The sequence below is a fragment of the Corvus kubaryi genome, unplaced genomic scaffold, assembly GCF_017639235.1.
Source record: "Corvus kubaryi isolate FWS band 111438036 unplaced genomic scaffold, C.kubaryi_AGA036_p1.0 37127, whole genome shotgun sequence".
NCBI lineage: Eukaryota > Metazoa > Chordata > Aves > Passeriformes > Corvidae > Corvus > Corvus kubaryi.
The window spans coordinates 763,208-885,103 of record NW_024581032.1 but is presented as its reverse complement, the minus strand read 5'-3'; the positions used below and the strand labels follow the sequence as shown (position 1 = coordinate 885,103).

At 45.4% G+C, this 121,896-nt stretch overlaps 1 protein-coding gene and 1 long non-coding RNA gene across 2 annotated transcripts; both read left to right on the top strand.

Moving 5' to 3' along the window:
• The first annotated feature begins 4,200 nt into the window (after window positions 1-4,200).
• Window positions 4,201-51,423, top strand: MAP6 (microtubule associated protein 6). Its single transcript, XM_042021196.1, has 3 exons — window positions 4,201-5,017; window positions 45,253-45,466; window positions 47,338-51,423. The coding sequence occupies exons 1-3, from the start codon at window positions 4,293-4,295 to the stop codon at window positions 47,536-47,538; spliced, it is 1,140 nt and encodes a 379-aa protein (XP_041877130.1). The 5' UTR covers window positions 4,201-4,292; the 3' UTR covers window positions 47,539-51,423.
• Window positions 51,424-52,355: 932 nt separating this feature from the next.
• Window positions 52,356-60,788, top strand: LOC121661240. The gene is made up of 2 exons (XR_006014893.1): window positions 52,356-53,974; window positions 54,188-60,788. It is a non-coding gene; the product is annotated as an uncharacterized LOC121661240 (long non-coding RNA).
• Window positions 60,789-121,896: the final 61,108 nt, after the last annotated feature.

The window sequence follows — 121,896 nt, the reverse complement described above, 5'->3', positions numbered from 1 at the left end:
CTGCCGGCTGCGAGCGGAACTGCACCCGAGGGGAAAGGGCCTGACAGCCGAGAAGGCTGGCACTGGGTTTGTGATTGTTTGCTGTTACTGCCATAGTTGTTGTTGTTTTGTTTGACTGGTTATATACATATATATAGAGAGAGAGTAAAGAACTGTTATTCCTATTTCCCACATCTTTGCCTAAAGGCCCTTGATTTCAAAATATAATAACTTGGAGGGAAAAGGGGTTATATCTGCCACTTCAAGGGGGGCTTCTGCCTTCCTTAGCAGACACCTGTCTTTCAAAACCAAGACACCTAGCTGGTGAGTTATTTCTCTCACTGGCACCAGGGGTGGAATTCCCAATAAACAACTGGCCTTGAGAACAAGATGTGAGGAGATAAGCTGGAATTCCTAACTGAGAGATACTTCACTTTACTATAAAAAAGGCAGAAGCTTCCTACGCACACCTTGGAAATGTGTAGGACTTCTTCCCCAAGTTTGGAGGCAAATTCCATGGATACTTTCCCAAAAACTGAAGGAAAGAATTCTATGTGTACTCCATCATCAGTATGGAAAGTTACATTGAATCCTAATCTGTACTATTTCTTATCTAGCTGTAATATAGGTACCTTTTTATTGTGCACTGTATTTTATCTACTAGTAGTTCTTTTTGTTTTTTCCTGTGTAGTAGGTAGTCTGTTTAAAGTCTTATGTCTGTTAATTTTGTGTCTATTCAATAAATAATTCATTTTGCAATAGACCTAATCCGCCATTATTAAGAACTTGCAAACGAGAGCGATCTGGGGTGCAGACCGCCCCAAACAGAGTTACTGCCAGAAATCTTAGTCAAAGGCAGGACTTGTCTAAGCTTGTCTCCATTCGTAACAGTGCCTTGGAAGGAGGCTGGAGCCAGGAGGAGGTTGGGCTCTGCTCCCAGGTAACAAGAGACAGAACAAGAGGAAATGGCCTCAAGTTGCACCAGGGGAGGTTTAGATTGGATACTCTTCACAGACAGGGTTGTCAAGCCCTGGTAAAGACTGCACAAGGCAGTGGTGAAGTCCCCATCCTTGGAGGAATTTAAAAGCCATGTATATGTGGCATTTGGGACATGTTTACTGGTGGCCTTGGCAGTGCTGACGGAATGGTTGGACTCAGTGATCTTAGGGGACTTTTCCCACCTCTGTGATTCTGTGATTCTATTTCAAAACCCAGCCTAAGCAGAGATGAGCACATCTATCGTGGATGCACAGGAGCACACTGCAGACCTTCAAAGCTGATACACAGTGCATTGATGCCCCAGAACACTATGGCTTGGGTCCCAACTTGGGAAATACTGAGGAGCTTCCTAAATCTTTAATTGTAATCCTCACTTTTAATAGCACTGGATGTAATAGCAGGAATGATATAAATCTGGAAGACAAAGCAATGTCTGTGTATAGGCATCTCTAGTTGATATTTATTTATTTTCTTTCCAAAGGCGGCTCTTTGAACCATCCATCCCCAGCACTGAGTGCTCCAATACCATCCATAAAATGAGTTTCCACAATTTGCCTACAGGTAAGAATGAAATTAAGCCATTCCAGGCAAAGTCAAGCAAAGAAAAAAACCAAACCCAAGCCCAAAATCCTCAGGGCCTAAGAATCAGTAAGGGGATGCAAAGCGTTGTACTAGAGAAACAATCCCCACAGGGATGCTCCTGCCTGTCACTGCACTCCCAGCAGCTGCAGTCACTGATGAGGGGGAATTGCTTTTTCTCTTTGTAATTCAGCATTTGGGTGTGTGGATTTCACTGGTTTTATTGGAGTTCTGCTCCTGGTAGAAATGCTGGCAGTGCCTCAAGGCTGACAAAGACTGGAGGGCTTCAAGTGTGGATGCGATTTGAGTGCAAATGGACTTTATTGGCATCAGGGAATAAAAAGAAAGATGCAGGGAAGAATGGAGGGGTTGAGGGAGTGATGGAGGGACAGTGGGAGAATGGGATGGAGGGATGAAGGGATGGAAATAGAGAGGGATGGAGGGATGAATGGAAAGATGGAGGTATGGAGTGATAGAGCGATGGAGGAATGAAGGGATGGAGAAACAGAGGGAGGAATGGAGAGAGGGAGGGATGGAGGGATTGATGGCAGGATGGAGGAATGGAGGGATGGAGGAAGGGATGAAGGAAGGGTTGGAGGGCTGGCATGATGGGGAGAAGGTGGAGGCAAGGCTAGAAAGGAGGGTGGGATTTGGGGCTGTGAATCCACCCTGGGAATCAGATTTCAGAGGAAGCCGTCAGCAGGAGATAGCTGGGGGGTGTTTTGGTTTGGGTTTGCAACTGAAAAAGAGGTAAAAGGAAAGAATAAAACATATATGCGTGTATGTGTGTGCGTGTGTGTGGCTGCACATACCTGTGCATACAGATGGGCAGCTCGCATATGTGTACATGTGCGACCAAGTATCTGTGCATGAGTGTATGCACATGGGAACACACATGCATTTCTATGTATGTGTGCATATGCGTGCATCTGGTCACGTGCACATGTGTACAGCATGTGCACAGTTGTGAGATTGGATGTGTGTGGGCATCTGTGTGTATGTGCACATGTGTGCATGCATGTGCTTATAGGCATGTGCTTGTGCATTCAAATGTGCATATGCAGCAGTGCACATATGTGGACAGACACGTCTAGCTGTGTGTGTGTTCATATGTGTGTGCATGTTCATATTTATGTCTGTGTGCATGTATGTGCTTGCACATGTGAATGCGGGTGTGCACATTGTGCATGTGTGAGCACGGGGGTGCATTTTCACAGTTGTTCATGTGCATATTCGCACGTGTCTACGGGGGTGAGTGCATGTGTACAGGTTTGAGTATATACGCAGGTGTGTAGATTTGTTTGCACGTGTGTGCAGTTGTGTGTGTACACATGTGTGCACATTTGTGTGTACAAATGTCTGTGTGCACTGCATGTACACTTACATGAGAACCTGTATTTGTGAATGTGATTTCTGTGTTTTTGCATGTCCATGTATCTGTGTGCAAATGTGTGTATTTGTGTGTGAGTTCACATGTGTGTGCATGTGCACATATGCCTGTGCAGGTGTGTGTACAGAAGTGTGTCTTGCATGTGTGTTTGCATTCCTGTGCATGCATGTGTGTAGGTGTGAGTGTGCACCCCTCTGTGTGAATGTACACGTGCACGTGTGCAAGTGTGTCTGCTCACATCTTTCCATGTGCATGAACACAAGCATGGACATGGGCATGTGCATGGGCACGTGTTGCACGTGTGTGGCTGAGCATGTGTGTGCATGCAAATGTGCATGTCTTGTATACATGTGTGCAGGTGCGTGTGACCATGCATTCATGTGCATGAACACATGAGCACCTTGCACATATGTGTGCAGGTATGTGACCAAGCATTTGTGTGTGTGCACACACGCATGGGCATTCCTTGCATGTTTGTGCTCTGGTATGTGTCCATGGAGTTGTGTGCACACATACATGGGCACATCTCCACATGCGTGTGCAAGTGTGTGTGACTGTGCAGGTGTATGTGTGCACCCAAACGTGTGCATCTCTCATGTATGTGTGCAGGTGTGTGTGACCACATATGCATGTGTTTGCACACATGGGCACCTTGCACATATGTGTACAGGTGTGTGACCAAGCATGCAGATGTGTTGATACATGCATGTATGTGACTTGCCCATGTGTGTACAGGTGTGTGACCATGCATGTGTGCACCCACACAGAAGTATGTGCTGGGTTTGCATGTCTGGCATATGTGTGTGCAGGTGTGTGATTGTGCACGTGTGTGTGTCCAGGTGTGTATGAAGTATGCAGGTCTGTCCACACATGGGCCACATGGGTGTGTCTTCTCGTGTGTGTTCAGGTGTGCAGCTGTGCAGGTCTGTGGCAGTGCAGGTGTGTGCACACACACATGGTCATGTCTTACATATGTATGTGCAGGTGTACATGTGTGTGTAGGCCTGGGATGAAGCGTATGTGTGCACACATGTCTGAGTGCGTTTCACGTGTGTTTGCAAGTGTGTGTGGCCGTGCAGGTCTGTGCACACACATAGCCATGTCTCACATGTGTGTGCAGCTGTGTGGCTGTGCAGGGGTGGGCACACACATAGCCATGTATCACACGTGTGTGTAGGTGCATTGATGTGCAGATGTGTTGCGCGTGTGCGTGCCTTGCCCCTGTGCGTGTGCAAGCCCCGCCCCCACGCCCCGCCCACCTGGGGCGGGGCGGAGCGCTGAGCTCGGTGCGGAGAGCAGTGCGGTGTTCGGAGCGCGGAGCGGTCGTTCCCGGCGCGGGGCCGCCATGGCGTGGCCCTGCATCACCCGTGCGTGCTGCATCGCCCGCTTCTGGAACCAGCTGGACAAGGCGGACATCGCCGTCCCCCTCGTTTTCACCAAATACTCGGAGGCCACCGAGCATCCCGCCGCCCCCGCGCCCCCGCCGCGCCCCGCGGCCCCCATCGAGACCCAGCCCGGCGGCGAGGCGGCGGCGGGGGCCGCAGGGGGTGAGCCGGCTCCCGGTCCCGCCCGGCCCGGCCCGGCCCCGCACGCCTCTCCCCCGGCCGACTCGGTCATGCGGCACGACTACAAGCCTTGGAAGGTGCAGCGGCCGGAGCCGAGCTGCAAGCCCAAGAGTGAGTACCAGCCCTCGGACACTCCCTTCGAGAAGGAGACGCAGTACCAGAAGGATTTCCGTGCCTGGCCCATCCCCAAGAGGGGCGATCATCCCTGGATCCCCAAACCGGGACCTTCCCCCGTCCTGGCCCTGGACCGCGATCCCCCGGAGAAACCGGCTCAGGAGAAGCGGCGGAAGGTGCACCTCGCTCCCGAAAAGAAGGAGGAACACCCCGAGGTGGAGGATGAGCATCCCAAAACAGTGCGGCCTGGGGATGGGAGAGAGAAGGGTCGGAAGAAGGTGGAGGAGGCGGGTGGGCAGCCGGCGGAGCCGAGTAGAGGCCGGGCGGCTGCCGATGCTGTCAACAGACAGATCAAAGAGGAGGTGGCGGCGGGGGTCAGTTCGTCCTACAGGTGAGAGGGCATCTCCCCCTGCCTCCCATCCATCTAGATCCCCAACCTGGCGGCCCCTTGCCAGCTCTTATCCAGTCCCCCTTTGCACATCCCCAGAGGAGCATCCCACCTTGGGAGTGAGGCTGTGAAACATTCCAGGGGGGCTTGCAGATTTCCTGCCGGGGGGGAGATATCCTTAAATTCCTCATTTCTCTGGGGATCGATGATGGGGCAGTAGGTACTGTGCAGGTAGTGAATACATGAACACTTTTTGTCGGGGGTTTGGCAGCAGGTTTGAGTTTCTCTGTGTCCCCCTCCCTCCACTGCATTCCAAAATTCAGACACCCACCACCTTGGATTTCCACACGGGTGATGTTTGGGGTCACCTCCTTAGGATGTGCAAGTCGCCTCTGGTCCTTTCCAAGCACATCCTTGGCTGCCATGCTGCAACCAACCCCCCGGCATCCCAGGGGTCCCATGCACAAGTGGGGTGCCCCACACACAGGAGCGTCCCAGGAAGCATCCCAGGCTGGCCCACCCTCAAGACAAAGCATCCCGGGGGTGGGGGATGTGCCAGGATGAGGAACACGCATCCTAGGCCGCTTGGGTGGGGCAGCCTTCAGATGCTGCCATGTTTTAACGCAGCGCAGCAGGGGATGACACATCCTTCTGTGCCCCCCCCCCCCCCCCACCTCCCCAACCAACTAGAAATGGATGCCTTTATTTCAGCTCAGCAGTAGACCTTGTTTGGGATTCAGAGCATGAAACTCATTGCAGTGAGCTGCTGCTGTTTTTTCTCTCCGTGTCAAGGGGTTCAATGTGTTGGGAATGCAAAAACAAAAGTGATGGGGTGGTTGTCTCATTTGCAAGGAGAGTTTGCTGCAGTTGTGTTTTCCAGAACTTTCTTTGGCAGAGCCCACCGCTGCTGAGACCAAAGTGGAGGTGGCAGAGAGCAAAGCTGGGGGTTGCGGTGACAAAAGTGTGATGGCAGCCTTTTTGCTTTTCCCTATAGCTGTGTGAATGCTGAGGTGTTCATGCCTTTGAATGATTTATTTTCCTCGTTGGGGAGATTTAGAGGTGACACCTGGCCATCAAACAGGTAGTACATTCATGCATATTTAAGATGAAGCTGGGACTTGACTCCTCTGTTCCACTGGTGGCACAGCAAAGCTGACAGTCATCTGCTTTCCCCCCTTCCTGAGTGGGAAACAGTTGAAGCAGTAAGATCTTGATTTTTGCTGTCATTTGGCATCAGCTCTAGCTCTCACTGGCTGATGCTGGAGGCTCAGGTGCATCCAGGTGGTGCTTGGCTGAGACACAAGAAAATGGCCAGGGATTTTTGGGGGCTCTGTTTTGCAGGGGTGGAGAGTGTGGGGAAAGGGGTTTCCAGGAGTAACACAGCCCTTAAATCTGCTGTGATCTGAGAGACTCAGCTTTTTGTCTGCTCACTTTGCAAGGTCTGTGTTCATGCTGGAGATGGCAGAGCTAAAGCAGAAAGCTCTCCTGGAACTGGAGAGCCCTTGTGTTGCTTCTCTTCCGCTGCTACAAAGGATAATTAGACTTACTTGCATATTTAAATACAGATAGCTCAGCTTCCTATCCCTCCAGTCTGCTCCAACAAATTCCTAAGGCACTGGGCTAGGATTCCTCCCCAAGGCTGGGTCAGCTGGGATGTTAAACCTAAGAAGAACTAGAAGGATTCAGCTTTCTTTGTGTTGCTTGTTGGCTTTCACGATACTCTTAGGGCTTTTCTTTCCACTTGGGAAAGTGTTCTCCCACTTCCATGTTTTTCTTCCCTTGCCGCATATTGCAGGAGAAATGTTTGCTCTGACGCTCAGCCCTAAAACATAAGCACCTCTTCATTAATGCATAAGTGATGTTTTGGCTAATTGTTCTCTTTTCTGTTCCAATTAGGCATCTTATAAGTGTTGTTTATTGTTTGGGTTCTTTTTAAAAACCAAATTCTCCAAATCTTTATTACTGCCAAGAACCTGGCTGCTGACATACTGAGTGGGTATTGAACATCTCCAAGGATGGAGACTCCACAGTGTATTGGGACAACCTTGTGGGCCGTGCAGCAGCCCAAAATTACCTCCTAATGACTTCTTGCTAGAGAGGAGCAAGGACGGCTCACATGGGGCTTTTCTTCCTTGTGCATGGATGAAGGCTCCCCATCAGCAGAGAGTCAGGGGGAGATTTCCTTACAGTCCTCTGCCACTGCTGCAAATCAGTGTCTCCAAGGTTGGGAAACAATTCCTTGGTGAAATCAAAAGAGCAGACCAGCAATAGTTTTTAAGCTCGCTCTGTCCCACTGGGTATTATTTCCATGTGAGGAATACCTGAGAGCATGGGATAGAGTAAGCAACTCACCCAAGGTCATGGGGGAAGTCCATGTTAAAGGGACTTTTTAACCTCTGTATACTAAGACAGATAAGTATCACAAAGACCATGTGCCTGTGATCTCCTCCCAGGTCTGCCCAGAGTTAGAGAGCAGAGGTGGTACCAGATGGTGATGTCCATGGAAGATGGAGGTTCCTCCCAGCCAGATGGATGAATGATTTGTTTGTATTAGCATTTGAGCCAGAAGCCTTCGGTGAGGCCAGAGTGGCAGGACTGTGGATGTCTGCCAGAGACTGCCTGTGCCCCGGGATCCTACAGAATAAATAGAATTTATTTCCAATATTTCTAGTATTTCTTTATCTTATTCATAGTATTTACATTATTTATATTGATATATTTATTAACAATAATTTATTAACTATTCACTTATACATGGGATTTATTTATGTACTTATTCCCACTGCTGTCACTGGGTGTGGCTTGGCATGACACAGGTTCCAGCACTGAGGGACTTCTTGTCTCATTTTCCCTCCCCAGCACATGAGCTGCCCAAGTTTACAGGTAACCAAGGCAGGTTACATCTCCTTCACCCCCCCTCTTCCCTGTGGTCCTGCTTCTCAGGGTGGTCCATGGACCCTGAGGGACCAAGGACCAGGGAATCCTTCAGTCAGGTCAGCTTGAAAAGCCGCTGGTGGTGGATGGAGCTGTTTCTTGTTCAATTTGTGATGTGGTGGCATCATTGAGGGCTTTATCTGTATTGGGTAAGGGGATTTCTGCCCCTGAACTTCTGGACAGGATGGGCAGAGCACTTCTCCCTGCTACACCAAAGGCTGGACTTGACCCTGGGGGTTTGGGACCAGAGAGAGCAGGCGACAAAATGTGCAGACAGTGGCATTTGCTGGTGGATGTGAAACAATTAGAAGCACATTTGGCAAAAATAAAAGAAGGAATGAATGAATGCTTTCCCTTTTTATTTGGAAATTGTGGAAAAATGCCAGAATTAGTTGTTTCTTGGGTGTTTTTCCCCCTTCTCCTTTGTCTTACATTCTGCCTTCTCTTGTTACCTTTATTCCCTGAAGAAAAAAGATACAAAAGGGAAAGGAACCACTTACCCCCCTTTGTAAGGTGTCCAAATGAGTACTAAGAAAATGCATTTACCCCTGAGAAGTAATATTGCGAAACCAGATTTTTTTTTTACCAAACCAATTATTTTTTCCATCCCACCAACTTCCTTTCCTAGCAGAGGAAACAAAACAATAAAGGCTTCAATGGAAAATTTTGGACTGCCTCTTATATTAATGAATTGCCTGTTGCTAATGTTCTGTCATTCATCTCAAACTCTGGAGGTACTAAAGATGTGGAGCAAATGAGGATTTGTAGTAGCTATAGAGATGAATGAGTCAGCACTGGAGACTTGCTGTGTGGTTTTCAGAGATACAGCAGAGATAATTTAGGGAGGGATGCCCACACAGGAAGGCTGGACCAAGATACACACGGGCAGGAAATTCATACTTCTCCTTGTTCTGGAGACAGGCTGGGAGAGCTGGGGGTGTTCAGACTGGACAAGAGAAGGCTCTGGGGATACCTTTAGGCCAGTGTCTAAAGGAGCTGCAAGAGCCAGAGAGGGACTTTGAGCAAGGGCCTGGAGGGGCAGAACAAGGGGGAATGGCTTCCCACTGCCAGAGGGCTGGGTTAGATGGGATATTGGGTAGAAATTCTTCCCTGTGAGGGTGCTGAGGCCCTAGCACAGGTTGCCCAGAGAAGCTGTGGCTGCGTCATCCCTTGAAGTGTTCAAGGCCAGGTTGGCCACGGCTTGGAGCAACCTGGTCTAGTGGAAGGTGTCTCTGCCAATGGCAGGGGGTCAGAACAAGATGAGCTTTAAGGTCCCTTCCAACCCAAGCCGTTCTGTGTTTCTGTGATTTTATCTAACCTATTCTTGAAAATCTCCAGTGGAGGACATTTCCCATCTTGGTGAGAATGCTAATAGCACTGCTTATGCTGTAAGATGGGAAATTTTCCATTGCCTTCTGAAATTTCTGATCAGATCTGTAGGCTATGTCTGTACTAGTAAATTAGAGTCCCAGGACATGTTTCTGGGTGTGGAAACATCATGTTCACTCTAGTGCTTGGAACTGTCTCTAGCCCTCTTCTCACACTGAGTTTGGTAGCACCCACTCCCAAGCTAAGAACTTATCCCTACAAGCAGTTTGGATGCAACCACCTTGGTTTTAGAGGTTAACGAGGTTTAATAGCATGGCTGAGGGCTATCCCAGACTCCACTGCCAGAGAACATTTCTTGGGAGATACCATTCTCCAAATCCTTGTTGTTTCAGCTATGAGAGTGTTTATTAAAGTAACCGCGTAGGCAGATGGGTCCGATTTTCTTCTCAGGTGGAAGGAAAGGGGCAGAATGTTTTCTTCTATCCAGAAAAGGCTGTTCAGAGAGGTGTTTGGCAGCTTTGGCTAAGGCTGAGCTCTGTCTCAGGGGTCACTTGATGCATACCTTTAGTAGCAGGAGGAGACACGACGTCTGCTGAGACGACAGGGACTGGCTGCCCGAGTAACTAATGACCCTGGTGTTCACTAAGACACAAAGAGCATGGAGATGGATGATGCAGGCTGTGTTGGTTTTGCATGGCCTAGTTTTTGGTAGTGAGGGGGAGGGTGGAAGCCACAGAGGTGGCTTCTGTGAGAAGCTGCTAGAAACTTCCACTGTGTCTGGCAGAGCCAATCCCTGATGGCTCTGAAGATGGACATGCTGCTGGCCAAGCTTGGGCCAGTTAGAGATGGTGGTAACGCCTCTGTGATAATGTATTTAAGAAGAAGATCAAAAACAAAGTGGGGCACAGTTTTTTTCTAGCCAGAGAAGAGGAGGAGGTGAGAACATGTGAGGGAAACATGGAGACACCAAGGTCAGTGGAGAATAAGGGGGAGGAGGTGCTCCAGGTGCCAGAGACGAGATTCCTCTGCAGGCCGTGGTGATGACCATGGTGAAGCAGCTGTCCCCCTACAGCCCATGGGGATCCACGGGGGATGCAGAGATCCACCCACAGCCCGTGGGGGAGGTGCCCATGCCAGAGCAGGTGGATGCCTGGAGGAGGCTGTGATCCACTGGGAGACTGGGTGGAGAGCGAGAGGGCCCCTGCTTCCAGGCTGGAGCAGCCTGTCCTTGGAGGACTGCACCCCGTGGAAGAGTGACCAACACCGCAGCAGTTTTGGGAGGACTGTCTGCCCATGGGAGGGACTCCCGTTGCAGCAGTTCTGGGAGGACTGCTGCTCGTGAGATTGGAACCATGCTGGAAAATTTCATGGAGAACTGTCTCCTGTGGAAAGGGACTCCATGGCATAGCAGGGGAAGGACTTCTCTCCCTGAGCAGTGGAAGAAGATCTTGGGTGATGAACTGACCAAAGCCCCCACCCCCCATCTCCCTGCACTGTCGGTGGGAAGGAGGGAGGGGTTGGGGAAAAAAGGTGTTTATAAGGGCTATTTTACTTCTCATTATCCCCCTCTGGCTTTGTTATTAATAAATTCACTTTGTACTTCTAAGTTGAGCCTGTTTTGCCCTTGGAGTGTTTTCTCCCAGACCTTACCTCAACTCATGAACCCTTTAATTTTTTTTCTCTCCTCTGCCCAGTTGTAGCAGGGGAGGGTGAGTGAGTAGTTGTTGTGGGTGCCTGGCATTTGGCCAGTGTCAAACGACAACATGCAGGCAGAGAGCTATTCTACCATGCTCTTGATTTCCTCTGGATATAGTCCATCAGCTGAGAAAGACAGGTGGTGTCTCCAAGCTTGGGACACTTGGGGGTAGGTAGCTCCAAGCTGGAGTATGTGGCAGTGTATTCCCTGCAATCAGTTTAAGGTGGACAACATCCAGCCCCAAAAGCCAACGGGGAGGTTCTCAGCAGTGTAGGCAAGACTGAATTTTGCTGCTTTGACTGTGTGCAAGCTGGAACTGGTCTGTGCATGCCTTAGGACTGGGTGGAGCAGGAGGAAGCGGTGGAAGTGGCATTCAGGTGATGGAGTCAACATACTTGAGAACCTGTTCATCTGCTTTTGCTCAGCTGGGTGACCTCAGAGAGACCTTTAGGCACATAGGGCTGAATGGGACCCTCTGAACCTTGAAGTGCAATTACCTGGTTTGTTATTTAGTCTTTATGAGTAACACCCAAGGCTCTGTCTCAGAAATGCAGAATTTTTAGCTGCATTATGCCAGCAGGAAGGCTGTGCCAAGACCTCAGTCTTTGATAATTTGCAACTCATTTCCAGTCTGGATCAATGGAGAGGTTGTAGTTTGCTGTTTTATTTGGTTTATTTCTCTCTTTTTTTTTTTCTGTTTTATTGGCATACTTAGTGACTTTCTCCTGTCCAAATGTCACTGCTTAGTGTCTCCAAGTACAGTATCCACATTGTTTGGCTCTGTAGCTAGGAAGTAAAAATTTTTACTTCCTGGGTATCAGCCTTTTCTCTCTAGCTCTTCCTAGATGAAATCTGTTTCTTAAACGGAGATGCAGACTATTGCCCTTTGGAGATGACGTCCCCATTTCTACTGAAGACTCATGAGCCATATTTGTGGGCATCATGGATTCATTATGGATCCCTCATTTACTCTTTGATAACAAGGATGTCCATACTGTTCTCCTTCTTAGGCAGTCACACGCCATAGCAAAAAATCCTGGTGATTAGTACCAAGCCTAGAATTAACTACTAATTTTCATTCCATTTTCAACATGGCAGTCAAGGTCAATCCCCTCCTTCTTCTGTGATTTCCCGATCCTCCTGCACATTGGTGCTGCATATTACATTGTGTCATTAGGAGGTCCCATCAGTGTTGCCCTACTTTTTTTGTGCCAAAGTCAACCTTAAAAATATTAAACACTGCTAACCTCCTTCTGGGCTGCTGCTCAGCCTTCCAACACTCATCACTGTCATTTTCCTTGCCTGGTTTTCCATTCTGCTAATGTTCATGTTCACTGGCTTAATTAAGAATTTCCCACATGGCCCTGGATAAAATGCTTTGCTGAAACCCAATAGTTTTCCACATTTCTTTTGTCTGTTAAGTCAGTTATCATGTCAAAGGACATGTCAAACATCTCTCCTCCTCCCCTTCCACACACTTCTGTGTCTGGTGAGACCACCGGTTTCTTTGGGATGCAGGAGCTGATGCTGTAGGGCAGATGCCACTTTGACTTGGTGACTTCAAGTCACCACTGTAACACAAAGAGTAAATAAAGAGGAGAGCGATCAACTACAACTAATTTAGATTATCTATCCTTTCTTTTTCAAATAAATCAGTAAGATCTGTTATAAATTTGTCTCCTCTCACATTTAGAGACCTTTCCTTTTCCTGTCTCCTACCAGCTAAAAAGGCTTTCTAAGTACTTCTGCACTCAATCTTGCATCAATCTCACTGTTCTTTGCTCTGAGCTGAATGTATTTACATATATATATGTACATATATATATTCATATGGTGTTTTCAGCTAAGCCTTGTCCAATTGGGCAGAAGAGCATGGATGCTCTTCTGCTACCATGATCAGCACCAGCCAGGAGGGAAAGGGCCATTTTAGGGAAGTTTTATAGGATGGAAGTTTTAATTCTCATGATGTAAAACTCAGTATTCTGGATATCCTTCCAATGTCATTCATATATATATATGTATTATTATATAAAGGACATTGGAAGGAGATATATATATTTGTAATTATATATTATTTATTTTCTAGATTAATATATTTTATATACTAATATTTTATATCATATGTTTATATACATGTGTATCTATTTTTATATATTATTAAAATACTATACACAAAAACTGGGCTGTTCACCAAGTTAATCCTTTAGCCTCCAACTCATATCTCCTCCCCAAATCCAGCACTTCAAGTGTTCTATTGCAAGCACATTTTGCTTTCTATTAATAACTGCTTTATTTTGATTAATAGCTCATTATATGGCAAACTTTTCTTTCAGTTAGTAATTTCTTTTTGATCAAAAATTGCCTCCAGCTGTGGGGACCCCACAGCACTTTGCACACACAGTGTGCATATGGAGAGACTATTGCTGCTTTGGTGAGTTGGCTGCAAGCTGTGCTGTCAACACTACGGAATAGGAGGTTTTGGTGCTGAGAAGGCATGGAGGCTGTTATTCTTAAAAAAAAATTATAAATGTTTTAAAAATTTTAATTTAAAAATAAAATTTTACATTTTTAAGAATTAATTTTAAAATCCAATTTAATTTTAAAATTTTTTAATTTTAAACTATTTTTCAGTTGTTTGATAGTTTTGATTTGGGTTTTTGTGGGTGGCTGGGTGGGTTTTGTGTGGTTGGTTTGTTTTTTGGTGGAGCTGTAATTCAGCCTGCAGGCGAGAATATTGCATGGAGACCTCACAGCACCTTGCAGTGTCTGAAGGGGCCTACAAGAAGCCAGAGGGGCACTATTCATCAGGAACTGTAGTGACAAGACAAGGTGGAATGAGTTCAAACTGAAGTAGAGGAAATTTGGGTAAGATATTGGGAAGAAGTTCCTCCCTGTGAGGGTGGTGAGGCCCTGCACAGGTTGCCCAGAGAAGCTGTAGCTGCCCCATGCCTGGAAGTGTTCAAGGCCAGGTTGGACAGGGTTTTGGTCTAGTGGAAGGTGTCCCTGCCTGTGGCAGGGGGTCAGAACAAGATGATTTTTAAGGTCCCTCCCATTCCAAGACATTCTGGGATTAAATAATTTGATTGATTAGTATATAGCTTCACTACAGAAGGCCACTAATTTTTTTAAGACCATCACCTTCTATTTTTTTCCCCTTTCTGAGCAGCAAAGAACCCACACAGTGTCACACATATTTAACCCTTTTAAAACACAAGAAAAGAAAAGCAGCAACCAAGCACCATTAATCAGGCACCAGCAACCTTGCAAAGTATTCCAGTGAGAAATCTGTTTTCTAAGACAGCATCTGCAAGGCTGGGCAGATAAACACCCTGTGAGAGCTAACAGTGTCTTTGTGCTGGATGAATGGGAAAAGGAGAGGTTATCCAGATGCCGGAGAAGGAAATTCTTCAGACCTGACAGCTGAGCTTCAGGCTCCCTCCCAAATTTCACTTTGCCTTTCACCCTGAAGGAGGCTGCGTGTCTGCTCTTGTGCAGGGAGCTTTGCCTGAAAGGAATCAGCATCACACACTGATGGGCTGGAAACACAGGCAGGGGTGTGAACCCTGACTGGGCCCATTCCCAGGTTTAGGCAGCAGTCGGGCTGTTGGTTGGTTTATTGGACGAGACCTTAAAGGAAAATTTGCAGATGCCCTCAGGATACCATTTCACTGCACAGGTGGCTCCTCTCCCTTCTCACATCCATTTTGACTGTGTAGTTCCATCACCGTGAGCCTCAGCAGGAAGCTGAAAGGACCCTTGCTATCTTGCAAACTCTTTTGCAGCCTGAGCCACACTTCCACCAGTGCATCAGAGCAGACTATCAGTGAAGTTCCTAAAACTAGGGAGGGAACTAGCTGACAAGGCCTGATTATTCCAGTGTGCTGGATTTGTGGACACCAGCATGCTGGGTTGCAGATTGGGACTTTGAACGTTTTGTGCTCTTGTTACTTAGATATAGATGGATGTGCAGAAGATCTGAGATGAGGGAAGAAAGGTGGGATTGGAGGTTGCCCATGAAAAGTAGGAAAGCCCTGGGTTGGGTTTGCCATGGCTGGGTGATAGCCCCCAGCCAGGTACCCTGTGTATCCAGGGGATGAAGGCACCGGTCTCAGCCAAGCAATAGAGCTTGTTAGAGTCAGTAGCTATGGTAACTCAGAGAGGATTCCCAGAGAGGGATGTGTTGGCAAGCAGCCCTGTGGAGGGAGGACACAAGGAAAACCATGTGTTCGCTTTGGGGAACTGGGATGGGTTTTGACAGCATCATCATGCAGAGAGCAGTGAAGGTGGTGTTGAAAGTTGCAGTGATTGAGCCTTCCTTAGTGTGTAAAAGCTTTTGACAGCATAGCAGCAGAGCAGGATCACAGAATCACAGGGACCTTTAAGCTCATCCAGTTCCACCCCATGCCATGGGCAGGGACACCTTCCACTAGATAAGGTTGCTCCAAGCCCCATCCAACCTGGCCTTGAACACTTCCAGGGATGGGGCAGCCACAACTTTCTTTAAGGGGAGAGGTGATTTCCTGGTGTCTCATAGAAATTCTCCCTTGGCTCTGTGTAACCCACAAGGCTGAGAGGGTCTGCAGCATTTGGCTGGTGTGAACTCTGGGATGACACAGGACAGGTTGTTTCAGCCATTGACTGTCTGTAGCATCTCCAGCAAGCCAGCCAACCTTCAGAGGAGATATAAAGGTCCATTGCTTGATCCTGACTCCAGAGCATGGGATGAATTGAATGTGTTCTTGAGATTCTCCCCAGCCCCGTTTCCCAAGACTCCCTTTCTTGCTTGTTCTAGGACTGCAGATTAACTTGGCATGCTGATCCCTGTACATGGAGGATTTTCATCCTCCCAAGAGAGATTTTTATGACCAGTTGCAATTTGTCTCCCTGGCTGCTCTGAGAATTGGAAACCCTCAGAAAACACAGGCACATTTGTTGCCTTAGAAGGTGGTTTTCTAGTTGGTTTTCTGCTGGTACCTCTAGTCATTGAAGTCTTGGCAATACTTTCGTTAAGTGTTTGCAAAGCCCAGCTCTTGGGAGTTAAGTAGTTTGGAGAAGCCCTCAGCTTCCTCTAGAACAAGGATCTTGCAGGGTTGTGCAATATCCAAAGCTGGCAGTGAACAACTGAAAACTCAACATACTGTGGTTGTGAGTTGTAGCCAGGTGTGTCTGTCCAGCCCTTCTTATCTCAATCTTTGGTCTTCCAGTGGATCTTAATGTCTAGTAGTCCATCAGTGGTGACATACGTATCATCATCTTTTTCACACCCTCTTGGGCAGTAGGGGTGTATTACCGCAGGCCTGGTTCCTACGGTATATCACCGTGTCCCACAGCCATAGGGAGGAGGAGGAGAGAAGATCCAGCAGGCAGGCATTGTGCAGCAAGATGGATTTATTTAATTATTTTACAAACTCTTTATAGACTTTTTTCTTCATAGTCTAATTGGACAAAGGACCAACCACCCCTTGGGGGTGATTGGCCTAAATCCTAAAACATCCATTGTCAAAATATTTTCTACTATACCATAAACAAGACTTTTCAAGGTTGCAGGTGGCTTGGTTGTTTACATTCCCTGCTACCTCTTCTGTGAGAGAGGAAAATCTCTCACGGACTTAGAAAATAGTAAGAAAATCCTAACAGCATTTTTGTACCTACAATTCCCCCTTTTTGTTTTATAAGATAACAACTCTACTATTAATCCTAAATAGAAATCTACATCAGTTATTAATTCTAAATATGTCCTTAAGGCTTTAACTATCTGACTCCATAACAAGAAATTTAAAGTTCAGTCTCTGCTTGTGGAAGGACCATCCCAGTCTCTGCTTGTAGAAGGACCATCTGCCTGATGGTTGACATCCTGGTCATCATCAGAAGAGTCATTAGGCTGATGATCTACATTCTGGTCGCCATTTGGGTGGTTGGCGTTCTGGTCATCATTTGGAGGTTGCCTGTTCTGCCTCTGGTGCCGTAGTCAGGGCGAACGCATTTTGAAGGTTGCCACCGTACCCCAGTATCTGTGGAAAAGCAAGCATACCTGTGACCCCAAACAATAAGCTCATGCGGGCCTTCCCACTGGTTAGTGAGTAAATTCTGTACCCAGACTTTTGCCCGGGGCAGTTGTGTCTCACCTGAAGACTGCAATGAGAGAAAATGATTCAGAATAACAGGATTATTTGAATTTTGTGGTACTGTAAGGTGATTAATTGTATACAAAGCTTTTGCTAGTCGGCTCTGTGGGGTTTCTCCATGCATTCCCCTTTTCTGTTTGTCCAAAACACGCTTCAAGGTACCATGAGTGCGTTCGACAATGGCTTGGCCAGTAGGAGAATGTGAGATACCAAAGGTATGGTCTACACCCCATAGGTGTAAAAACTGCCGCGTCTTCTCCGAGGCGTAGGCAGGACCATTATCAGTTTTCACAGAAGCTGGCACACCCAGGACTGAGAAAGCCAATTTCCAATGGGCAATGACATCACGTCCCTTCTCTCCAGTGTGAGCAGAAGCCCACATAGCCGAGGAGAAAGTGTCAATAGACACGTGCACATATTTCAGCCGACCAAATTCTGGGATGTGAGTTACATCCGTTTGCCAAATCTGCAAGGCTTTTAGCCCTCTGGGGTTTACCCCCGCTGGCAAAGGCGCAGCGAGTCCATGACAGTCAGCCCAAGCGCTGACAATGTCGCGCGCCTTGGTTGGCGTTAAATGAAACTGCTTCTGCAGGGTATGTGCACTTTGATGGAAGAAACCGTGCGATGCCTTGGCTTGTGCAATTTTGTCAGGCTGAGGCCCTACCCACGCAGGGTTGGCCAGCATGTCAGCCCTGGCACTGCCTTCTGTTAGAAACCCTGGTAAATTGGTGTGGCTTCGAATGTGCAGAATGTAATATGGATGCACTCGAGCCTGAATTGCAGACCACGAGGTTTGCAACAGTGAAAACAGAGCCGCATTGTTCACCTCCTTCAGAAGTGAACAATCTAAGCGTTGGGTTATATCTGCTACATAAGCAGAGTCAGTAACCAAATTCAAAGGTTCCTGTGAGAATCGCTGAAAAGCCATGATAACAGCCCTTAATTAAACTAACTGAGCAGAGTCTGACTCGGATTGGTGTGTTAATCAACCACTGCAAAGGCAGTGTAGGATACTGTGCGCCCTTACGCACAGTGACCCCTGCTAAAAATTTGTCCCAATCCGTATGCCCCAAGCTACCAACACATCCCGTCCCCAAAGGTTAAGGGAAGTGGTAGCAACATAAGGCCTAATCGTAGCTGTGTGCCCCTCTGAATCCTTCACCACCACAAGCCGTTCGCTTAAATAGCTCTGTGTGGTTCCTCCTAATCCTGCGATGGCCGATCCCACCAGGGCTAAAGGCCATGCGGGAGGCCATGCAAAGAAGGAGATGATGGTTACATCAGCAGCCGTATCAATCAAACCTCGAAGCTGAATCCGGGGTGGACGGGCGTTCGGCAGGATCAGGGTACATGTCATCTGTGGCCTTTGGTCAGAGATGTCTGCAGTCCAGAAGACGTGCGGAAGTCCCATAGATCCACTGCCGTTATCTTCGTGAGTTTGTTCTATCCTGGGGACACAAGACTTAAAAGGCACTAATTTAGCAAGGCAGGTCTTTTCAGGAATAGTTACAGGGGGTTTTTGCGTGGAGACCATAGCGCAAATCTGACCTTTAAAGTCAGCATCAATAACTCCTGAGTGCACTAAGATTCCTTGATGGGCAACGTCAGGTTTTCTCACCAGCATCGCACTGGATCCCTGGGCTAAGGGTCCATATGCATCCAAGGGAACCTTATAAATACCGCTAGAGTCTAAGATGACTGTGGCTGTGGTGTGGACATCAAAACCGTCTGGTCCCTGGGTGCCGTCTCTAGGGTGGCTGGGCAGGCCTGTGCCTGTACCTGTGCCGCTCTCTGGGGGAGCGACTGCAACGGAGAGCAATTCCCCCTCCTTGCACCCCGGCGGAAGTTTCCCGGCAACGGCCAACCATTGGCATGAGTCTGGGATCTACAGTAGTCCGAGCAATGCCCTGGCCTGCCACACCTCTTGCACTGGGGGATCGGTGTGTTCTCTTTTTGGCTCGGCTTAGGTGGCTTCCATTTCTTCACCTGTTTTGGTTGCTTTGGTTCACGACCAGAAGATGTGTGAACAGGCTGCAGGAACGCAGCCAAAGCAGACCTTTTCTGGTTCCCAGATCCCACCTTAGCACAGGCTTCGACCATGTCTGTTACCTCAGGATCCCCTGGTAAGGCATCTATGATTTTTCTGCACTCTTCATTTGCATTATCTCTCACTAACTGCCTTAACAACAACTGTCTTAACCCGTCATCTTCAACCTGCTTCTCAAGAGAAGCAGCGACTTTCTCTACAAAAGAGAGGAATGACTCTGATTTCCCTTGAACTATTTCAGTATATCGCTTTCTGGGCGCAGACAACTCTATGGTTTTCAACAGCGCAGCCATGCTGCCCTGTTGAGCTTGCTGCAGGACACTAGAGGACAAGTTACCCTGTAGACCGGGATCAGAGAAGGGACCAGTCCCCATCAAAGCATCCATTCCTGCTGTCCGTCTAGAATCAGCAGCAGGTAGCTGCATATTTGCTAATGCAGCCTTGCCGGCCAGCTTTCTCCAGGTTTTTTCAAAAACTGTAAATTGTACAGGTTGAAATAGAATTTGACCTAAGTGTCTGATATCAAATGGAGAAAGCAAATCTGTATTTATCACCCTTATTATCTGCATAACCTCAGCAGAACCTAGCCCATATTGTGCCACCTTGGATTGGAGGTCCTGGGCAACTTTCCAAGCAATTACCTCATGCTTATCATGCTCCCCTGAATCTGGGAGAGCCTTATACACTGGGAAAGCTTGGATCTCTTTTGGGGAACCACTACCATCCGGAACTACTGGCACAGCCTGCGGATGGAGTGTAACAGCTCCCCGGTTACCCCCAGAATCCTCAGATCTATTTGGCATTCCAAGGGTTTCTAATAACCTCCAGTCACCCTCCTCCAATGCTCGCATCTTAACTGACTCTAAGAAGCGACTGTAGTGGGTTGGACGCGCTGTTACCGTGCAGTTCTGAAAGGTCCAGGGGTGAGACCGGCGCAGCCTTTTTCTTCGCCGCGCGGCTACAGCCGCCTGACGACCTGGGGCCAGAACCTCATCTGCCTCACTGCCTGACGATGAGTCATCAGGCAAAGGCAACTCTGCGGTGCTGGGAGTGAACAGAAATGGACGGATAGGGGCACTTTGGCTAAGTTCGCCAGAGCCAGAACAGACAGGACAGACTGCAGCTGGCTGTGCGGCAGTTTGGACAGCAGTTTCTTTACGGGATGCTGTCTCGGCCGGTCCCGACTGAACCGGTACTGGAGCTGCAGCCGCCGTCTCTGGGGCTGCGGCCGCGCTTGGCGCCGCGCTTGCCTCTTGCACTGCGGCTGCGTTCGGCGCGGTCGCCGCTTCCACTGCTGTTTCGTGCTCCCCGGCCGCGCTCGGCACCGCTGCCCACGGCTGTTTCGCACTCCCCGGCCCTGCCCGGCGCCGCCGTCTCTGGCCACGTCTCCGCAGCCGCCGCCGCTTCCGGGTTTTCCCGTGGCAGCGCTGCTTCCGGTTTCACCGCTGGCCGCACCGTTTCCTGGCTCGGAGCCGCGGCTCCCGCGGCCGGCGCGGGCTCGGCGCGCCCCGCACGGCAGGGTGCCTCGGGCATCCGCCGCTCTAGCAGGCTGAGCAGGTCCTCCATCCTTCGGGATAGGTTCGGTAATTCTGTCAGCAAAGGCAGATGCTGTATTAAAAGGTCGATGGCTCGGTTCTGCGACTGCGCAGAACAGTCCAGCGCCAGGGAGGGCAGCGGACCATAGCCAGGCAGTCTCGGGGCAGGCACGCCCGGCGCTACGCCGGCTAAGAAGTTGGATCCAGGTGCATACGCAACCAAGCTAGGAGCCGCTCTGGGGGTCCAGTTGGCTAAGCCGCTGATTTGCAGCCCTGGATAAGCCGTGGCCGCTGTCCAGCCGAACGGCAAGGCAGGCTGTGCACCCTGTCTGTGCCCTGACCCCCCCGCCTCTGGCGGCGCGGGGTCCCTGGGGCTGTGGAGTCCTGCGATTGCACAGGGTGAGCCGGCGCAGGCTCTGCCTGTGGAGCCGGGGGGGAGGTTTTCCGAATCCACCATCATTTTCCTCGGAAGCCCAGTCAGCGGGGCCCCCCTCGGACATTCCTCCGTCACTCATCACCGAAATAGGCGAGCCAGCCCTGCTATCACAGTCAAGGTCTGTCAGCAGGATAAATAACGACCGCCAGGTTTTGTATAATTCTAACGCTGCTGGGTCCCCAGTCGGGAGCTCGTGTCGGACAGCAGAGCCGAGTTCCTGCCATAAGGCAAAGTCCAGGGCAGTATCTCTGTCCATGGAAATCCCTTTTAAAGTAGCCCAGTCTAATAATTCCCGAACTGAGTTTTGAGGAATGGAGGTGTGCAATATGCTAAACACACCTTTCCAGACCAGTACGACAGTGTCGGTTTGTGAGCCGCTGTTCGCCATTTCTCAGTTCTGTCGGACCTCCCGGTAGGGGAACAACGTACCTCTAGAGAAATTCAGTTTGGCTCGCAACAGCAGGACACGTCAGAGAGTGCAGATCACATCGGGCAGCACCAAATATTACCGCAGGCCTGGTTCCTACGGTATATCACCGTGTCCCACAGCCATAGGGAGGAGGAGGAGAGAAGATCCAGCAGGCAGGCATTGTGCAGCAAGATGGATTTATTTAATTATTTTACAAACTCTTTATAGACTTTTTTCTTCATAGTCTAATTGGACAAAGGACCAACCACCCCTTGGGGGTGATTGGCCTAAATCCTAAAACATCCATTGTCAAAATATTTTCTACTATACCATAAACAAGACTTTTCAAGGTTGCAGGTGGCTTGGTTGTTTACATTCCCTGCTACCTCTTCTGTGAGAGAGAAATATCTCTCACGGACTTAGAAAATAGTAAGAAAACCCTCGCTAGCAGCATTTTTGTACCTACAGGGGTGCTCCAAGGAGTTAGTCCTGGGATCTAGTAACCAGGCTTCGGACTATATCACATTGATGTTTGATAGGGAAATTGGGTGGGAAGTCATACTGGATGATTGTGTAAAATTGGTCTTTTCATGTCAGACTTAGGACATGATGCAAAATAGGAGGAAACAGAGGCTTGTCTTGCAGTTACGGCCTGGGAAGAGTGAAGATGTCTGAAGGTGGTGCACTGCTGTATCTCACTTTCATACCTGTGTTGCTCTAATGAGGGGAGGTGGAAGCACTGAAATAGAGGCTGTATTTAGTTTTAAGGTCTCAAAACACTTGCCAGCAATTCCGATTTAACCTGGTCCCCAGTCTGGATTTCGGCAGATACTACATTCCAGCCCACAGGAGTATTGCTGGGTACTAGACCAGAGCCTGGCAGTGTCCAGGTTCAGGACTATGTCCTTGATATGGAAACTGCATGGATGTGCTATGCAGACGGGGAAATGAGGGGAATCACCATGACCCCAATATTTGTGCACACTCTATCCCCTCTTTGCTGTGTGGAGACATCCCTTGGAAAGCTGCACAGGTGCTGGAGATGTGTTCAGGCTTCCACAGGAACAAATGATCAAGGATATTCTACTTATGAAATATTATAGGATATTACTGTATAATGTTCAGTGTAAGATCTTGTGGAAGAAGATATTAATTTACAAAATACATAAAAAACTAGCTTTTTCCTCTTTTTTCTTTGATTTCACTCATTTAAACCCACCCTGCAGGTAGAGAGATGTCCATGTTCAGGTGATCTGACAAGGATCACTGGTGGACAGCCTGAGGGACACCAGCTTTCGAGTTCTTATGTCATTCCTTGGGTTTTTCTCAGCTGATGACTACAAACTCAGTTTTGGGCAGGTCTTTCATATCACTTAGGGGTTATTTATTTCAGATTCATCCTTGAATAGCCCATCAATAGGACTCTCTGATGCTGAACACTTCCAGGGATGGGGCAGCCGTAGCTGCTCTGGGCAACCTGTGCCAGGGCCATACAAGGAAGAATTTCTTCCCAACATCCCATCTAACCCTGCCCCCTGGCAGTGGGAAGCCATTCCCCCTTGTCCTGTTCATCCAGATTCTTGTCCAAAGTCCCTCTCCAGCTCTCTTGGAGCCTCTCTAGGTGTAGGATGCCTTAAATATCCCACAGGCAATTTAAATATATAGCACTATGTTCCTCCTGTAATTCTAACTGATACCTTATTACAGGTAAGAGATTTGTAAGGGCAGAATGTGGCATTAGGACTCTCCCACCTGAGGGCCTGTCCAGAGCCGTATTTCATCTATGTAATCTTGTGCTGAGCCCTTCACTTATGTTTGGCTAAATCATTTTGCATGAATTGGAATTCAAAGAGATCTTGACATATTGAAGAAATAGTTTGAAACAAAGAAGTGGCAGTTTAGGAGAGGTGAGGGAAGGGAATGACAGAGAGGTAGGGATCAGCAGTGGTGCCAGTGCATATGGGAACAGCTGGTGGAGGAACAGTTCTGCAGGGAATCACAAATCACATGTCAGTAATGTTATTTCATCTAAAAAACAATAAATTAACAACAAAAGGACTCAAAAATAAATACTTTGGGGCAAGTAATGTACTGAGATATATGGAGAGGATGTGATATCTTTCCACATTAGTCAAGACTCATGTAGATTTTTTTTGTTCAGGTTTTGATTTTGTACTTGAGCAGTCATGGATCAGAGAAGGTTCTGAGGACACCCATTAGAGAGGCCAGGAGTGCAGTAGACACGGTCGTTGCAGGAAGCTGGAAAGTATGGAATGGTTTTGGAAGAGAGAAATGGATTATTATCTTTGCATCTATGAAATGTAACAGTGGGTTAGGATGCTCAAACCTGCTGTTGTCACAGCCAAGAGGAGCAAAACTTGGATGTCAAAAGTTAAAAATGTATTAAGTGCATTCCTGGAGAAAGTCCAAGGGATATGGCGTACCTCTGGAGATGCCAGGAGGATATCTCCACAGTCCTTCTCTGTGAATCTAGGAGAAAAGAAGTCACTATCACTCATTCTTTGCATTGATTTTTTTGTCTGCAGTGACCTTGGTGCTGCTAGCTTTTCTTTATGCTCACCAGGGCACAGGTTGGATCAAGCAATTAGAGTTTTAATAAAAGCTGCCTGGGTGTATCCATGGTGACATTTGATTTCTATTATTTTGATGGCTTCTGCTGATCATCAGTCATTGTCCCACTGCCCTCTCTCCTCCCTGCCATGTTCTTCATCCTCTAGCCCATGTTGGGGTCCAACTGTTGGGAGTCTTACCCCATGTTGTTGGACCTTGTGTATCTTTGCAACCAAGACGAAATAACCTGTTAGTGGGCTCACAGCCTCCTCACATTCATGGTGCCTTGAAATCAAAAGCGTCATTTCTTGACAGCAGAGCTTAATATGGGACCACTGAACCTGCCCTGTCTGGCTGGAAAACGTCTTGTGGTGTTCAGAAAGTGTGTGGATGTAGCTCTTGGGGTCATGGGTTAGTGGTGGGCTTGGCAGTGCTGGGTTAATGGTTGGACTTGATGATCATAGAGGTAATTTCCAATATAAATGATTCTATGACTCTATGACTCAAGAGCAGGCTTCATGTAGCTGTTGCAGAGATCAATGGAAAACACCCTATTCAGGGCAAGATCAGGATTTGACCCAACAAAGCAAGAATGACCCCATTTAACTGCTTTAGCAGAGGAAATCCAACGTGACCGCTTCCAAGCAATCATTTCCCCCATCTTCCTTTGGGTTGATTTTTCTCTTGCCTAGCATGTTAGTTTGGGGGTTTTTGCAATGCAAAATTGAATTATTACTTAATATAAACATTTTATGAACTGCTGCAGGAGGTGAATTATTTATGGGAGGGGAAGGAGTGCTTTTTCTGAACCTTTCTGCTCTGTCAGTTGCAATAAATATCAGTCTAAGAGTGTGTTTAAAGCTTGCATGCTCTGCCTGGGAGATGAGAACTCTGCCTTTTTCCATCATCTCTTCTCTCAATTAAATACCTGCTGCATATGTTTGTCCCTAGCATGTTTTATTTTTCGATTAAGCTTGGAACAACTTCAAAGGAAGAAGTATTTGCAGATCGCCTCATTTTCAAATGAGATAAATTATTAAACCCAGCAGGATACAAATGGCTTGGAGAGGCTGTAAACATTTGCTGTGTGGAAGAAGTGCATTGTAACAACAAATCCTCCTTCTAGTTCTTCACAGAAGACTTATAAAAGTGGTGCTTTTAATTTTTAGTTCCTAAATTTACTGCCTGGGAGCTTTGTTTTCTTAAGGAAAGGGATTGCTGGGCACCCTTTTGTGTGCTGGCAGCTGGGTTTGGCAGGTAGGTCTGGCATGGGTGGTGAATGTGGAGAGCATGCAGTGGAGGAGTATTTTTATTCAGTTCTATGTTAATGATACCTTTCTTGGAAAGTGGGTTTCCATGATCCAAATATATTTTTAAGGCTATTTACAGCCGCATTACAATGGCACCATCCTCTAGACCAGGTGAGGCACCATCCTCTGGCCACATGAGCATCAGTGCAGCACTGTCTCAAAGCAAGTGGCCCATTTTGCAACCTCCTCTGAATGTTTCAGGCTGGGCCTGGAGGTGCCAAAAGACCCCAGGACATCCCTGCATTATAATATCCCATCAGCTTCGCAAATCATGACAACTCAAGATGCTCTCCAAAATGGGAATAGGCTCTGAGTCTCTTGAGTGTTTCTGGGGTTTTGTCCCATCCTGTGCAGCTCTCCAGGCTTTGTTTCCTGCACACAACATGTCTAGAGCCCCTTTGCTGGCACAGGTAGCTGTGCACATAGCCTGGGATTTTCTTTCTCATGCGTGTGTGAATGGTGTGTCTCCCTGATATTTTTGGTGTGATCAGCACCATGCTTTTGATGGAGCACAGTGGGGCCCTCTGAACATGAGCACCTTTGATATAAAGACATAATCCATTTGGTCTGAGCTTTGTTTTCAGAGCTTCACACTCCTTGCAAACACTGAAGGAGCCCTTGAAAATAACCAGTTAATTATAAAACAACCTTCTTCCATAACATGCTTTCTCACCGTTTTCCATATAAAGCTTTCCTACAGTCATCCTTACCCCTTTATATTTCACTGTGACGGCTTTGGTGTGGACAGCGTGGTATCTGCAGATACCATGAGCTGCTTCATTCTCTCATATCAGTCCTCCTTTTTAAGTAATTAGGAGGAGATTTCACAATAGAGCCATCTGTTCCAGTGCCTTCTGCTGTCTCTTCCCCATACTCCCCCGACACAGCTTTGGTGGTCCCAGTATTTACAGATTTGGTACCATGGGACTAATCTAGTTCGTAAAGAGCTGGAGTCTGTGAGTCCTCCCCATAACATGATTGATGCTTAAGTGATCCTGGCAGTTTCCCAAGCTTGGGGTGGAAAAATGCAGACCATTCTATCATTTCCTGCAATTCATCTAACTTTTGTGCCTCCCTCTGGCAGGGATTGCTTCTAAAGAAAGATATGTTATCTGGAAGTGGAATGAACTGAGTATTACATGTTAAAAGTGATAAACTTTAATGACCCTTATTCTGCTCCCCATTACACCAACACAGTCCCAGTGACTTGTGCTGGTGTGTTGTATGGTTTCCTAAAAGGATGCATGGGCATTTTAAGCTTTGTCTCTTCCCAAAGCTTTCCCACCTCCCAGTTCTCCCATACTGTTCTCTGAAACTGTCTGCTCATCCCACTTTAGTCACAGAGTCGCAGAAGGGTTTGGGTTGGAAGAGACCTTAGAAGACCACCCAGTTCCATGCCCCCTGCCATGGACAGGGATACCTTCGACTAGACCAGGTTACTCCAAGCCACATCCAGCTTGGCCTTGAACACTTCAGGGATGGGGCAGTGACAGCTGCTCTGGGCAACCTGTGCCAGGGCCTTACCACCCTCACAAGGCGGAATTTCTTCCCAATATCTAATCTAAATCATCCTTCTTCCAGTTTAAACCCCTTCTGCCTTGTCCTAGACTTTCATGGTGCTTTTTACAACAACCTTCCTCATACCAAGGGTGATTTCAATGGAATAATCCACATTTCCTCTCCAGTAATTCCATGTATGTTATGCAAACACTGCACCTTAATGTCTACAGCACAAACCAATTTTATAACTGGATTTTGCAGTCTTTGCAATAGCGCAGTATTTAAGGGTAAAGATGGGAGGGGAAATTCAACTCAGCCTTTCTCTTAGGTTAGTAATCCTTTATTTTAAGATCTTTGCTCAAACCTCAGCTCTCTTCTTTCATCTACTTAGATCACACCCAGATCTGTTATGGTTTTTCTAGTTGAAAAGAATTACAGTCTCTTAATTTCAACAACAGAAACATTCAATGGGGGCATTGCGCAGGAAAGCATAAACTGACAAGCAGAATTCAGTCAAAGCCAGTGACTGGCTTGACACTTTTGAATGTTAAAAAATACTTTAGATTCATTATAAATATGTATAAAATTTTGTAAAGAAATAGGACAAGCTCAAATACACACACACACAAGGATGGCAGAGGCGGGCGATCGGACCAAATGTAGGTTAATCTGCATTCATCCACATCTGTATTGCATTATTCAAGGATGTGTTGTTGTCACACTGCCTATGTTGTGTGTAGCATGTCTCACTATTCCTGACTTGTGTTACACACTTGGAACATGGTTGAAAATGGGGAAATGCAGCTAATCAAGCTGCAAAAATGTTTGCTGTGGAATATTCATTGTGTTGCACCTGGTGCCCCAGTGGATGGATTCAAGGGTTTTCTGCCAGAGTAGTTCTTGCAAAAAATATCTGCAACAGTATTTTTATTACTATGCATTTTATACAGTATGTATAAATGTTTATATTGTATATATTAAAATTTATGTATTTTACTAGTATTATGCTTTTTTAAAATTACTTTATTTGTATTTATCCCCATAAGCCATGACCTGATCTGGGCAAGCTGATCTAGTTGAAAATATCCCTGCTCATTTCAGGGAAGGTGGACTATATGATCTTTCCCTTCCAACCTGAACAATACCATGATTCTATGATTTTAAACCTCTGCACAGTGGGAGTGCCACTAGAAGATGTGCCTCGAGGATGGATAAAGCATCATGGATTTGAATTCTCTTTCCATTTCGAAGAATATGATATTATGGATCCAAGGCATATATAAATACAAGAAGTTGTGATTATATGTCTGTATTTTACTTTATACACTAAAATGGGATAAAATTGGGTGTCTTTGGACCCTAAGCATGTGTGTGTGCTTTGCTTTCACAGGAGGTACTTTTGGCTTGGAGGCTCTGAGATGTCAAAGATGTTAAGATCACTTAGGTGGTACCTGGTTGTTAAAACAACCCCAAGTTCAGTGATCAAACAGAAAACAAGAGGCTATCCTGGTTGCTTGGTCTCTGAGCCGAGCTGCAGGCTTGTCCATCCTGTAGGCATCCATTGGCATGAGAGCAATTAGAGCTGTGATCTCACATCAGCATCTCCCTCAGCTCTGCAGGGTCACTGAAGGTGGAGGCAGGAATGCCAGACCACTGCAGAGTTAGATGATAAATTTACCTGTCACGAGCAGTATGGACAGAAGAAGTAGGTGGTATTCAAAACTCTCTTTGCATTGGACTTTCAGCAGTGTGTCACTGCTCCAGCCCAGTGCCACGAAAAGCTTAATTACCACAGGGTCAAGGCTCTGGGGAGACGTTAGAGCCTCTTCTAGTACTTAAAAGGGCTTCAACAGACACAGAGAGGGACTTTGGACAAGGGGTGACAGGACGAGGGGGAATGCCTTTACACTGACAGAAGGCAGAGTTAGGTGGGATATTGGGAAGAAATTCCTTCCTGTGAGGGTGGTGAGGCCCTGGCAGAGGTTGCCCAGAGAAGCTGTGGCTGCCCCATGCCTGGAAGTGTTCAAAGCCATGTGGAATGGGGCTTGGAGCAACCTGGTCTAGTGGAAGGTGTCCCTGCCCATGGCAGGGGGCTAGAACAAGATGGTCTTTAATGTCCCTTCCAACCCAAACCATTCTGCAATTCAATTGATATTCTGGGTGCTAACTTTGCCATGGGACTTGGTTTACTGCTTCTTTGTTTAGTGCTCAAGGTCTTTGTTCCTCAATGTCTCCGCCATGAATATTCATGGAGATCCCTATCCATTACCTCCCTTTTCCTCTTATTTGCCTTGTTGCCACCTCGGACATGTAAACTATTTGAAACCAGGTGACTAGTTCTTCTGTGAAAGCCCATACTGGAATTGCTTTCGTATATTAACTGAAACTCAGATTGCGATGTCTCAGTTTTGAGACAAATTTAGGAGAAGACACCCTTCTAATGAGTCGTCTCCTCTAAAAGGGTTCCCTTTCCACCAATAGGAAATGAATATTAATGGCTGAAAGTAAAAAAACCCTCAAACCCAATATTTTATTAACAAACAGAATGCCCACAAGGCAAGGGGGGGAAAAAGTAAATAACTGCTAAATATTAAACTTTCAGACCTTACCCACACACACACACTGAAACAAAAACCCAAAATGCCAAGGAAAATACCCGCTCACAACATGCAGTACAAAATGGCGCCAGCTTCTCTCTCAGGGGAAAAAACCAAACAGGAGCTTCACACAGCAGTTTGAGCAGCAGATGAAAATTCGGTGACTCTCTGGCGCTAACCTCCTCTCCACAGCAGACGAAGCAGCTGGGCTGGAGCCTCTTGCTGTGCTTTCTCTCCCCGTCTTGGCTTCCCGAAGTTTGGGGGCTGGAACGGAGCGATCCGTCTCCCAGCGCCGCCAGTTGCGCTTCTCTGGTCTCAGTCTACCAGCTGCTCAGTTCACTTCAAAGGCAGCTGAAAGATTGCTGCTGCAGATTCTCTAAGGCCAGGGAAGGAAAAAGATTCTCTCCTGGGCCAACAGAACCAAGCTAGCCATGCAAAACCAAACCGCACAGGCCCATGGAACGCCTGGGTAGTAAGGCTTTGGACAAACCAGCCGAAGAGCTCAAAGCTCCCCCCTCCCTGGCCCCGCACACACCCGATCCCGGGCCTTAAAGATACAACAACCATTTTTGGGCGTAAAGCAGAGGATCATGGAATAGACGATCATCATAAATCACTACAAGACATGTGATTAACTAATTTCTCCATTTTTCATGTGTACAGTTAAATTAGGACACCTGCACAATCAGCATTTAAAGGATATTGAGATACAGTCATATAGTAGCTACTGTAGTGAGGAGCAAATAATATTGCCCAAATCGTCAATGGAGTGGCAAAACAATATAGCAGCTATTTAATTTTCACCATCTTCCTTCTTTACCCACTTTACTGGTTAATCTATTTCTACTCCCATGTGAGCAATTACACTGTCATGCAGACTAGAAATGAAATCGAAGAGCAACACTGAGGAAGAAGGGAAGTAATGATTCCCTGCAGGGAGCAGCAAAATACAGCAAGTTGAATTATACTGCTGCATCAGAAAAGCTACTTCTTGTCAAACAGTGATGTCCTGACCTTTCTCCAGGGAGATCCATCCTTCTGTATCCATGATTTGGATGATAATTGAAGAAATTCAGACAAAATCTTACTGGTGGTCACAAGCACCAGCCATCTCCATCTTTTGCCTCAAGGACAAACTTCGCAGTTCCCATGCAGTATCACATACTGGAGAAGGGCCAGGATTTAGGAAACAGGAGCTGACAATGGGCTCAAGCAGCTTCACAGCAGACCTTCCCATAAAGTCTCGGCAGGAGAGGGTATCCCCAGCAGTCCCTGCCCAGCACTATGAGAGTAAATGGACTTAATGAACTCCCCCCCAGCAGTGTGAATGGACATTGGCACAGGTTTCCCAGAGAAGCTGTGGCAGTCCCATCCGTGAAAGTGTTCAAGGCCAGGCTGTGTGGGACTTCTGGCAACCTGGTATAGTGGAAGGTTGTAGTGGGTTGAGTTCGAAACCAGGCAGAAACACCAATTAAGTGTAGTGGTTTTGGTTCAAAATATTCATTACTTACTTATTTTCCTTCTGTGAGGTAAGAATTAGGAGAAAGCAGGCACAAACCTTAAACAGTTGCAGTACAATGAAAGAGTTTTATTACTAATAGAATTAAAAGTAAAGAGAAATAACAAGAAATTAAAGCAAATCCCCCCCCCCCTTCCAGCACTTCTCTCCTTTTACCCAACTCACACAAAGGATAACAGAACATGGGATGTTAGTCAGTGTTCCAGTTCTTGAAAAGTCTCTCTCTTATGCTTAAGGAAAAAAGGGTTTTCCTTCAGTTGCACATGGTTCCCAAACTGCCACCAACAGCAGACCCGCCCGGCAACAATCAATCTGCTGTGTGTAGAACATCTCTCCCATGAAAAATCTCACAGTTCCTTCACACTGCAAGACATAGGCCATCACATGGGGTTATTAATCTTTTTAAGGATAAGTTATTTTTTGCCTGCACACGAAGGCTTTCTTCGCCACAAGTCTCTAAAAGCCTCTCACTGCTTCTATATAGCCTGGCATAGGCACTCTTCACAATCTTCACAGGCCACACGTTGATTCTCCATCCCCCCATGTTCTTCAAATGGATTAAAGAGACAAACAGTCTGTGGTATTACAGTTTCTTACCACGGCATGCAAGAAGTTTTTTTAAGCTGCGCGCCAGAATCGCGGCACCGCCCTCTTTTCTCCCGTCGCCATTTCCAGCTTCGTCTCACATGGCTCACTTTCTCTTCCTCTCTGACTCTGAAGCTGCCATGTTGAAGAGTGTTCTTGTTCAGGCTTTATGGTAGAAAAAGCCTCGGTCCCTTTGTGCCACTGGCTGCATGGTGTCTTCTTCAGCACGAAGTGTGCTGGCTGCAGACAGGAGGCTCTGCCGGCTCCCGTTGACTCCGCCGGTTCCGCATGGAGAGGAGAGGGACCCGCCTGTCCCCAGAAGCCGCGCTGGATGGGTTTAGCTGTGAGCAGTCTATGGCTGGTTTTAGCTGCCTGCGGCTCTCGGACAGTCCCCCCCCCCCAGCGACCCAGGGTCCTTGCCGCGGCGTTGGGAAAGGGGGAAGGGGCAGTGGCCCCGGCCTGGCCCGGCGGGGCCGGGACGCTCGGAGCCCCCCGCACCGTCCAGCAGGCGAGCTGGGACAAAAGGGAAATCGCGCCTTTCCGTGCGGTTTAAATATGTAAATTATGAGAAGCGTCATTAGTCTAAAAGACTGTCCATCAACTCAGGTTCAACCCACTACAAAGGTGTCCCTGCCCATGGCAGGGCAATTAAGAGTGACATGAGCTTTAAGGTCCCTTCAACCGTTCTAGTATTCGACGAATTTGGACCAGAGCTGTTGTCAGCGCTGCCAGTCAGTGAGATGCACTTGTCCTTCATCTCCTTGGGCAGTAGCGCTTCAATTCTTTAACCAACCATCTGTCCTGTCTTTGCTGAAAGGTGATGCCTTTGGCTTCTCTCCCCATCCTGCTGCTGGATCTCTGTCAAAGACTGATGACACTATGAGTTTGTGAAATGCAATTGCTTCATTTGGCCTAACAATCTTCATTTTCCTATGTGTTCATTAGCACATCTTGCTGCACCAGATTCCCCTCTTACAAGTCACATCGTGGATTCACATGTAGCTTTTGCAGTATGAAGCTCGATTCAGGAAGTTGTTTATTGTCCATATTTACATCTGTGGAGCAGCTAAGGGCCACTATGCATGTGCTGAAGTTTTTTGATGAACTGAAATAAGGCATTTTTAGTTCATCTGCAGTTTCTGTCTTCAGACACTTTAAATGAGGTGCTGAAAACATCTCTCTGCCAAGAATCCCACTAGAACCAAAGGCTCACAAGGCCATCAGATAAGGGTTGTCCAGCCTTGGCACAGGCTGCCCAGGGCAGTGGTAGAGTCCCCCTCCCTGGAGGGATTTAACAGATAGATTTAACAGGGCCAGGTAGATATGGCACTTGGAAACATGGGTTAGTGGTGGACTTGGCAGTGCTGGAGGACTGGTTGGACTCAATGATCTTAGAAGGCTTTGTCTTTCTTAAAGATTCAGTGATTCATTGTGTCCTTTTTGCATGGGGATGAGCAGAGGCAGGCAGCTGACAGTTTCTCTGCATCCCATTGGATATTTGAATTAGTTCATTGCATTCACCATGAATTGCACTAAAAAATCTCTGCACTTAGAGAGGAGAAGAATTTCCAATGCTATGTTGTCTTTGCAATTTCTTCCACTTTTCCCAACATGAAGGTTTCTTCTCAAGGGTTTTTATCTCTGGGACCCTAATAGATGAGCCTACTTAATTCACATGTCCATATTTCTGTGCAGTTGTGTGTGTTGTCTTGAACAGAGAGTCATATATGTGATGCTCTTTGGCCCAGCAAACTCTCAAAAGAGCACTTTGGCTCTGTTATGGATCAAGTGAGAGTGTTAGACAAGCCCTGCCTTAGGTTGAGATTTTTGGCAGCAGCTTTACTCAGGTGACCTCCACCTAAAAAGCTCTGTCTTGCAAGTTCTTAAGAATGGCCAATCAGGTCTATTATAAAATGCATTATTTATTGAATAGACAGGAGATTAACAGACAAAAGGCCTTAAACAGAGTTACTTACTACACAGGATAAAACAAAGAACCACTACTAGATTACATAAAACAGTGCATTATATAAATGTATCCATATTACAGCTAGCAAAGAAATTCCTAGGTTAGGAATCAATGTAATTTACCACCAATTGATGAGGTGGTACATAAAGTCCTTTCACTCAACCCCCAGGAGAGTAACCATGAAAGTCAGCATCCCGATTTCAGGAGAAGACTCCACACATTCTGAGGAATGTGCAGAAGATTTCTGCTTTGTGAAAATATGGTGTAGCTTTTATAGTTTGTAAAGTGAAATGCCTGTCAGTCAGAAATTTCAGCTTATCTTCCCACATCTGCTTCCGCAGCAAGATGTTTACTGTCAGCTGAAAGCATCAATCCTATGGCACCAAAATAACTCACAAGGCAAAACTGTCTTTCACCAGGGCTTATGTGGTGCTCTGAAACAAGATGCCCTGAGTTATTGTGCCTGCTAACAAACAACAGATAAGCTTTCCTGTGGCAGGGGCAGAAGTCCTGCTACAGGCTCTCCTCATGCTCTTCAGGTTCCTGCAGCCTATCCAGATCAGCCTGTGGCAACACTTTTCCCAATCCTACAGCACTCTGTTGATAAATATGGTGTTGTGTCAAAGCATCCATGCTGTGAACTGCTTTGTTTGTTTGTGTGGCAGATTTTAGCCATTTGTCCTTTTGGAGGACATGGGGGCTGAGTTGCTGCTCCTAGACCAACCCACTGGAGAATAGACATACAGGCATTTAAAGGGGATGTTGGCAGAACTTTGACCTGATCCTGACCCATTTTCCAGGGGTGAACATGACATTTGCAGATGGATTACTTCTGCAAGCAAGCTCAGGCTGTGATCGCCCTGGGAGCTTTTCCAGCAGGCTGGATGGGCTGGCTTCGTTGTTGACACTGATATCGAGTTTATCATCTGTACACGCTTGAGCCTATGTGGAGACAGCATGAAAACTACTATATGGAATGGCCAGCATGTGTCCCTTTCTTAGCAGGACCCATAAGCTTATAATATGCAGGGAAGTTCAGAGTGGTATAAACTGGAAGATTTCCACAAGGTGGTGATTCACACCAGGAGGTCTCAGTATTGTTTAGTTTAACCTCTCTCCAGATCCCCAGATACACCTTTTCCTGGTTTCTGGGATTTCTGCTGTGGGATCTCCCAGTGTTATGCTCCCCAGAGTCCATGCTGCTCCCTTTGGCAGGTGTTTAGCTGCCAGGGTGTAGGGATGGCTTTGGGCTCCTGGGCTGTTGCAGGTGCTGATAGATATCTTTTATGAGGCTCAGACTACGCTCTCCCTGTGGCTGGGCAGCACAAGGAACTGAGTGCAGGGGAAGCTGGAGAGCAGATCTAACGTGAAGGCAGTAGTGGAAAGAAGGAAACAATCTGGGGGGTGCTGGTGTTTACCCTGAGGTTCACAAAGTTGATTTTGTGTGACAAAGCTGCCTAGATGAGTCTGAGTGTGAGGATTTATCTCACCCTTTTGCATCATACATGTACCTCTACACACTGGCTGGGCTGTTACTCATAGAGTTACTCACCCACAGCTATGTTTCTCACTCAGCTCTTTGGCCTTCTGCAGTGTTCACCATCACCTTCAGTCCTGGTTTTGTGATGTTTTAGTCATGACAACCTGCACAGTAATTCTTCCTTCTTGAAAGCCCACATTCCATGTTCCTCAGGTATAGGAGAAAGTTTCACGAAGGATGTCTGGACTTCAGGCGGCTCTCTTGAAAGCTGTTTATTGCATAGGCGAAGTTACAGCATTTCAGGGAGTGGGTATCCAGAGCCAGCCCTACAGCTGCCAGCTCCAGCTGTAGGCATACCTGAAGCCGCTTTCTATTCACGTTACAAAGCATTATATACTTTTCTTTGCAGAGTATCTTAATACATAACAACCAATAAGCACCATACACAATACCTTTACATTTGCCTATAGCCTATCATAACTACTACCATCACCATATTATAGTCATTATTACCCAATCACAAGAGTAAGTAAGTTACAATTTAAGCTTACAACGGAAAATTCTCAAACCTCTCTTTTTCTTCCTACATCGACATTTCTTGTTTGCCTGCCATATCTCTCTTTTTGGTAAAGACATGTTTTCTATTTACTTATGCTCTTCTTGAGACTTATTTACTTGGTGAAAAACATGTCTTTGTTTGTAGTCACATACCTTTGTCCTACTCCTAAAAATCTCCTTCCAACTCATCTCCAACCTTTGCCTTCTCAGTTACTCAGCGATCAGTGTTTCAGCAAAACATCTTTTACTCTATATCAAAACTTGCTTCCATTTCTACCTCATCCTCAGTTTCTACATTCAGAGATCTTTCTGTCAAGCCTACTTATCTGTGAAACTTTCTTACCAAACTTTCATCCTCCCTAACACTCAGGCAACGCAATATCCATGATTAAATGGTTGTATCACAGAATCACAGACTAGTTTGGGTCAGAAGGGACCTTAAAGATCATCTTGTTCCAGCCCCCTGCCATTGGCAGGGACACCTTCCACTAGACCAGGTTGCTCCAAGCCATGACCAACCTGGCCTTGAACACTTCCAGGGATGGGGCAGTCACAGCTTCTCTGGGCAACCAATGACAGGACCTCAGCACCCTCACAGCCAAGAATTTTTGCCCAATATCCCATCTAACCCTGCTCTCTGTCAGCGGAAAGCCATTCCCCTTGTCCTTTCACTCCAGGCCCTTGTCTAAAGTTGCTCTCCAGCTCTCTTGGAGTCTCTTTAAGTACTGGCAGGGGCTCTAAGGTCTCCTGGAGCCTTCTCCAGGTGAAAACCCTCAGGTCTCCAGCTTGTCTCCAGAGCAGAGGGATTCCAGCCCTCACAGCATCTCTGTTGCCTCCTCTAAACTCATTCCAACAGCTCCAGTGTCTTGGGGTGCAGGTGACATGTTGCAGTAAAATGTCAGGCTGTCAGCAGAAGCAAGGAATCACTCCAGCCCAGAAGTTAAGGTTTATTTCTCTGGGAGGCAAGAGCACATTGCACTGTTTACTATGACATGAGGGACCTCAGCATGGGCCAGCATTCCTTTGATGCTGGAAATGAGTTAGAGGGCAGGTTTTGGCTCTTTCAGAGCAGAACTATTGATCAGGCTGTCTTTAAAATCAGTTGTGTTTGCAGGAGGATGCACCTGTTTATGCTGAGTCCAAATGTATTTCTTCCTGTTCACATTAGCAAAGAGAACAGCTTTAGGATTGAAACACAAGCCTGCTCCTCATCTGAGCAATCCTTTCTGAGCTGAATTTGCCTGGAATCCATGTAGTCCAGCGTCTTCGGCCAATCACAGCCAGAACCAGACAACCCCAGGGAGGTTGGAGGAGATTCCTACATCATGGAATAACTCCTGCTTTGGCCCGTGGTTGTTTTTTGGGAGCAGTTAAATGCTGAAGACAACTCTGAATACTCCCAATATCCATCTAAACAGCCATGACTGAATTAAATCTCATTATATACTGAAGTTCAGTGTCCTCCTTTAGCACTGAGTTCAACCAGCCATTATCATGGATTTGGGTTTCCCACTATTTCATTTCACCAAACATCTCTTTTCCTGCTTTAAGAGCTGGAGAATACTTAAGAGCAAGTGACACTGTATTCCAGGAAGGCAAAATAATTTGAAAATCCCAGACATATTTTCTACTTAGTTTGGCCCAAATGTATTTTCTTTTCATTGCTGTTTTGTTTAGAGAAACATTAAAGAGAAATCTGACGTTCTGAAATACTCCTTGTGAAGCACTTTGATGTTTTGCATCATAAGAGGATTCATAGTCTTTGGTGTTGTCCTGAGTAGAATAAGGAAAAAATTATGGGATGGTAAAGAATTAAAGAAACTGAAAAAGAAAATTAAATTTTCATTTTAGAATTAATTAAATGCTTCAGGCCTAACATTTTGTAAAGTATCTTCTTTTTCAGTGAAAAATCTGAATATTTTTCTTTTTTCATCGAGATGTACTTTTCCAGATTAAGCTAGAAATATCCCTCCTGTGCAGGACTCCACCATGAAGTCCCCCATCTCCTTTTTCTGCATTATTCATTATTTCGTATGTGTGCATCAAGAAGAGGGAATTGGCCTGGCTCAGTGCCAGCAGAGCTACTGTCAGCAGAATACATTGAACACCCTGTGCTGTTGCTGAGCAAATGTAGCCTCTCTTTAAAGTTCTTCATAGAAGGTGGAAGCCTTGAAGTGGTTAAACCTTGCCCTGTCCTGTTGTGCCTTCCCCCTTTTGGCTTTCCTTTGACATCAGTAGATAAAGGCAATCCATGCCTACATGGGGCTTTGACAAGCATCTCCAGAGTCAGCTGGGAGCTCATTTCAACCCCAATGCACCCTGGCTGGGCTGAAAGAGGGTATTTATGTCACCTTCATCTGCCACCACCTTCAGCAATCCTCAGTCAAGGGGAAAATGCAATTAAAACAAGCAGGGTGGATGAAACCTCACTCAAGAGCAGTGTTGTGTTCACTGATACATGTGGAGAGCAGGCTTGGCTTTAATGGATATAGATCAGGCCACTACCTCCCGAGGCTACTGTCATCTGATAAGATCTGCTGCCTATACATTTGTAAGGCATCTGCCCTGTCCTGTACAGCCTTATGTTCTCATCAGGTCTGTAGATGGATAAACTCTCTTTAACCTCACTGGGAAATTTTCATGTTGAACTCGGCTTGCTAAAGGTCATCTGATGCCTCATACTCTTTTTCACTGAGTTTTATTTCAAGTTCCATTTCAGGTCAGCACTGTGTTCCGTGTAGATTCTAATTATTCTTTCTAAGGCTGGGACCAGAACAAGGCAGAAAATCAGGAGACCTGTAATTTTCTGCTATTTCAGTTCAACCCTCCATTTCATGCCAAGAGAGCAGTTCTTAAAATCTTTCTCAGCAAAATTAAGAGCATTTAAAATCCCTTCGATTAAGAATTTCGGAGCTGGACAAAGCTGTGCCTGTTGGCTACATCCAGACTGGAGCTGGTGCGTGGTTCATATTTGCTGCTTGAGCAAAGGTTTAAGTGAGCTGTGAGACCGACCTCTTTTAGGATGGGTTCTAGCACGTTCCTTGAATACTTCAAGAGCTAATTTGATGTGCAGAATTCTGCAAAGCTCCAGACACCACTATGACCTGGTGTTCTGAAAATAGGGGGAAAGCAATATTTTCAGGGCTTGTTTGAGATTGCCTAAGGAATTTGTAACTTTTGGGCACCTTCCCCACAAACTGGTATTGGAATGTTAAACAATAATGAGGGATGTCTCAGAATGACAGGATCTTTCTCCAAACCAGCATAAGGTTTAGTGTTACAGGAGCAACCAATATGGTACCTTAGAGTACAGATATTTTTACTATACCCAGAATAAAAAATTTTTAAAAAAACCCTCTTAAAGCTGCTAAATTTCCTCTCACTTCTTTGCTGCATATAAGAAGTTTTTAAACGTGTAACACAACATCTCTGAGTGACATAAAGATCCTGGTGAATCAGGCCAGTTGCAGATGATAGACTCACAGAATGGTTTGGGTTGGAAAGGACCTTAAAGACCATCCAGTTCCAACCCCCTGTCCTGCAGGGATACCTTCCACTAGACCAGGTTGCTCCAAGTCCTGTCCAACCTGGCCTTGAACCCTTCCAGCAATGGGGCATTGCACAGGAAGTACAGTGCAACTGCCTTAAAAGAGTGTAGCTGTACCATGCACTGTTTGGACAACACTACGTCATGGTGACATCAAACAGTATCAGACACATTTGATTGAGAGTCATCAGACTTGGAAGGGGGATTTAGGTTACCTTCCTGAGACATCCCCTTCATCTTTACAAGCAATAGAGATGCAGGCCCCAAGCAGGGCACCTGCCTCCTCATTCATACTCTGCGTTAGGAAATTCCCTCTTCCTGACACTGAAATATGGTGATCCACACTCGTGGCTACAATTTTGGCCCATTGTAACTGATGCTTTTCCAAGCAATTGTTGGGTTGGATTCAGGAGCTGGCATATTCCAAGGGCACTTCCCAATAAGTTGTTTTCCCTCACTCATCTGTGGTGGAGATGAAGACACTTAGGAATTAGTTCTAATTAACCATGTTGAGTTCCTGGGCACTGATGACAGAGAATAGCCTGTGTTTATTCTAGTAACACTTACTTAATGTGTTGCCTGAATATCATAAATAGACTTTGAGACCAGCCTGTTGCGCCAGCTGTAGCTGTCATAAATGGTGGAGATTCTCTCCTCCTTCTGCTGTCTCTGTGTGCTCTGGATGGCAGATGTGGAGAACTGGACACATTGGATGTTTCAGTGGTCTAGTGGGAAGTGTCCCTGCCCATCATGGCAGGGCAGTTGGAACAACATGAGCTTATAAGTCCCTTTCAACTTAAACCAGTCTGATTCTGTGTATGTGGTAACAACAGGGAGTGGCTGGTCCATTCCAGGTGTGGTAGGACTCCATATGAATGTGGCCCATGCACTCTCACATACTTAAAGGGACCGTTTGTAGTGTAACAGCTGGTGATGTTAAAACATTTGCCTGAAAAGGATTTAGATTTAGATTTAGAATATAAACACAGAATCACAGAATGGTTGGGGTTGTAAAGGACGTTTAGAAGTCATCTTATTCCAACCCTCCTGCCATGGGCAGGAACAACTTCCACTCGACCAGGTTGCTCCAAGCCCCATCCAACCTGGTCTCGAATTCTTCCAGGGATGGGGCAGCCACAGCTTCTCTGGGCCACCCATTATTTCTAGATGTGCACTGAATCCACGTGGCATACTGGTATTTAGAATTTGTTTGTCAACAAAGTATGGGATTTCTAGATCAATAGCCTTCTATCCTCCATCTCCAGAGGTTGTGGCTGAGCTACTCCAGAGCTGATAGACACAGTGCATCAGTGCGCATCCACCTAAGAATGGCTGTTATTCCATTCTTTGCGTGCAAAGCCTCATCTTGGGAGACATAATGTAGTCAAGGGTCAAGTCCGATCACCAAGAACAGTGGAGCTGAGTACTCACAGAATTGTTACATTTGCATTCAGACCAGCAAAGCAGGGTGGAGACAAGCAGTCTCATTTTTCAGTTAGATGAGACTTGTTGCATTAACAGCCAAGCTCTATTGCAGAAATCATTCCCTGACAGCCCACAGGGAGTACAAGGCTTTTCTGTGCCTTTTCTGCCAAGATCACAGGGGCTTGGGGGAAAAGCCTGTCACTTCCTGCATGTTTATGTTTGCATAATACAGCTGCTAATAAAGTTGCCAGGCTCTAGAAATACAGTCATGCTGCTTCAGAACTGACTTCTGTATAAACCAGCATTCTTTGAGCAGCAGATTGGATAAATCCTGGTTTGTGTTCCACCTTTAAAATCCACTCCCTGCATCCGCAGTACAACAGCTTTCATCCTTTGTCTGTGGTTGACCTGATGACCAGTGGTGGCTGGTTGTTCAGCTGTCCTGACACTGAGTGAGAAATGTGAATTTTACCTCTTTCCCTCAGCTGCAGAACACTGTTTGGATGTTCCCCATGTGCCCATTCACTGATCTTGAGGAAAGGTATTGTGATTTTAACCTTTGAGATTTCTACTTCTGCCACAAATACAATAGAAAATAGCTAATTGGTTCTGAAGTTGTTAGGAAAGAAATCTTAAGGACAGATAGATATGGGCAGAGAAAATTAGTCCACCATTTTATTTATTTATTTCCGTATATTGAAAATGTCAGGAAAATTAATCCACAAACACCAGAGGTTTGTGTCCAAAAAAAAGACAGAGGAGTCCTGTTACTTTATTCGAATAAAGGGAGAGGCCATGGGGCATTCCCCTGGGGTCTCTCAAATTGTTAGAGGATGCAGCCTCCTTTCTATCCTAATTTCCCAGCCGCATTTCCCTCTCTTTTTCCCCATTGGCTGAGGTACTTGGGAGGTACAGACTTCCCGAATCGCCTAATACAGACCCCCTTCTAATGCATACCCACCCTTTTGCTTTTCCTATGGAATTTATGGTTCTTCCTATTGCTTCTTTCATCTCTCGGTATCTATCTTTACCTATCAGCAAACCCACAGTTTGTTTGTGTGAAAGATGAGGTTCACTCTCCTGTTAGGATTTAAAAGTTTAATAAAAGGACAATAAGGGACAAAGATAATAAAGCAAAATTCACGGCTCCGGGTGCCTTGGCACTCAGCCAAGAGCACAGCTGTTATTTCGGAGACACCCTTTACATACCTGTCCTATTGCATCAGCCTAGTGCATATTCATAATCAATTATGCATATTCAAACTTTTCCTTAAACTAGTTCACGTGTTCCAGGACGTTTGGCATGGCTCTTCCTTGGGTCCGCCCTTTTAGAGCATGCGCATTTCTTGGTTGTGCTTTTAGTCAGTTTTTATTATCATCCTCAGAGTGGGCTTTGGTCCATGGTTTCTGCGGTAGTTGCTGATAGTTGGCGTGTCAGTAGCAGGGGTCTTTGACACACGTTGGTTGGATGTTATCCAACCAAGCAGACAGTTCAATTACCAACAAGCATAACTATATTAGCTATTTCACTATTATGTCTTTATAACGAAGCTGCTTTAACATTATACATATAGCATCTATTTGTAACAAAGCTATTTTTACATATAGCATGTATTTGTAGAAAGCCACTATTATAATATATATCACAATAATAAAGCTACTTTAACATCACTCATTTTAACATTTGCAGAAAGCCAATATTGTAACATTTATCTATCACAGTTTGTAAAGACAAATCCCTCTCACTCCTTTCATCAATCAGTGGAAATCCTCCCATTGTTTCTTTCACCTCTCAGTATCTAGCTTTTACCTATCAGCAGACCCACAGTTTGTAAAGACAAATCTATCTCATTCCTTTCAAAAATACATAGTCTACTTTGGAACACAAGTGGATCCTAGAAAGACACCTCTTATCTTCTGATGAGTTTAAGATGAACTTTGTCATTCTGTCTTGGTTTGAGACAATTTAAAGGAGAACGCTCTGGAATGAGTTGTCTGCCTTTATAGGTTCTAACAATCCCTTTCCACCAATAAGGAACATCTATGAGTAGGTAACTGAAAAAGTAACAGTTTACTAACAAGCAGAACAGCAACAGGCAAAAATAACCTGCTAGATACAAAATTGCTAAATCTCATAGACTCCCCCCAGAACAAAAAGACACCCAAAAATGCCAGGGACACACACACGCACACACCCACCAAGATGGGCGCTCCACAGCCGAGCTTGTGGTTTGAAGGACAAAGGGAAAGGTAGTATCAGTCTTTCCCCCACCCCCCCTGCTCTTCCTCCACGACAACTAGAGCTCCAACTTGTATTCTCTGGGTCAAGGGGCTAGAACTCGCGGAAGGACTTCGCCTTACTTGCAGCAAGAGACGACAGGGCAGGTAAGGCAGGGTGACTGGGCTAGGACAACTCATGGTGTTCTGTCTTCAGCCAGGACAACAGATGACCTTTTGCAGCCTAGCATCCTCTGATGACATGCGCATGTCCATACTTAAGCTTTCCTTATCCTCTGGGCTCAATCCAGTTGCTTATCTTCATAAAAGTGAAACCGAGTATCTCCATTCCCGTTTGTCAAATTTGGTAGAAGCTGATTAAGATGTTCAAAAGTATTACGGGAAGGGATTGACTGGCAGCCCACTTACACAGAGCTCATTTCCCCAGTGTTGGGGGTTAGGTTTTCTTTTTTTTTTCTTTAGGGAATTTTCCTCCATTTGTTGTCATAGAGATGGTGAATGGACGTCGATTTAAAAGACAAAAGATGTAGCCAGGGCTTTGGCATATCATTAGAATGGTTCTGGGGGAGGGGGAGAAGCAGTGTGATGGTTGGCAGTTTCTTAGCTGGGGGTGGGTCAGTCTTTGCCTCGCTTGGAGGGTTGTGGGTTTTGGTGCTGGACTTCTCCTGCCCAGGGGGACTCGCTGCTACAGCTGAGCCTTCCTTGCCATTTCTCCTTGCCGTTGGAGATCACTGCTCGCAGAAGCGGCCGTTGGACTTTCGGCACCCGCCGTGTCTGGGAGAAAGACGATCCACCATCTGCATGGGCGCCTCAGGGGAAAACGTGGCCCCTGTCTCCTCCCTCTCTCCGGAGGGAGCACCTCGCGGCTGCTTACTGGAGCCTCGGCTGCTACTGCCGTCGCCAGGACACCCTCGGGACACGTGAGAGCCAGGGAAAAACCGAAACACCCCCCACCTTCTCTCACCATTACGCCCTGGGGAGACTCACAGCTTGCTTCGGCCGCCCTCTGCTTCACCAGGAGCCAACAGCGCCCACTGCCGGTTGTGATCGTACCTACACCAAAGGGGAAATCGCTTGATGGGCAGAGAAAGGCTGTTATTGGGGATTTTTTTCTGTTTTGGTGGTGGTAGTGGTGTCATTGTTGTTTGTCTGCGTTGTTTTTATACATATTTATATATATATATTCTAGTAAAGAATTGTTACTCCTTTTCCTTTATTTTTGCCTGAAAGCCCCATAATTTCAAAGTTATAATAGTGAGGAGGGAGTCGTCTTTCCCATTCCAGGAAGGTTCCCACCTTCCTTGGCAGACACCTGTCTTTTAAACCAGGACACCTAGTAATCCAGGCTGAAAATGAGTAATACAACCCAAAAGTGGTTAAGTGGAACAGGCAGGAGGGGCAGGGTCTGTAACTTAAAAGGGTTAATGCCTTGGAACTCCTGAAATTAAGACAAGAGCTTGGAGCAACCTGGTCTGGTGGAAGGTGTCTCTGCCCATGGCAGGGGGTTGTAACGAGATGAGCTTTAAGGTCCTGGCCAACTCAAACCATTCTGCAATTCTGTGATTTCCCAGGAAAGTTCACCCCCCAGAGGGTTTGTATCAGCACTGTTAGGACAGATCCTGGCTTCCACTGGAGTTTAGATCCTTAAAACACTGTTTTGATCTATGTCTGAGTACAACCTCCTAAGATAGCAACACATTTAGGGTTTCTCCTTCCCCATTCTCAGGTGAATGGTGATTTTCAGAGAGAAATTGAAATGGTTTGCTTCAAACCTGGAAGGTTGTTGATGTTGCATTGGGAAGAACTACAAAAAGCAAGAGAAGGAAGCCGTGGATGGGAACCAGAATGTGTCCAGAAGACAGTGATCCACACTTTCAACTGTGTTTGGGGCTTTTTCTACCAGAAGTTGCAGCTCAGTCCAAAAGAAATGAAAGATGGTGTTATTTCTTCCCTGTAATTCAGGAATCCGCTATCAGTTAATAGAGAGAAGCTGTAGTTTTCAATGTATCTGATAAACTGTGCATTCCCTGCTCTGCTTGAGTTTACCTCTAAGTTGGTTTTGTGTTAATTAGTTATGTTAGTCTTAGTTATTTATCTGTTAGTATGGAATTAACAAAACTGTTCTTTCTAATTTGGTGCAATATAGGTGGAATCATACAAATCTCTACTTACAGGTGTGGCTAAGGGGTGTCCAGGACTGGCTGATTTTAATAGACTGCATTTCATTTGAATTTCTCATAATGCGTCAGTGGGTTTTGGATGAGGTAAAAAATGAATTGTTGGGAGCCAGTTTCTATGTAAACCTGATCGAATGGAAGCAAAATCCTTTCCACATAGACTTGGTTGAGCAGTGCAAGACTCCATTCCCATGTTATCACTGCTCTCCTGTTGGTTTAATTCCTGAAGCCTTTTCCTTTTTGATCTTCAGAAATGAGTTCAGACCCTGGATAGACGTCAAGCCTGTGAAAGCGATAAAAGCGAAGCCCCAGTACAAACCGCCAGAGGAGAAAATGACCCATGAAACCAGTTACAGTGCTCAGTTCAAGGGGGAAACCAGTAAGCCTTCCCCAGCTGATAACAAATACCTGGAACGCAGAAGGATACGCACTCTCTACAGCGAACCCTACAAAGAACCTCCAAAGGTGAGAAACACGGCAGAAGGGACCCAGGGCCATCACTGTTCCTGGTGGCACATGTCCAACACAGTAAGGCTGGGCTGAACACTGCATGCTCTCGCTCCCCTTATGTGGCATCCTCATTCCAACCAACAGGTGCATTTCATGATCCACCTTGGAGATGGTGGTGAATAAAAAACTAAACATGTCCCAGCCACATACACTGCCAGCCCAGAAAGCCAACAGGGTCCTGGGTTGATCCCACAGCGTGGACAGGGAGGTCAGGGAGGGTATTCTGCTTCGCTGTCCTGTTCTGCCCCTCTGCTCGAGACCCCACCTGTAGCGCTGCCTCCAGCTCTGGGGTCCTCAGCACAGGAAGAACATGGATCTGTTGGACTGAGTCCAGAGGAGGCCATGGAGACGCTCCAAGAGATGGAGCACCTCTGTTATGGAGACAGGCTGGGAGAGCTGAGGGTGTTCAGTCTGGAGAAGGCTCTGGAGAGACCTTAGGGCTCCTCTCAGTGCCTAACAGGGCTCCGGGGGAGCTGGAGAAGGACTTCCATCAAGGGCCTGGAGGGACAGTCGAGGGAGAATGGCTTCCCACTGACAGAGGGCAGGGTTAGAATGGATATTGGGAAGAAATTCTTGGCTGTAAGGGTGGCGTGGCCCTGGCACAGGTTTCCCAGAGCAGCTGTGGCTGCCCCATCCCTGGAATTGTCCAATGCTAGGTTTGAGGGAGCTTGGAGCAACCTGGTCTATTAGGAAGTGTCCCAGCCCATGCAGAGGGTGGGGAATGAGATGGTCTTTAAGGACTCTTCCAACCCAAACCCATAATTCTATGGGCTCTAGGACTTGAGACACTTCTGAGACAATAGTGCTATACGTCAAATTGTATAGAAGTGAGCACAGGGCCAAGATGAAGAGGTTTTTCAGTTTTCATTTCCTATGTGATTATCCAGGCAGCTTTTTCTTTCTCCCTCCAAAACTATAGCAGCCCCATATTACATTTTATGCCAGGAGCCAGACATCTGCTGTTAATTCAGAGCATTCCTCAGATTTTGACAGTATGCACTTCTGGCTTTGATCAGATCAAGAACATATGTTGAGAAGGGCCTGAGCTGAAATGTCATCCAGCCGTTTTTTCTAAGAGCAGCAGAGGATCTACATATAAAAAGTCTGTGAAGTTTTAAACATAGGACCATACGTTGTTCCCTGAGTTGATGAGTGCTTAGATGTGTGAGGACTGAGAGGGATTGCAGGGAGAGCATGTAGGAGATGGAGGCTTCTGTTCTCCCTTAATTTTGGTAACAGTCCTTCCTGTTTTGGGGCTGTAGAAACAAGACATTGTTGTGGAATTTTCTCATGTGCCAATCCGAGTTTTGCACCTCATGTATCCCAAAGTAATTTTCCTCCATTTTGGGAATCTGTTAAGGACAAACAAACAGAGGAGTCCTCTCCTGCAAGATGGAGAGGGACAACTATAACTAGCAGCCTCTTTGTCCTGAGCATCATTTCTCTGCTTCCAGTCCAGAGAGAGACAATCCTCTGTGGCTTTGTAAAACCCCTCGTGAAGTCAGAGAAAGATGCAGAAATTGATAAAATTACCGATAATATTCCCTCTCTGATTCACCCTGCTCTATCCTGATCTGGATACAATGGGCTCTGCTGGCTCCAGGGGCACTGTGACTTCAGGGCATCCTGAAAGGAGCTGGCCATTTGCAACTCAGCATAAGCCCAGCTCCTCCCCTGCCTTTGTGGCAGGGCAGAGCTGAGCAGATAAGTAACATTTGTGCTGTTTAAGATCTAAATCCTGTTTTCCACCTGTCCTTGTGTCTCTCCTTCTCTCTCTCTCTTTCTTCATCTCTGTGTTGTTGTTTTGCCTATCGCCCTCCATGCAGGTGGAAAAGCCTAGCATAAAGCCTTCCAAACCAAAAAAGACCACAACAAGCCATAAACCCCTGAAAAAGGCCAAAGACAAGCAGATTGCATCTGGCCGGGCTGCCAAGAAAAAGAGCGCCGAGACCTCCAACACTGCAAAGCCAGAGGATAAGGAGAAAAGTAAAGAGATGAACAATAAACTGGCTGAGGCAAAAGAGTAAATGTTACTGCACTTTCCTTTATTTCTCATTTTTTCCTTTTCTTTCTTCCTTTGTTCCTTTTTTTTTTTTTTGCCCCTTTGATTAAATAAAGGCCACAAAATTAATTAGAGGCTTCTAATCTGCTTTTTGTTCTGATTGTATTAGAAGCTTTTCTGTTTTATTTCCGAGGAGGATTAAGAAATCCTTGTTTCTGAGGTCAGGTTGTTCTGCTTTGCCTGCACAACATGGCTCTGCACAGAGTGAGGGATGTGGGAATGCATAAGCAGGGTCCTAAGAGATGAAGGTAATGGATCAGCCGTGATTACATCCAACAGCTTGTCCCTTTCCTCGGGCTTGGTTCTTCAGTGCTTTGACAGCATCAAAGTGCCCATTGAGCCATGCAGGGGCTGTGCTCGCATCCCATGAGGTCCTTTTGGGTTGGCCATTGTTGTGTCATCTCCCACTGGTGTCAATGGGTAAAGGGTTTTCGAGGCAGAGAGGATCAGGTTAATTCGTGCTGCCATGGATCTGCTGTAAATCCAACAAAATCAGTGGTGTGGCCAAGAACAATTTCCCCTGGTGACACTGATGGGAATTCTGCTCCAAGAAGCAAAGGGTAAGGAGAAGGAAGTAAGGAGCCGAATCCTCCCCAGCGGTAGCTGGGAGTAGGTCTAGCTGCATCAAGGCAACTTCACTCATCAACACTACTTGAAGTCCTTGATTTTAAAAAAAGTGAGTGAGGGAAGGTGCAGTGAGCAGTGTAGACTTTCTAAGCACACAGCAGGTTAGACTATTATCAGCAGGTTGTTCTTCCCTATTGTTTCCCCTAAGTTATGGATCTTTTTAATTATTCCTGTTTTGTTTTGAATCTTGGTCTGCTTTCTTCACTTCTGGGGTGCCAACAGAGCTAGGTTTCAGAAAGTGGTTAGTTTGCAGGTGTGACCTTCCAAGGGGTAGAAAGAAATGTGTCATCAAGGATGGCTAGAGCTGTCAGCCCCCGTTGCATTTATTCTTCTAGCTGTTCATGTTCATGTTGGCTCATGAGCATCCCAAGAGGGCCATAAAAATGTTGCTGGGATCCCTAGACTCCCTCCAGATAAGATCTCAGGGTTTCAATCATATTTACTGTGCTCTTACTCTAGGAAATCCCCACGACTAGTTTGGAAGCCCTAAACACAGCAGGACCATTTGTCAGTGAGTATGATCTGGCCCAACAGACTGGCATTGCATGCCACAGAATCTGGGTCACTGGATCAGTGGGAGAGTTGTGGTCCCAATCCAAATTTATGTGCCTAACTTCTGGATTGGGTCCTAAATACATGAGGATTAATCTTCATCCCACCAAATAGAGCTGTTAAACTCTCCCATAGCGGAGTGGCTGCAAGTTATGATACAGGGTTCTTGTTACTTATTCTTGCAGCTCCAAATTTTCTCTAATATAGAGTCCACCTTGAAACTTCCAGAGGACAGTTGGGAAGCATGAAGACAGAGATGGGAAATAGAGTAGGGAGGTGGTGTGTTACTGCAGAGGTGGTGGAATAAGGAAAATCTTACTGCTAGGGGTATTATAGAGATATCTAGCAGATAGTGAAACTATCTAGCAGAAAAATGGATGGGTTGGGAGAGTGAGGAGTCCTGATTTTGGGGTTTCATCCCATTAGAATTGGGTCTTTTGGAAACATAAATGAGTGGTGGGTTACAAGGTTGAGTGAAAATTTCCAATGAGGAGGAAAGGTCTGTGATATACAGATAGTGACATTTGCTGGCCTTAGTAATGAGTAAATGCCAAGTTCAGTGTATCATGTGATGTGTCCTGTTTGCCTTGCGCTAACAGCCTAAACCTTTGAGTATCAGTAAGTGTAGTGTTCTGAATTCAGTGGTGTAATTCCAAGCTTAGCTTGTGTGCTAGAACTGTGTGCTATGAGCTAGTCAGGTTGTGTATGTGGAAATATATATATTCATATATAGAAATATATATATATATTTAAACCTCCACTGCTTAGGAGGAAACCAGGGAAAATCCTCCAGGAAGTAAAACAGTGGAAATCTTTGTGAATGTAGTGCTTTTTTTTTTTTTTGATGTGCATGCCTCATGGAGACACTGATCTGTCCATACTGATCATTGCTTTTCTGAGTGCTCAGAAGCCCCTGCAACATTGCTCAGCTCTGTCACCAGAGCAGCTCAGCAAAAGGCTTGTGTTGAGCTGGTAGAGATGTGCTGCTCGCAGCTCTTCCTACCTGTCACATAAGGGACAACTGGCCAGAGAAGATGAGCTCCCAAGACTTTGTGTGATTCCTTAGCTTTTAAGATGCTTCATGTATCTTCACACTCCTCAGTAACATCCTTTCCTATCACAGGATGTAGCATCATCTATGAAGATATGTCACAGCAGGCAGAACACATCAGAAAGGCAGTAGACAGTTCAAATAGCTCAACACACCAATCTTACATAAGGACAGACCATGCAAAACAATTCTCCCTATTATTTTTCAGCCCTAAGCTTCACATTTGAAGACACCACACTTGCCACTGTTTCACTTGGAATTCAATGGGAATTTATCCCTTGACTTCAAGGTGAACTAAATTTTGCCCAGGGAACACCACTGAGATGCTCAGACCACCTAATCCAAGCATCTCCATGGCTCTAGATGAACTGCTGATCATCCAACATCTTCGGGATGGTTTCTCCTCAGTGAAGAGCATCCATCACATTGTTTGAAACATACATGGTGAGTGGTCAGAATATAGCTTTATGTTTCCATAATACATGAAGCTCTTTGGTGTCAGGGAGCTTGGCACTAGAAGACCTTTAAGGTCCCTTTCAACTCAAGCCATTCCATGAGTTCACTACAAAGCTAGGTATAAAGTGTTAGCCAGTGGTTTTAATTCCCTCTCTAGTGAAGGAACTTTCCAAGGGCCATTGAGCTGCCTATTTTTAACACCTGTCTTTGGGTGGGATGAATGGTCCTTGAAAGGTTTTCTTTGCAGAAAGAGCCTGGGAGACTGGTAAGGCCTGGATACCTCCCTCTCAGACAGCAGCAAAATAGGGATAGAAATCCTGGCCTGTGTTCCATGTGTAGCAGATCTGCAGCATGCATCCAAGCACACACACATATCCAAGCACACAGGCTGGCATTGCATTGAATACCAGGAACTGCAGCAGAGGCAAGCCTCAGGGTGAAATCCTGCATTGCTCTACCTTCCACAGACTCTATGCCCATCCAACCCACTCAGGTTTGTCAGAAAGGAGACCAAATCTCTAACATTTCAAGTTCACTTTGGGCTCTGAGCTTGTCAATCCCACTGGGAAATAGTGCTCTGCTGTTCTGTGTTTCCAGCTACCACAATGCTGATTGTGTTCCACTGCTATTTGTAATATGTTTTACTTTTCTTGTAAAAAGAAAAAAGAAATGTTTTGCTTTTTACCCTGTGATTGCTTGCTATTCCCATGCTATTGCTTGCTTTTGCATTTTCACTGTATTGTACTGTTACTCCTTTCTGCAAAATGGTGCTAATTTCTGACTGAGCTCCTGTTTTCTGACTGCTTCGCACACCGATCACCTGCTTCTTCATTTGCAGCACAGCCAGTGCTGCATTTGCAGCACAGCCTGGCGCCCATGAATTCCACAAACTCTTGCCTCTTGGAGGCAGATAGGAAGTGTCTAATTAATATTTTGTGGCCTGGGTTTGGTTGCATATCACAAATTGTCTCTTGTAAACATGTGAAGCACACCTCCTTGTGGTGCTTTTTCATTGTTGGTATTCTGATGAAAGTCTCTCTCTCTCTCTCTCTCACACACACACACACGTTAATGTACAGCCAATTGATTGTGACGTGCTTGTGATCTTCGCTTGCTCAAAGGGTTCTTTTTCCAATGATAAATAAATGCTGAAGACAAATACCACCTCCTTGATCTTGTTTTCTCAATCAGAAGCACAGTTAAGTGAAAGAAATGCCCATCCAACCAAAATGAGGCTTGTGTTTCTTAGAGTTGTCGCTTTCATGCCTGCTGTAGGGACAGCTGGGATGGCACAGTCTGACTCCCTTTAGGTGGCTGCTAACCTCAGACCAGTCTGGCATAAGCACTAAACATTTGCAAATGCAAAGATGGACAGTGAAGTCATGTGGACGGAGCAAGTTTTCTTTTATTTTCTATATAAAATATCTTTTAGTAGAGGGTCTGTGCAGTGCCTTGCTCATGTCCACCTTGTACTGGCTCAGGGAGCAGAGACCAACTCCACTGAGAGCTGGAAGGAGGGTAGATTATGTTAATCATTGGTAGATCCAATGTTAATTACATTTTTTTCAACTGCCTACAGGTTTTGTTTTCTCCCTGAACCAAACCTGAACAACCTGGTCTACTGGAAGGTGTCCCTGCCCATGGCAGAAGATTAGAACTAATTGAGCTTTAACGTCCCTTCCAGCCCGAACCTTTCTATTCTGTGAAAAACACCTGAAAGGCCAATGAGAGCGGTCACGGGGCTATAAATCCTCTTTGAAAGGCGGTGGCAAGTTCTTGGGTTGAGCACTTTCAGTGCACTGCAAACCCAGCCACTGCTGAACAAGTGCTTAGCAGAGTCTGTAGAAATGTAAAACAGTGGTTTTATATTAATGAAAGCATTGGCTATCAGGAGAAAATGATACTTGAGAAGAAAGCAGGACTGAGGGCACAATTTTATTTTAAATTGTGAACCCTAATCTTAGCTTAATCTCTTTTTTCTTTTAATTAGCCTGCAATTCAAATTTTAATCATGTTTTCTCCTTTAATGGATATCCCCACCAACCTGAAGAAAATTACTGTATTTTTGAGCAACCTGGTCTAGTGGAATGTGTCTCTTCCCATGGCAGGGGGTTTGGAACTAGATGGTCTTTCAAGTCCCTTCCAACCCAAACCATTCCATGGTTCTATGATTTTGAAAACTCTGCTCCACCATAACTCTGTTGACATCCATGGACCACCAAACCTTTTCTGCCTTCCTGTTGCTAAGGGTGCTATTTCTCATCCCTGCCTGGTTTACAAATCACTTTCTGAATTTATTCCATCTGTGACCACATGCTAGTAACAGTCCTGCTTTCTGATGTCCACTGTATCACCCTGCCTTCCTGCACCCTTCCCCACCAGCTTCATCCATTCATCAATCACACCTACCTATATGATTTGCTGAGTGTTTCACCTGGGCTGTAGGTCTCAGGATTTATCATTTCACTCTCTACAGCTGGTATCAGAGAAAATGATTTCTCATTTTTAAAAGACTGGTTATTATTGGGGCTTATCTGGGACAACCCTGATGGGCAACAAAGTCCTTCTCCCATGACACAAAGGTAGAGGGTCTTTTCCATGCTGCAGTCTGGATAGGTAATCCATCTGCTCCCCTGCAGCTGCCCAGAGTGAATGCTGGAAAACATGCCTTTGCTGCCCTGTTGTTCTTTGTGCGTTTGGGCTTTGCAAGGCTGAGTGAGTTCAAAGGGGCAGGATGCATTTCAAGGGGACAGTAGGACCTATTGGGCTGATGGAAGGCCTGGACTCCCTGGTCTTTAACCATCACTTTCTGAACCCACTGGTGCTGACTGACTCCTTAATCTTTGCCAAGTCACTAGTGACTGGCACTGCCCATCTCTCTCCAAGGGCTGTGCTGGGAGGGCTTTACTGAAAATAAAGTGTTTTGTCTTACAGGAGCATTTAGTGTGGAGGTGTGGAGGCACTGGCTGGAGGAGAAATGTCTTAATTGTCAATGTTGGTGTCTGGGTGAAGTGAACAAGGAGGGGAGACAATAAACTGAATTTTGAAAGTTGAGTCCGCTTCTCAAATACTTAATTACAGAGCATCTTAGAGGTCTTTTCCAGCCTAAATAATTCTGTGATTTGAGAGTGGCTTTGCAGAGGTGTCGCTCTGACTGCCATGAGCAGTCTCCTGAGGAGTTGTCTCCATGCTTCCAATTTTAATGAGCTGCTTTTAAATACATTGTGTTCACTCATCTAGGATCCTTGTGCATGGGTGGATGAAAAAGTTTTCCTTGACACTCTCCATCCTTCCACTCCAGCTTGGGCACACAACTGAGCTCCCTTTGAAAACCTCAGTTGTCATTTTTACATCCCTGACTGGTAAAAGGATGTTTCATCAGCTGACATATCAGCCCTTATACAAATACAACCTCTTCTGTCATGATATTCTTTTGGTTTAGGGTTTATTTAGAGATGTGCCAGTGCAGGAGAGAAAGGGACTTTTAAAGAAGATGCTTCTGACATAGCTTGTACCTCCCAGCATCCAAGGAATAACAACCATCCCTCGTGACATCAGATCAAGAAGAGGAGCCATACAGGAAGAAGAAATCCCCTAGTATACACATGATGATATGGATGTGCTCAGCTCTAAGAACAGTATCTTTTCCACATTTGGAAAATATTGTGATGTTCATACATGGGCTTCTGCTCTGCCTTGTTCCAGCAGTGTCATGGTAAGTTTGATCCAGTTGGGGAATTGGCAACTCACTTCTTTTGCCCATATTCGCTTGAGCTTTCTGGGTCGGGAGCAATTCCACTAATGCCACTGGGTCTACTTCCAAGCTCAGGGATATGTGATGAGGGGTAACACAGCTCTGAGTACTTCAGGACTGGTGGTCTGTCACTAACTCTGAATTGCTTATAAATACTCTTAATTTCTGTTGCAGGGTGCCTTGGGAATAACTCCCTAATCCTGTCTGTCATGTGGAGAACATGTGAGGCAAGAATAAAAGAAAATCGTACTACTGGACTGAAGGCATCTTTATGCTTTCTAAAATGCCAGCTTGCCCTTCAGGCAGTCTATTCCATGGAAGCCAATGACAAGGACCAACCACCAGAAAAATGATGGATGGGAGTAGTGGCAGATCTTAGTGATATGTGAGAGCCCTGAGAATGATAACTGTGCTTTCAATGTGTTCAGTGGTGTGAGAGATGGGAAGGGGAAAGCATTTCTGAACCCTCCTTGTTGTCCTCCGCCTACTCCAACCTAGCCTATGGTGTGCAACAACCCCAAGCCCTCAAACAAAGCTGGATCTTGCCCTATCTACTTGGAGAGACTGGTGTGTCCTCCCTAGCTCTGAGAGAGGTCTGGAGAACTGGGTCACAGCAAAGTGTGAGGAGCACTCTGCATGGAACATGGTAGAGGGAATCTCCCACATTGATGGGTGTTAGATGGGTCTGTTCTTGTCAGTTAATAACACCCATGAGCACTTGGTTCCAATACCAGATGGTCAAGGTAGGGAAATCCTGAGGGCAGCCCCTGGACATTGGACTGACCTGCTCCTTGGCCTGGTTCAGGATTTAGTACCCAACTGAAGACAAGTTCAGCTGTAGCCACCCTGTTTGTACCCAAGAGATTTGCCCAGAGAAGCTGTGGCTGCCCCATCCCTGGAAGTGTTCAAGGCCAGGTGGGACTGGAGCTGGAGCAACCTGTTCTAGTGTAAGGTGTCCCTGTCCATGGCAGGGAGGTTGGAACAAGAGGATCTTGAAGATCCTTCCCATCCAAATAATTCTGTGATCCTGCAGAGACACAACCCCCCAGAGTACCTTGAATTTAATGCAACAGATAGTGCTTTGGAGCCACAGGACAGTGACTGTCTTTGCCTCCCTTGCCCCTGCTCCCTCCCCTCTCCCCAAGGTTCATTGCTGATCAGAGATCTCTCACTGTTGGCTCCTTCTCTTGCAGTCTGCAATGCCCTCACCTCCCTGTCTGACCCCATTTGCCCACCACACCACCATTCCTTCTTGCCTTCAAAATAATTTTCCCTCCATCCTCTCTGCCAGCTTTTCTGTGTCTCTCCCACAGCTGCTTCTCCAATCCTTTGCTTTCTCCCACCTCTCCCCCTCCAGCACCTTTCCCCTCCACATTACCCCAAACACCAAGCTCCATCAAGGACCTTCTCCTTCCCATCCCGCCCCCAGTTACTGTCTCATGTCCTGTCTCTCTTGGACTGTAAGCCTTTTTCTTTGCCTGTACTATGTGATATCACTCACTACTTGGAATAAATGATACCTCACCTACCAACTGCCCCTTCTCTCTCTCTCCTTTCTTGGTGTGACTTCACTATATGTGTCTGGAAGTGCATTGTGTGTCTGTTCTGGTAGCCAGTCAAGCAGTTGGCCTTGCTTTTGCAGATCTGTCTGTCTTTTGGGATGACACTGCTCATGCTTTTGTCCTCTGGTACCTTTGTTTTTTTCTTTACAGCCACAGGGACAAGCTTTGTTGTCAGTGTAGGAACCTGGCATATTCAGAGCTGCAGGATCTTCTCCCAGCTGTTGAATCTGTCCAGCTGCTTTTCTCCCAGCTTCATGCAGAGATGTCCTGTGCTGCCAGGTGGCTCAACAAATGCAGCAGCTGAGGAGAATGAAGGAGAAGTCTTGTAGCCTGGAGCAGAAGCAGCTGATGGTAAAGGAATGACATTCCCTTGTAACAGAAAGCAGTGGGCAGAGATGTGTCAGTGCAAATCCAAGCAGATACATGTCTCAGGAGAAGCAGCAAAAGCTGGCTTAGCATGTTTCAGAGATGGATCCCCAGAAGGCTTCTTGTGGCTCAGAAGGTGCTGTGGACATCTGTTTCCTCCATCCCAGGCAAGGACTAAACCTGCCCGTGGTCCCTTCTACCTGTGAGTACAGCAAGGACCAGTTGTGAGTCAGTCTCAGATGGCTCCTTGCTGCCTCCTTGTCCTAATGTATGGCCACAAAGTGCTAGTTTGGTCTGTGCTGGCTGGAGCTGTTGGTGCACATGGAGATGGTGCTTCTTCCCAGGTGCTCCATACAAATATGGAAAGTTGTAGGAGCAGCTCAGTTCCTCTACCCTTACAGTGACCCTCACTGCCTGTGGTGTGACATCAGCCTGCCAGAAAGCAAAGGAGACTCCTGATCATGCTGAGTGAGCTCAGAGCATGGTCACCAGTCTGGTTTCATGGGCCATCTGCAGGAGTTAGGTCTAAGGACCTAATGAGAGGCAAAACTGAAGCAGTTTGGTGGACGTGGATGGGAGAGGGATCAAGCAGTGCTCGGTCCCCTGGGCTTCCTTCAGTGCCTGTTCCTGTCCCATCATGCCTGCATGAGCCGACAGAAGAGATGAAATGTGTGGAGAGCTAAAATCCTCAGTGAGGAGCCTGAAAATGCCATCTAGGACAAGCAAGAATTGCAGCTGGGTTGTGCCTGACATCTCCAGGATATAGGAATTTCAGTGTGGGTGCTGGAAAGAGGCATTGGTAAAGAGGATCAATCCCTTGATGTAGGTGATATCCTGCATCCTTTCCTATGTGCCACCATGACTTACTTCCACCTGCCTTGCTTCCACAGTGCTGCTGCCTCCTCCTCCAAGTTGTAGATTCCACCATTCAAAAGCACTGAAAAAAATCTCAGCCACAGTTTTAAGGGCTGACTAGTATTTAGGACATGATTCCTCCATGCTGCTGAGGTCCTCATCTGACTTGGAGGTATGCAAAAGTTTTCTAACATCTAGAAATGTTAGAAACATCTAACATCTTCTGCTAGCAGAGCTTTGTAAGAGCTTGCCTATCTGCTGCTTTGAACTCCGAAGGGCTGAGCTCCTTGTTGCTCACTGCACACCTACATCAGGCCAGATTTCACAACCAGGCACTTTCTTCTTCAGACCTTGCTGGCCCCAAACTGGTGCACATTTCCAGGTCTCACCCAACCTTTGCAAGAACAGGAACCCCTCTGCTTGCTGAGGGATAGAGCAAGGCTGAAATTCTGCATTTCCCTGATACAACTTAGAGCATTACCTCTACTGCTTGATGTGCCTTTTCCAAAGAATGCAGTTGAGACCAATTATATAGTACAATGTTAAGACCATTTTTGGGACAAAAAAGGTTTGTATTTTTGTTGCTGTTTTGTAAAGACAATAAACTTCAGTGCACAAAGGGCAACACAGCATTCAGAAGACAGAAGTGACTTGTCATAACCTCTCATAATCTAACTGGGAATTGCATTTGCCCAGAAATCAATGAGTTTCTATCTTCTGAGGAACATGAACCTGCCAATGTCCTCCTGGATAAGGGCACTAACCAAAAGGTGGGTTCCTCCACAGAATAGAGCTGTCTCCTCACCTGAATTCTCTGGGAAAGAAAGGACAAACTTCTCATGGTTTTTTCTTAAAAATGTTCCTTCAGCACCAAAGTTCTGTGCCTGAGGCTGTTTGCTGTTTCTGAGGCACTGGTAGAGGATTCCTGCTGCTTTTAGTTCTCCTAAAGGCAACTTTTAATTTTCCATGGGCCTATACAGACTCATAACAGCTCCCAAATATCTAAACTGCTTTGAACTAAAGTAATTTTGCAGAAGAGAATACAAGTCATCAGCTCATTTTGATATGAGGCCACTAAAACATCAAGATGTGAATTCATAGAGGAGCAGGGATGAGATGTGAGCAGGTCCTCCACATCTCTGAGGAACAGGATAATAATTGCTGGAGCTGTCAGAGGGAAGTTTAGACCCCAAGTCACAAAATCCCAGCTCCATGTGGCTGTACCAGGACCAACAAAGAGGAGATGGTGCTGTGTGTGCTCATGGTGGCCCATGAACATCCTTGGTTATTTCCAGACACCTCGTGCTTGCCTCTGAGAAATGAACTCCTGCTGAATTTCATACTCTTTCTGCACCTCTCTCAGACATAACAGAAGTAGAAATCTGTTACCTCCAATTCATCTCTTCTACATTTCTCACCTTCTCACATAATTAACCCAACAATTTGCCATCAGCAGCCCTCATGAGGGCAAAGATCTCCAAACTCTTTCCTCGCTTGTCTTAAACAAAGATAATTTACAAATGTTGCTGCTGCATGTGTGTTATGTTTCAGGATCAGACCTTCCTTTCAATTCTCCAATTTGCACACTCCCAGCTCACTCTTCCCAAGGCTGGTACCTAGGGCTAAACCTTGTTGTATAGCCCTGCAGAGTGCAACCAGGGCTTTGCTCTGCTGTGCATGCTCTGTTGTCTCTGAATACCAACTATTGGGGAAAATAATGTAATTACCTACCCCTCACACTCCTTCCAATTTAAAACAGGTTTGCACGGACAATCACACAGTTGTCTATATTCATGCAAAGAGGAAGCCAGGAGATGAGATGGGACACAGTCTCTTTTTCCTCCTCAGGTTCATAGCCTGAAATCCATGGCTGAAGGATGCACACAGTCATGGGAAAAGAGCCAGTAGATTAAAATGAAGAACATTCACTGCAGGCACCAGCATTTTGACTGTCTCAACAAGGAGGGATGACCCCAGTGCTGCTGAGATGGAAGAATTCCCCTGGTAACTCTAGGAAGGGCTCAGGAAAATGCTGGTGGATTAAAAACAGTTCATGTTGCTTCAGGGAGAGACGATTTTTGGCTTTTAAAGCTCTCTTCTGAAATGCAGGGTAGCAGCAAGAGCAGGGTTGGATACCAAGGAAGAGGTGGGATGGCTCTGGTTTTGACCCACCAGGATCTGGTTGAACCTGGATCATCATGTACGCACTGGCACAGGACAACCTGAGATCATGCCCCATAGTTCCTGCATCCTCTCTCACTAAATGAGGTGTGAAGATGTGCTGGGTATCTGGAGTAACTGTTGACAGCCTTCAGCCTGCAAGTGCAGGTGCCCTTGGGGCACCATTTCCACTGGCAAGGATGTGCAGGCATCTCCAGCCTTCTCTAGAGACCAGGCAGGGGGTCCTGTCCTAGCAGATTCCTGTGCATCAGTAGTATGGACCCGGTCTACCCTGGGAGTGGGGCATCTTTACAAAGAGAAGCTGCTCTGCATTTTCCCCCTAATCCTTTGGTTTATGGTGCTGGGCTCACCTCATTCCCATAGGAACTCGTGGGCTGAAAGAACTCAGCAGATTTCCTACCAACCTCTGCCAACAGCTTCTGGCAGCAAATGTCTCTTTGTGGTAAGCAAAAAGGGCAGGGTGAGGGTGAGTATTTGAGAGAAAGCTGTCCTGCCAGGGCTCTTCACATTGTCCTGCCCCATGAGCCTCTCACATAGAGATGGTTTCGTGTCTCGTGTGTTCACGTGATCTTGTGTCTTGGTTGGGCTGATTTCATAGACCAAGAAAATGGTAACCTGCCACTCCATGGTGTCAGCCCCTCCTTCCCTCCTCTAACCTGGAACCATTCCCTGTACAAAAATGATGCAAGACTGGGGGATAAATGGGAATCTCCACAGTCCCTTGATGCAATCGCCATGTAAAGCTGCCCATTTTAAATCTTAGCAGGTTTCTTGTGCCTTGTCAACTGCTTTCTGCCTTTCTGCATCCTCACAGACCCATTCCCATCCATCCATGTCTCTCCTCATCCCTAGAGATCCTCCTCCTCTTTCCTAGTGAAGACTGATTCCCGTGTTCCCTACAGGTCTTTCCTTTCCCATCCCTCCCTCTGTGCTTCCTCAAGACCTGGCCTTCCTTCCAACACACATCCAGAGCTTCTACTGGTAGCATCTACCCTAACTCCAGGGTGCCTTTGTTCTTTTACACTGCCATCCAAGACTATCCAGGTACAGAAGTGACCCTACCAGGCATCCAGTACCTTGGTGCCACCATCACCTCCTGGTGTCTCTAGGGGGTATCAAAGAGAAGGGGTGTTCTCAAATTGGGGCTACCATATATTAGCTGAGCTTAATTTCCTGCTGGTTGTTTTAACAGGCTCCAGGTGCTTCCTGAGCAGCACAAGAGCTCGGTTGCAGTGTGATAGGACTTTTACCACCCATCATGAGGGAAACAAACTGCTTCTTTGTGAGACAATTTTACAGCAAGGCACTTGTTTGATGCAGGTTATAATCAATTGGCAAGTGTTTTTTGTAACTGATGGTGGACATGATCATGGTCACAGTTAAACCAAGGGCTGGTCAAAAAATCCAGCCCAAGCCCTCACAGGTTTTGTGGACATCCATGCATTTTGGACCAGTTCCTTGCAGGGACCAGGACCACTCACTAGCCAGCCTGAGGATGCACCACGTGTGGTTGATTGGGGAGCACTCAGCAGAGCCACTGGTCATGGGGCAAAGTCCAGCCCAGGGGTGGCATTTTGTTGTCACAGGCCAGCTGATTGCTCTGACAGCTTTGCAATGATGCTCTTTCTCTGCTTCCAGGACCCCTGAAAAAAACACTGGTGCTACAGACCAAGAACCAAGTACCTTAGTGCAGGACCAACTCACATGAAGTCAGGAACTTTCGTCTGAGCAGCAGCTGAAGCAAATGTATAGTCTGCATGAAATGTGTATTGTCTGGCTGGCATAAAATAAAGCTGATGATGAGAGCTGAATGACAATTTCTGTTGTCTCTCAAGCATTTTGAAGTTACTGTGTGATACAATTAGCATGTCTGTGCCTTGATTTATGTATAGTAAAGTTACAGAAAAAGATGGGTCCCATTCTCCCTTTATTCATAGATGGGAAGCAGCACTGGTTTTAAAGGTCTCCCTATTTGACATGGGCAACAGAGATAGATTCACATCCATAGCTTGTGGAAATATCACATTGGATTTCAGAGATTATGCCAGAATCCTAGTTGATAGAAGCAACAACTCTCTTCAAAGATCCTTGGAAGATTTAATGCACTATAAATTCTTAACCACTGTCAGGAGCTTGTGTTTGGATATTGCCAGGTGAGGCACACATCGTGCAACATCTGGCAGATCCCCTCGTCACTGCGTTGTAGCCAAGAATATTTCAGACCTTCTTCTGAAGGTTATTAGCAACCTCTTCTGAGGTTGCTAATATTCAACTGATCACAAATTTGGGTATCACTTCAGGCAAATCATAGAATTATTTGGGTTGGAAGGGACCTTTTAGATCATCCAGTTCCACCCCCCTGCATGGGCAGGGACATATTCCAGTAGACCTGGTTGCTCCAAGCCCCATCCAACCTGGCCTTGAACACTTCCAGGGATGGGGCAGCCACAGCTTCTCTGGGCAACCTGGGCCAGGGTCTGCCACCCTCATGGGGAGGAATTTCTTCCTGATATCTAACCTAAATTTTCCTTTTTTCAGTCTGAGCCCTTGCCCTGTCACTACATTTCCTGATGCAGAGTTCCTCTCTGCCTTCTTTGTAGGCTCCTTCAGATACTGGAAGATGTTCTGAGGTATCTAGGCAACCTTCTCTTTTCCAGGCTGAACAGCACCAACTTTCTCAGCCTGTCTTCTTAGGGGAGGTGTTCTAGAGTCCTTATGAAATGCTGGAGAAGACATCAAAACTTGCTGGCAAATTAGTATTTCTTCTCAGCTTATTTTCTAAAAATGTTTTACTGAAAAGTTGTGAAGTTGTTCACAGTTGGAAATGTAGGAAAAATTTAGTCAATTCGTGGTTGTTTTGTATGTTCATATTTTCTGGGTGGGGTTCTGTGTATTAATAAGATTGGACTTGATGATCCTGGAGATCTTTTCCAACCTTTATGATTCCTGTAGGATGCATACAGCACCATGAAGGGAGATGCAGTCCAGTCTTACAGCCTGTCCTGTACAGATGGCATGGAGTCCCCAGACTGCAATTCCAGCAAGGCAGTGGCTCAGAACACTTCAATAAATATTTCTAGGTTTAGGCTGAAGTGTTCTAACACTTAGAGCTGAGATTAGGTTTACTTTCCTAAAGTGGTAACTTTAGGCAAAAGGCCGCTCTTCCTTCACAAATTAGTTATGCAAAGCAGGTACTTCACTGGAGGTGGGGAGAACTCCATGGAGCCTGGCAGCTCCATAGCCTTCCAGATCCAGAGGGTTTGGCTTGCTGGGTCTAGTTCTTAAGAAAATTTCCTTGGGGTTGGAGAAGTCATTCATGTATTTCAAAGTGAAAATGCAAGTCCATGATATGCCTCCTCCTCTTCCACCTCCTCCTCCACCTCCTCTTCCTTCTCATCCTCCTTGTCCTCATCCTCGTTCTCCTCCTCCTCCTTCTTCTCCTCCTCCTAATGTTCCCATTGTGGTGAGTTCTCTTTCATAGCAGGAAGGTTGGAAAGAACCTCCTTGTTGAAGGGATTAAATACAGAGGAATATTTGTCACGACTGCCTTTCTACAACCTGTTATAGATCAAGTGAGAACCTTTAGACCAGCCCTGCCTTAGGTTCAGATTTTTGGCAGCAGCTTTACTCAGACAACCTGCACCTAAAAAGTTCTGGCTCGCAAATTCTCAAGAATGGCCAATCAGGTCTATTATAAAATGCATTATTTATTGAATAGACAGGAGATTAACAGACAAAAGGCCTTAAAAAGAGTCACTTACTACACAGGTAAAAACAAAGAACCACTAGTAGATTTACATAAAACAGTGTACAACATAAAAGTACCTATATTATAGCTAGCAAAGAAATAGTATAAATTAGGAGTCAATGTAACTTAGCACCAACTGAGGATGAGTCAATCACACACAGAGTCCTTTCACTCAACCTCTGGAAGTGTAACCACGGAGCGTAGTCCTGACTTCAAGGAAAAGCCCCACACATTTCCAGGGAATGTGCAGAAGACTTCTGCTTTGTCAAAGTTTTGTGTAGCTTTTATAGTTTGGAAAGTGTCTTTCAGTCAGAAATTCGATCTTATCTTCCTTCAATCTCACTCTCAACGCAAGATTGTCAGCTGGGAATACCACCTCAATGGCGCCAGAAATAACTCACTACCAGACAGATGTCCAGCTTGAGTTATGTCACCATTTAGCAAATTCATGCAACGGGGAAGATGCCCTGAGCCATCGTACCAGCTGATAGGCAGAACAGATAAGTCCTCCTGTGAGGAGTTACTCTGACAAGAGTAACTAATAGTAACTAATGAAATATTTACTACAAAGGGATGGAGATTACATGCCTATGAATAAGTGCACCGAGTGTGTGCCTCGCTCAGTAGGTCAAGGATTCTTGTTACACATGATTAAAAATTAACTGTTCCTGTATATAATTACCATGATTGCACAATTATTAAAGAGGAGACCAGTCCAAAGGTCGAGTGCCAGATGTTGGTTGCCTGCAAGAGGTTTTGCTCTAGTTCCCTGGAGCTGTTGGTGTCCAGTTAGCCAAAGATCTTATCTATACACAATTATTTGAATTATTTGTAGTAACTCAGATATCCATGGTGGAAAACTTGAGAAAAAAAGGCTTGTTCTTCCATCAGTATCTGATTTTCAGGGAGTCGCTTGGAGAGGCAGAAAATCCAACCCAAGCATGCACCAAAAGACAGATATTTTGTCTGCCTCTTCAGTTTCCTGAAGGTGAGAGCAGGTACAAGTGGCCACCAGCTTTCATTTCACCAGTGGAAAATGTAGGGAAGTGTGTCTGAAGTAGGAAGGTGAAATTTCCCAGAGGTAGGTTTTGAAGCAGTAGAGTTGATTCAAATGATGACCTAAATCACAGCAGAAGAAAACATTTGTGTAACCCATAAATAGTGACATATGTTTTTTCCACCAGACTGGGTACAGTATTTCAGGCAAACCAAAAAAACTTAAAACTCTAATTTCATTTCATATAGTACTGCAGTGTTCTTACTTACCATAAAATCATAGAATGGTTTGTGTTGGGAGCTTAAAGACCATTTCATTCCACCCCCCTGCCATGAAAAGGGACACCTTCCACTAGACCAGGTTGCTCCAAGCCCTGTCTAACCTGGCCTTGAACAATTCCAGGGATGGGGCAGCCACAGCTTCTCTGGGTAATCCATGCCAGGGCCTCAGCACCCTCACAGCCAAGAATTTCTTCCCAATATCCCATCTAACCCTGCCCTCTGTCAGTGGGAAGCCATTATCTTTTGTCCTGTCACTCCAAGCTCTTGTCCAAAGTCCCTCTCCAGCTCTCTTGGAGCCCCTTTAGGTACTGGCAGGGACTCAAAAGTCTCCCCAGACCCTTCTCTTGTCCGGTCAGAACACCCCCAGTTCTCTCAGCCTGTCTGCATAACAGAGGTGCTCTATTCCTTGGAGCATTTCCATGGTCTCCTCTGGACTTGCTCCAGCAGCTCCGTGTCCTTCTAATATTGGACCCCAGAGCTGGAGGTAGCACTGCAGGTGGGGAGCTCATGAACAGGGCAGAGTCTCCGTCTCCTCTGCTGCCCATGCTGTGGGAATGCAGGCCAGCATTACCTCCTTATCACCTTAAAATTTTCGTTTTGCCACAAGCTGGAATATTTACAGTTTATTAAGAAAAAGTAATAATTTCTCCATTCCTAGTATTTCTCTCCCCTCCCTCTTGGTGTCAGCTGCTATCCTCAGACACCTACTTCCTTCCACTTTTTGTTCCATTAACTTTTCTTTCCCTACATATTGTGTTCTCCTCAGGTTCCTCCTATTCTCAAACATAATCAAGCTACTAACTGCACTGACCATCCCATGTATTATAGATTATTTCCTTCCTTGTTTTTCCTTTTAGATTGCAAAGCCTTTGCAGCTGGAAGTTTCCCTAATTTTGTGCCCTGCTCATCTTGATCTTATCCTGAGGTATTACAGTAATACATGTGATTATAGAAATTATCCTCCCACCAACAAGCTTAATTCAATACTGCTGAATTTTGCATGCCTGCTTTTTTCTGTGGTGTATGTGGCACATTCTTCCAGCCCTGGCTGTGGTTTGTGTTAGCAGTGGTGTAAGTGTGTAAGGCTGAAGGAGAGCAGGGAATCCCCAAAGCAAAAAAAAAGCAAGGCTGAAATAAGAGCAACACAGGAGACCAGAAATTAGAGCAATGAAAGAGAAGTAGTATTTCAACCTCAGAAATTAATGCAATAGAGAGAGATAGGGGCAAGAGGCAAAGTTTTCTGTTCCTCCACCCAGGAGCTGGTCCAGGGAGTGCATATCCCCTAGAGGAGCAGCAGTACTGAAAAATGAAGGAGATGAAAGTGCTTGGGAGAGTGTTTCAGACTGGATTTCACCCTTTGTAGGCTCCAGACCTCACAGCTTTGAGGGTATTTGCTGATTTTTCAGGGAACAGCATTGCCCAAGGATGAGGAGATGTGTAAAGTTCACACTGGACATGCTTTGCTCACCAGCAGCACTGGCAGCATGAGGGATTAATGCTGCAAAGCTCCTTATTTATGGGCTGTTTCTTTTTAATGAGGCAGCGACTGAAGTTGTTCAGTGGCTAAGGAGAGCTCCCAGACAGATCCATCAAAGACCTGGGCAGAACTGAGGGAGGATTCAATTAGGATTTGACGCCAACAGCACCTGTGGTGTAAAGTGACCAGAACTGTTGCGATGAGAAAGGCAGCTGTTGAATCTGTCCTGATTTATGCGTTATGTCCTTGTCACGTTCCACTGCAAGGGAAACAGGCCTCTTGGACGAAAGCAAGCACAAATGAGGCAAATATGACATGTGAGAACTGTTTATTCATAAGGAAGGGTATGTGTCCCGACCAGAGAAGGACAGAAAGTTAAGCAGAGAGAGGAAAAGAAAGACAGAGAGAGAGAAAGGAGGACAGGGACAGAACGCTACCACCAGGATCCTGGGATGCACCGTCGGTATCGGATCGGCAGCTGGCGCCTGTGCGCTCCCTGCCGGGGGAGCTTGTGCAGCTTTCGCGAGAGCCATGGCTTCGATGGTCGACGGACAGCGTATCTCCCCCATCGACGGGCGGCAGGATACCCGGTGAGTCGCCGCTCGGGCGGAGTGGCGGGCAGGACAGGCTGCGGGATCGCAGTGGTGGTCAGAACTCTCGATGGCGTCCCGACGGGCTGTGGCGGGATCGTGGCGGCGATCAGAACCATGAACAGCGTCGCAGCGGGATCGCGGGCAGCGATGGGCTGTTGCCGGGCAACGGCGGGACCAGCTGCGGTGGGAGCGGGCTCGAGGCGCAGCGGGTTGTTGCCAGTGGCGACGGGCGCAGCTACTGCGGGTAGCGGCGGCATCCAGGCTGTTGCGGGGAAGCAGCGAAGCAAGGGTAGACGGAACAGGCGCTGACAGGGGAGACGGGCGGGAAGAAGCAGGATAGCAAGGAGAAGGCGAGCAGAGATCGAACGAGCCAAACCTCCACTACAAGAAATTGAGATGGCGGGAACCAGTTATGACACAGTTAACATTTTTATATGCTAAGGCTGCTCTCATAATCCGGTCCTTTGAGGATGACCATTGGCTAGTCAGGGAAATTTTTCTCGGGCATCAGGGGTTTGCCTGCAGGGGGAGTCGCTTGCAGACCAGTGGTGAAAGTTTTCTCTCCACTGATCGGCTGTCAGGCGAAGTCCCCCCAGAGACAGAGCTTCCCTCCATTTTCTAAAGGGGTTGCCTGCTTAGAGACTGTAATGTCGGCAATCTCCACCCTCCCCACACACGTGTTACCCACCTTCTACACATGCCACGTATTAGGGCTCACCCATGTAGCAATTTTCCAGCCGATGTCAGAAAATGGGTTTGTAACATAAAATGCGGACAATGTTGAGGCATAAATAAATGCTCCTCCGACACTTACAAATTTCAGTGGGCTTATATAGCAATTTTACTAAAATTACCATACATCCTTACACTTCAAAGGTTAGTATTCGATAAGCAAGTGGTTAGAAATACATTGCTATACTTTAAGCTAGTGTCCGCGAGCTGTCCACGCGCAGTCTACATAGCCTAAAGCAGCTAGTCTTCCTTATCGCTACCTTGCACAGGGGCGATTCCCTACTCGCCTGTTAGCTATTCTGGTATACTAAGTCTAAACCTTTTTGTCAAGTCACACTCACGTCAAGATAGGCCTGCCAGGCTTTCTTATGCTAACTTGTGCTAAGCACTGATGTATACTTGTGCTAAGTACATGTTTACTTATGCTTATTGCTTGTGCTTGCTTATGTAAAACAAATTCCTTTTTCAATGGCACAAAATATCCAACAGCTCTTTTTAATGCCATAAATAGCATGTTGGTTTTGTTTGGTTCCCTCCCCTCCACCAGTGATTCCTAGATGTCTTATGCTCCCTTGTTTCCTCAAGACTCTTATAAATCCTAATTTGAATAATTTAACCCCATTCACTCCCCCTTTTCTCCACTGACTTTTATCTTTTGTTTCCTTTACATTGATATGTTTATTTTCTGCTCTGTCATTCCAGTCACTTCATTTCTCCTTCTTCTACCTTTATGCATCTTTCATAATTTACCCTACTTTGCTCTGGCAAGGGGCAGATTTTCCTACTGGTGGCAGTCAGGTTTTGTGGCATGTCTAGGTTACTGTCAGGACTCCTTCCCTGCGTAAAATGTCTTTCATTTTGTATGAATCTGCTTTAATAATTTATCCCACATCAAAAATGTATAATGAAATCACCATCCTGACGTGGCTTTTCCATGTTGAGGTAATGAAACAGATGGGCTGGATAGTATTTTGGTGCAAAATGAGCCACAAGATTCAGGGGAAAGAGAAAGCTGGAACAGCTGAGAAGATGCTAATGTTTGGGGTCTGGATTAGAAGAGAAAGGAATGGACCCACCTTTACCTTGCCTTATAGTGGAGAACATCAAAAGCCTAAGAACAAAATTATCCCTATCCCAGCCAAAACCAGGACAGATGTAAACCACTGAAATACTTTCACTGATGACCTTTGTCTCAGAGCTAAGCAGCACAGAGATGAACCGCTCTAAAGAGAAAGACTCAAAACATCTTTGCCATAAAATCTTATTCACACATCTCAGGATTCCAAAACCATTCCATTACATACCTTTCCTGAGCTGCATATTTCCCCATGCTGGGCCAAAATGGATCACAAGATGTAAATGAGGCTTATGACCCTCACGAATTCACAGTGATGGGAGAGCTGCTATAGTCCTGGTGATCTAGGGATACCTGTAAGGCAAGGTTGGTAGCTGTTTTATCTTTTATTGGATGAATGTATTTGGTCTGTCTGAGATTGAGTTCGTTTTCCCATAACAGCCTTCACAGTGCTATGTTTTGCAGTGGTAGCTAGAAAGGTGTTGATAACACACCAGTGTTTTGGCTACTTCTGAGCAGCGCTGTCTCTCTAACGTTCCCTTTCCCCATCAAGGGTCTGGGAGTGGCAAGATCTTGGAATGGGACAGAACCAGGCCAGCTGACCAAATTAACCTAAGGGATATTCCACACTGTATGATGTCAGCTCAGATATAAAAGCTAAGGGAGGAAGGAAGAACAGGGGGCATTCATTATTCTACAATGTTTGCCTTCCAGAGCAACTGCTATGTGTGCTGAAGCCCTGCTTTTGGGGAAGTGGCTGAACTTTGGAAGTAAAGACTAAACTTTCTTCCCCTTTGCTTATGGGTGAAAAAACTTTCACTTTCTTTTTTCTTTATTAAACTGCCTTATCTCAACGTACTAGTTGTTTTCTGTCTTATTTTCCCTCTCTTGTCCCACTGAGAAGGGGGATAATGAAGTGGCTTGCTGGGCACCTGGCATCCAGCCAAAGTCAACCCACTACAAAGAGGAACAAGGGTTTGAGAGGACATTTTCTCAGGATCAGAACTGCTGCACCAAGTTGAGTTGAGGATGTTGGTCCAGACCCTTCAAGTGTCCTTGGATTAAGAAGTCAAATGTACACATGCAGTATTTTAATAGGCACAACCAATTACAAGGCACAAGCAAAATACTCTTAGTTTTCAGGATGGTGAGGTCCTGGCCCAGGTTGCCCAGAGAAGCTCTAGTTGCCTCATCCCTGGATGTGTTCAAGACCAGGCTGGATGGGGCTTGGAGCAACCTGGTCTAGTGGAAGGCATCCCTGCCCATGACAAGGGTTGGAACAAGATGATCTTTAAGATCTCTGTCAACCCAAACCATTACGTGATTCTATGGTTCTATAGTTCTACACATGAGTAAAGGCAACCAGGAGCTGAAAGTTATTACCAGAGCCATGTTTTATTCAGATTATTCTAGGATTACCACAAATGCCTCTATTGCACTTCACTTGGAATTAGAGTGACTGGGGACATCCTGAAAGGATGACTGGTCCAGCCTCAGCCTAGAACGAGTGGAAAGAGAGACAGATTTCCCAGCAGGCCCAGGCACTGGTCCAGGCAGTGACCTGGGAGACTGGCAGCAGAAGAGAAGGGCAGAAGGTTTGAAATTGCAAGTACAGAAGTCCACTCCACCCGAGATGTTCACTCCAGCCTTACAGCCAAAGGAGAGAAACAAGAACTTCTGGGAGACAACACAACTCATCCTAAGGGAAACGGTAAAAATAGCTTGCATGAATCACGTTCCAGAGAACTGAGCCAGGGATGATAATCTCAAATATTTAAATTTTATTTACATGTCTGATGTCCAGGGAATTGAACTCCCTAATGTTGGCATCCTGTGGCCCATAGAAGCATATACAAAAGTCTGGAAACTTCTTACATGAAGTGTGCAGGATTGCATAAAAAAATGGAGGACGAAGCCTTGCTACAATAGCAAAATGTGGATTCTTTGCATCTAAATTTAATACGTACACACACAAACCCCAAACAATGCCAGGGCTACATCTATTAACACAACATTAGATCATCTGCTCTGATGCTGTAGAAAAGCAAGATACTTTTTGGTTTTTTGTTTCCAAGTAGAAAACCCAATCACAAAGAATGTATTCACTTTCACGCATTTGTATAGTATAATAATGGCACATCCCAACCTTAGAAATGAGCAAGTAATGGATTTCCTGCTTATGTCTAGATACACACAAATTATTCATAATTACTACAGCAACATTTTTATTTGTCTTAATTTGCATGGCATTATATACATGAGATGCTGGATTCCCCAGTAAAAAGTGCAAGGAAAAGGTTAAACCAAAGGTGTACTACAAAGAGATTTGGGAAGAACTCGATACTCCTTATCTATCCACCCTCCCCACAATGCTCACCACTTCTTCCAAACAGACTTTAGAGTCAAAACCTTAGAAAACTTCTCAAGTCACAAAATCACAGAATGATATGTGTCGCATCGGGGATTACTGCAACAAGTATATTTCAAACCAGGAGTCCCGTGGAAAGCGAAGTATATATGGACAGATTCGTGGTAGATGTTTCAGAGATGTTTATTTCTCCAGCCGCATGGCCAGGGCTCAGCTCAGGAACTTCCCAGTCACGGGACCCGAGGGTCCTTGGCGTTATCAGGGAACCCAAACCAACCAATGGGGAATGAAGCTGAGCAGGGGCAGGGAAACCCCGTGTCTCCCCCCCAGGGCCCATCTCCCAGGGATACATGGCAGGGGGAGGGACCCCAACATCTCACCCGTTTTATTTTAATAAAAGGAGAATGAAAACAACTGGATAAACATAACAAGAACAGTTTCAAGACAAAACAAGCCACCCTCCTGAGTCTTTAAATGTCCAAACAGATTCTGTGGAACATCTTAGGGCTGACACAAGGGAGACAAAACTCTCCGGGCATGCTTTGTGGGGAAACTGAGGCAGGAGAGGGTTTAATTTCTTCTCTCCCTCTTTTCATCCCCCCCTCGGCATCAGAGAGGAATTGTAGGGAAATGGAATTGTATAGGGAAGCCATGGGGTGAAAAACGGATTAGGAATAAACTGGGGATAGGGTAAACTTAGGAAGGGGTTCATATTGGGTATAGGGTAAAAGGGGGAAGTAGGCTGTGGGTAGGGAAATTGCAGGGATGGATATTGTTTATAATTTTGTGCATAACGGCTGCCTTTGACTGGAATACCTCCAGGCCCAGTAACATTTGCTGCTTGTAATCCCTTCTTTCCTTGCACTATATCAAACTGTACAACTTCTCCATCTCCTACACTTTGCAGGTAATTTTTAGGGTTATTCCTTTTAATGGCAGTTCTATGGATGAATAGATCTTCCCCTGTATCATCTCGTGTTATAAACCCATAGTTGTTTTTGACATTGTACCATTTCACAGTTCCTGTGACTTTCATTGCTATAACTCCTCCTATCACGTGCTTGCGTGTTCGTCGTGGGTGCCTGTCCCGCGTGGCTGCTGCCTCGCTGACTCCGACGTCTCAGCCGGGCCCCCGCATTGCGGCAGCTCCGTGCCCTCCGAGCGGCGCTGCTCCGGTGTGTGTCTGGGCTCTGCGCGGCCCCGCGTTGCCATCGCCGCTGGCTCCGTGCCCCAGGAGTGGTTCCGCTCCGCCAACTCCACGCTGCTTTGAGAGCGGCCCCGTTTCGGCTCGGCGCTGCGCGGCTTCTCGTGTCGCTGTGGAAACCGCCGCTTCTCCCTCCACAGGGCTCTCCGAGCTGTGTGCTCGGAGCGGGCTTCCACGCCGATGCCCGGTTCCTGGCTGCTCGTGGCCCACGGCACCTGCGGTGCCTGCGGCATCGCCCCCTCACTCGCGGCCGCGTGGCCGGGGACCCCGAGACAGGGATGGGGTCCGCGATAAGGCACGGGCTCCCGAGGGGGCCGGGCGCATCCAGCGCAGGCACTTCCGCCGGCTTGTGCCACAGGGATGGCGGCCGCACGGCCTCGGCCGTGGGACTATGGCCATCCTTTGCTTTAGTAGGACCATATAAATGCTCTTGAATAGCTTCACTGACTACCATGGATCCACGCAAGGGTTCAATCACCAATACATGTTCTGTTTGATCTTTCATTTCCCACAAGATCTCGTCCCAAAAACACCCCTGACAAGATCCAGGAGGTTCAATATCAAAAAGTAACTCTCGAGAAATATAGGAGAAATTTTTGAAAAGCCAGTTAAAAAAAAGTTCTAGATCTCCTGGTTCCATTACTTTTTTGTTTTGTTGTTCAAGGATTCCTTTAACTTCTAGGTACATTTCTTTCTGTGGCTCAGAGAGCCCCATTTCCCACAATTCTTCCATAGTCCAGAGAGAATATCCAAACCAAGATGAGAAGAGAGAGGTCTAGAGTGGTTATTTTACTCACGAATTTTCCTCAGGGATCGGTATCTTGCTCGCATTCCTCCACCAGTTTGTCGCAGCGGGGATTACTGCAACAAGCATATTTCAAACCAGGAGTCCCGTGGAAAGCGAAGTATATATGGACAGATTCGTGGTAGATGTTTCAGAGATGTTTATTTCTCCAGCCGCATGGCCGGGGCTCAGCTCAGGAACTCCGCAGTCACGGGACCCGAGGGTCCTTGGTGTTATCAGGGAACCCAAACCAACCAATGGGGAATGAAGCTGAGCAGGGGCAGGGAAACCCCGTGTCTCCCCCCTAGGCCCCCATCTCCCAGGGCTCCATGGCAGGGGGAAGGGACCCCAACAGATATGGGTTGGAAGGGACCTTAAAGATTGTCCAATTCCACCCCTTGCCATGGTCAGGGACATCTTCCACTAGACTGATGCCATGAAGATTTTTTGCCTTTTCTTTTATACCCCTGTTATACCTTTTTACAACTTCTGTATTCCTAGTGCTTTTTGCCTACATTCTTGGACTTGTTTGTCAAGCTAAGAGACTAAACATTTTAGAAGCTTCCTAGCTAGAGATCAGTGTGCCCCAGACACCAAGGTCCTCTCCAGAACACATTCTGTAAACCAAGATGGAACCATCCAGGGGAAGGTTCCTTGGGGAGGGGGGCTCACTTGAGTCTCTCATTGGGGAATCTTTGATAGATATGCTAATTAGTAAAACCTATAATGTTATACCCGATCTTTTGGGGATACTCGGCGGGGTGCATTTCGATGCATATGACCTGGACGTGTGCACCTAAGGATCCTTAAAATAAATACCAAGGTAAAATCCCTTTTTCCCTTCTAACCATGTATGACTCTTGATTTTAAGACCAGGAAAAGCCATCAAGACCAGGTTGCTCCAAGCCCTGTCCAACCTGGCCTTGAACACTTCCAGGGATGGGGCAGCCACAGCTCCTCTGGGAAGCCTGTGCCAGGGCCTCACCACCCTCACAGGGTAAAATTTCCTCTTAAAATCCAATCTAACTCTGCCCTCTGGCAGTGGGAGGCCATTCTTCCTTGTCCCATCACTCCAGGCCCTTGTAAACAGTTCCCTCCATCTCTCCTGTGGACTCCCTTCAAGTAGTGGAAAGCCACAATTAGGTCATCCCTAAGCCTTCTCCAGGCTGAACAATCCCAACTCTCTCTGCCTTTCCTCACAGCAGAGGTGCTCCACCTCTCTGATCAACTTGGTGGCCTCTGGATTCGCTCCAACAAGTCACTGTCTTTCCTGTGTATACTTTTATGGACCTGTAAATATGTGCTCTTGCTTCAATTAGGATAGTCATTTCTTCTCATGATAAGGTATTTTTGCAATGTTCCTTCTAGACTGTTTTTCCCCCAAAATATCACACATCAAGCATTACGCGAGATATAATGCACAGCAGGGGCAATACTTTCACCTCCAGCATAAAAAAAAATCCAGTTCTTTACTGCTGGATTTCCAAGTGTCTGAAATCTCTTGTGCCCATTACTTAAAAGAAAAACTGGGGGCCAGATTTCCAGTGGGGGAAAATAACGAACCCGCTGCTTGTTTATATATGAATTGCCGTATACTTGGCATAAGTAGAGAAAGTTTGGATTAAAAGGGTGAAGGAAGAAGATCTTTGTCCATACTCCTCTGAATTTCACTGGAACCCTGCTTTTCTGTGCTTGAAAATCCCATTTGCACGCTTCAGATGTTGAAGTCACTTCATGTTATTGTTCCGGTTTGGCCAAATTTAGAAATATATACTCTGAGAGAAGGCACAACCACCCCTCCCCCACCAGGTTCAGGAAAAGAAATAAATTTGCCTTGAAGGAAAGTGAAGGAGATAAAACTATTTATTTACCAAACACATGGGAAAAGGAAAATAATGCTAAATAATAAAGCCTCTCACTGTGGAGGAAAACCTGGGAAAAGTGTTAGAGTCCTCCCCTTGGTCTCCTTGGAGATGGGGCTTGGCCCAGGGCCAGGCCCTCTCTGCCCGGTGGAAAGTCCTCCTGATGTGCTCGGAGGTGGAAGCAGTCCAGTAGAAAAGGGAGAAAATCCAAAATTCCAGGGAAGGAAAAGCAAAGTCCAACTCTCAGTCTCTCTCCGGAGAAAAAGAAACTGAACAACTGGCTAAAAGCTGACTGGAAAACAGCAAGCCGGGTGCTTCCTCGCTCCTCTGCCACAGCTGGGGAATAAAAGTTGCTGTCTCTGTGTGACCTTGAACGAGCTGCAAACTGCTTTGAAAAAGTTTTGCTCAGTTTTTCCTTCCCCCTCTCAGGCTCAATTTAGAGGCATAGAAAGGCACAAAGTTAATTTCTGGGCATAGGGCAGCGACATGGGATACACATTATAAAGTCACCCCAAGACAGTTATCCATGGCAGAAGGAGTCTCAACAGCTTTCTCTTACAGTGAGATCATTTAAGATGTGCATGCAATGTGATCAAAGTAACTGGAGAAAAAATGCTTACAAGCACCTCTGTGCTGTCAATCAATGTCCAGCCTTGTAGATTCAATCATTTCTCCACAGGGACACTTGTTACTGGCTTGGCCCATGGTTAAGCTGGTGTCTCCATTACCGAATTTGAACCCTGATGTTCTGGCTTTCTACAAATTGTGCCATCTACAGATTTGTGCTGTAGGACAACCTGGCTGGAAGCGCAGGAAAAGGGACATATATACTTTCTTAAGAACAGACTGAGTTTGGTCTTAAGAGACCACAAAATGAGGAAGGGCTCAATGGAGTGAAGTAAACTTCAGATCTTCTGTGAGTCTGTGTTGTCACTGTTATTCTTTCATTGTTTTTGCTGCTTCTCCTCTGATCCCTCAAGAGCTGGCCTCATTAGTACTAGGACACTGGAGAGATGACCAGTTTTATCCAGCACAGCAATTCAGTGATTTCCACTGTCCTTGATGGGATTTCAAGGCAACGATACTCCTCCATTGCTCGGTGACAGCCCCTAGAAGTGTAACGGCCACAGCTGCAAAAGAAATTTCTCCCAAGAGGGGATTCCCACTGCAAACAGTCATTTCTTATACATCCAGTCATCCAGAAGACCCAATCCTGCAAGGCTTTATGCCCACCTGGGGTTGTTGTGGTCCACAAGTCCATGCAAACAGGTATCACCATTCAGCTGGTGGGACTGCCTGTGACAGTGGTGTCCCAGACCAACCATTTAGCACCGAGTGAAGAAACCCAGGTCTTGGTTTCACCATCAAAGCTGAATTAATATCAGCTTAATTCCTCAGTTCACCTTTCTGGGCTAGTAGCAACAAAGGCCCTCCATCCTGCCCAATACGTAGTATGAGGTGTGTCTGTCTTTGGTTTGTGTGACAGGTGTTAGTTTTTGGAACAGTTGCATAAGGAGGAAATGTGATATGTGTGCAGCTGTGCTTGTGGTTCAGCTTTCCAGTCATACAGAAATAAAAATAGGTTAGCAGGTTCACAGAAATAGGAAGATCCTGCAATCCCCTCCTCATGGCAATGCATAGTCAGATGATTCCTCTCTGGACAGGCTCTGTGGCCAAATCTTTTCCACCCTTCCCAGTTATGCTCTGAACAGAGCTCAGAGTCAATCCTTCTCGTCTAGCAGGGCATCTCATCTTGGTCTAATATCCCCAGAGATGAGCAAGTCACACCTTACCTCACAAAGCTCTTCTCCCTTGACACTTACATATGCATTGCTTTATTTTGTCTGATAATAAACAGCCCCACTGAATCTTTAGGAGCTTCTCTTGATGGCAATGGTTTCCTCTTTTGAAGGATTTCACTAGCCCCTTTTCCTCAGAAGATAACACTTACTGCCTGCTCTTGGTGACCCCCAAAGCCTATTCAGAGCCCTTCTTCCCAAGAAATCATGTGCACATTTCAGGCCACAGCCTCCTGCATTTCCCCAGATTCCAAGATCTTTTTGGCTTTACGAACATGTATTTTGGCTGTACGGCCCCCAAGTGATCCCTGTGAGTCACCACAGTGGTCTCTGTGTTGTCCGTGCATTGTATCAGCAATAATTTTAGATTTATTTTCAGATGATTGAGGAAAATGTTGAAGAGCATCAAGCCTAGTAGCAGCCTCTGTGGATCTCTGCTCCAAAGTTCCACAAGCAATTAGAGATTTCAAGTCACCCAGCTGGTATCTGCTGATGGAAACCTGCTGGTCTCTTGTATCATTGATCAACGTTCCTTTTGCTGATGACATAGAAATATCTTGTCATTGTCATGCAGGTGAAATACAGCATCCAACATGACTTTCTGAGAGTTTCACTAATTCTTAGTGACAGCTCCAATCCATTCGTAGAATTCCTCCATTCCTGTTGCAGCACATCTTTGCTATTTTCTCCCCAGTCATCATGGTTTGGTTTTTTTTTTTTCCAGCATCCAGCTTCTCTCCTCCATTTTCTCTCCTCTTTTGCCACTATACGTAATAGAAGATACAGGATTTCCCTTTTGCCCTTGCATTTTAGTGTTTCTAATTGTGGACACCTGAGAAGGTTTTGATAGTAGGTGTCCCTCTCTGTGCTACAAACCAAAATATTTTGGAATCTCATTGTCTCTTGCTGAAAAGCTTCTAGGTATCATCCACTTTTTCTTAGGCTGAATTTTCCCTCTTGGTTTATCTTATCTCTATTGTTCCTCTGTGCAGAGAAAAGACACATCTTGAACAGTTCATTGCTAAGCCAGAGAGGAAAAAAGGCAAGTTATTTGAAATTCAGAAGGATGAATGTTGTGTTATTAATGGGCTTAAAAATACATGAGTTGAAATCCTTAACTCTGAGTTCTTCAATCATCTGGTTAGATGTGGTTTGGATTTCATTTTACGGCTTGTGTGAAGCAAGCCAAGAGTTCATCTGTGCAGAAGGAAGTTCCTTTTTGGAAGAGCTTATTGTCTCCTGAGCTATTTTCAGTAGGGTGATCTGGGCAGCACAGATCAGTCACATGATGTTTCTGAAGCATCTGCTTCAGAAACACCATGTGACTGAATGCAGGCTGACTTCTTTGGAAAAATTATCCTGCCACATTTAATCATGACAAGCAAACACAGGATGAGGGCGTACGAGCTGGTGCCATCTCCAGTGTGTTCAAGGAGCTCTGTAAATAGTGCACTTGGAAATGAACCTTTGCCTCAGGCAATATTTTAAATAGGCAATGGCCTTAGTCATGCCACAAATTATGTATCTATTTGGAAATGAGAAATGGTTAGTGTAATACTCTAAATCACAAGAAATGTTCCCTTGGAGGGTTTTTGTCCGTCTTCTTTCTCTACGGAGAAATGCAATTTTGTAGCAAAGATTTCTTTTCTGAAAAGGTCTGGATTAGAAACAGAGAGAAGGGAAGGCTGGCAAAGAATAAAGTGGAAACAGAGAAGGACCTGGGGGTACTAGTGTATAAAACCTGGACATACCCCAGCCATGTGCGCTGGCACCCTGAAACCTCTCATGTGCTGGGCTGATCCCACAGCATGGGCAGCAGGGAGGGGGGATTCTGCACATCAGTGGTGAGACACCACCTGCAGTGCTGCCTCCATCTCTGGGGTCCAACATCAGGACATGGAGCTGCAAGAGTGAGTCTAGAGAAGGCCACAGAGATGCTCTGAGGGCTGGAGAACCTCTGCTCTGGAGACAGGCTGGGAGAGCCGGGGGCGGGGGTATTCAGCCTGGAGAAAAAAAGGCTCCAGGGAGATCATAGAGCCTCTTCCAGTGCATATAGGGGCTCCAAAAGAGCTAGAGAGTGACTGTGGACAGAAGCCTGAACAAAGGAAACTCCAAGCTTTTTTACACTCACATCTTAAGTGTGAAAGTCTGGGATCATGGGCTCCTGCTGTGCCTCTTGAGTGTCTGGTCACCCTGTGCCCTTTGTTTCCCCAGGTTCCTGTCCCAGAGCTTGACCTGCAGCTCACACTGCAGCTGCACACAGAGCTGCCTGCGCTGAATGTATTCCTCAAGAGCCCTCATTTTGTTTTAATTAAGCACTGCTGCTAATACACTGAAAGGGAAAAAGATAAATTTTAATGCATTTAACCCCTGTCCTTCCATACAACTTTAATTCAAGTACCAAGCATAACAGAACTAAGGCCAACAAGATTGCCTTACAAGAGTGGAAATGATTATCAATATAAAATCACATAGCAGTCTCAAAAGTCAGTTACGGATCAACTGTTTTATCATTCACTGCTTGTTAAAATACTGGGTCTAGCATTCATCTCCATCCAGCTGGGTGCCTCCTAAAGGATCTCTCTATCCCCAAAGACTTATGCAGCTAATCAATTATATTTGCTGTCAAATGACACCACTGGCTGATTCAGTTGACTGTGTAACTCTGTGTGCACTTTCCTCTAGCAGGGCTTCTACTACTCCTCCTGTGTTAGTCCTTCTTGCTGGAAAGGCTTCTGCCCAGCCTGATAGCTATCTACTATCACTGGAAAATGCTTGCACCCAGCATAGTTGGCATGTTCCAGAATTCATTTGCAGTCTGTGAAAAGGGAGGTAGGTCCATGGTTGCCATCCTGACTCTGAGCTCAGTCGGATACTTGAGAACTTCTGGCAAGTTGGGAAGCAGTTTGTGATTCTTTTTGTGACAACATAAATTCCTGGAGCTATCCCTAAGATTGTAATTTAGTTAGCTATTGCCTCTGTCCCTCCAGGGGCTTGATTATGAAACCATCGTGCCACAATGAGTGACTAAGTATCTCTTTGGCAGAGTTGGCTTTCCCTCCCTTCATTTCCTGGAAGAAAATGAAAATTAATATAAATAACATTATTTTTAAAAATAAAAACATGAACAAGTGCACATAGCAGCAACCCAGAGTGAACAGTTCATTCAGTGGAAGTTCATTCTCTCCGGAGACATGGTCCATCTGTGTATCAATTGCATATTTGAAAGTTGAGAAAGAAATTCTAAAGTGACTCGCTTTCAAGGCTGTGATTCTTTAATCACCATACATTAAAACCCTATCTTATCATGCACAACATAGCACCACGTTTTAAGTAGTTTCCCACTTAATAATTTCAAATACTTAAACAATTTCCCTATCAATCTTTTCTCTCAGTTACATCCTCAAATCATTCTGCAATGCTCCCAGCATTGGCAGGTCATAGGCTGTTCACCATGCAGACCTGCTGTGGATGTGCTCCCTGCATGCCTTACGAGACACTCCAAACTAACAAGGCTCCCTTGCAAGTCTTGTGGGGCAGCCCAGCTCCCTGAACAATTTGGTGAGAGACCCCAAAGCCCTGCTTGCCTTGTTGGGGAATCCCAGGCCCTGGAGGCCTTGGGAGGAACCCCAGATTCCCCCTTCTGTGCACCTTACAGGCTGACCGGGCTGCACACTTACAGTCAGCCCACTCCAGCTATTTCACCCATTGCACCAACAGAAAGACCAAAATCAGTGGAGAAATTTAGTAGCAATTTAGACTGTTATAATTCAGATGGAATCTGATCAGGGAATTTTAACATGGATCCTTTGGCTCCAAAGTTCCAAAGTGAACTCAACTGGTACTGGGAGTGAGGTGTTTAGAGAAGAGACTCTGAAGGTAGTGGCCTAGGGTCCCATCTGAGTCGGCAGACTGCTGAGGAAAGTTCCCTGTCAGACCATCCAGGACCCACTCTGGCAGTCACACTCGCACCACCTGAGCTGGGACCGAGGCCCCTTGGCAGCTTCACTCTCCAGACTCACACAGTCAGACTGGGCTTCCTTACTGGCTCAACCCTTGGTTTCCCACAGCACAGTCTCAGACATCTGTATCCTTCAAATAATTTAATCATGCAAGAACAAAATAACAGCTTGGGGTGAGAGCCTCCAAAAACAAGGAGGAATCCTCAGGAAAAGAAATCCTGGATCTATGGGGACTGTGAGGCCTATGAGGGCTCAGAGGGATGTGGGGGCTGTGCTCACCAAGCTGCACAGGAAAACCCTTACCCAGCAGGACAATTGGATGCAGGGGGATACATTGTTCCAAAGGATGATGAACAAGCTGAAATAATTAACAGTGTGTCCCCAGGATGTGGCCATTCACAGCACCCTTCTTATGGTCTAGTGGAGTGACTGGCCTTAGGCTTCTTGTCTTCGGGTGGTGACATACCCTTACTGCTATTGCTTCCCTGCGTTTCTGTGAAGTAACAGAAAGGAAATGACAGTCAAGAAAATAGCATCCAAGGAAAGCCTCAGCACTTCCTGTATCAGAACAAGAGCCAGAGAACAAGCATGGGTATTGGTGCCATCACACTTACTTCTCCTCTACTTCTTCAGCTTCTTGAATGTCTCCTCCCTGGCTCTTCCCATTGTTCATCCTGGACACTTGACTGTTATCCCAAGTAATGGAAATGATGTTCATTTCAAACGAAGGAAATACCCTTGCATGTCTCGGGTGAGAACCTTGGAAAGCACCATGATTTCCCAGTACTTTGGGGCTGGAATCTGCAGCATCTGGATAGCACACCTGGGGAAGGAGAGAGACTTACAACATCAGGCTTTCCTTGTCAGGCTCTGCAAAACAAGGGAGGCCAAAAGGTTCTTCTTCCAACCCACCCCATTCCATACACATGCAAGTCTGTGCCAGCAGCTATGTTTTTAGAGATCCCATTCTCCCTTCCCAATTTACTGACTTTTCCCTGCCTTTGGAATGACCAGAATTCCCAGAGCTCTCCTGTTACCATTGCTGCATGGCTGAAGGCAGGAGAGCAAAGCAGAGCTGTGCAGTCAGGACAGATGCCAGGACAAGCTCCCTCCAAGCAGGCTGAACCCTGCTGAGGTGGGGGGTATGGGTGTTGTCACAAGTTCCAGAGTTAGCAAAACATCTCCTGTGCTATCTGGCATGTTCACAGACATCCACAGTAGCTGCCAGGGGCTCATCCACTGGGCATAGCTGCTACAAAGCTTGACTGACCGCTGTCAAATGAGTAATTGGCTTACATGGATAACAAACACATCAGAATCAGGCGGCTGAAACACACCACTGTTTCGACCAACATGGAGAGGTTGTGCTCTGTATTCTGCCAGGAAAAAAGAAAAGGAAACCAGGAGGTGAGAGAAGCTTCCTCTTTCCACTGCACATTGCCCAGAAGGACACATCCAGCAGTCCCCAGTATCTCTTCTACCTCTCCTGTGGGTTCCTTGCCCTTGTCAGAGGCCAGGTTTTTGAAAATGTTCCCTTGCTGAAGACACTGGTCCACAAGAGCAGAGGCTCCCTGGTTGTCTTGCCTCTCGCTGAGCAGCTTTACAAGCAGCCCGGTCTTCAAGATCATCTTTCCACAGGCCAGGAGAAGCTCAGGCAGGCTGCAGTATTTCATCAGGACTCTTGCCACGTGGCCAATGAACATCCAAAGGGCTTTGTCTGGCACCAGCAAGTGTAGGTCATGATAAACCATGGCTTCAGTGATCTATTCTGGGCTGTCAGAGCTACCCACTTTACTAGGAAGCCAGGACTCTTCCTTTTGTTGCTTCCAGTACACACCTGGAGAGGAACACTCTTTTTCAGCAGTGTCTTCTCCCATGTTCCTTGCAATGGCACGGGTGTTAACCAACAGGTCAGAGAGAAAGTCCAGGTTTCTGCTTAGACCATGCTCAGCTTTGGTTTCTCTTGGTGTAGGCTCTTCCTCTGCTTTGACATTGCCTAACACCTCATAGAAAAAACGGCTATGTCTAACCTGATCTTTGGTTTCCCTCTGCTTGAGCTTGTGAATCTGAACATACTTCTGTCTATGAGCTGGGTCTTCTTCTGCATCTCGATGTCTGAAGGCAGCATCATTGCTAGTGGGGTTTAACCCACCACCTACTTCCCAGGGGCTTAATACTTGCCAGTTCAAACCTGAGTTGTGCTGGTTTTGCTGCTCACCTGTGGTTGTCTTTTCCTTCAGCGCCAGGCTCTTGTTCACCCTCTGACTGGCAGGAGGTGGTTGCTGTGAGACAATGCTTTTCACAGTCAGGATGCTTTGAGCATCACACAGCTTGTTCTTGAGCTCAACTGCTACCAGCTCTGCTGGGAAATAGAGTTTCCTTATATAGATGTCTCTGGTCCAGCCCATGTTCTGAATGCTGTGCAGCATCACCATCAGATCCTCAACAATTTTGCTTTCCTCTCTGGACTGGTGCTTAGAGGAATATTAATTTGCCCTGGAATCTTTCTAGAAGGCTGCCGAGATCACTGTTGGTGCTAGTCCATTTCAGGGCAACTGCAAATGTTATGGTTCCATGGTCTCCCAGCAAGGGCTCCTTGGATTTGACATTCAACAGCGTGCTGGTTTTGAGTTTTCCACACCATACTTCTTCCCTTATTTTTTCCTGTCTGTGCCGGAGAACCTGTGTGAACTGTAAAACACCAAGAGAGCAGATCAGTGACTCAACGTCTCAAGAATCTTTCTGCCAAAACACAGGGTCTGAGGTTTACCCCAAGCAGCAGGCATGCATCTTTAAGGTGGAGCATAGTCTGAGGCTTCTCAGGTCTCACCAGAGCTGCCTGCACTGGCCTTTGGGCTGATTGAAAGGCTTCACACAGATGAAGTTTCTCTAGAGAGACTGCCCAGGTTTAGTGTCCCTGGGACTGGCCAGGAGCTGCCAGGCTGGACTGATGCCATCAAGGTGGTCCAAGGCTTCCTGGGAACATCCACAAAAGGGGGCCATGATACAGCATCTCCTCAGTCTGGAGGGAACAGGACAGATTTGAGGTGCACATCACTGTGATCAGGACATCTACCACACTGGGGAGTGCTGGTGCTGCACAGGTTCTCACAGAGGAACTGGATGGTCCTGCAAGGGGGTTTCAGTGGTGCCATGTTCCTTGCAGAGGCAGCAGAACACAACACTAGGCAATTTGCTAAAGACAAGAGGTTATTGAAGAAAAACCTAGCATCCCAATCCACATATCTCAGTCCAAGTTGGGAAACAGCAACATCCTGTTTGTGCTTCGGTGTCTGCCACTGCTCTTTAAAACTTCCCTCAGTCCCACTTCCAGTGGAAAAATTATGTTCTTCTAATTTCAGAGAGGTTTTCGATTAGACTATTAGCTTCTCCATTGATAGCAACATGGTGATTTTACCTCTGAAAATTGAACTGGTCCCAAAACACAATTTACAAGAGAAATGCACCCCACTTTGATTTAAAACTCCCCTTTTGAAAAGCCTGAAGCATGTCACCTAAAGGGGGACATTCTGCTTCTAAGCAGGTGAGTCTATGAGGTTCCCAAATATAAACAGCAACTCTCAAGGTTTCCAGGGTTGTTCTGGCTTAGTGGCAGACAGATTTGTTTCCCAAAAGACGCCTTGTCCCAGCACCTATTCCAGTCTGCTGGTGGCTGGAACTCAGCCCCACATACTCACAGTGTTTCCAAGCATTGTTGTCTGGAGGAACACGAGGAGCACCCATGGAGACACATTGCACTCAGGTCCCTGCAACGATTTGAAAGACCCCATTAAATTCTCAGCTGACATTGCCAGAACTCTGCTCTGAGAACAAGGTGCCTGATGATGGTGGTGGTGATGGCAGAGGGAATCACTTCTTCCAAATCAAACAAATTATTAAAAAGCCAACCACCTCGCTTTGACCTGCTCTTAACAATGGGATCTGAATCAGGAAGGGATGCTGCTGATCTCCTTGGGAGTCAGATGTAAACAGAAAGGATTCCCTGGCTCAAACCCCTCCTCCTGCTCTCCTCTGAGAGCAGCTCCAGTCCTCGAGGGGACATGCTTCTTGCCCAAGAGGACAAATTCAGCACGACCTTCGTAGTTTATAGCAGAGAAAGGAGGAAAGATATTGAGCAGAAAGAAAAGGCTATCGGTGAGATAGCAGACCTGGGAGCAGGAAGGATTTCTGCAAAAAGACAGGACTTACTGCTCCCCTAGGAGTCACACAGATATGAGCAGGAGCTCACAAGACACTGTGAATCCTGACCAACACAGAGCATCAAGAGTCCTCAGCAGTGTCAGGGCAGCAGAGTGGAGATGCATGGTGGGCAGGAACCCTGAACTGCTGACACAAGTGCTCAAGCAGGAGTGGAGGCATTCCCAGAACCCACCAGCCATTCTGAGGCTCCAGACCTGGTCAGCCTCTAGTTTTTTAAAGCTTGTATCCCAGCTCCTTGGGTGCTTTGTAGCTGAGGACACATCAGAAGTGCGTGGCCTTTGCCTTGCTCTGCTGGTGTCTCCAGCAAAATAAAGCTGGGAGAAGAGTGAGCTTTGCTCCTGGATCTCTGCTCTCCTGAGAACACGACACGGGAGAGAGACAAAGGTCTGTATTAGTTTGGTCCAAGATACTTGACAGAAGGCAGTTTGAAGAATGCTCTGTCAGCAATAACACTCAGGTGGGTATGGCTTAGGATCCTGAAAAAAACAACAGACTGCTGTGACGGGGTGTTACGGGTTTGGGAGGCTGCCAGTGCACAAGAAACTCAGGACTCACTCATAATTGCAAGTTAATTTTATTAGTTGCAGTAGCAATTAATACATACTGACCCCTGGATCCTGGAGAAGCCACCGAGCAAGAGAAGGAGATGGAGCACGGCTTCCGAGCAGAAGTGGTAGGAAGGCAGTGCACTTTCAGGTTGTCCCCTGGATGAAAATGGCGTGTATCTTGTCTTCCTCGCTCCTCCACCCCAGGACCACACCTTATATCTCCTTCTCAGCAGTGGCCAGTTCCAACATCATCTCACGCAAGGCCAGCGCATGAGATGAGGTCACAACATCCCATTATATCACCGCCATGCCAACAATGGCTTTATTGTGTATTATTCTCCTTTCACAGGTTGAATCCCACCAGGTGACAGATACATAATTTCATTTCTGAAGGTTAAAGTCCTACCAGCTAACACTAAGGTCTTCTGCATTATCTTGTCGATGTGCGCAACAGCAGACCAAATATGGCAGGCCTTAGATATGTCTTCAGTCCCTGACACAGGAGGTGATGGGAAAGACATGAGCTGTGTGGGTAGTGGCATGTAGGGAGGGCCTGTCCATGTGTCATCCTATGTACGTAGACCCACAAGTGTGGAAAGCCAAGATCAAGGGCTTCTTGATAGAACCCTCTATGTATTATGTCAGGTTTTCTCCAGACACCAAGTTTACTTTTTGTCTATGTTTTAGAGATCTTTCACTTTTAAGTGCAAAGTGAAATTTCTGACTATAAATCTTGGTCATATCCCACAGCCCTTGTCACCCTGCCTCTTCTCCCTTCTTTCTTATCTATCCTCCCAGCCTCCCACTGCTGCTGTTGGAACTCGATGCTCTGGAGGAGATAAGCAGGTCAGGAGAAAGTGGCTTTCCAGCCGCAGACTCCTGGTGCGCCATGGATGATATCCACAGTAGGAGTCAGTACTTTACACAGAGCAAACCTGCAGAGTCTCACTCTGATGTGCTTTCTGACCCTGTTACACTTACAGCTCTTGTAGAAACTGCATTCCATGCCATGCCTGGAAAGTGCCGCTGTGGATCTGTGTGAGGTGATTCTCAGAAAGGTTTCTGGAGAAAGAGAAGATGACAGAAATAAGTCCTACAGGAAGCTGGGGCAAAGCAGTGTCCACTTACTGGAAATTTGCAAATCCAAGGTAGGATAGGGAGGCAATTGCTGTTTTCTCCATCTTTATAACTTGTTCAGGCAAGGGAATGAAGAGCACAGGTGCTTCATCTATTTCTGTTCCAGGATACAGCAGCCTTCAAGAAAGATCTTCTGTGATGGCTGATTATGGACAACCTCACTAGGATCTGTTATCCTGGCATGGGTCATCCAGTCACCTTCACTGATCCCTTCAACACAGCTGTCTTTTAGCAAGAGAAACAGTCACTGTTCTCAAAAATGCTCCTGTTATTTTTAACAAATAAAGGCTTCTAGATGCAAAAAGACTTCACTAAATACACTAGAAATGTTTTTAACTCACAGATGTTGCAAAAAAGGCAGTGGCTCTGATGCCATGATGATTTTTTGCTTTTTCTTTTATATACCTTTTTATAACTTTTGTATTCTTCGTGGTTTTTTAGCCTACATTCTTAGACTTATTTGTCAAGCTAAGAGACTAAACATTTTAGAAGCTTCATAATTAGGGATCAGAATGCCCCAGACACCAAGGTCCTCTCCAGAACACGTTTCTTTAAACTAAGATAGAACCATCCAGGGGAAGGTTCCTTGGGGAGGGGGCTCACTCGAGCCTCTCATTGGGGAATCTTTGATAGATATGCTAATTAGTAAGACCTATAATGTGATACCCGATGGATCGCGTGTGTGCATTGTGGTGTGCATTTCAGCGCATTCCACCTGGACGTGGTGCACCTAAGGATGCTTAAAATAAATACAGAGGTAAAATCCCTTTTTCCCTTCTAACCATGTTTGAGTCCTGATTTTAAGACCAGGAAAAGGTTGCTGGTGACTCTGGTGGGACCCTAGAGACCTTGAAACTCGCAATCTTGGGTTGAAACATACCTCGCTTTGCCCCTCTCTTTCTGGTGGCGAACTACATAGGCCGAAACAACAATCCAGGACTGGGACTGTGACTAGGGCTTTAATACCCACCACGGAAAGGCAAAAGCACGGAAATGAAGGTGAGTTAAGACGGACCGGTATTGTGCTAGCACTAAGGAAAGGTTAAGGTTTGAAGGCCAAGAAGCCCGCAAAAGGGGAAAGCCTAAACCCTTCCCCTACAGATCTGTACAGAGGAGGGGACACCCTACATTGAATCCACAAGACCCCAGAGGCTACAGTCTGCACAGTCACAGGAGTAGCTCAGAGGCTTGAGAAGTTAGTTGGTTAGTTGAGAAGCTGAGGGTTTGAATCCCACTTAGACCAGATTTTCATGCACATGCTTTCACTGCTTGCTAAAATAAGTTGCTTTTTAGTATTTTAAAGTGCTGTAGTTTGTGTAGTAAGCTAGATAAATTGCCTGGGAAGTGGGAATTTCAAAGCCGCATTGCAGGCTGAATTCTGGAGTTAAAAGCTTTTCTCCGGCAGAGTTTTTCTGTTTGCGAGTAAACGTGAGTGGTGTTTTTTCAGACAAAAACGTGAAAATTCCCGATAACAGTCCTTTAAAGTTGATAATAAAACACTAGAGATGGCTGACAAAGCAGAGAACTTTACTACTCTACTCTAGACACCCAAGAATTGATCAAGTTGTTGACACAAGTCTGGCCAACTTTAAAGTTAAGTCAAAGAAGTTGGCCTGACTTTGGTAGCTTGGAGAATGATCTCATTACTGACCTGATGGTAGAACTGAGATCATTACACAGGTTTGATGAATTAAGATATGCAGAGCTTTTTACTATGTATCTGAACAACAAAGAAGCATATGTGATAGAGAAAAACAGTTTAAAGATGACTTTGAGAAAGAAGAAGGGAAAGAAAGCAAAGCTGCTGCAAGCTAGCTTAGATACAACCAGAGAAATCAATATGACAGACCTAAATATGGTAGCCCCAGCCTTGCACGACGGGGGGGAGGGGGGTCTTCCCCCCCACCCCATTCAGACACCGGGGCAGCCTGCACAGGTGGGAGGAGGGGATAGAAGAGCAAGACTGCCAGTGGGAGTGGGGGGAGGGGGTGGAGGAGCCGCACCACCGTCGTCCCCTCCGCCACCACCACCCCCGCCACCACCCCCGCCGTCCAAGGAAAAGGACAAGCGGGCAGTGGTTTCACAGCCAGATGCAGCTGGCCAAGCAGCTGTGGTGCGCAGCCAACTCCAAGCCAGAATCAGCTCGGCACAGAGCCTCCCCCCTCCCTCTTCCTCGTCTGGAGCAGAGGCAGGCTTGCCACCGCCCCCTGACCCCCCTAGAGGTGGGGAAGGGCGCGGACTGGCCGCCACTCCCCGATTTCCCCAAATACAAAAGTAAAAGCAGAAATGGACACGGGCGGTTCCAGCCGCGTTCCCCAATATGGCAAACTGCAAGCTTCAGAGCTAAAGACAGGCGCTGCCGCTCACATTCCCCGCCCTGCAGCGCGGCCAGTGTTAAAGCTGAAGGCGGATGAGATGGCCCCAACCCAAGCGGCTCTTGTGGAGCTAAGGACAGAAGAAGCTGCTTGCAGCCCCTGCCCCCCTGCACCTCCAGCACCGTAAAAAGTGAGGCAGTCCCTGATCAACATTCAGCAGAGATAATCTCTAATACCAATGTTATAAACATGTATTATAGTATTGGCTTCTCGCAAAGTATTAAAGTAGATATTATATAATGTTAGAAATGCTTTTTGCTGTGTGGATGTAGTTTTCTCTCGTTTTAGCAAGAATGTTAGCAAGTGTGAGCAAGTAAGATAACCTCCAATCGAGCAGAGGATAAGGCCCAAGGAGCTGCTAATCAACACTTTGTCCAGAGAACAAAAGGGCCCAAAGGCTACTCCGCCCGGAGAACGGGCGGCCAGGAGGGTCCGAGAGCCCTTATCACCGCTCTGCCCGGGGGGCAAAGAGGCCAAAGCTGCAATCAGCCCTGACTGTCTGAGGAATTAAGAGATCCACCCTACCATCGACTCTTACCTAGCGGGCCCAACCCCAAGAATCAAAAGAAATAAAACCACAAGGCCGAAGACTACGCATGCTCTAAAAAGGCGGACCCAAGGAGTGGCCATGCAGATCAATTCCTAGAAAAGTTTTAATATGAATAGAGAACAGACAGTAAAAATGGTATAAAAATGACTCATCTCGGGCATCAGGCGTGCTCTTGGCAGAGCGCCAAGGCATCCGGCCGTTATCCCTTTGCTTTATTTTATGTGTCTCTTATTGTCTTTATATTAAACTCTTTAAATTCTAACAGGAGAGTGAACCTCGTTTTTCACAATTGGGGCCTCGCCCGGGATCTACACCTCGCCTCTGAAAAGCGTGGGAGGATTCAAGAAGCAAAGGGTAAGGCGCCCCCTGCCCAAATTGGCAGGACCCTTGCTTAGCATCCTCTGTCGCGGTTTGGTGGCAGCAGGGCAACACCCGGAGGACAAGAAAGACACAAAAATAAAGCAAATAAAAGAGAGCGCTCTCGACAAAAATCCCACAGACACTGGAAAAGCAACAGGACTGGTAAGTATTGTCCAAACAAAAAGGGGGTGGTTACGGGAGATGAGTGTGTGTGAATGAGACGCGGACTGGTTGCCCCAGATCTGCGAAGCGAGTGTGGCAGTCTCTGAGTGCTGCGGTTCTGTCTTGTTCGCGAGAACAGCGGCCAGCAAGGAGACGAAGCGAGAGATAAAAGGAGTGAAAGAATCTCCCGGGGGTGACTGGGACGGGTCCCCAGGGAAGGGGTTGCAAAGTGGGAGCTACACCCCCCATATGCTGGGTTGAGGAAAACTCCAAGAACACCCAGGGTCTAAAAGTACCCCAAGAGAAGTTGGGGTTGGATGCTAACAGTGCTGGGTTGAGGAAAACTCCAAGAGCACCCAGGATCTAAAAGTACCCCAAGAGGAGTTGGGGTTGGATGCTAGCAGTGCTGGGTTGAGGGAATCCAAGAGCACCCAGAATCCTAAGGATTATTTCATACCCATGGGTGGATACTAACAAGTGACTTGAAAGAGGTACCTTATTATTCTGTTGTGAGTAAGAATGAGTGAGTGAACAAATATTAAAAAGGAGTGAATGTGTGAATGAAAGACTGTGTAATTAGAAGTTAACTTTGTTTTTGGGGAGGTGGGCTGTAATAATTTTTTTTTTTTTTTTTTTTTTGGTACTGTGAAAGGGTGGGTAGTACTTTACAGCAGTGAAGATTGGTGTTTTAAAGGAATGAATTAGTATTTCAAAGGGAGGGGGGGATAAATTGGTATTTTGAGTAAGTTGGAATAGAGGACTCCTGGAAAAATGGGACCACTACCTAGTAAAATAAGTTCAAGGGTGCCAGAGGAGATACCCCAAGACAGTCCCCTTGGGGTCAAACTCGCGAACTGGGAAACTGATCCTTCCACAAAAGGAAAAGATAAAGTAAAAATGATTCAATTCTGCATGAAAGAGTGGGTAAAAAAGGAAATCAGATCTGATCATGTGTACTGGCCAAAATACGGGTCTGATGAGGCATGGATTTTCCAGGCTCTAAATGTATTTGTAAATTCAAAAGAGCCATCTCACCCTGAGGAGGGAGAATATGCTTCTTGCTGGACAGGAATTACAAAACCTCTGGGAACCAAAGTCTTTAAAATATCAGAAACCCCAGAGGAAAAGCAAACAGAAGAGAAAAAAGGGTGGGACCCTTTAGGAGTATTGCCCCGCCGCCAGCACCAGAAGCTGCACCCCCCCTCCCCCTGGCTCCGGGGCTTCCCCCGCCGCCAGGATCAGGAGCTGCCCTCCTCCCCCCGGCTCCGGGGGCCTCTCCCCCGGTAGCCCTCCCTCCGCCGGCTCCGGGGGTCCTTCCCCCGGCAGCTCTCCCGTCCCAGTGGAGCGGGGGGGGAGCCCTGCCCATGCTGGGGATCCCACCCTTCCCGGGAATCTCGGGAATCCCAGCACCCTCAATTGAATCAAGAGGAACGTCACACGTCCCGGCTTCAGCGCCCACCTCTCCTGCCTTGAGAAACCCGGCTTTAGTGCCGGTCCCCGCCTCGTGTGCTCCGGAGTATTTGGCTTCACTGCCACACCCCACCCCCACTCTCTGCACCGCAGAATATTCGGCTTCAGCGCCGGACTCTGAATCTGCCCCTCTTCCCCAGGGGAGTTCGGTGCTTTCTTCCCAAACAAACCCTCTTCTTAACGAAGGAGCACCATACCAGAATACAAGAGGTGCCATTAAGGCTCAGAGGCAGCCCAACAATCCCTCCATTACTAAACAAACAGAGGGAAGCCGAGAGATTCATTTATTTCCATTAAGAGAAGTACCTATGGGAGGAGGGGGAACCGGCTTTGTGAATGCTCCTCTAACCTCTACAGAGGTTAGGAATTTCAAAAAAGAAATTGAAGGATTATTAGAAGACCCCATAGGTACAGCTGAACAGTTGGACCAGTTCCTAGGTCCCAACATTTTCACTTGGGAAGAAATGCAATCAATAATGAAAATAATATTCTCCCAAGAAGAAAGAGAAATGATTAGAATTGCTGGTATAAAAATTTGGGAAAGAGAAAACCAACAAGGTCCACCTGGGGATCAGAAAATGCCCATTACACCTCCTAACTGGAACCAAAATGATGAAGCTGGGAGGGGACATATGAATGATTATCGTAATTTGATAATCAAGGGAATAAAAGAAGGGGCACCTCGAGGACAAAATGTCAGAAAGGCCTTTGAGGGGCAGCAAGGGAAGGAAGAAACCCCGACTGAGTGGCTGGAGAGGCTCCGAAAGAATATGAAACAATCCTCTGGGATAGACCCAGAGTCCCTAGCAGGGCAAGCCCTGCTAAGAGTTAACTTTGTCACACATGCCTGGCCAGATATTAGGAAAAAATTGGAAAAAATAGAGGACTGGTACGAGAAACCATTACAAGACCTAGTAAGGGAAGCTCAAAAAATATATGTCCGGAGGGATGAAGAAAAAGCCAAAGTGGAAGCAAAGATCATGATAGCCACTATGCGAGAGAGTACCTTCCAAAAAAATCTAAATCAAAAGCCCTCAGGTAACACTCCTAAACGTTCAAGATTCAGAAATGGTGGGAGGGAGAAAAATAAAACCTCAGCACAATCAAGTTTCCAAGAACAACCCAGGGATGCCTGTTTCTATTGCAAGGAAGAGGGGCATTATAAAAGGGAATGCCCCCACCTGAGGAGGGATCTGAAAATATTTCAAGAGACACACACAGAAGAAAAATAGGGAAGTCATGGGCTCTATTTTTTGGGGGATAAATACCATCTGGAGCCTTTGATAACTTCAAAAATAGGCCCCCAAGAGGAAGTATTAGAATTTATACTTGATACTGGGGCAGAAAGGACTTGTGTGATGAATATTCCAAAAGGGTGTGATGTAAGTGATGATGTGGTAAAAGTAACAGGAGCAAAGGGGGAAGGATTTAAGGTCCCTGTCATTAAAGATGTGGTTATTGAAGGAGAAACAAAAATAGGGATAGGGGATGTTTTGTTAGTTCCTGGGGCTGGCAGCAATTTATTAGGAAGGGATTTACAAATCCAGCTGGGGATTGGGGTCATACCAGAAGAAGGGAGAATGACGGCCAAAGTGTTAAAACTTAGCCAAGAAGATGAAAGAAAAATTAACAGAGAAGTTTGGGCTGGGGAAGGGAATAGGGGTGGACTAGATATTGACCCCATAAGGGTCACAATTGAAAAAGAAGAATGTCCCATTCGTGTACGTCAGTACCCTATATCTTTAGAAGGGAGAAAAGGCTTAAAACCAGTAATAGAAGAATTAATAAAGGATGGGACATTGGAACCTTGTAAATCCCCTCATAATACCCCTATTCTCCCAGTAAAGAAATCTGATGGAAATTATAGATTAGTGCAAGATTTAAGAGAAGTAAACAAAAGAACACGGGCCTGCTACCCTATGGTTCCTAATCCCTACACTCTTTTAAGTAAAATTCCGCCTCAACATTGTAGGTTAACGGGTGAGTTCGGTCGGGACGGAGACGGAGATCTCTATAGGCAGGTCTTGGGACACAGTCGGTTTATTGTAAAGGGCGTGGGTATTGGGGCACTGCTCAGAGCTGCTAGACTCAGCTCTGAGCAGGCCCAAGAGAGTAAGCAGGTGAGAGAGAGAGAGGGTGTAAGAGCAAGAGTGGAAGTAAGAGTAGAAGTGGAAGAGAGGAATAGAGAAGAGAGAATCAGAATCAGAATGTCTGAAGTCCTGGTTACAATACAATAAATCATCTTCTGTACTGAATATTCTAATTGTCACTAACCAATCTAATACAAGATACAAATCCTATAGCATTTACATACAGCCTATAAGAGTTCTTATATTACCATAGAGTGTTACATCTTAACTTCTAAAAACTACTCTTTGGACCCCTTCTGCTGAGCTAGTAGGGTCTGCTCTGACCCTTGGACCTGTTTGCAAGCAGAGGGTATTGTTTCATCAAGAGGGGATTACTTCAGTGGCCATACCATTGTTTTCTAGTTGTTCAGTAACTAAGACCTGGTATTTCAAAAGTGGCTTTCATTTCGATGTTGCCTGTAGTTTTCATATTCCCAAAATCTTTTGTCAGGCAATCATATTTCCAAGGTTTTCCTGTTCCATCTTCCCCAACAAACATCAGTGGTTTAGTGTGGTGGATCTTAAAGATGCCTTTTGGGCCTGCCCACTGGCAGAGGAAAGCCGGAATATTTTTGCCTTTGAATGGGAAGATCCAAACACAGGGAAAAAGAACCAATTGAGGTGGACTAAACTGCCACAGGGGTATTGTGAGGCCCCAAATTTATTTGGGCAAGCCTTGGGAGAAATATTACAAACCTTCCCCACTCCCCCAGGAATACAAATTATCCAATATGTAGATGATCTTCTAATATCAGGAGAAGATGAAATTAAAGAAGCTACTATAAAGCTTCTAAATTTTCTTGGGGAAAAGGGACTAAGGGCATCAAAAAGGAAATTACAGTTTGTGGAATGAGAAGTAAAATATCTTGGCCACCTGATAAGCAAAGGAAGCCGAAAACTAAGTCCTGAAAGAATTACAGGGATTTTATCCCTCCCTCCTCCCTCTTCAAAAAAGGAGGTTAGGAGACTGCTGGGGCTACTGGGATATTGCAGACTATGGATCGAGGGATATACACAAGCAGTAAAATTTTTATATGAAAAATTAACAGGGGGAGACAATATACAATGGACCAAAGATGATGATAATAAATTAGAAAAACTGAAGTTGAAACTAGCCTCGGTACCAGCCCTAAGCTTACCCTCACTAGAAAAACCCTTTCATTTATATGTGAATGCAGAAAATGGAGTAGCTCATGGTGTATTAGTCCAGGAATGGGGAGGGGTGAGAAGACCAATAGCTTATTTATCTAAACTATTGGACCCAGTAAGCCATGGCTGGCCAGTATGCATTCAAGCCATAGCAGCTACTGCTGTTTTGGTGGAGGAGAGCCGTAAGCTCACCTTTGGAAGTAAACTGATTGTATACACACCCCATGCGGTCCGAAATGTGCTAAATCAAAAAGCTGAAAAATGGTTAACAGACTCCAGGATACTAAAATATGAAGCAATTCTGATTGACAGTAATGATCTAACTATAGAAACAAGCAAAAGCCTCAATCCGGCCCAATTCCTCTATGGAGAACCAAAAGATGACCTGGCACATGATTGCTTGGAAATTATTCAATACCAAACAAAAGTTCAGGAAGATCTAGAAGAACAAGCCCTCTTAGAAGGGGAAAGAATATATGTGGATGGTTCATCCAGATGCTTGCAAGGAAAAAGAATGTCAGGATATGCCTTAGTCGATGGGATAAATATGCCGACCATCGAAAAAGGAAAACTACCTTCAAATTGGTCAGCGCAATCTTGTGAATTATACGCTCTAAAAAGAGCACTGGAGCATTTAGCACACAAAAAGGGGACCATCTATACTGATTCAAAGTATGCCTTTGGGGTAATACATACCTTTGGAAAGATCTGGGAAGAAAGGGGTTTACTAAATTCAAAGGGGAAGGAACTGGTACATGAAGGCCTGATTTCAGAAGTGTTAGAGGCATTAAAATTGCCTGAAGAAATAGCCGTAGTGCATATCAAAGGACACCAAAAAGGGATGACCCCAGAAATAAGAGGGAATAATCTAGCAGACCAAGAAGCCAAAGATGCAGCAGAAAATGGGACTAAACGAATTATGTTAATCCTGACCCCAGAAAGGGGAGAATTGGAAATCCCCAAATTTAGTAAAGAAGAAGAGAAAGAATTATTTAAGATAGGGGGAGAACAGGATCAATCTGGAAAATGGAAACTCCCTGATGGGAGACAGTTACTTAATAAGCCACTCACTAAGAGAATATTAGAAGATATGCATCAAAAACTCATTGGGGCACTCAAGCTTTGTGTGATCATTTTCTGAGAAATTATGGGTGTATTGGAATCTTTGGGGTAGCAAAACAAATAACTGGGAACTGTATAACTTGCCAAAGAGTGAATAGGAAAATAATGAGAAAAACAACATTAGGAGGCCGCGAGTTAGCTCTGCGACCATTCCAAAGTATCCAAGTAGATTTCACTGAACTTCCGCAAGTACAAAGATGGAAGTTCCTATTAGTAATAGTAGACCATCTAACTCATTGGGTGGAAGCAGTTCCTGCTACCAGAGCTACAGCTAACGTAGTATGCAAAACCCTTCTGGAACAAATTATTCCCAGATATGGAATGGTTAATAAAATAGACTCAGATAGAGGAACACATTTTTCATCCAAAGTCTTACAACAAATAACTCAAGCCTTGGGAATAAAATGGGAATTACATACCCCCTGGCACCCACAAAGTTCAGGCCGAGTAGAAAGAATGAACCAGACTTTGAAAAGAACTTTAACAAAATTAATGATTGAAACTCAAATGTCATGGGTAAAATGCTTACCTTTGGCTCTGTTGAGAGTCCGAACACAGCCCAGGTCAGATCTGGGAGTATCTCCTTATGAGATGATGTTCGGATTACCCTTCCTTACCACTCAACATGAAACAGCCACTTATGAAGTGGAAGAAGCAAGTGTCAAAAAATATGTCACCACAATTGCCAGAACACTTGAAAATTTGAGGCTGAAAGGAATGATCCCTCAAACCACAACTTTAGAGTTCAAAATTCATAATATCCACCCAGGGGAATGGGTACTGGTAAAAACATGGAAAGAACAATCTTTGACTCCACAATGGGAGGGTCCTTTTCAGGTACTGCTGATGACTGAGGCCGCAATCCGGACCAAGGAACGAGGGTGGATCCATGCCAGCAGAATCAAAGGACCTGTAAAAGAACCTGAAGAGTGGACTGTAATATCCAAACCAGGTGACACCAAATTGATTCTTAAACGGAGGCCAGGTGGCAACGAACTAGAACAATCTAAATAATCCAAGGGATATGCAAAGAATCACACCTAACTGAGAAGTAAAAGCCAAATTTATATCAGTGACCCCTGGACAAATTCTGGGACATCTTGGAGAAGAATAGTCTCACTTCAAACAGGAAGGGTTGGGACTGTATCAAACAGGGAACTCTCATATTCTGATTCTAGCCTGTGATTTGTATTGAGAAGGGGGAGAATCACAACTTCCATCAGTGCCACATCATATACCCTGTTTGAATCATTCTAATATGGGGCATGCCAGCCAGGTCAAATATAAGTAATTAATCTGGAAGGAAACTGGCATTTCACATCATCGATACCCTAGTTGTAAAAGGTGTCAAGCACAAATCAACCCCCTTATCCAGACAAAATCATAAGCAACAAAAGCAATAACTTTGCTCTGCAGATGGGAATTACCAGTGCCTGTTGAATGGGAAATACCTAAGATACAAACGGTTAAAAAGGGTGCGAAAAGAAATTTGCCTAAAAGCTACAAAGGAAGTGACAAGGAAATAGAGCGCAAGACCAGGTTGGCCACTGTACTCGCCACCAAGAAGATCCAATACACCTGCTATGGGTTGCAACCCCATAGGCAAGGGAGGTGGGCGTATAAGCCATGCCAGACCTCTGTTATTCCTCCTTTTGTCACTTATCCTGGTGCCTTTCGGGACACCGGCAAGACCATGTTACAAATGCTACCGAAAGCTCTACATGGAAAGACACCGGGGCTTCTTTCTTATTACTCATACCCATATCAACAGTCACTGTTATGACTCGTCCAAATTAGGTATTTGTATGCATAAAGGGGAAAAATATTGGATTACAGAAAATTTGGGAACAAGTAGAAACAGACTAGGAAGTAATTGTCCAAAAGGAGAAAAATGGATTTGTTTCACAGCTGCCACCAGGGGAACAGTCCAAGATTTGGTAAAAGAACAAGTGGTAAGTAAAAATACAAAGCCAGCACAGCAACCTCGCCCTATATTCACCTCACGCCAGGACCTGTATGCAAAGCTTAAACAACAGTTAAAAGAGGAAAACACCCCAAGGTTAGGAAAAAACCTGTTCGTGGAATTGGGGGAGAGGATAGGTAAAGAACTTAACATAACCAACTGTTGGGTCTGTGGAGGAGCTTTGATGACAGAAGAATGGCCATGGAAAGGCAGCAACATAGGCCCAGTAGAACTCCTTAAATGGAACCGGGCAAATATAAGAGGGGGGAACCGACCTGAGGGGTGGATTTTAAGTTCAACAGTGATAGGGGAAGAATGCCTCTGGCGAACTGGGAAGAACTTTCTTAATGAAGGAGGAAACACTCCCTGTAAAAGGTATAAAGTGAGCAACAAAACTTCAATGTGGTGGGTCCCAGAAAAACCAACTTGGTATTGGGCTCAGAAAAAAGGAAAAGGCTGTATATATGATAATGAAATTGGACTCTTTCAGTGTAATGACACAAGGAAAAATCCTTATTTTGGAATCCCAGAAATATCCAAATTCTGGGAGAATATAAATCAACAAGAAGGTGATTATTGGAAAGACACCAGATGGCTTATTTTGGATATGTGGGAAAAGGGCATACCCAAGACTGCCTTCATATTGGAAAGGGAGTTGTACATTAGAAATCATTCAACCAGGGTTTTTCCTTTTACCAGAACCAGAGGGAGATCAATTAGGAATACCTGTCTATGAAGACTTCAAAAGAAATAAAAAAGATTTAATTGGAGGATTCCAAAAATGGAAAGATGAGGAATGGCCCCCTGAACGAATATTAGAAACATATGGGCCAGCTACCTGGGCACAAGATGGAAGTTGGGAATATCGAACCCCAATTTACATGCTGAATCGTATCATCAGACTCCAAGCCCTTGTAGAAATCATAACTAATGAAACAGCTGAGGCTATGAAATTAATAGTCAGCCAGCAACGCCAAACCAGAGCTGCAATATATCAAAATAGGCTGGCTTTAGACTATTTACTGGCTGAAGAAAGGGGTGTGTGCGGGAAGTTCAATACATCGGAATGTTGTTTAAAAATTGATGACAATGGGGATGCTGTTCTAGATATCTCCAACAATATCAGAAAAATAGCCCATGTACCGGTCCAAAAATGGGAATCAATGATGACTGCTAACTGGTGGGATGGCATATTGGGGAAAGAATGGTGGAAGAAGCTAGGCTTCTTCCTCTTATGTGCTACAGCTGGTCTAATATTTCTCCCTTGCTTGATCCCCTGCTTTATTCGGCTAATCACCAGCGTAGTTCAAGGCATGCAAGTTGTGACAATGCCTACTGACCCAAAGTTGGCTATGTCTGGAACAGCACAAAAAATTATGGTATTAAAAAAACAAAGTGATATGAAAGACCCTCTCAAAGAAGCCAAATTGATCTGTGAAAAGAACGAACAGACATTAGAAGCCAAGAAAAAAGAAATATTGCTCAAGCCAAATGACTTATAAAATAGAAAAAGGGGGGATTGTTATAAACATGTATTATAGTATTGGCTTCTCGCAAAGTATTAAAGTAGATATTATATAATGTTAGAAATGCTTTTTGCTGTGTGGATGTAGTTTTCTCTCGTTTTAGCAAGAATGTTAGCAAGTGTGAGCAAGTAAGATAACCTCCAATCGAGCAGAGGATAAGGCCCAAGGAGCTGCTAATCAACACTTTGTCCAGAGAACAAAAGGGCCCAAAGGCTACTCCGCCCGGAGAACGGGCGGCCAGGAGGGTCCGAGAGCCCTTATCACCGCTTCACCGCTCTGCCCGGGGGGCAAAGAGGCCCAAAGCTGCAATCAGCCCTGACTGTCTGAGGAATTAAGAGATCCACCCTACCATCGACTCTTACCTAGCGGGCCCAACCCCAAGAATCAAAAGAAATAAAACCACAAGGCCGAAGACTACGCATGCTCTAAAAAGGCGGACCCAAGGAGTGGCCATGCAGATCAATTCCTAGAAAAGTTTTAATATGAATAGAGAACAGACAGTAAAAATGGTATAAAAATGACTCACCTCGAGCATCAGGCGTGCTCTTGGCAGAGTGCCAAGGCATCCGGCCGTTATCCCTTTGCTTTATTTTATGTGTCTCTTATTGTCTTTATATTAAACTCTTTAAATTCTAACAGGAGAGTGAACCTCGTTTTTCACACCAATGAAGCAGTTTCAATTAAAAGCAAATGAGATTACTCCAATAGACATAGTTCCCACAGAGAAAGTGGTAGAAAAAAGGGGGAGACAGCCCAAGAAGTCATGAAAGCAGTCAGTCCCATTGCTAAACACACAAGGTCAAAAGCAAATAAAAAGGGGGGAAAAACCTGTGTTAGAAGTACCTCTAAGACAAGCTGTGAGAAATCAGAAGGTGATTTATATAAAGACACCATTCTCCCTCAAAGAACTACAGTAGTGGAAAAACTTGATTGGAAGATACAAAGACAATCCAGAAAAAGTAGCCATATGTGTAGAAATAGTCATAAAAGCCCAAAACACAGATTAGGGTGACCTGAATGTTATGATAGATGAATTATTAGATAACACAGAGAAAGAAATAGTCACCAAAGCTGCTATATCTGCTATAGAAACTCAAATTGCAACTGAAAATCTCCAAAGGTCAGTTAATGACATTTATCCCCTAACAAACCCTAGCTGGGATCCCAATGTCCCAGAACAGAAAAGCTGAAGCGATACCAGACATTGGTACTTGTTAGGTTAAAATGTGCCATTCCTAAAGCAGTGAATTGGGATAAGTTATATGAGATCAAACAAAATCCAAATGAGACCCCCACAGAGTTTCTGAATAAGCTCAAGGAAGCTGCATGAAAATACACTACCCTAGACCCTGACTCACCTGAGCAGCAGCTCCACCTGGCCTACCTGTTTATAGGCCAATCTGCTAACGACATAAAGAAAAAGCTGCAAAAGATAGATGGGGCACTGGACATAAGTAAATTGTTGAATGTAGCCTAGAAGGTATACCAGAACAGAGATTCAGCAAACAAAGATAAACATAATAAACCCCACCACAAGAAGAAGTATGATAAGAGAAAGTCATCTGACACATCAAAAAAGATCCCCCTTTTCCCCTAGCCAAGGACCAGTGCGTAATTTTCAAGAACAGAGGCACTAGAAAAATGAGTGTCCAACACGAGAAGAAAAGAAGCCCCCAGTTCCAGAATTAATTGTAAATACAGACTGACAGAGACCGAAGGAACTACCCCAGCAGAGCCTTCACTTGTAGCTAAGCTGGGAAACAATGATGTTGAATTTCTGGTTAATACAGGAGCAACATATTCTGTGTTAAATACTTAAAAATGTAGACAGAGTCAAGACACTGTGGATGTGGTCGGAGCTACTGGAGTAAGGAAACAAGGCCTTTTTCCCAACCTTTAAAATTTAAATTAAGAAAACACTGAGTAACTAACCAGTTCCTGTATATGCCAAATTCCCCAATGCCATTATTGAGCAGAGATCTATTAGAGAATTTGGAAGCAGAAATTAAGTTTTCCAAAGAAGGAAGAGTGAAAGTTATAATCCCAGAATCTAAAATTATTGAAGCAGCTGCTATACTTGTACAAGAATGCCATGGAAAAATTCCCAAAGAAGTTAAAGAAGCTGTCATTCAAATAGTGTGAGCCAATGATTTTCGTGAGAGATCCAAAAGAGCTGAACCTGTGAATATCACACTCAAAGTAAGAGCTGCACCAGTAAGGCAAAGACAATACCCTCTGAAATTAGAAGCCCACAAGAGATTAGTACCTGTGATTGAAAAGTTTCTCAAATTTGGGTTGTTAGTGGAATGTGAATCCAGGTACAACACACCAATCTTGCCAGTAAAGAAAGCTGATAGTAAAAGGTACAGATTAGTACAGGATTTGAGAGAGATTAACAAGATAACAGAGGACATACACCCAGTGGTAGCAAATCCCTACGCACTCTTGACAACACTAACAAATGAATTAGGGTGGTTCACTGTTTTAGATCTCAAGGATGACTTTTTCTGCATTCCTGTGCATAAGAATAGCCAAGAACTCTTTGCTTTTTAGTGGGAGAATCCTGAAACAGAGAGAAAGATCCAGCTCACCTGGACAGTTTTACCACAAAGATTCAAAAACAGCCTGACCATATTTGAAAAACAGCTGGCAAAGGAGCTTGAAGACTAGAAGAAACAAAACCCAAGAAGAGCCATTCTCCAATATGTTGATGACATCTTGATAGAAGCCAAGATGTGAGATGACTGCATCCAGCTCGCTGTAAGTCTGTTGAACTTTTTAAGCCAAAGTGAGTATTGAGTCTCGAAAGAGAAGGCACAGGTTTCCAGAGAAACAGTAGTTTAGCTGGGCCTGGAAATTTTCCATGGACATCGACAACTCAGCAGAGAACAAAAGGAAGCCATCTGCTGACTTCCAGAGCCCCACACCATAAAGAAGATGCAGGTCTTCCTAGGGATGGTAAATTAGTGTCACCTACAGATATCAAACTATGGATTATTGATAAGACCTCTGTATGAGGTCCTTAAAGCAGACAGAAAGGGGACAATCGTATGGACAAAAAATGCCAAGGCTGCATTTAAACAGCTGAAACATTCCTTGATGTCAGCCCCAGCTCTGGGGCTGCCAGACTTGACTAAACCTTTTGAACTCTTTACACATGAGCAACTGAATGTTGCTCTAGGAGTACTGGCACAGCATCTTAGAAACCAGCGAAGAGCAATGGCCTATTTTTCAAAACAACTAGACAGTGTAGCCCAAGGTTGACCGGTATGCTTGAAAACTGTAGCAGCAACAGTCCTTCTAATACAAGAGGCCTGTAAATTCATCCTTGGGCAACACATTATTGTGTATGTATCCCATGAAGTGATAAATGTGTTGGAGCAAAAAGGAAAACACTAGCTATTCCCTAGCAGAATGATCAAATATCAATCTGTGTTGTTAGAACAAGATCATATTACTCTAAAGACAACTTCTGCAATAAACCCTGCGGTGTTTTTATCATCCATGTTACTTGACAGTGTGCCTGAGCATGATTGTTTGCAGATAATAGAAGAAATTTATTCCAGCAGACCAGACCTAAAAGGCATTCCTTTAAAGAGCCCAGACTGGGAATTGTAACACTGATGGGAGCAGCTTCATGAGAAACAGAAGATAACAAGTTATGCCGTAACCACCTCAGATAAAATCATTGAGGCAAAAGCCTTGTCTCCAGATGTATCACCACAGAAAGCTGAACTCATTGCACTAACGAGAGCTCTAGAACTGAGCGAAGAGAAAAAGGTGAACATATGGACTGATTCCAAATATGCCTTCAATGTTGTTCATGCCCACAGAGCTATTTAGAAAGAACGTGGCCTGCTGACTGCTCAAGGTAGTGAGATTAAGCATGCTAAACAGATTCTTGCACTCTTTACAGAGTATTTGGAAGCCTACAAAAGTGGCTAGCATGAGTTACAGAGGTCATCAAAAAGAAAAAACAGCCCCTGAACTGAGAAATCATTTTGCTGATGAAACAGCAAGGGGGATTGCAGAAAAAGGCATTTTTGCAATGGTACCACAGAAAGAGATAGATTTGTCAGAATTTACCCCAAAATACAATCAGAAGGATCACAAATTAATTATGTTCTTTAAAGCTAAGATCAAAGAAAGTAGGTGAGCTGTTACCCCAGTAAGACAAGTTTTAGTTCCACCCGTGCTCCTCCAGGAAATAGCCCAACAAGAGCATGAAAGTACCCATTAGGGAACAGAAAATCTTTTAAAGCATTTGAAAAAGGTAGTGATAAGAGACAAAAATGACTGATATTGTACAATCAATAACAAGCACATATGAAACCTGCTGTAAAAACAACCCTGACACAAGCAAGAGAGTTGTGTTGGGAGTGACAAAAACAGGACATCTCCCGGGAGATTATTGGCAAACAGATTTTGCTGAGATGCCACACAAAGAGGGATGCAAGTATATGCTAGTAGTGATTGACACCTTCAGTAGATAGTCTGAAGTGTTCCCGTGTCGCACCAACACAGCAAAAGAAGTAGTGAAAGCTTTGCTCAATCATATAATACCAAAATTTAGAGTTCCTTTAGGGATGTCATCAAATAAAGGACCACATTTCGTTGCAACAGTGGTTGAAGAAGTTAGCAAGATTCTAGGACTTACCTGGGACCTGCACACACCATACAAGCCCCAGGCAAGTGGTAAAGTTGAACGCATGAATGAGACCCTCAAAACCCAAATTTGCAAGATTTGTCAAGAGACATCCATGACATGGGTTCAAGCCCTGCCTATAGTCTTGCTGAGAGTCCATGTACAGCCAAGGCAAAGGGACAACATAAGTCCCTATGAAATACTATATAGCAAGCGATACCAAGTTCCACACATCCCAATGAAATGAACAGTCAGTCACCTGAACAGGTTTAACTGGTTTATTAAACAAAAACACAAACAACAACTGGAAGCAGGGACCCAGGATAGGCCCAGGACCCCAAAGACAAAACAGAAACGATCAGCACTCTCAAAGAGTGCTGGGTGCACCCCACATGCCTAACTGTAGGAGGACATGGGGGGGGGCGGGGGGGGGGGGGCGAAACCCGGCAAGAGTTCTTATAGTCTCTGGTTCACCCTGAATTGGTTTGTTTGTCAATCCACTTTCCCATTGGTCCTTTTAGGGTCTTCTCATTGGCTCATTTCAAGAAGCGTTCCTGTCCAATCATTTTCTCCATTCTCCTTCCCATTGGTTCTTTGAGTCCATCAATCATGCCCCAGGATGTTAGGATGATGTAAGACACCTCACAGGCTATTGGCATCTAATGGTTATATGGGAGCGTTACACCCGTACATTTCGAGCACCGACATTAATTAACCTTAACTCTTATAATTAAGCAGTCACAAAATCCAGCCTCAACCTAACCAATTAACAATACAACATTAAACAACCACGAACACATTTATAACAATTCCCCCCTCTAATCCTTTGATCGGGTTGTTTTAACCCACATCAACCATCATACTCTTCATATACCCTATGCAACTTTCTTAACCTTTGGTACTTTTTGTACGTTTCCTTGGCTGTATGAGTCACCTTCTATTTGTCAGTTTTCAACATCATTATCTTTTTTTCTGTTAATTTTTTGCACAAATTGTGCACTTCGCACTATTCTAATAATCAATTGAATTAAACAAGGTAAGACACAGGGGAGAAAAATGATGCCTGTTAATGCACACAAACCAAAAAAAAAAATCTTATTCCACCAATTCCTGCCAAATAAATTGTTCCACCAATTAGCCTTAAAAAGAGGGGTCCACCTCTCGACAGGTATGTGGACTAATTTTCTGATGTTGTTAGTGATGTATTTTTATGGCCTCGTCATGATCAGCAATTTCCACACAACATTCTGATGAGTTCAACTTCCCACAAACACCTCCCTCCTCTGGAGAAGATAATCCAGGGCCAGTCTGTTTTGATAAATCTCTGCCCTCATCTGCCTTTGTTGGGAAGAAATCAAGCCCAAGGCGAGGGCTGTCTGATTTGTTATTATCTCCAGGACAGCTTGTAATCTAGTAATTCTGTTTAACATATAAATTGGAGTTCTGTACCCCCATGAGCCGTCCTGGACCATAAATCTTGATAATCCTTTCAGGGGGCCACTCATCGTCCCCTCATTTCTGGGTTCCCCCAATCAAATTCCGTTTCTTTTCGTACCAACTCATCATATAGGGGCGCCCCTAGTTCTTGACCCAAGTTCTGGGGAAGTAAAAAGAAAGAGGGTCGAATAATCCCCAGGGTACAACTCCCAGCCCATTCCCCAGGTAGAGTAACATAAGCCGTTTCCCCGCATAACCAAAATAAACCCTTAGGACCCTCCCAAAAATTTGGTTCTCTCTGTCCAATTTGTTGGCAAAACTTAGAGATTCCAGGAATACTTAAGAATGGGTTGGGATTTTGGGTGATACATTCTTGTTTTCCATCCCAACCCTTACCAACCCTGTTATCTCCTTTGCTTTGATTATGTCTGGTTCTGAGAGCCTTCCTTTTATAACCTTGTCACCAGGATCTCGCTCGGTGCATATCCACACCTCCTTCATAGGGTATTTGCCTTCTAATTTTTGCTTTAAATTTCCTATATTTTCTACTAGCCGATAAGTTTTCCTGTCTTCAGTGCAAGTTTGAACTGTAACTGGGTCGATACACTTACTATTCAGATTAGCGTGAATTCTGAAGACAGCACTTCTAGAGTCTCCCGCATACAGGGGATAATAGCACCTATCACACGAGCCAGCCTGGTTCCCCTGGATACAGAATATCCGCAGTATCCACCACAGTATCCACAGAGGTGCAGTACCATATACTCTCCCAGCTCTTACTGCTGCATAGGTGTTATACATGGTAAGAGTAGAACCTGGCCCGGTCTTGCCCCCTGTGATGCCCCTTCCCCCAGTCTGCCGCAGTGGCTCATCTTTCTGGTCCCTTCGCATGTTTCTTTTGGAGCCAGATTACTAAACAGATGAGGAATGCTCTATCTTTCCCAAGGCATGGACTTTTTAATGTATCTATAATAGGATAGAAAATATACCAAAGGTTAAGATTATTAATTAATAACAATTAAATATAATAACATTTAAACAATAACTCTTAGATATATAATTTTTCTTAAATTGAGCCTGGGCCACTGTGAGGGAGATTAATTGTGATGATGAGGTATCTTTCCGAGGGTTATTTTTGTGTTCCTCAGTCTACTACTGTCCATTCTGTTGGCTCCGATATGGGTCCTTTGACTCTGGTCCACCCTTTTTCCTGAGCTCTTACCACAGTCTTGGTGGTGAGGAGGACCTGGAAGGGGCCCTCTCATTTTGGGGTTAATGGGGTTTCCTTCCATACCCTGATCAACACCCAGTCTCCCAGTTGGAAAAGATGCATTTTAAAGTCTATGGGTGTGCTCTGAGGGAGGTATCCCTTTTTCTGAGGTCTTCCAAGGTTTTGGCTATGGTTTGTATGTAAGTTCTGATACCTTGCTCTTCTTCTTCATGGGATCCTGAGTGGTTCATGGTGGTTAAAAATGGTAGGCCAAACACAGTCTCCTAGGGTGACACTCCCATATCTGATCTAGGTTTTTTTCTGATTCTTAGCAAGGCTAAAGGGAGACATTTTATCCAGTTCAACTTGGTTTCAAGCACTAATTTAGAGAGTACTGATTTCAGAGTTTGGTTCATTCGTTTGACCTCACCCAAACTTCATGGTCACCATGGCGTGTGGAACCTCCACCTTATATCCAGTGCTCTCATTGTCTGTTGTAGTACCTTTGCTGTGAAGTGGGGGCCTCGATCTGAATCTGTGGTGTAGACAATACCATACCAGGGTATGATCTGCTCCAACAGTATTTTACTGACTACGTTGGCTGTAGCACTTAAAGTTGGAAATGCCTCCACCCAATGGGTCAAATGGTCTATGATGACCAACAAATATTTAAATCTTTTTACTGAGGGAAGATCTATAAAATCAATTTGAATGTTTTGAAATGGTCTTCTCGCCAATTCTCTCCCCCCTTGATTAGTTTTCCTCATTCCCTTTTTATTTATTCTCTGGCAGATCATACAGTTTTTAGTTACGGCCTGAGCAACTTCAAAGGCCCCCACAGACCCGTAGCTATGGAGGAAATGATCACATATAGCCTGGGTCCCCCAACGTATAGACTGATGGAGGTTTTCTGGAATCCATTTTGTCGGTACCTTACTTAAGACCTGTCTCCCATCTGGTAGTATCCATTGGCCTTTTTCTTTTTTTTCCCCATCATTTTTCTTTAGTTCTTCCTGTTCTTTTTCACTGAAGATCAGGATATCTTCATCTTTCTCATCCCTCACGTCCACTAATACAGGGTCGCCTCCTCCTTTTCTAAAGCTGCCTGCTTTGCTTGTCTATCAGCCAGACTATTACCTTCTATTTCAACTTAGGTCCCTTTTTGATGTCCTTTTATATGCACTACCACGATCCCTTCTGGTCTCATCAATGCCTCCAGAATTTCCCTTACCAACTTCTCATGCGCTAAGGTTTTTCCCTTCAAGTTTAGGTAGCCTCTTTCATTCCAAATCTTACCAAATGTATGTACTATGCTGTATGCATATCTCGAATCTGTATAAATGGTCCCCTTTTTTCCTCCTAATAACTGAAGTCCTCTTTTCAATGCGTAGACCTCACAGCTTTGGGCAGACCATTTTGTGGGTAATTTTCCTTTTTCCAGGACCTGCATATGTTTGCCATCCACTACGGTGTAACCCAAAGCCCATTTTCCAGCTATTACCCTGGAGGAGTCATCCACAAAAATTCCCTCTCCATCAGGCAAAGGTTGCTCCTGGAGGTCTTCTCTCACCTTTGTCTGTAAATCAATTATTTCTAGACAATGATCCTCTAGATTTCCTGCCAGTTCACCATATAAAAATTGGGCAGGGTTCTGGACCTTTGCAGTATTTAGTTCAAGGTTCTCAATTCCCATCAAGACCAGTTCATATTTTAATAATCAGCTGTCAAAGAGCCACTGGCTGGCTTTTTGGCTTAATATTGTTTTCATGTCATGTGGGGTGTGTACTCTTATTTTGACCCCAAATGTCAACTTGAAGCCTTCTTCTATTAGTGCTACTGCAGCAGCTACGGCCTGCAGACAAGTTGGCCAGCCTCTGACCACTGGGTCTAGTAATTTTGATAGGTATGCTATGGGCTTCCTGATCCCATCCCAATCCTGGGTGAGCACCCCGTAAGCCACTCCCTCTTCAACACTGGTGAACATATCAAAAGGTTTCTCCAAATTTGGTAAACTTAAAACTGGGGCTCTAATTAATTCCTCTCTCAGATTTGTTAGCTGTTTTTCATCTTCATCACTCCAATTAAAAGGCTCTGATTCCCCTAACTTATCACATAAGAATTTAACCAATTTATTGTATTCCCCTATCCACAATTTACAATATCCAGTTAATCCAAATAATTTCCTTATGTCCCTTTTTGGTTTTGGTGCTGGCAAGGATGTTATTCCCTGAATGTGGTCCGGGCTTAGTCTTTTATATCTGCTTCCAATTATGTGTCCTAGTGTCTTGGGGTGACTTTGTGATGTGTATCCATTATCACTGCTCTATGCCCAGAAATTTATTTTGTGCCTTTTTTGTGCTTTTAAACTGAGCCTGAGAGGGGGAAGAAGAAAAAAACCTGAGGGAATTTTTCAAAGTGGTTGTTCAAAGACACACATACACACTCTTCTGCTTCCATGGTAGCAAGAGCAGAGGAAGCATCCTTCTTGCTTTTCAGCCAGCTTTCAGCTCCTTTTCTCTGGAGAGAAACAGAGAGTTGAACTTTGTTTTCCTGGAACTTCAGTTTTTCTCTTCTTCTCTTCTGGACTGTTTCAACATCAGAACACATTGAGAGAATTTCCCACAGAGGCCCTAGAGGTGGGCCCATGACCCAGCTCCAAGGAAGAAGAGAGCGATTACACCTACAGAGAGACTCTGAAATTTCCCCAAGTTCCTCTCCACAGCGAAAAGTTTTATTATTTAGCATTATTATCCTTTTCCTGTGTGTTTGTTAAATAAATCGTTTTTATCTCTTTCACTTTCCTCCAAACAAAATTTCTTTTTTCCCAAACCTAGTGGGGGAAGGCTGGTTGTAACCTGCCTTCTATCAGAAAATATTTTCCTCCAAATTTGTCCAAACCGGAACAAATAATTTGTGGCGCCCAAGGTGCGGCTCGAAGGAAAGTGAAAAAACCTGTACTAATTACATTTTGGTCTGAATTTACTTATTTTGTGTTGGTGTAAAGTAGTCACCATGTTGGTTGAGTTCATAATGTCTCTCTGGCTTGATGTACTAATGCCTTTCTGGTCTCTAGGCCTGTTTGCCTATCCACAACTTGCTCTGATCCTGTCCCTGATACGTAACTTTTGCCAAGCAGGGGCACAAATCCGGATTTCTATTTTGCTATACTCGGTGATAATGATTTGTAAGAAGTTAACAGAAGTACAGGCAGTTGTTCAAAGTGTGTATGATATGTGGTTTCTCCGTCCTAACCCCAGTCCTAGCTTCAGTAGCCTGTTTTGGGAGTTTATTAGTAATTGCACCCAGATTGTTAGAAGAGGAGGAGACGGGGTTTCCCAGCCTTTCGTGTCCCTCCCCTTTAAATTTGATACGTTATCTTTTGAGAATGTTCAGTTTCCTCTAGATGTTAAAGAGACCACCTTCCTGGTATTTTATCTGATAAGCTTCCTCTATGTGGTTTGCAGCTTGTCTAGAATGAGAGCTCAGATTTCCAAGGTGACTGATGAGACACCTGACCCAGATATGGAAAATCCTGAGTAGTGTGGGAAATGGGAAGATATGGGTCAAACCCTGAAGAAATTCTCTGACCCGATAGCTTAGAATTTCCCCCCTGAACAAATTCAGAACCCAGCTGAGGTGGGGAAATATTTGAAAGAGAAATACAGTGATAATTCTAATAAGAAAGAGCTTATTGCCTTGGCATATGCCTATCGCACACTGCTAGGTACTGTAGGGCAGCAGGTAAAAGTAGAGGGGCAAGAAGATAAATCAGCAGACACCCCAGTCACTCAGTCTGCAGCCAAACCAGATAGCGAGCCTAAGCCATTGACAGTGGCTTCTGTCATGAGAAAAAAGCACACAACCATAAGTGATCGTCCAGTGAAAGATGAAGATGATGCAGGGGAAGAAACCTCAAAGCCACCAACTGACTCAGGCACAGAAACCATTACTGAGTCCATGTCCATAAAAGACCTTCGTAGCCTAAGAAAAGACTACACCCGACAGTCTAATGAATCCATAATAAGTTAGATAGTCCGTATTTGAGACACTGCAGGAGATGATATAATGCTGGATGGTGCTGAAGCGAAGCATTTAGGATCCTGGTCACGTGATCCAGTGATAATAAAGAGGGCTGGCTCTGTCAGTCTCTAGACACAAGTTTTGACAAGCCTGAATGAAAGATATCTGTGTGCAGACAACTTCTATATGCAGCAAACCCAGTGGAAGACCATAGAACAAGAGATCCAACACTTGAGAAAACTAGCAGTAGTAGAGATTGTCTACACACATGACCCAGGATTGAAGAGTCCAGACAGGGTCAGAGTTGACCCAGTGATGTGGCAAAAATTCATATGACTTGGGCCACAAAAATACGCTTCTGCTTTAGCAATAATGAAACCAGAGGATGGAAGGAATGAGACTGTGCAGGATATAGCAATAAAACTCCAAGCATATGCAAATGTCGTGCATGGCCCAACACATGCAAGAATTGCAGCTGTAGAAACATGTATGCAGAAATTAAAAGATAAGATAAAGAAGAGTCACCAAGAACTCAAGAGAGAGATTAAAGAAGGCCTTCTCCAAATATTGGCAGTACAGACCAGAAATTCTGCTACCAAATGCAGACGTTCCCCAGAGAGAGAGAGAAAATACATCCCACTAAGTGAGCTGTAGTATTTCCTGCATGATAGTGGAGAAAACATGAAGAGATGGGAGAGACAACCCACTTCTGCTCTGGCAGCACAAGTGCATGAATAGAAAGAGCGCAAGACTCAGAAAAGAAGTTCCACCAAAAAGGAAGTAGCTCCAGTTGTCCGTAGCTGAACCACCAGAAGTGATAGAAGATGACATGTCCGATCCCCTTGAAGGAACGTCTAAGATGTATGCCCAGAGAAAGAAGGATAACCAGGACTAGAGGGGCCCTGCCTCTAGCCAAGTAGAGACTAAGGAAAACCGTATTTTTTAGACTGTGTAAATTCATTAGCTTAGTACATCAGAACCACAAAAATATGATGCCTTAGTTGACACTGGTGCGCAGTGCACAATAATCTCATCGCAACATGTAAGGGTAAAATCTGTTTCTATTGCTGGTGTGACAAGTAGATTACAAAATTTGACCCTGGTAGAAGCTGAGGTGAGCCTGACCAGAAATGAGTGGAAGAAACATATCATTGTGACTGGTCCAGAGGCCCCGTGCATTTTGGGCATAGACTTCCTCCGGAACAGGTATTTCAGAGACCCAAAGGGACTCAAGTGGGCTTTTGGAATAGCTGCTGTAGAGACAGAGGGCATTAAGCAATTGAACGCCTTGCCTGGACTATCAGAGAACCCATCTGCAGTCAGCCTTCTGAAGGGGGAAGAACAAAGACTACCAATTGCTACATCGACAGTGCATCGCCGACAGTGCATCGCCAACAGTACTGGACAACCCGAGATGCTGTGATTCGCATCCACAAGATGATCCATGAGTTAAAGAGCCAAGAGATAATCAGAAAAACCCACTCACCCTTCAACAGTCCCATCTGGCCTGTGCGCAAATCTGAAAGAGAATAGAGATTGACTGTAGACTGTCATGCCGTAAATGAAGTGACTCCACCATTGGGCGCTGCTGTGCCAGACATGTTGGAGCTCCAGTGCAAGCTGGAGTCCAAAGCAAAGAAGTAGTACACCACTATTGACATTGCTAATGCATTTTTCTCCATTCCTCTGACACCAGAGTGCAGGCCTCAGTTTGCCTTCACCTAGAGGGGCGTGCAGTACATCTAGAACCAACTGCCCCAAAAGTAGAAGCACAGTGCCATCATCTACCGTAGACTGATCCAGACTGCACTAGAAAAGAGTGAGGCTCCAGAACATCCGCAGTACATTGATGACTTCATTGTGTAAGAGAACACTGCAGCAGAAGTGTTTGAGAAAAGAGAGAAAATCATCCAGATTCTCCTAAAAGCCAGTTTTGCCATCAAGAAAAGCAAAGTCAAAAGACCTACTCAAGAGATCCAGTTCTTGACAGTGAAATAGCAAGATGGACAGCGTCAGATTCCCACCGAAGTTGTGAATAAGATCACAGCAATGTCTCCACCAACCAACAAGAAAGAAACGCAAACTTTCCTAAGTGCCATAGGCTTTTAGAAGATGCATATTCCTGAGAACAGCCAGATTGTGAGTCCTCTCTACCTAGTTACCTGCAAAAATTACGATTTCCATTGAGGCCCTAAACAGCAACAAGCCTTTGCCCAAATTAAGCAAGAGATCACTCATACAGTAGCCCTTAATCCAGTCAGGACAGGACCGGACATGAAGAATGTGTTCTACTCTACAGCCGGGAGCCATGGTCTATCCTAAAGCCTTCAGCAAAAAGTGTCTAGTGAGACTCGGGGTCGACCACTAGGATTCTGGAGTCGAGCTACAGAGGGTCTGAAGCCAACTACACCCCAACAAAGAAAAAAATCTTAGCAGCCTATGAAAGAATCCAAGCCGCCTCAGAATCGGCACTAAAGCACAACTCCTCCTAGCACCCTGACTACCGATGCTGGGGTGGATGTTCAAAACAAAAGTTCCCTCTACCCACCACGCCACCAATGCCACATGGAGCAAATGGATTGCTCTCATCACACAGTGCACCCATATCGGAAAACTGAATCGCCCTGAGATTTTAGAAATAATCACAAATCAGCCTGAAAGTGAAAACTTTGGTCTCAGTGACGAAAAAGAACAAGTGACACGTGCTGAAGAAGCTCTACCGTACAACCAACTGCCATCAGAAGACACGCTACGCTCTTTTCACCGACAGTTCTTGTCACATCGTAGAGATGAAATGAAAGTAGAAAGCAGCTGTATGGAGTCCCACATAACAAGTTGCAGAAGCTACTGAAAGAAAAAGTAGGTCGAGCCAACTTGCCAAACTCAAAGCTGGTGAACTAGCCCTAGACATTGCTAGAAGAGAGATGTAGCCAAAGCTCTCCCTCTACACTGATTCATAGATAGTAGCCAATGCTCGGTGGGGATGGCTGGAAAAGTGGGAAAAAGCTAATTGGCAGTGTCAAGGAAAACCAGTCTAGGCTGCTGAAAAGAAGAAGGACATCGCTGCTCGAGTAAGAAAGCTGGTTGTGAAAGTCCACCATGTCGATGTGCATGTCCCCAAGAGTAGGGCTAATGAAAAACACCGAAACAACGAGCAAGTAGATCAAGCTGCAAAAATAGAAGTGTCACAAATAGACTTAGATTAGAAACACGAGAGAGTTCTTCTTAGCTCAATGGGCCCATGATGCTTCAGGCCATCAAGGCAGAGATGCCACCTATAGGTGGGCATGACACCGAGGGGTGGATCTAACCATAGACAGTATCTCCCAAGTTATCCATGATTGTGAGACATGCGCTGCGATCAAGCAGGCCAAGCAAGTGAAGCCCCTGTGGTATGGTGGGCGATGGTCCAAATACAAGTATGGGGAGGCCTGGCAGATTGATTACATCACACTGCCTCAAACACACCAAGGCAAGCGCTATGTGCTCACAATGGTAGAAGCCACCACAGGATGGTTGGAGATCTACCCTGTGCCTCATGCTACAGCCCATAACACCATCTTGAGTCTAGAAAAGCAAGTCCTTTAAAAGCATAGTAGCTCTGAGAGAATTAAATCTGACAATGACTCATTTCAAGAATAGCCTTATCAACACCTAAGCTAAAGAACATAGCATTAAGTGAGTGTACCATATCCCTTACCATGCACCAGCTGCAAGCAAAGTAAAACAGTGCAATAGATTGTTGAAAACCACCTTGAAAGCACTAAGAAAGAGAACTTTTAAAAATTAAGAGCAGCATCTAGCAAAAGCCACCTAGTTAGGTAACTCCCGAAGTCCCACCAATAAAGCTAGTCCAGCCCAATCTAAACCCCTGCATACAATAGATAAAGTGCCAGTAGTGCATGTCAGAAGTCTGTTAAGAAAGACTGTTTAGGCCTCAAGTACAGACAAACCCATCCATGGGGTTGTTTTTGCTCAAAGACCTGGTTGCACATGGTGAGTAATGCAGAAAGACAGAACAACACGTTGTGTACCGCAGAGAGATCTGATTGTTATGTAAAAACCACACATAATGTGGAATGCCTGTATACCACTGCTTGCTGAGTGTCACTGTCACTGTTTGTTCATAGCTGTATATATATATATATATATATGTATATATTAATGTGTGTGTGTAGAGTTAGAATATATTAGTTTGAACATTGAGCTGATGATATGAGATAAAGAGTAGAATGTCTTGGGGTGACTTTGTTATGTGTATTCCCTATCGCTGCTCTATGCCCAGAAATTTATTTTGTGCCTTTCTGTGCCGTTAAACTGAGCCTGAGAGGGGGAAGAAGAAAAAAACCTGAGGGAATTTTTCAAAGTGGTTGTTCAAAGACACACATACACACTCTTCTGCTTCCATGGTAGCAAGAGCAGAGGAAGTATCCTTCTTGCTTTTCAGCCAGCTTTCAGCTCCTTTTCTCTGGAGAGAAACAGAGAGTTGAACTTTGTTTTCCTGGAACTTCAGTTTTTCTCTTCTTCTCTTCTGGACCGTTTCAACATCAGAACACATTAAGAGAATTTCCCACAGAGGCCCACGACCCAGCTCCAAGGAAGAAGAGAGCGATTACACCTACAGAAAGACTCTGAAATTTCCCCAAGTTTCTCTCCACAGTGAAAAGTTTTATTATTTAGCATTATTATCCTTTTCCCGTGTGTTTGTTAAATAAATCATTTTTATCTCTTTCACTTTCCTCCAAACAAAATTTCTTTTTTCCCAAACCTAGTAGAAGAGGACTAGTTGTAACCTGCTTTCTATTAGAAAATATTTTCCTCCAAATTTGTCCAAACTGGCACACCTAGATAGGTGACCTCTTTCTGTACAAATTGGAATTTTCCCTTCGACACTCTCAATCCCTTTTTCCCAAAAAAGTTCAACAATCCAATAGTCGTTCTCATAACTGGTTCTTCCCTCTCTCCAGATATTAACAAATCATCTACATACTATAGGATTTGCACATTGTCTGATGGTTGAAATTGTTGTAATAGATTTTCCAGGGCCTGTCCATATAGATTTGGAGATTCAGTGAAGCCTCTCGGCAGAAGGGTCCACCGCAGCTGTTGTTTTCTCCCTGAATCCGGATCTTCCCATTTGAAGGCAAACCAATTTTGGCTGTCCTCTGCCAATGGACAGGCCCAAAAAGCATCCTTTAAACCAATTACTGAGAACAGGTTATGATTAGATGGTAATTTACTTCATAGAGTGTAGGGATTTGCCACCACTGGATACCTGGATAAAGTGTGTTTATTTCTTTCTCTCAGGTCTTGTACTAAATGATAAGTTCCATTTGGCTTTTTCACAGGTATTACTGGAGTGTTATAGGGTGACATGCTGTATTAAGTTTCTTATTATCAGCGTTAGTTCCCTCCTCCCTTCAGCTAATATGGGATATTGCTTTACTCTAATTGGTGGAATCCCTGTCTCCATTTCCACCTTTATTGGCAGTATGTCTAACAAACCCCTATTTCCCTCTTCTGCCCACACACCTCCTTCTATCTCACTTTCATCTTCTTCCCTCATTAACATTACTTTAGCCACCATTCTTTCTTCCTGGGGTATCACCCCCACTCCCAGTTGAACCTGGAGGTCCCTCCCCAACAAATTGCAACCTAACCTTGGCATATACAATAAATTACAGTATCCTTCTCTTGAATTCCCTTTTATGACCACCTCTTCTATTATCTTCACTTCAAAAAGTTCTGCCTTCGCCCCTTTTACTTTACAACTTTTTCATTTAATTTACAACCTATTGGTACTTTTAAAACACAAGTTCTGTCTGCCCCAGTATCCACTGAAAATTCAAATTCTTCCCCTGGGGGGCCAACTTCCAATTTTATCAAGGGCTCTACAGGATGTTCAAATGATTTCCCCAGACACCCCTAATCTTCAATTGTTTCTCCTTGTGATTCTCTAAAAATCTTTTGATCCCTCTTCCATTTTTCACATTGCCTTTTGATATGTCTCTTTTTGCCACAATAATAACAATAATAATCTTCCCCTCCATACGGGCCTCTCTGTACTTCTCATGATTTCAACTCCTCTCTACCTTCCTTTCCTTTCAAAGTTTTTCTTCCTTCCTCTCTGCTTTCTTTAGCCACCGCTACAATGATCTTTGCCTTTGATTTTGCTTTCTCCTCCTCCCACCTCACATACACTTTTTGAGCCTCCCTTAACAACTCATTCAACCCTTTTTCCTGCCAGTCATTTATCCATTCTAACTTCCTCCATATATCCTGCCATGATCTGATTACAAATTGTACCTTTAAGATTACTTGACCCTCAGGACTTTCAGGGTCCACACTTGAATATACTTGGAAATTGCACTTTAGTCTAGCTAGCCAAGTGCTAGGTGTTTCCTCTTTTTCCTGTTGACAGTCAAATGCCAGCTTAGTGTTACTGATCCTTGGAATAGCCTCCCATATTCCTTTAACTATCAGGGCCCTATAATTGTTCGTATTTCTCCGTCCGACCTCATCATTCAGGTCCCAATTAGGCATGTTCAGCAGCATTTTTTCATCACCTGGGGGTCCTGGCCAATTCTCCCTCTCCCAAATCTGCATACCAGCAGTCCTTATTATTTGTATCTCCTTGGGGGCAAACAGAATACCCAAAATTGAATTCAACTCTTCCCACGTATAAATGTTTGGCCCCAAAACTGGTCTACCTGATGGGAAATACCAGCTGGGTCTTCCAGCAAGCTTTTAATTTCCTTTTTAAAAATTCTAACTTCGGAGGCAGTCAATGGCGCATTGACGAAGCCAATTCCCGCCCCCCGCGCATCTCTCCCATAGGGACTCGTCTCAAAGGGAATAACCTTTCTTCATTCTGTTCACTCACCTCGCATCTTGCCACTTTAAATCTCATACTGTATTGATGCCCTTCTGCCTCAGTCGAGTTTCCCTGTAAATTATCCAATTTCTTACAATTACAGGCCAGTCTACTGTCCTCCTTTGGGGTGCTAGAAGAGGCACTTCCTTCTAGAACTTTATCTTCAGGTGTGGATGGGAGCTTAGAAGAGATCGTGGTTATGGAAGATGACAAGAGTTCAGGAGAAGTGGGAGTTGCCAGTAGGGAAGAGGAAGAAGGGGATGTTGCAGCCTCCAGATGGGGAGAAGAGACTGCGGGAGGGGGCTGCTGGGGGTGCAGGCGGAGGAGGGATTACCAGAGGTGCAGGGGGTGGAGAAGGTGGGAGATAGACAAGGGGGTCCCATTCTCTCCTCTTCTTTAGCCTCTTTATTTTCAACTTTATACACCGTTGCCCCTTCACCCCTAGACCCTTAATTCAGCCAACAGGCCACATCTCTAATTTCCTCATCATTGGGACTTCGGTGGATGGTAACATACTTATTTAAAGCTTTACACAGCCACTTTTCTTCAGAACCATACCATGGCCAATGCACAGGTCCCTCCTGAATTGCCTCTCTCGGCCATTCCTCCACACAGAACCGTACCATTTTTACTTTGTCCAATTCTTTTGTTTTTCCCTCTTTCTCCCCATTTTCCAACATTTCTCCCAAGGGACTGTTAGGAGGAATAGCCTTTCGTCTTGATTCGCCCTGCTTGCCCTTATGTGGGGCCTTGTCTGCGCATTGTCCCATGTTTATATCTGCAACAGTAACAACCACTTTAACTATAACTTGTAACTTTTAACTCCTCCGGCTGATCACTAACTATATACAAACTTACAACACAAAAAAGAGAGGTTGGAGGAAACAGAAATAAAAAATGGAAACAAGTAACTATTGTATGGTACTGTGGGAAAACTGAGGAGGCCGTGGGAAACAAAATCAATTACTAATCAACAATAAAGAATGAAACTGAGAATGGAAAATGAAATTACAGCCTCCGGCAAACATAATAATCAAGAGAAATAACTGAAATTATAAACAGAAATGAAATAATTATCTACAACATAGGTAATGAATTACTCACTTTAGTTATCTCTCACACAAGGCCTCTTCCCAGATGACACTTAGAAGGAAATTACCACAAAGTGCGCCTGAAACACAATACACAAACCGGCACCTCAATATAGATATCCACTCAAGATTTTAATAAACTACCCACACAGATACAGAAAAGATGCCACCAACCCAAATTCGATCACTCCTGTAAGGACCTCCCCCTTACATCAATGCTCACTCTGGGTGAGGACCACCCCTCACCCAAACATCACTCTTGTAAGGGCCTCCCCCTTACATCAACACTCACTCTGGGTGAGGACCACCCCTCACCCAAAGTGATTGTCATCAGCAGAACCAAATCACCACAAAATGACACCTAGCTAACCAACATCAAGCCAAAGGGAATGCATTCAACACAAAATGGCGCTCTAATCTCAGAGATAAAATAATCGAATCAAAATGTCGACAGTCTTCTGAACTCTTGCTCAACCACCTCACTCAGCGTGAGTCCAAGGACTTTTGGCTCGCTCCAGCCTCACCTTGGAACCCACTCCACCCTGAACACAAACTAATAACACCAGCCAAGAACTTAATATCACTTTATAAAAGAAAAAAAACATAGTGCCTTGCTGTCAGGGTTCTAATTTACCTCCTACTCCTAATGAGTGAGGGGTCTTCTCTCAGCCGGTGGCCCCAAGTCCGAGTGGTGCACCCCAGGAACTCCTAACCTGCAGTCCTGGGGACACCCTCTGGCCCTCGTCACCATGCTGGGAGGCAAACTTTCCCTCAGTCAGCCTTCCCTTCTGCTCTTGCACACAGAGCCACTAACTGAGGTCCTAATTGCCCCTCGGTCCAGCCCTTATCTTGTCTCCCCCACCCTGCCTAGTGAGAAGCATGTAGAGGAATTCCTTGTGGAACAGGGGCATAGGATACCCCAGGAGAGCTTGGGCATCCCAGGGCTGTTGCAGAAGAACCCTTGATGGGGCCTCAGGCTGAAGATAGGCTTGCAAGGCACCTACTAGTCGGCAGCCTCAAACTGCATTGGGAAAAGGTATACACTAGTCAGCTCCCCCGCTGCTTAGAGGCTTTCTCGTGGGAAAGGGACATGAACTTTGCAAAGTATAACTTGGTGAAGATAAACAGTAAAACTGAAGCACGATGCTCAAATCATATCAGTGTTCTTGTCGTGACTCCAGCTGGTTCCCCTGCACCCAGGACCCCCCCCCGCTAAAAGAAGCACTCCCAACCAGTGGCCACACTTCAAGTGGGTCTCCAGTTGAAAGCTTTTATACCTCTGCCCTGAGGGTCCTAATTCCTCGGCTGTCTTTCCATGACTTGGGTCGGTCAGCTGCCCAAACCCTCACCGAGGAACACCCTAACCCTCCAGGTGTCTATACCCCATTGACCACACTTCATCCTCTCCTCCTTTGCCCTGTGTGCAGGCCTCCAGTACGAGGATAGGTGGTGATCACAGACTCCCAATCTCAGGTGGCCTTAGGTAAGTTGCCCCTAGAAGCTCCCGCCTGGGAGAACGAGAGCCTACTCAGGTAAGGGCCGGTTTAAAAGAGAGTGCTCCTCCATCTCCTGCTCCATGGGTCCCTTTGGAGTGCCACACTCGCTTTCACTCACTTCCCCCTTTTCCTGGCCAGACTACTCATGGAGAACCAGAACCGCGGTACTCAGGGATCTGCACTTGCTTCGGGCATCTGTACTGTACAGCCTCCATCTCATTCACGTCACACTCTCGCTCGCACTCCCTTTACTGTACCCTACTCACGATACTTACTGCCTACCATGAGCCCCACTCTCTCTTGGAGGGTTGTCCATCAGTGGGGATATACCCCCCCTGCAGGGTTCTGGTTTACTGGGCTTCCAGCTGTCTCCTGGGTATTAGCCAGCAAACCTTCCACGGTCTCAGAGAAGTCCAAAGCCCGGTGGCTGAAATCAGCCAGGGGCCATCTCCCCATCCTTGTCCTTCTTCAGGACCGCCTCTGGGCATGGCTTCCTGGGTTTTGGCACCAAGTTGAAATGAACGGTCAGTCACCTGAACAGGTTTAACTGATTTGTTAAATATAAACACAAACAACAACTGGAAGCAGGGACCCAGGATAGGCCCAGGACCCCAAAGACAAAGCAGAAAGGATCAGCACTCTCAAGAGTGCTGGGTGCACCCCACATGCAAAGGTAACTGTAGGAGGACATGGGGGGGGAGGGGGGAGGGTGAAACCTGGCAAGAGTTCTTATAGTCTCTGGTTCACCCTGATTGGTTTGTTTGTCAATCCACTTTCCCATTGGTCCTTTTAGGGTCTTCTCATTGGCTCATTTCAAGAAGCGTTCCTGTCCAATCATTTTCTCCATTCTCCTTCCCATTGGTTCTTTGAGTCCACCAATCATGCCCCAGGACATTAAGATGATGTAAGACACCTCACAGGCTATTGGCATCTAGTGGTTATATGAGAGCATTACACCCATATGCTTCGAGCACGGACATTAATTAACCTTAACTCTTATAATTAACTGGTCACAAAATCCAGCCTCAACCTAACCAATTAACAATATAACATTTAACAGCAACAAACATGTTTATAACACCAAGAAAAATTCATATGAGAGGCAAAAATGATTTGCAGAAGTATTTAATGGCTCTGAGTTCCACTTCGCAAAAGCTCCAAAGATTCATCATGGTATCCAAACCAATAGAATTGGACACACCTGCTCATCCATTCCAGCCTGGAGACTGGGGTCTACATAAAGTAGTAGGACAGTGACCCCTTGCAAGCCAAGTGGAAGGGACCTTTCCAAGTTTTGCTGACCACTTTTACTGCAGTCAAAGTTTCTGGCAAAAGACTGTAGATTCACTACTCCAGGGTGAAGAAAGCTTCTGCTCCCGAAACCACCAAGAAGACAGAGACTGATACAGATCAGAAGGATGCAGTTTAAACTGTTTTTTACATGTTTGCTGTTTGCCCAACTCGTAACCATGGTTCAAGGTTCACCCCATGATTTGCATAAGACTGTAATCCACAATGTGTCCAAGGTTCTTAATAAAGCAATTGCTGAATCTGTACCCAGTTACCACCCCTGGATGGGAGGGGTCTGTGGCCATTGATTGGCATTTTAATGGAAAAGAACCGCACTGAAACGTGAGAACCAATTGATAGCACCCTTCTGCCCCCCATACCCCTGAGTGGCCTAGTAGAGCATGCAAACTATAAAGCTCCTTGTGCAATTGTAAACGCCACAGGAAAAGCCATTCTTCCTTCATATTGTCGTAAGACCCATTTCAAAGAAATAACAGACCCAAGAACTGCGGCTAAGATGAAATTGACAAGGTGGAGACTGGCTCAGGCATTTAAAATGAGGTTGTATTAGATATGTGGCAATAAAGCCTAGAAAGCTATGCCCATGAACAAAGACCAGGCTTGTGCCATTAGGGCTGTAATCCCAATATAACAATATTTGATCATCTTGAAAAAACCAAATGAGAAAAGAAAAGATCTCTTAATCCTCTCATTGAACATCCCACACTTTTCCATAGTATAGTCAGAGCCCTCATACCCTCTTAACAGAGTAGTTGAACTAGAAAGAGCAATTGTAAGCATCTCGGCTGTCATTGAACATATTGAACAGCATACTGCAGATGCAATTTCAGCCTTACAAGAAAAAGTTAAGTTTGTCCCATGCAGTAATGCAAAACAAGATAGCTCTCAATTTCATACTTGCTACACAAAGAAGTGGATCTGCTATTGTCAATACCACCTGTTGTTCTTATGTGAAACAAAGTGGAAGAATTAAGAAAGATTTAGATGAAATTTGAAAAAGAACTCAAATTCTCCGTGAAATAGCTTCCAGAAATAACACATTAAAATTTGATCACATTTTTGAGACCCTCACCTCATGGTCACCAAATTGAGCCTAGATAAAAGAAGCATTTATAATAGCTATAATTGTAATCATTTGTGTAATAGCTTGTAAAGCAGCCGGTTGTATAAACCGGTTCTGCTAGTAAAGTAAAGTAGAGACTAGACAAAGTAGAATTTTGTTTGTCTCTAAAAAAGAGAAA

Coding starts and splice junctions, on each gene's coding strand:
- MAP6 (XM_042021196.1), top strand. CDS start 4,293: ATGGCGTGGCCCTGCATCACCCGTGCGTGCTGCATCGCCCGCTTCTGG. Junction 5,018..45,252: donor GGGGTCAGTTCGTCCTACAG/GTGAGAGGGCAT, acceptor TTTGATCTTCAG/AAATGAGTTCAGACCCTGGA. Junction 45,467..47,337: donor CCTACAAAGAACCTCCAAAG/GTGAGAAACACG, acceptor CCCTCCATGCAG/GTGGAAAAGCCTAGCATAAA.